General features: G+C 40.2%; 2 protein-coding genes across 5 annotated transcripts; both read right to left on the reverse strand.

Annotated features, from left to right (window-relative positions):
- Window positions 1-9,475: 9,475 nt before the first annotated feature.
- ASPN (asporin) lies at window positions 9,476-36,566 on the reverse strand. 2 transcript variants are annotated; one of them, XM_023187819.2, is made up of 8 exons: window positions 36,354-36,566; window positions 28,773-29,055; window positions 24,808-24,920; window positions 20,411-20,624; window positions 18,970-19,080; window positions 14,200-14,293; window positions 13,033-13,171; window positions 9,481-10,752 (listed from the first exon to the last, which is right to left on the reverse strand). In XM_023187819.2, the coding sequence occupies exons 2-8, from the start codon at window positions 29,026-29,028 to the stop codon at window positions 10,555-10,557; spliced, it is 1,125 nt and encodes a 374-aa protein (XP_023043587.1). In that variant the 5' UTR covers window positions 29,029-29,055; window positions 36,354-36,566; the 3' UTR covers window positions 9,481-10,554. The 2 variants fall into 2 exon arrangements, with proteins under 2 accessions (XP_023043588.1, XP_023043587.1); XM_023187820.2 differs by lacking the exons at window positions 13,033-13,171; window positions 14,200-14,293 and having other exon boundaries at window positions 9,476-10,752.
- Window positions 36,567-47,890: 11,324 nt separating this feature from the next.
- Window positions 47,891-91,392, reverse strand: ECM2 (extracellular matrix protein 2). Of its 3 annotated transcripts, XM_023187812.1 has the most exons (10): window positions 91,237-91,392; window positions 76,728-77,040; window positions 72,242-72,430; window positions 68,855-69,361; window positions 66,256-66,371; window positions 63,774-63,909; window positions 59,414-59,571; window positions 56,084-56,223; window positions 54,309-54,635; window positions 47,891-48,495 (listed from the first exon to the last, which is right to left on the reverse strand). In XM_023187812.1, exons 2-10 carry the CDS (start codon window positions 77,011-77,013, stop codon window positions 48,429-48,431), a joined length of 1,926 nt encoding a protein of 641 aa, XP_023043580.1. In that variant the 5' UTR covers window positions 77,014-77,040; window positions 91,237-91,392; the 3' UTR covers window positions 47,891-48,428. The 3 variants fall into 3 exon arrangements, with proteins under 3 accessions (XP_023043580.1, XP_023043579.1, XP_023043578.1); XM_023187811.1 differs by lacking the exons at window positions 47,891-48,495; window positions 91,237-91,392 and adding an exon at window positions 50,657-50,822 and having other exon boundaries at window positions 76,728-77,013; XM_023187810.1 differs by lacking the exons at window positions 47,891-48,495; window positions 91,237-91,392 and adding an exon at window positions 50,657-50,822 and having other exon boundaries at window positions 68,855-69,427; window positions 76,728-77,013.
- Window positions 91,393-144,179: the final 52,787 nt, after the last annotated feature.

Below are 144,179 nucleotides of genomic sequence, written 5' to 3' on the forward strand. Positions count from 1 at the left end.
CCTGGCCACAGCTTTTCATGAGTTGATGGTCTTAAGTCACCTGTCTCTCTGGAGAATCAGTTTTATAATCTTAAAATGAAGAAGTTTCAATGAGGCTGCTCCACATCTAAACTTGTGTGGCTCCTTTGGCTTTCTATGCCACCTTCTGTTTGTCTTCCTATTTTATGGGATATCGCTTTATATCTAGTCCTCTTTCTCAATCCCATGTTAAAATTCTTGGAATGCCCTTGAGTCTTATTGGTCTGATCCCCTCTATATTTTCTGTAGAATTATGTAATATTGCTACAAGTACCATTTGGGTGAAAGGAACTCTTTGGTCTTCAAAGTATTGAAATGATTGTAAGTATGGATAAGCGTGGTGAATATAGAGAATTTGTTACTTATGTTTATTCAAATTAATAGTTGCAGTGGCCTCCCCTTATCCACAGTTTTGCTTTTCCCCATTTTAGTTACCCATGGTCAACCATGGTCCAAAAATATTAAATAGAAAATTCCAGAAAGAAATAATTTATAAATTTCAAATTGCATGCTCTTTTGAGTAGCCTGATGAAGTCCCGTGTTGTCCAGCTCTGTCTAGCCCAGGACATGAATCATACCTTTGTGCAACATATCCACACAATATACACTCCCTTCCCGTTAGTCACTTAGGGTTGTTAGATCACCTGTCATGGTATCCTAGTGCTTACGTTGTAGTAACCCTTATGTCAAAGAGAATCTATAATAGGGGTGTCCAATCTTTTGGCTTCCCTGGACCACATTGGAAGAATAAGAATTGTCATGGGCCACACATAAAACACACTAACACTAGTGATAGCTGATGAGTTAAAATAAATAAATAAATAAATCCCCAAAAAACTCATCATGTTTTAAGAAAGTTTATGAATTTGTGTTGGGCCACATTCGAAGCCATCCTGGGCTGCAGTGGGCCATGGCTGTGGGTTGGACAAGCTTGATCTATAAAGTGCTTCCCTTAAGTGAAAAGGTAAAGGTTCTCAACTTAATAAGGAAAGAAAAAGAATGTTGTGGTGAGAGTGCTAAGATCTGTAGTAAGACCAAATCTCCTATCTGTAAAATTGTGAAGAAGGAAAAAGAAACTAGTTTATTTTCTTGTTGCACCTCAGACTGAGAAAGTTATGATCACAATTCATGCATAAGTATTTAGTTAAGAGGAAAAAGGCATTAAATCTGTGAGTGGAAGACGTGAACAGAAATGTGTTTTGGTTGACAACAATCAGGTTTTGTACTTGCTGTGGTTTCAGGCATCTACAGGGGATGTCTTGAAACATATCCCCTATGGTAAAACCAAGACTGCTGTTCAGTAAGTCCTCACTTATCATCATCAGTGGGTTCTTTGAAACTGAGACCTTAAGTGAAATGACATATAATGAAACCAATTTTACCATGGGCTAATTGTTACCAAACAGGTGTTAAGTTCCTATGGCATATTTCTGGTTATAAAATCGTCACCGAACTTCCTAATAAAGACACAAAACATATCTAATATTAAACATTGAAATAAATGTGAGCTATGTGTATGTTTAAGAAAAGGTTAATAAAAAACAAGTGCATGAAGTTTCATCTTTTATTAGTCATACTTTTGGATGTTACATGGCATGTAACTACATTGTTAAAATTAAGCTACATATTTATCATCTATGTACTTTTCTATACATATATTAAACGTCAATAGAAAATTTATAAGAAGTCAACAATATGGATTCAATTACTAATTTATAGGAAATGCAGAGGACAGAGGAATATGTTAAAGTACACCACAAGTACGCAATCCGCAAAATCTAGACTGTGGGAAATGCCTGGTGAGGCAAACAACTTGGTTTCTCCATCAGATAAAATGTAAGGAAGAAAAAAAGGGATGAAGGGGAAATGTATAGGTTGAAAAAGACTTAAAGGTATATTGACCAGGTGTGGTTGCTCACACCTATAATCCCCACACTTTGGGAGGCTGAGGCAGGCGGATCACTTGACCCCAGGAGTTCAAGACCAGCCTGAGCAACATATCAAGACTCCACCTCTACAAAAAATAAAAAAATTAGCCTGGCGTGGTAGCGCGTGCCTGTAGTCCCAGCTGCTCAGGAGGCTGAGGCACGAGAATCACTTGAACCGTGGAGGTGGAGGTTGCAGTGAGCCGAGATCGCACCACTGCACTCCAGCCTGGGTGCCAGAGTGAGACTCTTAGGAAACAAAGCAAAACAAAACAAAGACTTAAAACATATATCAACTTATGACATCTGTGTGCACCTTGTTTGGATACTGACTCAAACAGACAGACGAGTTTAAAAATTGTGGAATAGTTGGCAAGTTGAACATTTGCTGAGTTTGATGATATAAGGAAATATTGTCAATTATTTTTTGGTATGGTAATTGTATTGTAGTTAATGTTTTAAAAAGTAGAGGGAGGTATTCTTTCTAAGGCCAAAATAACCCCTACACCAAAATTTGGCAAGAGCATCACAAGAAAATAAAATTGTAGGCCAGTAAACCACAAATAGTAAATAAAACATTATAAGTTAAAATTTATATATATATAAAAATGAGGCCGGGCACAGTGGCTCACACCTATAATCCTAGCACTTTGGGAGGCCAAGGTGGGCAAACCTCTAGAGGTCAGGCGTTCGAGACCAGCCACACCAACATGGAGAAAACCCATCTCTACTAAAAATTTAAAAATTAGCCGAACATGGTGGCACATGCCTGTAATCCCAGCCACTTGGGAGGCTGAGGCAGGAGAATCACTTGAACCTGGGAAGCAGAGGTTGCGGTGAGCCGAGATCGTGCCATTGCACTCCAGTCTGGACAACAAGAATTAAAATCTGTCTCAAAAAAAAAAAAAAAGGAAAAAAAGAGATACTCCATTATGATCAAGTGGGATTTGTACCAGGAACTCCAAATTGGTTTGAAAAAGCCCATTGTGATTCATAATATTAACAGAATAAAAGAAAATTATATGAACATCTTAGTAAATAAAAAACATTTGATATGGCCGGGCACAGTGGCTCACGCCTGTAATCCCAGCACTTTGGGAAGCCAGGGTGGGCAGATCATGAGGTTAGGAGATCAAGACCATCCTGGCTAAAACAGTGAAACCCCATCTCTACTAAAAATACAAAAAACAAAAAAAAGCCAGGCGTGGTGGCGGGTGCCTGTGGTTCCAGCTACTTGGGAGGCTGAGGCAGGAGAATGGCGTGAACCCAGGAGGTGGAGCTTGTGGTGAGCCGAGATTGCGCCACTGCACTCCACCAGCCTGAGTGACAGTGTGAGACTCTGTCTCAAAAAAAAAAAAAAAAATGATACAATTAAATACACCATTATCATTATCATGATGAAAATTTTTAGGAAGTTGACTTAATTTGATAGAGGATATCCACAAAAATACCACTAACATAACATGAGGAAATACTCAACTCTCTTCTCACCAAAAATTGAGAACAAGACAAGAATGTCTACTTTCATCACTCCTATTCAGGTTTATACTGGAGCTCCTAGCAGTGAGATACAGAAAAGAAGAAATAAAAGGTACAAAAGTAGAGAAAAAAGGAATAAAAACTAACTCTAATTACAGTAGACATAATTTTATTTATGAAATCCCAAAAGAATATACAAGCAAATTATTAGAATTAATAAGTGAATTTAGCAAGACTACTGATTATAATTTCAATATAAAAATATCAATTTTAACCATATACTACCAATACATAATTGGAAAATAAAACTTTAAAAGATCATTTATAATAGCATCTCAGCTATCACCAACCTGGGGTAACTCTAAAAAAAATGGTGTAAGACTTATCAGAACACTACAAAAAGAAGACTATAGCAGATAAAAACACATTGTGTTCCTAAGGTGTGAATAAAATTTTTTTCTTTTCCTTCATTAATAAGCATCATTCAGTGATTTCATTCAGAAAAATATATTGAACCAAGGCAGCATGTTAGCCTTGGGGAGGGAGAGAGAAGATGCAAAGTCCTTGCAACCAAGATATCTAAAATCCTCTGGAGAATATGAAAGAACAGACCAAGCTGGGCAACATAGTGGGACTCTGTGTCTTAAAAAAGAAAAAGAAAAAGAAAAACAGAGAGAGAAAGAGGGAGGGAGAGAAAGAAAGAGAAAAAAAGGAATGAAGAGAGGAAGGAAAAAGGGAGGGCTGAAATAGTAGTCAACTATGTATTCATCTCAGCTCAGTAAATCAGCACTTTACATAAGATAAAGTAAACAGAGTAGCTACCTGTGGGGACATCTGGCCTTCTAAATGTTTCAAAACAAAGGAATGAGTTTCTTGCATGACTCAGCTTCGAGCTTAACTTTTCCTCTTTAACATACTGTAGCGGACCCCAAACTTTTTGGCACCAGGGACCAGTTTTGTGGAATACAATTTTTCCACAGATGGGCATGAGGGAAGAGGGAATGGTTTCAGGGTGATTCAGTTGCATTACATTTATTGTGCACTTTGTTTCTATTATTATTACATTGTAATATATAATGAAATAATTATACAGATCACCATAATGTAGAATTAATAGGAACCCTAAGCTTGTTTTCCTGCAACTAGATGGTCCCACCTGGGGGTGATGGGAGACAGTGACAGGTCATCAGACAGTAGATTCTCATAAGGAGTATACAACCTAGATCTCTCACATATGCAGTTCATAATAGGGTTTTCGCTCATATGAGAATCTAATGCCACTGCTGATTTGACAGGAGGTGGAGCTCAGGCAGTAACACAAGCAATGGGAAGTGGCTGTAGATACAGATGAAGCTTCACTCACTTGCCCACTGCTCACCTCCTGCTGTGTATTCCAGCTCGTACCAGTTATGGTCCGTGACCCTAGGGTTGTAGACCCCAGACATAGTGAATTTGGGGTCCGGAGATTTTATTTTCCTTTCACATATTCCAATAAGAATGTGATTGTGATACAGTGACTGAGGATAAAAAGGAAGGAATGGATGCAAGAAGCATGAGAAGGTAGGGCAGGACCTGGCACCTGCTTGTCCGTAGAGATACAGGAAGATTAGAAATCAGCTGAGTAACTCCTAGAAGTTTAGAACCTGCACAGCTAGGAGGAAAAACAGAGTTCATAGGGACCGTAAGAGTTTGAAGGAAATTATTTATGATGTTCATTTTGATTGCATTTTATGCCACCAGATGTTTAAGTTTGCTTCTGAAAATTTGCTACTTGTGAATGAGGTAAGTGTTTGAGATGTGGATTTTGAAGGACCCACCCTAAAGGTAATGATTACAATGGATGAAATTGTTAGGAAATAGAGAGAAGAGACCAAGTGAAGGATATTGGGGAACACTAGCCACTAAAGGACAACCAGAAAAGCATAATGTGTGTTACCAAAGTTGTAATCGCCCAAGGGTTTCTTCCAGCCAGCTGCACAAATGAAGACCACAGCATTGTAGTAAAGAGTTCAGTAGACACAAGGCTGGCCACAGTGCATGGGAGATGGAGTTAGTACGCAAATCATCTTGTGGGTTAGGGGTTTTTTTTTTTTTCTTTCTTTCTTTTTTTCTTTTCTTTTCTTTTTTTTTTTTTTTTTTTGAGACAGAGTCTTGCTCTGTCACCCAGGAGCTGGTGTGTAGTGGCACAATCTCTGCTCACTGCAGCCTCCGCCTCCCAGGTTCAAGCGATTCTCCTGCCTCAGCCTCCCAAGTAGCTGGGATTACAGGTGCCCACCACTATACCCAGCTAATTTTTTGTATTTTTGGTAGAGATGAGGTTTCACCATTTTGGCCAGGCTGGTTTCGAACTCCTGAGGGTTAGGGGTTTTTCAAAGGCAGTTTTGGGGAAGTGGTCAGGGAGGCAAGGCTTGTGGCAGGTTGGTTGGGGCAAATCGTAGGATTTCATCTCTAGTCAGGTGTAAGCTGTTCTCCTGTGGGCTGAATTGCTTCTGGATGGGGCCGCAGGAGTGGGATTGGAAGGTCCAGGTGAAGCCATAGTTGTCAGCCATGCAAAAACACCTGGAAAGGTATCTCAAAAAGCCAGTCCACAATAGTTATATTATTTGCAGGAATGGCTGACAATCTATGTCTACACCTTAGCAGAATCAGTCTCCTCTCTTCCCCAAGTTCATGGCCTTTCATTGGCTTTACAAAAGAAGATGAGTTTTGGGCAAGGTCTGTTATCATTTAAACTATAGCCTAAATGTCTTCCAAAGTTAGCTCAGCCCAATAGCACAGTAATAATTTAAGGAAAGGGAAGATGGAGGCTGGGTTAGCTCAGATCTTTTTTACTGTCATAATTTTCTCATTGATATATTTGCGAAGGCGATTTCAAAGTGAACAGAGATTTTCAAGAAAAATAGTGTGTCATCATAGTTAAAAGCATGGAACTAGACTGCTGTATTCAAATCCCAGATTTGCCACAAGTGATTTAATTTCCTTAGCTCCTACACCTAAAAAAACAGATATAAGTAAAAGTACCTCATAGGGTTATTGTAAGGATTAAAAGTAAGGCATTTGTAAGAATGTCTGAAAATGTTCTTTAAACATCAGTGATATGGTTTGGATCTGTCCCCACCCAAATCTCATGTCAAATTTTAATCTCCAATGTTGGAGGTGGGGCCTGGTGGGAGGTGATTGGATCATCGGGGCGGATTTTCCCCTTGGAGCAGTTCTGATGATAGTGAGTGAGTTCTCATGAGATGTGGTCGTTTGAAAGTGTGTGGCACCTCCCCTTTCTCCAGCCATGTGTAATGCTGCTCCCCCTTCTCCTTCCACCATCATTGGAAGCTTCCTGAGGCCTCCCCAGAAGCAGACTCCACCATGCTTCCTATTCAGCCTGCAGAACCATGAGCTAGTTAAACATTGTTTCTTTATAAATTACCCAGTGTCCGGTATTTCTTTATAGCAGTTCGAGAATGGACTAATAAAATCAGCTATTGTTGTTTAATGTTATTTGTTTAAGATAATTTTGGTAAAATAGATTCAGGAGAATTGTTAGGTCAGCTGCAACAGATTAAGGTTCATGTGAGTAGAAAGGTAATACTGAGGTAAGGCAATTCTTTCAAAAAGTAATGGAATTGTGAATGAAAGAGAAATAGTATGGCAGCTTAAGGGAGAACAAAATTGAAATTTTTTAAAAAAAGCTTTTGGAATGCTGGGTGTGGTGGCTCATGCCTGTAATCCCACCCACTCTGGAGTCTGAGGCAGGAAGGTCACTTCAGCCCAAGAGTTTGAGACCAGCCTGGACAATTTGTGGAGAGACTTCAGCTCAGAAAAAAAAAAAAAAAGTTTTTGTCTTAGTGAGTTCTAAATACCTCATGATAAAGAAAATCACTTCAGTAATTTAGTCCGTCATAAACCCAGTAAATAGTAAGTCCCTTGTTTTCAGTCTTTAATGGATTTTTCCAGTGGGTAATATTTTGTATTCACCATAAAATGTGTTTGTGGCAGTAAATGTTAATGCAATTTTGGTTGTTTATGATTTTTATTAGTGATTTGTTTTTTGCAAACTTAAAACCAAAAATGGCTAACAGCTGTAAGATGGAAAATACAAACATAAACCTCAGTAAATTAATTGCAGGGATTTCAAGAATCATTTCCAGTATTTTAAAATTTTGGTTTTGTCGTTTCTTTTTATAAAAAGATTGACTTAGCTACTTTAAGCTGCACTATTCAGATCATACATAAATCTGTTTTTTATTCTAACCTTAGTATTTACTTTATGATTTTAATGATTAATTTCAAGATGTTGGGTTTTTTCAATGTCAATAAACATTTTTTACTTTTACATATGTTCTTATAAGTGCCATGATATCACAATTTTTTGTTACATTGTAGAAAAGTTTATTTCGTTTATAAACAATTGAAACTTGAGAATATTTTAATTTTTGTGTGATTATTATAGTATTGTTTTCTTTTGTCTTTAAGGACTTCATGATCTTTTATTTTTCTTTGTAAATGTTTATGATTTACAAAGCATTGCATATATATTTTTATCATTTATTCTTCATAGCACCCTTATTCAGTGTTGTCACCCCTACCCTTTATAGGTGAGGAAGCAGGCTCAAAGAGGTGGTGACTTGCCCAAGACTATAAATGGAACTGGATTTCCAAGTCAAAGTTCTGCAACCCTGGGCACTACTGGTTGTGGCACTACTGGTGGTTAACCTTTATTATTAAAATCATACTGTCACCATCCCTCTACTCATACCATGATCTTCCCCCGTTTTTTGCTTAAAAAAGTAGCAGTTTTGTTCTAGGTTTCCAGATATGTCATTTTAGAAGTTGACTAACTTTCCTGTAAAGCTGTTGTTTGCAACCTGCTGAGATTTTGCCCTACCTTCCACCACTCCCCTCAGTGACATTTGTCAATATCTGGAGAAATTGATTGTCAAAACTGTAGAGGAGAGGTAGGGGGTGGATGGGCGCAGTGGCTCACGCCTGTAATCCTAATACTTTAGGAGGCTAAGGCTTGGAGGATTACTTGAAGCCAGGAGTTCAACATCAGCCTGGGCAACAAAGTGAGACCCTGTCTCCACAAAAACTTAGCTGAGCACAGTGGTATACACTTGTAGTCCCAGCTATTTGGAAGCCTGAAGCAGGAGGATTGCTTAAGCCTAGGAGTTTGTGGCTACAGTAAGCTGTGATCACACTGCTGCACTGTAGCCTGGGCAACAGAGCAAGACTCTGTCTCTTAACGAAATAAAAAACAAAAACCTGTGGGGGCCAGGGGATGCAGGTGTTACTGCCATCTAGTGTGTAGAGACCAAGGTGCTACTAAAAGATGTACAGGGCAGCCCCTGCCACAAAGAATGACCAAAATGAATGACCACAAAATGAATGACCACAAAGCATGACCAAAATGTCAAGGGAGCCAAAATTGAGTAACTCCACTCAAGAGTATATTTACCCATTCTTAATCTCGAAATCCAAACTCTCCATCTCTTGTGTATCTGTAATGTTATTCTTTCCCCCTCGCCCCCAAATTATTTAAAATCTTGTTTTTGAGGTAGTTTAATATAAAGGTGATTATCTTTCATAGCATGGGAATTACACGGTGTATTTTGGTATTGTTATTAAGAATTTACATTAGGCCAGGCTCAGTGGCTCACGCCTGTAATCCCAGCACTTTGGGAGGCAGAGGCAGGCAGATCACGAGGTCAGGAATTCGAGACTAGCCTGGCCAGCGTGCTGAAACCCCGTCTCTGCTAAAGATACAAAAAATTAGCTGGGCATGGTGGCACGTGCCTGTAATCCCAGCTACTTGGGAGGCTGGGGCAGGAGAATCACTTGAACCTGGGAGGCGGAGGTTGCAGTGAGCCGAGATCAGGCCACTGCACTCCATCCAGCCTGGGCTACATACAGGGCGAGATTCCATCTCAAAACAAAACAAAAAATAATAATAATTTATATTAATACTGCTCTAAAAATGTTATATATAGATTAGAGTTTTCTGAAGAATAGTTTATGTTGCTGGGTGAGTGAAGAAAAATAAGATCAAAGCACAAATATTTTATTTCAAACCAATATTTTTAATGAAAATTTCCCTGTTTTCTGATTTTACTTCTGTTGAATGCCAATAAGAAATACATAAAGAACTCTGGGCATTTATATAGAGCTTTCAGTTTCTGTCTGTTTAATTTGATGTTCTGCTTATTCTATTATACTATATGTGTTTCTCAGAGTTATCCAGTCCATACGTATTTGAAGAGACAATTTGGTGTAGAATTGTTAGTGTCCAGGCTCTTCCAAGCAAGATCTTCCAAAGGGATATCTCAAAAATATTCCTTAGAGTTGAAGTGGCAATGTTATATAGCCTAACAATTTTCATACTATTACAAGCTTATAACAGCTGATCATTAAAATGCAGGTTACAGATTTTATATAAACACTACACATTTTTACAGAGATTTTTAAATCAGGTTATAATAATTAAAAAAAAGCATTTGCTATAGCCCCAAACCAGCTCTTATGAGTAGCATCTATCAAGTTGGTAATGAACATTTACTGAAGGCTTTATTTTAAGAAATTAGTTTTAAACATAAAGACGGACGCTAAGATATGATAAGGTATTTTCAATAAGATTATATCAAATCATACTTCAAGATGATTAAAAATATTACAGTACTACCCAAGTTATTAAAGAATAAGAATAGTATAATGTACTCTTCACATTACTGTCTTTGTTAATTGTTTTTCTAACAGCAAATGAAAGAGCTCAAATTTTGCTAAGTCAAGCATTCCATTTACAGTACAGTTCTTTTTAAAATATGCTTGATAACAAAGTGTTAAATACTGAATGTCTTACTTTTTTGTTATGAAGAAAGGAATGGTCAAGCATGAGATTTATGTTAGATCATTTGTACACAAAAAGAAACTGCAGTAGATGCTTGTCTCTCTTAACCCTTATGTATCAATAGTTTGGCAAAATTCTGTTGAAATTTCTTGTCATAAAATGTCAGTGGACTTACCACTTGAGAATAGATATTTGCTTGTATATATAATACCACCATTATTAATAGAGTTCAAGTATTCCAAATGTAAGGATTTTTGAATCTTATATTAAATGGACATTACCAATTACTAATTATTACATTCCAAAGTTCCCAAGCTGAACACTCATTCTGCTCAAAACACAACGAAATGTTGCAGGTTGCATTTCCCAGTATTTCACCGGGTTGTTGAATAAACTTATTGCACTGTATAAAGATTTCTTCATCTTTGGCACTGTTGGACAGAAGTCATTTACTCCCACTCTTGCAATTGAATTAGAATGAAGGAAGATTATCTGTTGTAGTAGGAAAAAAGAAAGGATTAAAAATACCCAGTAAATGTAAACAGAAGATACTCTGTAGTCACCATTTGTTTGTGGGTTTATTCCTCTGTTTGTTTTACATCGGCTTGAATGTATTTCCAGGTAAAGTAGATGTACTCACTTATGCATGTTAAATACCTAAAATAACAACTCAAACTCATGTGTTGTACACAAAAGTGTTGGGGAAGGACTCCTGCCAAGGCCCAGAGCATGCCCAGCTAATTTTTGCATTTTTAGTAGAGATGGGGTTTCATCATGTTGGCCAGACTGGTCTTGAACTTCTGACCTCAAGTGATCCGCCTGCCTTGGCCTCCCAAAACGCTGGGATTACAAGCATGATCCACTGTGCCTGGCTCTGCCTGGTCACATGGGTCACTGTCTCTGTCTCTCTCCGGATAGATCGATAGATAGATAGATACATACATACATGCATGCATGCATACATACATATTTACATATATATATAATACATATATTTTTTTAAATATATGTATTTATGTGTGTATATATATGGTTACTTCAGTGCCATATTTACAATAATGAATTTAAAACATTAGAAATGATCAGAAGAATGAAATTTAATGCTGCAAGAATTAGGCTCACAATATGATAGTGAAGAATTATTAGCTGGCATTTTCTGTGACCAAAGGAGAATTTTTGTAAGTTGTTTTGTAGAAAGATCTATCAACATCTTAAATGCATAACTGTAATATAGCATCAGTAGTTGAAATCAATCTTATGTACACCAGTGGACAAGTCACAATTTTATAGGCCGTGTACATGTCTTTTCAAGTTAAATTCTTACTCAAAAAGTATGGTAAATAGAGGAACATTCCTTCATTCCCTTTAACAGCCCTTCTAATTCCTTCTTTGGCCTTTTTTGGTAACAGTAAGATTTCTGGGAAATAAAAGCAATCTACTTCACTGACAGCGTTTTGGTATACTGAAGAGCAGAAGCCTTTTGCTGGCCAAAGTGGTATATCTTCCCTGGCTGTTGTTACCTCTAGATTCTGCCTTTATGTCTTAGTAAGACTGATATGAGCCCAATCTTGAAAATTCTAGGCATTGCTAAAACATTTAAGTTTGGTGTTCAGTCCTCCAGCTGCTCAATATCAGTGCAAGGTATAGTTTACCATAGTATTGATCTCACAGGGAATGAAAACCTGCTGGACATCAGTGTGTTTACTTTGTGGGCATTCACTGAAGTGTATGCTTATGACTTGTGTTCTTCTGTTTGTGTTATAATTCTATTCATTTAATTAATGCTAGCAAGAGTATAGGTGGATTTAAGAGAGACCAGAAGCTGGAAGCAGAGTTGTGGCGCAAATTAAGCAGAAATGACATCAGGGATGGGGCAGCTTGAGAGAGGACAGACTCAAGTTGTAGTCACTGGCTAAACAGACATCCAAATGCAGCATTTGGAAAAGTCAAAGCAAAAGTTGTCACCTTGAGGTTAGCACCTGCCTATATTACATTCATTTTGATGGTTTGTATCTCAAAGGAGTACAGTGAACGAAACTCGTTTAAAGATGCATTGGAAAGAAAGAGAGAAGAGGCAAAGTGGCTTGATGCCCAGGTTTGTTCTCAAGCTTCTTTGAAGATGAAAACTTTCGTTCTTGGGAAGATTTAAATCTTTATTAGATTCTCCAAGAAATCTGTGACCCCTCCCAGCCAGTTAAGAGTTGTCAAATTGGAAGGAGAGATTTCTAATAATGAATAACAACAAACGACAAAATGGGAACTCATGATGCTCCAGATGGTGACATTAAATTGGTTATATACTGTATTCTGGTTGGAATGTTTTAAAAAAACATATACATGTCTATCCTGGCACCACACTGAAAGCGAAAATACCGGGAGCCTAATCCTCTTGCTGTGCCTTGAGAAATGTTTCCAGATCAAAAGGACATGTGACCGTGCTCCATGTCCTCCTGACTAGTCCTGCCTCTGCAGAGCCACCCCTGCCCTAAAATCTGAAATTAACTGTGCCAGCGGCTTTGCCACAATGTCCTCAGCAGTTTCAACAGGAGAAACCAAAAGATGGAAATGGATCCTGAGCTTTCTTGCGACACCGATGTAGAAACCATTCTCCTAAAGCTCTCCTACTTCTTAAAACACCTCATGCAACCTGGAGCGTTATTATGTTTGCATCACCCTTGCTGCTTACTTGGTCTTTGCTTGAGGTATGCTAAAGGGTGTTATAAAAACTAAAGGAAATACTGATACCTACTGAACACAAGTAGAATGTTTTACCTGGAGGTATTTCAACTCTGGTAATCCTGAAGGGATTTTTTTTAGTTTATTGTTTTCCAAATGTATTTCTCTCACGCGTGGTATGTTAGCAAGACTCCCATTTTCGATATCTGTGATTTTGTTGTTTCCTAGGCCCAGCCTAAAAATGACATAAAATGCATCAAGTCTTACACAGATAGTTAGGTGTGATAGAGTTAGCTGAAAACACCACAAACTAGTTAGAATATAAGCCTGTCCTATTTATATATATGTTCAGACAAAGATATTTCACGACTTTATTTAATAAACTATTTTCATTTTTTTTTTTTTTTGAGACGAAGTCTTGCTCTGTTGCCCAGGCTGGAGTGCAGTGGCGTGATCTCGGCTCACTACAAGCTCTGCCTCCAGGTTCACGCCATTCTCCTGCCTCAGCCTCCCGAGTAGCTGGGACTACAGGCGCCCGTCACCGTGCCCGGCTGATTTTTTGTATTTTTATAGAGACGGGGTTTCACCGCGTTAGCCAGGATGGTCTCGATCTCCTGACCTTGTGATCCGCCCATCTCGGCCTCCCAGAGTGCTGGGATTACAGGCGTGAGCCACCGCGCCCGGCCTAATAACCTATTTTCAGTATGTAACAACCATCTCCCAGTTTTGTCAGGAAATTCTTTAACCTAAATTTAACAAAAGGGAAATTTGAAAAGTCATTTTCTTCTTTTCACTTGATTTGCCCCTATCAGCAGAGGTGGTAATAATGTTGGTTCTTCTTTTTGTTTTTGAGATGGAGTCTCGCTCTGTTGCCCGGGCTGGAGTGCAGTGGCACGATCTCGGCTCACTGCCAGCTCTACCTCCTGGGTTGCCTCCTGGGTTCAAATGATTCTCCTGCCTCAGACTCCCGAGTAGCTGGGATTACAGGCACCCTCCACCATGCCTGACTAATTTTTGTTTCACCATGTTGGCCAGGCTGGTCTCGAACTCCTGACCTTGTGATCCACCCGCCTCGGCCTCCTAAAGTGCTGAGATTACAGGCGTGAGCCACCGCACCCAGCCAGTGGTGGTTCTTTCCAGTTTTCCCTTCACACTCTCCAGTTCCCAGCAGCAGCTGGCTAAACAGACAGTGATCTCTACCAGGGTCCCTGTGCACATTCTCCAGGAGGTATCGTTCTAAGTTAAAATTTTGGGAATTTTTACCTTTGTAGTTCTTTGTATCGTTTAAAATCTTCAAGTTCCACTGTTGAAATTTTATTGTAATCTAAATGAAGCTCCAATAAAGTTGGTGGTAAGCCTAATAAGAAGAGAAAGATGTATGTTAAGTCAAGTATAACCAAGCCTCATTGACTATTTGTTTACTTTTCAAGTTTCAGATTATGGATTTAGGCAACTTTTTAGGCACTTGCTCTTTTTTTTTTTTTTTTTTTTTTTTTTTGAGACCGAGTTTCACTCTTGTTGCCCAGGATGGAGTGCAGTGCTGCGATATCGGCTTACTGCAACCTCCATCTCCCGGGTTCAAACAGTTCTTCTGCCTCAGCCTCCTGAGTAGCTGGGATTATAGGTAGGCACCACCATAACTGGCTAATTGTTTGTATTTTTTAGTAGAGATGGGGTTTCACCATGTTGGCCAGGCTGGTTTCGAACCCCTGACCTCAGGTGATCCACCCGCCTCGGCCTCCCAAAGTGCTGGGATTATAGGCTTGAGCCACCGCGCCCGGCCTATTAACTTCTTACTATGGTAAAGTTGTAACCATTCATAAAAATAGAAACTAGTATTATGAACCACCATGCTCAGCTTCAACAGTTATCTCCATTTTTCGTATCTTGTTTCATCTCCTCTATTAATTATTTATTGACTTCTTTATCTGCTTTTATTTTGCCACATTTCTTTTGCTGGAGTATTTAAAGTCAAATCTTATACATAATGTCATTTCATCTATAAATTCTTCAACTGGATGTCTGTAACTGATAAGGTCATCTTGTTTTTTTTTTTTTTTCTTTAACATAACCACCCTGTTAATATCACATGTAACAAAATTAATAAATTCTTTACTGTCATCTAATATAGTAAAGTTTCCCCAGTTGTTTCAAATATGTCATTTTATAGTTGATTTGTTCAAGTTAGGATTAAATGAAGTTTACAGAATACATTTGTTTCTTATCGCTCTTGAAATGTCTCTTAATGTACAACATACTCCCTCCTTTTTTCTCCCTCTTCTGTTGATTTATTTCTATATTATTAATTTGTTTGAGACACTCCTTTTGTGGATTTGGCTGACAGCTTCCATGTAATATCATTTATCAGAATCCTTTAACTTCTTCCTGTGCCCTGGTAGTCAGATCCAGAGATGCATTCAGATAGAAGTAAATCAGCTTTCCACCTGAAGGTCTTAGCATTCATGCACGATTGTTGCCTAGATCCGTTCTCTCATTAGGAATTGGAAAATGGTGACTTCCTGATATCATTCTTTTTTTTTTTTTTTTTGAGACAGAGTCTCACCCTGTGGCCCAGGCTGGAGTGCAGTGGCCGGATCTCAGCTCACTGCAAGCTCCGCCTCCCAGGTTTACGCCATTCTCCTGCCTCAGCCTCCGGAGTAGCTGGGACTACAGGCGCCCGCCACCTCGCCCGGCTAGTTTTTTGTATTTTTAGTAGAGACGGAGTTTCACCGTGTTAGCCAGGATGGTCTCGATCTCCTGACCTCGTGATCCGCCCGTCTCGGCCTCCCAAAGTGCTGGGATTACAGGCTTGAGCCACTGCGCCCAGCCATTCTTTATGGATTTATTAGTTGGAACTCTTCTCTAAAGAATTTTCTTTCATTAATTATTTGGTTACTTTGTAAGATTATTTTTATAGAAAAGGCAGCAAAACTTGATTGTTTCAAGTAATGAATTCATGCAATGCCCGGAGGTGACCAGTTAAGGTTTTTTATATGTTTTTTTTTAAACACGATTATAAACATGGATTTTTACTCTATTTGATATGTTCAGGTCATTGCAGTATTTATTCTTCCTTTTCTTTTCTTTTTTCTTTTTCTTCTTTTTCTTTTTTTCTTTTTTCTTTTTTTTTTTTTGTGGCAGGGTCTCACTCCATCACCCAGGCTGGAGTGTAGTAGCACAGTCTTGGCTCACTGCAGCCTCCGCCTCCCAGGTTCAACTGATTCTCTTGCCTCAGCCTCCCAAGTAGCTGGGACTACAGGCGTGCACCACCATACCCAGCTAATTTTTGCATTTTCAGCAGAGATGGGGTTTCATCATGTTGGCCAGACTGGTCTTGAACTCCTGATCTCAAGTGATCCGCCTGCCTTAGCCTCCCAAAATGCTGGGAATACAGGCATGAACCACTGTGCCTGGCTTTGTTCTTTCAGTTAGCAGTAGTTTTGTGTAAATTAGGTGTATCTGTAGTACCCCCGCACATGGCAGGTGCCCAGTGAATAATTATTCCTTCTCTTCTCACAGGGGCATATCCTGACCCCCACTCTCCCCAGATGAACTGAAGCTGCAGTAAAAGGGACTGACCAGAAGATTCCATCAAACCTCATTTTGTTAGCCCTATATACAAAGTATTATTTGTTAACCCAAGTATCTGGTTAGCTAGCTGGAAAATGCTTTCCTTGTTTCAACTCTTGATGAAATATTTCCTTTCTATATTAGCAATAAAGACTGATGAAGATAATTGAAACATCCTTATGAATAGCAACAATAGTCTTCATGACTGAGTTTATTTTGATTACAGAATCTACTTTGAATTTTAAAATAAATAAATTAGGGAGCAGAAAAATAATTCTTCTAAACTGAGAAGGTTCTAATTTCTTGAATTGTGATTAATTGAGCTTAATTGTATTTATGGAATGATTATATGGACCCTCCAGTATGTAAATAAAGGTTCTGTCCTCAAAGACATTATATTCTAATTGAGCAGATCCATCATACATACAAAAATCACTGGAAAAATAGCTGATGCAATGTGCCAGCCTATTCTAGAATAGGTTGTACAAAGTCAGAAGGGAGAAATCTCTGGGAGAGGACTTGTAGAAGTTGAGGGAACTGTTGTGTCCCTTAGGAAATGAGAAAGGTGGGTAACCAGAGAGAAGAGTGAAGTGTAGCCTCTGGGGTAAACGAGCAGAGGTGTGAATTTGGCAGAAGCTCAGTAACTGCTGACAAATGTTAGCACACTTTTGTACCGGAATTTCTATTCCCACCCTGTCTTCAAACAGGTCTCCCTTCTCCCCCACACAGTATCATTATGCAGTAGAACTTCCTGAATGAATAGGAAAGAAGACATTTTCTTCCTGTCTACATGATAACTTCTTGGGTCTGGTGAGAACCCTCAGAATATCTACATCCTTTCATCTTGCCACAGAGGGTAATATTGACTGGATTATGCCACGCAGGCAGTCAGCTTTCACAGGTTGGTGAATTCTGAATGTCAAAGGGATTTGAAGGAATAGTTATTTAAGTTGAGAGATTTGATTCCAATTTAAATTTCTAAAGATTCCTTTTGGCTTTTAAAGAATCTTGAAAACTTCATGAGAAGTTAAACCTTTACTTTTAAGATAAACTTTGAAATATAAAGAGAATTTTGCAGTGTAGGAAAGTCTTCTGGTGTGAACATAAAGAATGGCCATGCCAGGAGATGCGGCCTGGAACAGCATCTCCCTCCTCCAGCCCTGTAGGCTGCCCTCCTCACGTCCCTCTACCTTCTTCTTTTCCTTGTCTTCACTCTCCTTTACTGGATGTCAGCTTCCAGCGTATGAAAGGGATTTTATATGTTTAACTTATTGGATAGCATTTGCATTTTTTGTTGTTTTTCTAAAATGGGAAGGTAAATGTAACATTTTTGGTTTCTTGTAGAAAAACATCCACCTCCTTTAAAGCTAGACTAAGATGGTTTTTTGGATTTGTATAGTTCTGAATTAAACTGTTGTGTTCCTGGATAGAAAAATTATCTTTCCTCTTTTACTTTAGATGATCTTTAGGTGACCTAAGTAAAAGGTCACCTCTTGATTAATAATAACAGCTTTACTATGTCTTTATTAAATTATCTGTGTATGTTGTTTTATTGATCTTCTGGGTCAGCTGAGTAGATTAGAGGGGGTCGTGATGAAGTTGCTGCTTTAACTCATGGATACTGAAAGACAGACTTGTTGGAAAGTAAAAATATGTTGTTAATCATAGGGGTTATTTTTGACCCAGTTAGTCATCAAGCAAAGAGAGCATGTGCCCTTGTTGGGAATAAGGAAAGCAAGACTTTGAGCAAGAGTTCCAAGAAAGGCAATCCTATGCAGCTAATCATCAGACAGGGAGCTTGGAAGTAATGGGTTAGAACACTGGTCATCTGGCAGACTTAAGGAGCATTCTACTTGAGGTGCTAGCCTTGGGTCACACAAAGCCATGATAAAAAGCACAGTGCTCATCTTGGTAATGATTATGTCACAGGTGGTCACTTCCTATCTGCTAGATGGTGTCCCCAAACCTTTCTGTGTATTGGTCCATTAATCTTCACGGTATACCTGGGAAGAAGCTGGATGCCATTCCTGCCAGAGCTAGGGGCTGCCCAGTCTGGCCTCATAGGCTCCACCTCAAACTGCGGCTAAATGCCTGGGGACAGGGTCTCTTGCCCCATCTATCTTTCTCTGCTTTCTTCCGTATAGAATTCCCACCTCTAACAGGTACTTCACAGAATGGCAGGTATAAATGAGTAAATGTCAGGAAAGAGAAGGAAAATTAAAAGTTCATTGCTTCTTAGTGTTTATTCTTAGTGGAGTAAAAAAAAATTATGGCTTAATTCTGTCAGGAAAAAAAAAGCACTGCATATGGCATTTTATGTGTGTGTAGACTACATTGACCAGATTTACTGGTGCGAGGATTTCTAGTTATAGTGTATACTGCACAGTTTCCAATATTAGATTTAATCGTTACTGAAAGGTGACAACTTTAAAATAGCGTATCTTAGATAAAGTAAATACAAACCTTTAGGAACTGAGGTCAGTTTTGCTTCTGCAATTCTGATATGGAACACCGTCACCCCTTCAAATGCCCCTGGCTCTATCCCATTATTATCAAGAGGGTTTGCACTCATTTCTGTCGGAGGAGAATGACATGACTTAGCACACATAGGTTGTATATAAAGGAAACTCACAGTGCAGAGAGACACATGCCAAGAATGAATATCCCAAGAAGCGTGACCTTCGTCCTTTAGGCTCATTCTCACTCAGTATATCTGCTTCTGTCTATCTACTGTCCTTTCTGTCAGCAACAGAAAAATACTGCTTTGTATTATGTAAACTGGAATATGTGAGAAGTTCACTATTATTCACTTTGAATTACCAAATCAGTGACATTTTCACTGTCCTCCAACCATGAGCACAATTAAGGTTTTGTTATTATAATAGTGCATCAAAAAAGATCATCCTTCATATAATCCAAAATGCTTATATTTTTCTGTGTACATTTTTGTGTCTTAAACTTTTTAAAATTGTAAGTCAATTATAAATTATTGTTTTGTTAGCAGAAATATAACTTTGAAAAAATGCCAGTAAGTGAGGCCAGGCACTTGGTTGAATTAAATGAATAAATGAATTAGTATTATTGGTTATGAATTTTGAATGGATATTATAGGGAGATGGCATGGTTATATGATGGGTGTTAGAAATAAAATCAGGTAGAGTTTTAAATATAAGACAAAAAATTCCTCACATCGATAATCTTAAAGCAGATAACCAAATGTTAGGTGCACATTCTAAATAATATCCGAACTAATTTTGTATATTATATTTGAGTAGCTTATGCAATACATTAAAAATACTACCTTTAAATTAAATAAGAATACTTTATATTTTATTAATTAGGGTCTGGTCAGAAACAGAAACCACGCAAAGTCTTTCAAAGGAGGTTTTTTTTTTTGAGATGGAGTTTCGCTCTGTCACCCAGGCTGGAGTGCAGTGGCACAATCTCGGCTCACTGCAACCTCCGCCTCCTGGGTTCAAGCAATTCTCCTGCCTCAGCCTCCCGAGTAGCTGAGATTACAGGCGCACATCATCATGCCTGGCTAATTTGTGTATTTTTAGTAGAGACGGGGTTTTACCATGTTGGCCACGCTAGTCTCAAACTCCTGACCTCAGGTGATCCGCCCGCCTTGGCCTCCCAAAGTGCTGGGATTACAGGCATGAGCCACCAAGCCTGGCCTCAAAGGAGGTTCTTGAGGGAAAGAGAGACAGTATTACAAAGGTCATATTTTCTTTAAGTGCTAAAAATTTTGTTGGACATTTTAACTGATTTATAAATGGCTTATCTAGGCAAAGATTATTATATTCAAAAATTAATTTTGGAAATTATTCTTAATAGTGGCAATAAAGTGTTCTACATCTGTTTGTTATAATTTCAAGATGTCCCATTCATTTGAAAAACTTACCTAAAACATGTAAAGCATTCATTCCTTTGAATGTGTCCTTTTGTATTTTCTTAACTTTATTTTCATGAATTCTGAGTTCTGCTAATGATTTGGGAAGATTAAGTGGTATTTCACTTAGTTGATTGTGGGACAAATATAGCCTTCGCAACTTCTTTGTGGTTAGAAAGGCTTTTGGGTGAATCTTTGTTAGCTTGTTGTTGTTCAGGATCAGACCCTTGATCAAGCATAGAAAGTTACACAATATTAGGAAATGGATTTGATTTACCAGTATTCTACAGTGATTAGCCAATCATGAAAATCAGTATAATTTATATCATTGATGTACTAGATCACCCATGTAAAAAATTTCCCAGCCCAATCTAAGCTTTAAAAAAATTTTTACTAATGAGTTAGAAAAGTGCAGAGCTATACTAATTAATGTTGTGCCATTGGTTTAGATAGAAGTGCATCTTTTAAATATTTGAATAGATAATACATTCATATGGTTAAGGCTTCAGCCTCTACTCAGCCTCCTATTTCCCTTCAGGGAAGTGACCAACAATACTATCTTTATCTTATCTTAAAATCTATTTACTCTACAAAACTATGTTTAGTGCACACCAAATATACTTTGGCATGATTTTGTCTACTTTGGAAACCTCACTTCCTGCATATTTACTAATGTTTACCATTTCTCCCAGAACAGAGACCTGAAAGGAAAAAACTCCTACAAAGTACTCTTGGCATTCTGGCATATTTTACATATTGGGGAGATAGTAATGGATCCTGAGAAATGACTCAATCTTTTATCAGTTTTCTGGATATTTCTCAGGGCAATAAGACAGCATCCTCCAGAGGGGGTCTAGTAACTCCAGAGAGTAAAAAGAGCTCGTACCAATGTGAGTGTGCTCTCTGCTACCAAGTCCTTTGCAACATGTCCAAGGGTGCGTGGCTGCTTGGGTGACCAGCCACCTCAGTCTGCCCAGATCATGACATTATGGGATGTGGGGATTTCAGAACCAAAACTGGGAATGTCCTAGGCAAACTGGGACATGTTGGTAACACTGATAACGATTTGCGTTGCAAAATGAACATAGCTCAGTTCTTTACTCATTGCCAGATTATTCAGAGAGAATTTTCTGTGTTTACCAAGAATGATGACAGGTCACTGAGCGTCTTCAGGACCTTTCTGTCCCTCTTTACCAATCCAGGTCATCTGATTTTCTCAAGGAGCAGCTCTAGATTCATTCATTTTATGATTTTGTTCTCAAATTCATTTCACAAAAATCTCCGTTTGTTTCCGGACTGGTTTAATATGCCTCACTGGTATTACTCACATTGTTGTTGTTTTTCCATGGCAGAAATACACATTTTGGTTGCTCAGTAAACTCCTTTTATCTGCACGTTTCCTCATCTCACTCTTGGCCCTTTGTGCTTTCCTTTTCTCACCCTCCGGAAATTCCAGATAGATCACTATTGCTAAAAGTTTCACCAAGAAAGGGTAAGCCTAGGAGAAGAGGTGAAACTACATTTTGTTACCAACTGGTAAAATATCCTCGTTTCGGAGTGTGTGATGCCAACTAAGAGTATCTTCTCTTTTCCTTTGGTTACACTGAAAAATGAGGCGAGGGGAATTTAACAACTTGGTGGATCATCAAGATGGTTTGAGAATCCTCTCTTGACTCCATGAGGTAAATTTAGCTGGAATTATTACTCTCCTTTTAGTGAAGAGGAAATGCATAAAGTGAAGAAAGGTGACTTGCCTATGCCACCCAACAAGTGAGGGTTAGAGAGACCCCACCACAAAGTGAACCTGTGCGTCAATGAGATCCAAGTCTAGTGCATTGGGCTTTTGTTAGTTTGTTTTTCCTGATTAAAACATGCAGTTGTTGGAACTGTGTAAAAGGAAGGAAAAGTAATACAAAACTGTGTAAGAGGTTTTGCGCAGGACTAGTAAGAGCCACGCCACACGGTGGGCTGCCCTGCATGGTGAGCTGACTAAGTGATCCAGTTAAACTGCACTCTCAGTGCCGACTTGGTGATCACAGAGCCTCCAATTCATCATTAACAAACAGTGTAAGGACAGAAGATGAGAAGAGCCTAGCCATTCAGTAGTAGGACAGTGATTCATGCCACATGTGTCTGATAATGGCTGGAAGTGAGCTGGGAGGGCTGTGTGTGTGTTCAGTGATTTTGCTCTGACTGTATCATCCTTTGTGTAAGAACCTGAGTGCCAAATAAGCAGCTAAAACATAACACAGAGAATTTGTAGAATGTCTAAAATATAGTTTGAGTCTCTTAAAAGACACATATAAGGTGATATTATAATTATATAAAAGTTTTGTAATTATATGGTATACCCACAATTCAAGTATAAAGCATTTTATTCTTCTTTTATACTTTTATATATATATTTTTAAAGTACTTTAAAAAGTGATTTACATTAGTACACCCGGTCAGTCGGGTCAGTCTGCTAATAGTAGCTTGGCAGTAATACTACTTAACAGCTGGGGGCTTCCCCACCATTGCTCTATACCTGACGTGCATTTCTCAAAGAAAATCAAGTAGGTCTAAGAAAGATCCTGATACCCTTTAGTTTCTCATTTCCTGGTGAATAACAAGAATACATATGGGCTAAGTCCCTGGAATGCTCCTAAAATGTAATAAAATAATGATAAGACAGATTTAAAACTTTCATATCCCCAGTATTAAATATGCCATTAGTTATTATTCTTGTGGTTATCTAAGCTGAAAAGGGGTTGAAGAAGTGGTAAACACATCAACAGGCTGTATTTCCAACTTCTGATGGTAGAATAATGGCCTTGCCATTCTCCCAAAGATTGTGTGGCCTGAAGTTAGTGAGTGGACTGGGTGAATCCTCAGTGGAATCCGTTGTGTCATTTCTGATTGTCTTAGTGTTTTAGTGAGACCTAACTTATAAATATACACTCTTCTAGTTGCTCTTTTATATTGATATGGAGCCTTATCAGATCTGAGCTGCCTGCACACTTTGAAAGTGAAAAGAGCAGACAAGGTGTTGGCTACCTGACAGTGCAGTGTGAGAACTGCATTTTGCAGGGAGGCTTGATGCGAGGATTGAGCATCCCTCAGTCTGCCTTAAGTATGATCAGCATACATGCCTCGATCCCAGGGTGACATGGAGGAAGGGATGGGCCAGAGGGTCCACTGCACTGACCCAGGGTGACAGGGAGGCTTGGTGACCCCTCATCTCTCAGCCACAGGAACAGAGCCAGGCCTGCATGGTAGCAAAGGGCTAGTATGGTTATGGTATTTTCTACCCTGTTCTCTTAGTTTTAGCTTACCTAGAGATGACAGACTTTAAATTTGCTTTCTCCAGCATAGCCTGAGAGTGTGGGGAAATGGCCTGGAATAGCCAGGCCTGGCTTACCACCTCAGATGATACAGAACCAGAGCTCTTCCTCTTAACACCACGCCGGAGTCAGCGAGGCAGGAGCTGTGCTGAGGGGAGGTGGTAATACTTCCACAGCTGTGGCAGGGGGAAATGAGGCGCTCCTCCAAACCCAATTTCAGGCTAAGTCAGAAATTTTACTTGCTAAAATCTAGAAACTTCAAAATGGTTTTTTGGTTTATTTTTGTTTTCGAGACAGGGTCTTACGGTGTCACCCAGGCTGGATGGAGTGCAGTGGCATAGTCACAGCTCACTGCAACCTCTACCTCCCAGTTAAGACTACATGCACCACCACCATGCCAACTAATTTTATATTTTTTAAAGAGGTGGAGTCTTGTTATGTTACCCAGGCTGATCGAACTCTTGGGCTCAAGTGATCCACCCGCCTCAGCCTCCCAAAGTGCTGGGATTATAGGCATGAGCCATGACACCCAGCCCAAAATGTTAAACGTGGAAGTAGTAATCTTTTAAATCCTAGAATATTAAAATGATACTAATATAGTAAAGAAAAAATTCTTTTCCTCTTTAAAGATCCAATAAAGAAGCCATACGTGTATATATTAATCAATCAGATATATTCTGTGTGCTGCTGTTAGAGATTTGTGGTGTCTTCACACGTTTGGGTAGAGACTTCTTACACTGTTTGCTAATGATTGCTGTAAGTAATTGTTTTCTTGTTCATTTTAATGTATAGTGACCGTTACTACCTGAATAGATTGTAAGCTTATTTGAGGACCATTAAGCTCAGCCCACTGCCTTTTACATGGCTATTATTTAATTAGCATCCATTGAATTAGACTATTAATTGAATGAAATCTGTAAGTTTCCTGTTGAATGCAGGGATTTTTGTCATTCTTTACATACAGAAAAATAATACTTGTTTATGCTAACATAGTATAATTAATCATTATAGCAAAGATGATATAATTAATCATTATAGCAAAGAGTTTTCACTTAAATCTTTGAAAGTATGAGGATATATTCTTACATAAAGCGAAGTGAGTCCTTTAAAATCATTTTCTTTGATTTCCTTAATTTTATTGTTTTGAAGATCAACCATTCGAGTATCAAATGGAATGTTGGCTGGGACTGAGGTCAAACCTTAGAAAGAAACAAACATATTATATAGTAGAGAATCATGCTGAAGATGAGATTACTAATATGGTAGAAACACATTTTTTTAAACCCATGATTATCATCAAGTTACATATAACTTAACAGTCATAACAGATGACAAAAAAAAACATTGTTTTGGGGGAAGACCTCAGGACCTTTTTGAGTAACTTACTAATTTTTACAAGGTGTCTAGATTGGTATAGCTGTCACCACTCACCCCTTCTAAGGTGGAATAAAAGGAGATAAATTGGAGCTGCCCTGGTGGCTGTGAGAAGGTGATCAAGCACTGAGGTGCATCTTCTGTTGATGTACCTTTGGCTGAGGAATATTAGCTTTCTTTGCAAATTTTCAGGCTGTTACAGTGCTAAATTGGAGCATATGGGTCTTGATAATTTTTCCTTCTTTCTTTCTTTTTTTTTTTTTTTTTTTTTGAGATGAAGTCTCACTCTGTTGCCCAGGTTGGAGTGCAGTGATGTGATCTCGGCTCACTGCAACCTCCATCTCCCGGGTTTGAGCAGTTCTCCTGCCTCAGCCTCCTGAGTAGCTGGGATTACAGGCGTGTGCTACCACCACAAAAATACAAATTTTTGTATTTTTAGTAGAGACAGGGTTTCACTATGTTGGTCAGGCTGGTCTCAGACTCCTGACCTCACAATCCGCCCGACTGGGCCTCCCAAAGTGCTGGGATTACAGTTGTGAGCCCCTGCACCCGGCCAGGTCTTGATCATTTTAAGAAGCCTTAGAAAGTTGTGTTTAGAAAATAGAAAAATTAGATTTTTTTCATGTATATTACCAAAAACTTTGCCACCCATTTCCTTTAATTAATTCCTCTAATTAGTTGTAAATTCTTTGATTTCTACATGCTGATTCATACATAATTCTTTTTTTTTTTCCTTGGGACAGTCTTGCTCTGTCGCCCTGGCTGGAGTGCAGTGGCACCATCTCAACTCACTGCAACCTCCGCCTCCTGGATTCTAGTAATTCTCCTGTCTTAGCCTCCCGAGTAGCTAGGATGTGTCCCACCATGCCTGGCTAATTGTTGTATTTTTAGTAGATACAGCGTTTTGTCACGTTGGCCAGGCTAGTCTGGAACTCCTGGACTCAAGTTATCCTCCTGCCTTGGCCTGGATGTCAGTACACTTTTGATAGAACCGTCCTTACTCCTGAAGTATAGTCATTTAATAGCCAAAAATTGAAGAATTGAAAATCTAGTATTTGAATATCAACATTCTATCCTACAGCTCTGTGTTCTTTTCCTTTCCATACTTTAAAATTGGCCAGGCGTGGTGGCTTACGCCTGTAATCCCAGCACTTTGGGAGGCCAAGGTGGGTGGATCACTTGAGGTCAGGAGTTGTAAGACCAGCCTGACCAACATGGTGAAACCGCGTCTCTACTAAAAATACAAAAATTAGCTGGGCCTTGTTACACATGCCTGTAGTCCCAGCTACTCGGGAGGCTGAGGCAGGAGAATTGCTTAAACCCAGGAGGCAGAGGTTGCAGCGAGCCAAGATAGTGCCACTGCACTCCAACCTGGGTGACAGAGGGAGACTCTGTCTCAAAAAAAATAATAATAATAAAACAGGCCGGGCGCCGTGGCTCACGCCTGTAATCCCAGCACTTTCAGAGGCCGAGGCAGGCAAATCACCAGGTCAGGAGATCAAGACCATCATGGCTAACACGGTGAAACCCCATCTCTACTAAAAAATACAAAAAAATTAGCCGGGCGTGGTGGCAGGCATCTATAGTCCCAGCTACTCGGGAGGCTGAGGCAGGAGAATGGCGTGAACCTGGGAGGCGGAGCTTGCAGTGAGCTGAGATCGCGCCACTACACTCCAGCCTGGGCGACAGCAAGACTCTGTCTCAAAAAACAAAAATAATAATAATAATAATAATAAATCAAACTGACACTCAAGAAATTTAACTCTATATGGGAAGAAGAAGGGGAGTTAACTTGATGAATTAGCAAGGTAGAGGGGCAGTTCTGTTTGTTAGAATAGATTAATTTTGCCATTTTTATGAACACAGGAAATTATTTTGGTTTTAGAAAATGAAGTGGAAGTCTTATAGGAAACTGGAGGTTCTGCAGAAGGGATCCTCCTGGTAACACAGATTTTGACAAACCTACTCCTGCCCTGCCCCTGATGAAACTGAAGTTCTGAAAAGTTTCATCTCCTGAGGGAGGAAGAGTGATAAGGGCCCAGACCCTCTTTATGGTCATGTTTTGGGGGAGGTAGGGTGGTTGTGGCAGCATGCTGATGGCATGTCTGACCGTCACAGATATCCTCAGGTAGATTTTGTTTACTAGAGTTTTTTCAAAGCTAAATGTTCGGAAAACTGTGTGATGGGAACACCAGATTCCTGCCATGAGGTAGGTTGGGCTTCTCAGGTCTTTGGTGACAAGTGTGTACTGGAGCAGTTTTATGCATTGTCTCATCCAGGGTCTAAATGTTGGAAGCATATGACTGCTCTGCCGTGGCACATATGGAGGCTAGCACGTGGGGGTGGTCTGCACTAAAGATAAACGTGTCCTTATTCGCCATCTTACCCAGAACCAACCCAGTTTACATCTAGTGGAGTCATAGCAGATACACATATTTTTATCTGGAATTTTGACTTACAAAGTGCTTTAACATGCATCCACTCTGCAGACCCATAGTAGATAATGTTGTTCCTTGTCTGAGATGCAGTTTAGTACAATAGTACGTTCTCATATTCCCTAACTAACCTCTTCTCGCACCCACCATCTGTCTCAGCTTCTGCATTTCTTGTTCCTGCTGCTCTTTCCACAGTCATTCTGCATGAACAAGTTTTCTCAAACAGTACTTGCATCTTAATCTCTTTCTCATGAGAATTCCATAGGTAAAGCGTAAGACCCATTTCTTTCCTAGCCTATTTCATTAGACTTTACTAGTAAGTCTAGCTCATATTAGTCTCCCCTTTTTCTGAATGCTTTTTGTTTGCCTCTCATTTTGTCATATAATGACAAACTTCATTAAGTTTGTCATTAAGTAGATTATTATAAGCTTTAACTCTTGCCATGAATGCTATGGCAGTAGGAAGCAAGTCTAATGCTTTTCAAGACGTCTGCTCATACAGACTCATGAAGTGACCCTGATGGGCCATCAGCCCCTGAGTGGGAGTTATGTGCCAGACCTTGGCCTCCACAGTGGGGTCAGTCTCAGCTGTCCCCTCTTGGAAATAACTGAGGGCAACAACTCTTGATATACATTGCCATCATGTCCCCTCCTTGAACACGGCATGGGTGTGCTCTTGAGTGCTCCTTCATTAGAAGTATTAAAGAAAATACTCAGCAAAGAATTATAAATTTTAAAAAGACTTTATCCACTTTTTTCTTAGGCAGTTTTAAACCCAAATTGTTAAAAAGCAAATAAAGCATTATCTTTAAAAGGTCTAGATTAGAGATTTCACAAGCTTTTGTAACTCGTTTCATTGTTCTAGACACGCAGCTTATTTTGTTATCATGGGGTTTTACTCAAAAGTACAGTCTCAACCTGCTAACACCCTGAGATAGAGCTGCATGTGATGTCCATTCTCTCTGAAGGGAATTAAAATTAAATGCTTTGATTTAACTGGGGAAGAGAAGGAAATGTTCTATGTACAACATTCTCTTAGTTTTCCTCTGATTTTCTTAATTTTAAAAATAAGTTTGGATGTACTTTGGGGTTTGCTGTACTTTCCACCTGAAAACTTAAATGAAAAAAATCTTGTACAATCAGTGAGATTATTTTTGAAATTTCCGTGAAGACTTTTTCCGTCCTTCATATTGTCAGAATAGCATTATTATTCTTCAAAATAAAATTGGCTTATATTCTTACCTAAATCTGAGCAATGTACAACTCGTGAATAGCACTGACATCCAAATGGACACATTGGAAACAGATCAAATGGGAAAAAAGGGATTCTTGGCTCTCTTGTTGGAAAAAGAGAGTTGTCCTCCTCCTCCTCATCATCATCATTATCTGTGTCTTCCATATCCTTCAGCATCATATTCTTCAGTGCCACGTGTGAAGGGCTAAAGAAGGGTTTGGCAGAGCACAAACCCAGGAATAATAGGAGCACATACTCCTTCATGGTGTCTTAGTGTAGATCGGTCTAGGACTAAACAGAAATTGGATATTAAGTTTAAATTGATATAATTCCTGCATATATACATTACTCAGTTCCGGCAAGAGTGCAATGAAATGAAATTTTAACCATTGCTTAGCTAATGTGAGAGTAAATTTATAAAGATTTTTGGAAGACAGTTCAGCAATGTGCATTGGGAACTCTAAAAATATCTCTGTTTTTCAGATAGTAATTTTACTTTTTGGAATGTAGTCTCAGGAAACATTTCTAAACTGCACAAAGATGTTCATCACAGAAGTATAATAGCAGAAATATTTGAGACAATTACAATGGTTAAAGGGGAATAGTAAAATAAAAGAGTATATTTATTCCATGAAATATTTTGGAACCCACAAAATGCTTGCAAAGACATTTTAAAATATGGGATATTATCTTTTGTGAAATAAAAAAAAGCAAACATAAAAAATCCATAAACTGTATACTTACAAACACTCAGAAACAAACAAAAACAAACCTGGCAGGAATATGCCTGATTGATGATCAACTCTGGTTACTAGAACCATAGATGACTTGTGTTTTCCTTTTTCCTTTAACTTTCATAACGAGCAATGAGTATTACCTTTATAATGAAAAAGCTAATAAACATTTTAAAAACAGAAACAGATTATCTTACCTAACTCCGTATTCCCAAAATCTTTCTATTGCCTTAATGTGTTCAGTGTCCTTGAAGGAGGAGTGTCTTCACTGTCTCCTTAGGCAACATCTGGAATTTTTCCTTAACTGATTTCTCTCCACCTTTCCCAACCTCACTCTCATAGTTGGTCACTTTTTCCACAATTGGTATATTTTTCCTTCTAATCTGTTCCATTGTCTAGTATTTGATCCAAACTGTCTGATGTCCAGACTGTTCTTTGTTACTCAAATTCCCACTGAGTTCTGTTTGTTTGTTTTGTTTTGGGGGGGCCAGGTTGTTTTCAGCTGCATTTTTAAAATGCAAACGAAACAGAACGATACAAACGAGAACCTTCAGAGCATAGATTTATTGCCATATTTACATGTCATAATTTTTAAATTGTCATCTGTGAAATGTGTATATTCTTCAAAAATTTCAAAAATTAAAAACATGAAATTATTCAAAATAGATGCATCCTAGAGATGCTCGCTGGTGAAACTGAGTCCTAGCAAGAGGGCATCCACTCACCACCACAGCAGAGGGCTCCGCAGACCTTAACAGTCCACCAGGCTACAGTCACCTAAATAGTCCACCAGGCCTGCCATTGCCCGCCATTGCCCAAGTGCCAGAGAGCAGCTGAGCTCCAAAAGACTTACATAATCAGCTGGGATTGGCCCAGCCTCGGGAAGACCTACCCCTCCAAATCCCAACTGGTTACAATTTCCCAGAACCAAAAAATCAGCTTCAACATCTCTCCACAGGCCTGCTTTTTCCTGGATTTAAAAATCAAGAATGAATTCATTAACTTAATTAATATATTCATTTATGTGTGGTATGTCTTTTTAAATCACCAGACAAGGGCTAGAATGTCCTACTGTCATTAGTTATTAACCTGATGATTATTTAATTCCTCATATGCTCCAAAAATCTAAGTGGTGGCATGAACATTTGCCCGCTGGGTAGCTGGATGGCACTGGTCAGGTATGTGTGATATTCCTGTGATAATCCACACTAATGCTAGGAAAGAGATTACAGGACAGATCTGGGAATGGCAAGAGTTTTTTATATTTTAATAATCCTATTCTGATTCCCATTTCAAAGCTAGCCCTAGCCTCCCATCTGTACACTACTTTGTGGAGGTGTCAATTCAGATGTTATTCTAGACTCATCCCTCATAGGAAATGAGGTGTAAAGAGCTTAAGTGACTTGCCCAAAGTCACCTACCAAATATAAATGGAGCCAGAGCTAGGGCTCATGTGTCCCAACTCCCTGTTCTGTGCTGCCTTCTGCTCCAGCTCATGTGGGGGGACTCAGTTGTTTTATCCAGAAATCTCGTGGCTTCATGAGCATACTCTGTCATTTCTTGTTATTTAACCAGTATACAAATTCCTGTCCTGTATACATCTGTACATAAAGAAGCACCTGTGTAGCTTGGACTGGAAGGTAGAGAATAAAATGATTGTGAGGTCAGATTTGTGCAGTACAGGGTGAGAGATTGTGCCAGCAACACAGGGTCCAGTGGCTTCTGTTGGAGAGCCCCAGGTGGAAATCACCAACTGTGGCTGACCGCTGTTCTGTAGCAGGAGTGGGGTGTCCCTGCTGGCAGGCAGGTTGATGTTTCGTATTCCAGTCATCCTGGGAATGCTGTATGGGGTCCTGGTAAAGGTTACTGGGGGCTTCCTTTTCAATATCACTTTGTCCCTGGCACATTGTCTCTGTGCCTTGGCTGGCTGTCTAACTTAGACTCATTATGTGTTTTGACTTAGGGCTGTTGTGTGGCTCCTGACTCCTTAAGGTTTAGTGCCCAGCTTTGCCTCAACCTTCAAAATACTCATTCCCTAGAAAAGTCAGCTCTTGGTCCTTAGCTAAATCAAAGTTGGCCCCTGATTCCAGTTTATTCTGTAACATTCTTGCATTACAGCTCTATCTTCTAGATGCACAGCTGCCCTTGACCTTGTCTGATCTTGGCAACAAGAAGCTATAGAATTATAATGTCATTTGAGGTCCTGTTTCTGGCTTTCTTTGAGGTTGCTGGAGTTATTCAGTGGGCATTTACCAAGCACCCGCTGTACCCCAGGCAGTGTCACTTATCAGAATTCTGAATCTCTTAAAGTAGAGCACACCTTCCTCCCCATCCTCTTCTCTCCCTCACTTCCCTACTCAAAAATAAAAAACCCACAACTCCTCATCAACTACTGTCAGGTAAATATGAGATCGTAAAGTTAACACTTGAACGTCAGGTGCATTAATAGAAAAACTAAAAAATAAAATGCCTAGATTAGTAAATAGACAATGTAAACCTTATATACTGTGACTTATGGGGTAGGAATAGGGGTGTGGGGCTTTAACATTAGATGTGTGGTACCCAGAGCTTTGAAAGTAAAATTCTTCACCATGTCTGTGTACGCATAACCCTCAGTTTACTGTTTGAGACCAATAGAACTAAAGACATTTATAAAAACATATATTCACATGAAAAAAAGATTGAAATAGAATATACAAACCTGGCAAGAGGGATAATGGGATTACAAGCAAAGCATTTTTTTCTTCCCATGCATAGTTTTTTAATTATGTTGCTTTTAAAATATTTTAAATGTCAGTCCGCCAACAGAATTTTCTTTGCTTTATTTCTACATATACTGCTGTGTTTTCCTACCACTTTTGGTAGGAGTTGGTGTAATCAAAGGTTTCCCATACACACTATTCTCACCTATCTCCAGCCAAAAGTCAAACAATAGCACCTACTTGGGAAATTGTTTTGGGGTTCACAATTTCTTGAGGCTTAATCATATTTGTTCTGGTCAATAGGAAATGAAGATTTTGATAAGGTTATTTTTTAAGTTGATTGATTGTTCTGTTTTGTTTGTTTTTTGGGTTTTTTGTTTTTTTGTTTGAGATGGAGTCACTCTGTCACCCAGGCTGGAGTACAGTTGCACCATCTTGGCTCACTGCAACCTCCACATCCCAGATTCAAGTGATCCTCCCACCTCAACCTTCCAAGTAGCTGGGATAACAGGCATGTGCCGTCATGCCTGGCTAATTTTTTGTATTTTTGTAGAGACGGCGTTTCATCATGTTGGCCAGGCAGGTCTTGAACTCCTGACCTTAAGTGATCCACCCGTCTTGGCCTCCCAAAGTGTGCCACTGTGTGAGCCACTGCACCCAGCCTCATTGTTTTAGTTTAAGTGTTTTCCCATAGAATCTTTGAACTATATGGACTTTATGTTGCCAGTCTGGACCGGAAAAACCTGTTTAGCAGATAATATATCCAAAATGCAGAAACCAAAAACTATGGAACTTAAAAAAAAAAAAAAATGTAAAACACCAGGAATGTGTTAGAGATCCAAAATGGGGTGCCAAGAACACATCGTGGTGTTCCTTGTGGCCTGGCAGTGGGAGCAAGGACTGGCCTCGGCTCCTTTGCACACCACATAATGGTTTCCCAGATGCCTTGTGCCACCGTCAAAAGAGGCTTCCACAGTACTGAGTTGAGGTTCGGGATGAGGAACGGGATCACGTGTGAGGAGCAGAACTGACAGTTGAGAGGAGTAGGAGAAGGTACACAGGGCAGGGAAGGCAGGGAGTGGAACAGTAGTGGGCCTGCTTTTTTCCATATCCCTGCCTCAGGGCTGCTGATCAGCCCCCAGTGGCATCAGGAGAAGCATTGTCTCTCCTCTTTTCTTAGACTGATAAGTTACTGCCTTTAATCAAAACTGAGGTAAAATGAAAATATGAAATGGAGACTTCTGCCTACAAGTGTTAGGCAGTAGCATTATCTGTAGTTGTTGGGAAGCATTCCAGTTGCTGAGCAGTGGAGGCAGCCACTTTTATATAGCAGTTGGGCCCTTCCCTGGAGAGTAAGAGATGGAGAACTTTGAAACAGGAGTTCTTCCTGGTGGTGAAGGTTCCAGAACATTCTGGAACAGGGAGCATATCCACGCTGCTTGAATAACTCCAGGGAGAGGATACTGCCTCAAGGCAGCATCTTCCACAGTTGCCCATCCATAGCTGTTAGGAAAGATTTCATATGGAAACTCAAAAATGCCTTCTGGAAAAGTCATTTCTCTTTGCTAATTCTGTCTTCTGTTAGCCTTATACAATTAATCTAATCTTTTGCATTCTTGTATCCTGGTTGCTTGCAAGGAAAAAAAGCCAACCTTGATTCCATGAGGAATTTGTTATTTACACTCTTTACCTGAGTCTCTTGCTGGGTCTCTTCCACTACTTTGTTAATAAGTACAAGTTAAGCATAGGTCCCCCCCAGTTCAGTGTGCAACTGTTTACCAATAGGAAAATAATGGAATGTCTAGGAGGGAAACCTAGATAGCAGTATTTTTTCTTATTATTCAGAAAGAATGTAGAGAATATTATATGTCATTTAAAACGATAGGACTTTTGCTTGTTTTGAGTTTATGAATGAGGTATAACCTCTGTTTTATTAGTTTTGGCAGTATTGAGATTATTCTATTTTTAAAACCTTTAAAAATATTAAATCTTCTTCTCAGGAATACTCAATATTTCCCTGATTTAGACCAGTTTTGCCAGTGTTTTCCACTCATGGAAAGCTTTGGATTTTGGTTTCAAGTCTCTCTTAATCAGAATACTATTTGGAGTATTCTTCCAGTGCTACCGCTGTTACTAATAAATCATAGCAGCCTGGAGCTAAGAGAGGCCTTTGAGACCTTCCCCCCACGGCCGTCTTTTACTGAGAAAAAGCTGAGGCAGTGAGTGTCCAGAACTGGCTGGAGATGGTGGAGCTGAGGGCTGGCCTTCTCACTGCTTGTTGGGTTGTGCTTTCCACTAGACTGCATGTCCTTCTAAATGGATTTTAATCTCATAGTTACTTCCAGACAGTAAACAGACTTACCTCTGGAAAAGCCTAGTTAAGGAGGTTTGGCCAAGGTCTTAAAAGAGTTCATAACATATGGACTGGAAATGTAGCTTAAGAAACACATATGCTTTCTTTTTTCCATTTAACTGGTCTACAAACTTAGAATGGAAAGTTTGTCTAAGTGAAATGGTATTTCCTCTCAGACACTATTATTAGGTAAAAAGTCACTGTGCTTTTAAATCCCATGTTTAAAGGCCCGCTTGGCAACTTTTCCCTTGGTTTCAACATGCCTATCAGTTCACAGGTGCCAGTAGCAGATTTCAGTATGTAAATGTGATGTCACATACTCCATCTATTTCACAGAAGGAATCCAAACCAAATTCACATATAATCAAGGCACAGCCTTGTAAGCTAACAAATGAGTTAGAAGTCCAAGCATGCATTTGGAAACTTATTCACAGTACCATTTGTTCATGGATACTGATAAAGGTAGCACTTTCCTTAAAAAGTAGTTAATTTTACCTTAGAAGTATAACTAGCATTCTGACGAAGCATTCTGGCTGTTTTTCCTTTTATATTAATTTTTCCCTTCACTAAGTTTTCCATATGTCTAGCAACCAAGCTACTGTCTTAAAAAACAAAATCTCCCCCCTCTCCATTTGTATGATGTTTCCCACAGTGCTTCAAGACTTGTACTTGTAAAGTTAATCGTTTTTGTCTCAAACCTCAGATCACTTATCAGAATATTTGTTTTTAATTGAGTAGTTGTAACAGAAGACTATATATCCTCTGTTCTTTCCACTACTACACTATACTTCTTAATGCCAAAAAACAAACTAAAAACATCAGGATCCTTTTATGTGTGTGGGCTTGTGCTTGATTTTTCTTTCTATTTCTTTCTTTTAACAACTTGATTCTTGGATTTAAACAACTTTATTTTTAGGGAACTATAACCCCCTCAGGTTCTTTATGACTCAGTCCCTACACCATGTGGCCACTGTTTCTTGGGTGCCACACCTCTGAATAGATTAACATGAAAGAATGCTGTGCACTATTTAGGTTACTAGGGAGTAGAATATTGGATACATTGCTTAGATTTTTTAATCTAAAATTTAATCAGAAATTTACTTTGAGAGTGGACAAAGGAAATCTTTGAAAGTGTTAAATTCTGACTGTATACATGCTGTGAAAATTTCCTAATCTTTCATATTGAATATAGTGCTAGCTAAACTATTGCTAATAAGTATTCTTTCTTGGAATTGTATAGATTTCCATTTAAACTTTTCAGTGCCATTTCATTATAATAAGGAAGACATTTATCAAGGAAAAATATGAATATTCAAATGTATAAGTAAAAATGACATTTCAGTAATTCACACATTTTAAATACACATTAGAAAATATTTTAAATATTGAAAAATGTATTTACTGTTTCATTTAATAGAGCTGTGATATCCCCAAACTTCATGACCATTATTGTAGCAAGGTTATTTTCCTAGATAAACACACAAGATGTTTATTTAAATGACTTTTAAAATCAATCATGTTAACATTTATGATAAAGCATAATGACAGGTTTTCACCTAGCTGGAAAAAAAAAGTCACATAATTATATTTAAAATAAATTCTTTATAGATAAGACATAAAACTAGAATAATTTTAGGTACAAATTTAGGTTTGTATTTAAATGCTGATTTTTAAGAAATTATAGAGATAAGCTTTGGACTTTATCATATGATTTATAAGCATTTATTAATAACATTAATGTCTCCTTAGTACTGACTATAAAGTATACATTGGTACATGTAAGATAGACATGAAACATACCTGTCAGAAGAGAGTAGTCCTCCTAAAAGTAGAAGTTATCCACCATGTACTACTTATCTATAATGTAAATGTTCTCAGACACTGTGTAAGAAGAAAAGATGAGGAGGTATTACATTTAAAAGCAAAAAACACCCTTCAACACAGTCCTGGTGTGGCTGCACCCTGGGTGATACTGGAATAAACTGCTCCCACAGATTAGTCCATGTTAGTACTGAGGAGCAAGATTAAAACTTGTTACTGCTCATGTGTTTTCCATCACTGTTTGTATCGTAGCCAAGACTTCTAGCTAAACTCTAGACGTCTACTGGAAGATTCTGAAGAAAAAAAAAAGAAAGTTTAATAATGCATGGCAACTGGCCATTGAAAGTGCAGTCAGAGTCATTCAAGAAATACCTAGTTTTAAAAATATAAGATTCTTAAGTGAATGACTATTTGTAAATTACAATTTCAAAACTTACTCAACCTGTATAGACTAATAAAATATTTATCAATCTGAATAAAGGATACCAATATTACTGAAGTATATACGCAAACTTCAGATGTACCTGAGAAAGAACCATGCCTTTTTTTTTCTTCTAATGACTGTAGCTATTGCATTATGCGTACTTCTCCAGACTTTTTTTAAGCTTTTGGCACTGCTATAGGCATGTCAGGGAAACTGTGTACGAGGCTTCATGAACTGCTCCCTGGACTCAACATATGTGATATAACACAGCCACACATGCATGTCCAAGTAACACCCTCTTAGGATGCATACAACTTTCCCTTTTCAAGAGAATATTAGCTGTGGCCTCACTGACATTTAGGGAGACTTAGAGCAGGGAAGATGCTATTCCCTGAAAAAAAAATCATTATTTGTACTCCTTTTTCCACTCATCCCCAAGAGACTGCCCAATTCTATATCAACTAAGACCTTCAAGAGACGACAGTTTTCTTTTTTTTTTTTTTTTTTTTGAGATGGAGTCTCGCTCTGTTGCCCAGGCTGGAGTGCAGTGGCACAATCTTGGCTCACTGCAAGCTCTGCCTCCCGGGTTCATGCCATTCTCCTGCCTCAGCCTCCTGAGTAGCTGGGACTGCAGGCGCCTGCCACCACACCCGGCTAATTTTTTGTTTTTTAAGTAGAGACGGTGTTTCATCGTGTTAGCTAGGATGGTCTCGATCTTCTGACCTCGTGATCTGCCCACCTCGGCCTTCCAAAGTGCTGGGATTACAGGCTTGAGCCACCACGGTCGGACTGAGAGGGCAGTTTTCTAACCTTAGTGGCAAGGACTCGCTGTTGTAAGTGACCCTGATGGATCTTCCCAACTGTTGTAAAGATTTGGAGGCCAGTGAAAAGCTTTTCCAGTGGGTTAGAACACTTGTTGTCTCCTGTCATCAAGAATCTGACCGTTGTTTGTTCCCTTTCTCCAGAGAAATGGCACACATTGTGTTAAGCAAGGCAGCTACAGTCCTAAAGAATACATTTGCCTCAGATGTGCACAGCAGCTAGCTATGTGTTCATCCTCCCCTCACTTAAATAAAGTACTCCTCCTCGGACCTCTAAGCTGACAGTTCCAGGCAGCTCGCTAGTCCCATTAGTGGACCTCAGTGTAGCTCAGGCCCCATCCTAGCCCTGCAGCACCTTAGGGAATGCCACCCTCCTGTTTGGTTTAGAGTGCTCATATTCTCATTTATTCAAGTGTATTTTAGTTAAAGATGTATCTGTTAACTGGATGAATTGGGAACATCATGAAAATATGAACTGGATTTTTAAAATCTTTGTATCCAGAGCATCTAGTGTTTGCCTAAATTCCTTCAGAACACAGTCATAAACAGGAAGCCCTTGGGTCAAATTCAGTTTGTCCTGCACAGTGTTTTGTTTTTGAACTGTTTATTGAAGTGTATGTTACAAAAAAAAAAAAACCATAATGGTACAACTCAATTAATTTTTACAACATGACCCCAATCAAGAAATCCCAGCCTCATACTCCATTCTCATACATCCGGAATCCCTTCTCATACTCCTCAAGTCACAGCCTGAGTTCAGCACCATAGGTTATTTCTTAAACTTTATATAAATGGAATCATACTGTGCATTCTCTTTTTGCATCTGGCTTTTTTTATTCAGTGACATGCTTTTGAGATCCATTCACGTCATTGTGATACACGGTAGTTCATTCTCATCACTGTGTAGTATTCTCATATATGAGTAAGCCACAAGTTGTTTATATATTCAACTAGATTAATTACCTTTTGGAGAGCTACTATGAACGTTCCTCAGTCTGTCATTTGGGGGTCATATGCATATGTATTTTTGTTAGGTGAAATTGCTGTATTTAAAAATAAGATTTCGGCCGGGCGCGGTGGCTCAAGCCTGTAATCCCAGCACTTTGGGAGGCCAAGACGGGCAGATTATAAGGTCAGGAGATCGAGACCATCCTGGCTAATACGGTGAAACCCCGTCTCTACTAAAAAAAAATACAAAAAACTAGCCAGGCGACGTGGTGGGCGCCTGTAGTCCCAGCTACTCGGGAGGCTGAGGCAGGAGAATGGCGTAAACTCAGGAGGCAGAGCTTGCAGTGAGCTGAGATCTGGCCACTGCACTCCAGCCTGGGCGGCAGAGCCAGACTCCATCTCAAAAAATAAAATAAAATAAAATAAAAACAAAAATAAAAATAAAAATAAGATTTCAACTTCTCTTTAAAAATTAGGCTTTGCCAGTCCGTGATTTCTGGTTTTGCATGGCAACTGTTGTCTCTGGGACATGTGTTTTTCACTTCTATACTCACAGGATGTCCACGTCACCCACCCAAGCCACTCCTCAGTCGAGTTGCCTGCGTGGCCTTTCTGGGTGCAGTTTTGCCACCCATATCTAGAGAGATAGGAGGCAGTTCCTGTAAGGTTGTGTTTCTAAAGATATGTTACAGCTACTTTTCCTTGATATTTTGCTTCGATCTTTGGGCAGAGGGCCTAGGGAAAGAAATAGGCCCTGGAATAAGATGCTGGGTTTAGGGTAGTACATTCAGCTTATTCACTCTGTTCTGCAGATAATGTAGAAGTGCAGGCCTCAGGCACAACCCTCCACCATCTTGGGGCTGTGGCATGGAAAGCTTTGCCCCACACTTGCCAGAGATGGTGCAGCAGGCACGAGCATGCCCGAGTCTATCCCCACCCTTTTCCAGGTTAGCATTCCAAACGCAGCAGTGTACCTCTTCTTCCCTCAAGTACTGTGAGGAGAAAAACCTTCCATTTTTGTTTCCTAAAGGGGTCCTATGGAGGGGACCTAGTTCTTTTCTCCATGTTTGTTTGTTGTTGTTTTTATTGTTTTATTTTTGCCTCATTGAGCCTTGGTCTAAATAATGAAGAACTAGTTGCATTATAACAGCATATTTAGGAATCACAAGTAATCCACATTATGTTGCAAACACAAAGATCAGTTACAAAACTGAAAAAGTAATATTCTCAATACTGACAGTTGATGAATAAAAATATTGATTGCCATAAAAGAAACTTTAATGCAAATTTATTTTCCTTTGGTCTTATATATGCTAACCATTGTGAAAATAAAAATAAATTGCCTAATCTAAGCTGTCATATGATTTCTCACACCCTTTCCAGAACTTCTTCTAGTCTAGACATGGACAGCAGTGGTCAAAGTCCAAACACAAATAAGAACAGGGGAGGACCTTGAAACTGTCTCATGCAAATAAAAGACTGATTGATTGACAGAGTCTCACTCTGTCACCCAGGCTGGAGTGCAGTGGTACAATCATAGCTCAAACTCCTGGGCCCAAGAAGTTGTCCCACCTCAGCCTCCCAAAGTGCTGAGATTCCAGGTGGCAACCACCTGCACACAGCCCAAATGAAAAGGATTGATAGGCAAGGCAGGAGCTGTAGGAGCAGCATGTGTCAGGAGTATATTGTGGGGCATACACACACCTGCCAAAAAGTAGGCAGTTTGAATTTTCTGATGTTCTTTTGCCAGTCTCTGGTGTCCTTCACGTTCTAAATGAATTGGAATAGATTGTACAATGTTCTCTTATAGTAGTAGCTACAAGAAAGGCCATCCACCCATCCATTCATTCAACAAATAGTGCAAGTGCTATGGAGAGAAGCAAGATGGGGGTGGGAGTGTCAGGGGTACCCTCCCTGTCAGGTGTCAGTCACAAGACCTGAGGGCTGTGAGGGAGTTAGTCATGCCATACAAACACCCACTTTAAGAATGTTCTAGGCCACTGAATCCTAGGATGTAAATATGCATAACATAGGGATTTTTGTATAGTAGGTGCTTAAAAAAGCTTCTGTGAAGGGATAAATGATTAAGATTTCATGGGTTTTGATGTTCAAGTGTCCCTCATGGTAGACTAGGCACTTTGGTTTCTAATGAATTTACTTTGTACTGTAGGTTGTGACCCAGGGGCAGTATTCAGCCTGCAGATTGTTTGGAGTGTATAGTATTTTTAAAAACCAGGAAATTTGATGTCAAAGTCCAAGTTTACAATGTATTTTGAAAGATATGAGCTGGAAACATTGACCCTGACGTCCTGTGTAGCAGCAATTTGCTGAGCACGTAGGCCCTTCATGGTTCTCTGCTGCCCTGACCTCCTCTTACCCTCTCCTCACAGCTCTTCTGTTGCAGGGACTGGCTTTTGCTGTGTCATGTGGCTGAGCTCACTCTGTTGTCCTACTTGAAGTTTCTAGTTCTGAAAAATGAATTATAATAAATTGTCACTGAATGTTCATTCAGTTGAGTTTATGAAAAGTGAAGGACTTATATAATTCTGTTTGTTATATTTTGCATGTATCAATTTTTTTTTTTTTTTTTTTTTTTGACACCGAGTCTCATTCTGTCACCCAGGCTGGAGTGCAGTGGCACAATCTCAGCTCACTGCAACCTCTGCCTCCTGAGTTTAAGCAATTCTCCTGCCTCAGCCTCCTGAGTAACTGGGATTACAGGTGCAGCCGACCACGCCTGGCTAATTTTTGTATTTTTAGTAGAGACGGGGTTTTGCCATGTTGGCCAGGCTGGTCTCAAGCTCCTGACCTCAGGTGATCTGCCCGCCGCGGCCTCCCAAAGTGCTGGGATTACAGGCGTGAGCCACCGCACTCAGCTGTGTCAAATATTTTTAACGAATGTCTGAAGTCAGTTTGCTTTGAGGAATCTGTACAAGTAATGGTTTTGTTTTAAATAAATTTTCTTACCTCTTTCCAGTGAGCAGACCTGAGAGCAGTGAGCACATCTGGTTTCCAGATCTGTGTTTCTAAATACTGTTTCCCACTAAGGGAACCAGGACTCCTTGGAAAAATGGCCCATAAAAGGTCTGGACCAGAGAAATAAAGGTGTCTGAAAAAGTTTCTTGTACCAAGAAGTATGAAAGTTTGCAGAGTTTACCAAGGAATCCGAAAAGGAACATAGAAGCCACCATGAAGGGGCAGTTTGAGCATCTCAAAAAAAAAAAAAAAAACAGTGGATTATAACACATAAGATACTAAATCCGTTTTATAATAACAGAGAAAAGAGGGTTAAAAGGATCAGAGTTTTTCCTTATGGAAGAATGTCAACTAATGAATGCAGAAGGAATAACAGAAAATCACCACAGTGAAACCTCCAATATAATAATTGATTTAAGGAAAGATAATCAAGGGAAGCTAAAACAATTAAGTCAGCCTCGGCAACACAGTGAGATCCTGTCTCTACAAAAAATAAAATAGACCAGACATGGTGGCACACACCTGTAGTCCCAGCTACTGGGAAGGCTGAGGTGGGCGAATCACTTGAGACTGGGAGGTCGAGGCTTCAGTGATCACACCACTGCACTCCAGCCTGGGTGACAAAGCCAGACCCTGTCTCAAAAAATAAGTGAATATATAAAACCATTAGGTCAGAGTTTGCTCGATAGCAAGAAACTGTACTTTGAGTACCCATACAACCATTGTATTTTTCACTTTCGGTACAGAGTTCAGTAAATTACTTGAGCTAGTCAGCGCTTTATTATAAAATCAGCTTCACGTTAGATGATTTTGCCAACTGAAGAATAATATGGTATTCTGAGCCCATGTACATAGCTTAGGCTGAGCTATGACATTAGATGAAGGTGAGGTGTATTAAATACATTTTGACCTATGATGTTTTCAACTTATGGTGGGTTTATCGTGATGTAACCTATCATAAGTCAGAGAGCATTTGTATTATTCACTAGTGAATATAGGTGAAGGATATGTAGATGCTCATTGTGAACTTAAACTTTTCTGTGTCCTTGAAAATATTACCAAATAAAGGGGGAATAAATGCTAAATAATTGGAGCAGATAAGGCAGCTTGCCTTAAATTAACTTTAACTCTTTGATTTATCCTTCACTCTAGTGAAATATTTACCACCAAATTTATTTTAAGTTAATTAAGATGTTACCCTAGACAGGAATTCTTAACTTGGATATATGAATACCTAGAGAATTTGTGGAAAGACTTTATGAGTCTTTTGATACATGCCAAGTGTTTTTATATATGTATTTTTCTGCATAGAGGATCCATGATAGCTTTCACCATGTTTTCAAAGGGGTCCATCCTTCAAATAGTTAAGAACTGCTGCCCTAGAATAGATTTACAGTTTATAATGTATTTTTTATTCTGAGTGTCACAATACTAGTTAAATTCACTTTCCAAATGATTCACATATAAATTTGGTATTTGTGAATGTAATTCCCAATTTAGGCAAAACAAATGAACCTTCAGCAGATTCCAACTTATGAAAAGATTTGCTTATATCAGTTGATAGTTTAATGTAAGTTTATTTGACCACAGAGATTCTGTTACTTAGAAACACACCAGGACATTTTAATAACATGATGTATTCCTTTTCTTTTCCAAACTAATACGTATTTAGTGTAATCACATGTTATTTTTAATACAGTTCTGCTTTCCCTTGCGTGGATTCACATTCTTCACATTTTATACAAAGGAAAAAATATGCTAGACTAAGTTTTAATTTTATCCACTTTCATATAGAAAAGGGAACATAACTTCACAGAAGAAATGGTCATGCCTTTATGATTTAGTTGTATCACCACTAAAGTTTACTTACTGAGTTTAGAACATTTATTCCTTTACAAATAACAGTATGTGACAGACTGAATGTAAGCAGGGCTTACATTCTCAAATGCTCCTGTTCACCTTGTAATAAAAGACATGTCATAAGCTGAAGCCTTAAGACATGTAGATTCAAACATGGACTAATTCAGGATTACACAGTTTACAGGAGATTTTCCTCTTAAAACCTTTTACAAATGCCTTTGATTCTGTTGGACTAGTTTCAATTGAGCTGATGGTCTTAGGGCCAGAAATGAATACGAAAGGAACAAACTTGCTAGGGAAGCCTCTGCCCAAAGTTTGCTATGTGGGCTACAGATGGAAAGGCCTGGGTTTGCCAGTGCAGACTGTCTTGCTATACCATTGGAGACTCATTCAGGGGTTATTTCTAAGGGAAGAATTCATTTATAGGACAGGCTCATTGATCAGATACTTCTCTAGCTCGGCTGACTGTTTTATATACAATTTTCCCCTTTTTTAGGTGTTATAAGTAATCACAGTGAATCACACAGATCAAACTTAATTTTCTTTCCTATGGTCAGGATTTTTTTTTTTTTAATCTTATGATGAGATGTCATTTACACTCTCTTGAGTTCCAGTTTCCTCACCCTCTTGGCCCCCTCAGCCTGGAGATCCTGCTCAGATGTTCATGTATACCATGGTTCACTCTGTTCCGTGCCCTGGATGTGATCATACAGTATCATAGTAGAAAGGCAGTCAAACTCAGGTTTTGCTGTTAATTTCCTACCTACTCCTCAGGAGAGCCATGCTGTTACCAAGGCTGCAGGGTCCCCGCTGGACCCCCACTGGCCCACAGAGTCCAAGGGGTTTACTTCTGACCCTCTACAGAGCATGTGTGCAGAGCCCTGTCTTAGTATACTAGACCTTTTTCCACTGTATTTCTACCGATCTAAGAAATCAGTTATTTTAAATAATTAATATTCACCATACTCAGAGGCCTGGAAGCCTTGAGCAAGTTAAGTAACTTCCTGCTCACCACTTTCCTGTAGTCTATCCCTGGAAACATTGACACTCACCTTTTTCATGTCTGCCCTATGCCCAGCACCTCCACAGGATATCGACTTGTTTAGTCTTCCCATCAGCCCCGGGAGGCAGATGTTGTTTCCTGATTTTGTGCACGAAGAAACTAGAACTCTTAAGTAACTTGGCCAGGTCCGTGGCTAGTACTGATTCTAGTTCAGAGCCAAGATACTCATTATTGTTTTTTTAACTACAAGAGAGGAATCTCCATGTTTCACAGACTTTGGGGTCTTAAGGCTCGTAATGGCCATTTGGTGTTAAGTTAGAGCTGGGCAGAAACTTCTTTTCATGGGTACTTTTAATATTTTTGAATTTTAAGTCTATCAAGGATCTGAATTTACATTCAAACATGGATAGATAAATAGTCATCTGTCAGTCTGTAAATGTTTCTACCATGAGGACATTTTCTATCCTTTTTCTAAAGAAGGGAAAGAGGTGGAATCAATATCATAAAGGGTTTTACTCCACCCTTTGAAGTTTGACTTCAACAGCAGAATTTGAGTATTCCATTCTTTTAAGTCAGCATCTTAGGAACATAGTAATTTATGGTATGTTTAAATGATGGCTTTGGAAGGCATAGTCAGTGTTGCTATTATGCAGAGCAATCATTGATTACTAAGTATTACCAGTTGTCAAAGCATAACTTAATTGTTTAAAAAATATACTTAGCTTTCTGAGGTCCTTGTCAGAAATATTAATAACATAAATGATTCCCTTTTAATTTTGTGACCCTGTATAAATCTTTTTCTGCTCAGTTTCTAAGTTTTTCTGTGAAAATCCTTAGATTTTGCAGGTTCCTTTCTTTTTTATTTAGGAGTAATGTCAACTTTGGATAATATCAACTCTTTGGGTAATATGACTCGTAAGCCGAGCCAGTTTTGACTGGGAGATGAAGGAGATGGAACTCTTTATTCAAGAGCCATTTTAGCACCTACTTTGCACAAAATTCAGGGGTTTAAGAAATGAGTTATCTCTGTTCTGTTAAGTTTTACAGTCTTTTTGGAGAAACAAGCTATATCCCTCAACCCAGCTAACACCCACATACACAGAGAAGTAATCAATACCTAACTAATAATTCCAGATAATCATTATGTAGGATGTAACTAGTAACACTAAAGAGGTAATCACTGCAGACCTACCTAATAATACCAGGTCTGTCCTGGGCAGCAGCACAGGCGCTGAATGGCGGGGGTTTTGTGGGGCTAGGGGTCCTGAGGAACTAGGCTTTTAGGTAGGTGCAGCTCATCCTGTGCTTGGAAGCTGGCTCTGAAAGGTGAAAGGCTGAAGTCAGATGGAGACTGCAGTGAACTTGGCTTCTGTGTCCCTTCCTTGAAGCTGAGGGTCGGCACCCATCAGAGATTGGCTCAACTGCCCTTCTTTTGTCAGACCCCTTCAGGTGTACGTCCTTGCCTGTGCATTCAGTTTTGACCCCATACCTTCCCGTCTTTCCTGTCCTCTCCTTGTCTTGCCTGACCCCCATGGTGACACCCCAGGTTCAGCATTCTCTCACAGATGGCCCCTTTCTCTCAACTTCTCAGCAGCATTATGAGAATCAGAGCAGTTTCTTCTTTGGTCCCTTCTTTTCTGTCTGTCCCTTATCTGGCAAGATAACTATTCACTGAATTCCTTTTGGTGTCTCTCATATCTGTGCTGTGAAGGCCGTCACTCTCTTTCTAGATTTTTGCAGGGGGTAGTTCTTTTTCCTTTCTTAACTTATTTCTTTCATGGAACACTTCATGCTTCAGCATTTTTCAGTGGTATGCTGCATTTCTCATCGCCTTGAATCTGGTCTAATTTCTGACCTGAGGAGCCCCCGTCTTGCCTCTCCTTTCCTGCCATAATGGGGCTAGACTCCTGACCAGTGAGCCCAGACGTGAGCCCCTCCATCTCCTTGCCTCACTGATTCACATTCCTGTTTCAAGGTCCTTTGATCTTTCTCCCCTGAACCACGTGTATGTGTTGTATGGTTTAGTGTTAATGATATCCTGTATTATATCACAGTCATCTTTTGTCACTCCCCACCTAAATTAGTCAAATTAGAGAAAGCATTTTTGCCTAAAGCACTATGCTTAACACACATATGCTACCAAAAATTTGGGGTTTTATCCTTTAACTATATACCTGTAATTTGTGGCTTAAATTTTCATATACTTATGCCGAGTCTAAAATAGTCTTAAAACAAACATTGTCATAATTTGTTAACACTTCCAAGTCAGTTTAAAGATTTATAATATGTATTATTAACCATTACTGGAATAATTATGTGTGAATGGGAATAATCGTCTTGATGACTCCTGGAGGTGCCCATGACAACTAGAGGACACCGTGCATATTTCAACTGTACAACATTGTAGATAGTTTTTTTCTGTTTTAATGAAAGCAGTCATCTTAAGGAGTAATTAACTTTGACTTAATGAGAATGGCTTCTAAGGAGATGTACGTGGAGCCATTTGATGATGCCATTTGAAGGAGAGGTGGTTTTGAGTATCTTCCTCCCCTCGTTAGCAACACCTGCCATACCACATGCCCTGTACCCTCCGGTTGAGCATCAGCCACTCAGGTTCGGACCTGTTATTAGGCAGCCTGCCACTCTTGGGTGCCCTAGACTTTCCATCCAAACTCTAAGGGAGAGACAGCTTGGTTGAGCAGGAGGAACACCAGCCTCAGAGTCAGAAGATGCAGGGGAAGTCCAGACTTAGCCACATATTCCCTGTTGTTCTCATGTGCCACCTGCCCTCGCTGAGCCCCAGTGTCATCACCTGACCTGCAAGGAGGTTGGTGAGCTTGCAGCACGGTGCTCGTTCCTACAGAAGCTTGTCGACTAGCCAGTTAAGGTGGCCCAGCAGTCTGCTCAGGGCTGATGTCACCCCACTGCACTGGTGCTGAGAAGGAAAAACAGGCAGCCTCTTCCTAAGGCCAAGCGTCTTCAGCCTGGATGCTCTGGGAATGTAGGTGGAGCTGGAGAAAGGGAAGAGAAGGCTGCATGTTCTTCACGGATTTTAAAACCTAGTGTGTCATTTAGATAGTACCTAGTTTGTTGATTGTAAGAAGAAAAGGGGGATGGGAGTCAACACTTTCTGATGAGAGCAAAGCTGCTTTGTTTGAAGAAAGAGGTCTGTTCACTTCCTTATCAGTGACATGAAACTCCAATGAACCTTGTCTGAAAACTACTGATCGGTTCCAAACATGTTATTTTATAATTGAATCAAATGAACCCCAAACAAGTAAAATGACTGCATAATTATTGGAGGACAAGATGGGCTCCCAAGTCTCTTGGTTCCTGGTGTAGTTATTTCCTTATACCAGGTTCTGTATGTTTTTCACTAAATCATTTCTTTAGTGCTGCTTATAATATTTTTATTGATAATAAGCCAAATCTCAAAGTTATACTGTTCCTTGTATATATACACAAAGACAAGACACACCATTAATATTTTTAGATCATGGCTAGACCAGGACTTCTTTAGTGTATATGTGTGTTAGTAATTATAGTGTAATTTTTGAAGCCAAACAGAACATCTGTTTTTTAGTACATTATATTGTGAAGAGTGTTTGCTATAAGGACATTTATCACTTTTTTATGGAATTAAAACTTCCCATGCAGAACATCATGAAATTTCAGGGCTGAACAAGTTCCATGCTAGCCATATTTTAAAAATTATAAAATCAGTTGAAATAAGTACAACTTCCATGTAAGAAAAAAAGCTTCAGTCGGTCATTCTGATTTTCATTTTTCTTTGGGATTCTGCTGCCAGAGCAGAGTTGAGAAGAGACATGCACAGCAAGCCCACATTGTGCCTGCTGGGTCTGGCTTGGGTCTGGATCTGCTGTTACTCCAGGCCATTGAGGGTGGCCTGTAGTCTCCTGGCAGCCCTCAGGCCCCAGTGTGCTCATTGCATTGTCACCCATTTTTCTGACTGCACAGCACTTGCCTGCTTACTTGTCTGCTTGATTTCCTGCTTATTGCCTCTACCAGAGAGGAAAGGCCCCATCTGCTCTGTTTGTCACTGTCTCTAGAACAGCATCTGAAACACAACTGAATAAAGTCAGACTAAGAAATGAATGAATGAGTGGTTCAGAATCTGTGTCTGTGTCATCCCAGGATGCTAGTTCTGCTGACTCACCTTATTCAGTTTGAGCCCCCTTTAATACTAATTTTGTTTACAGCTTAGATTGCCTTAAACCATTTATGTCAATGCGTTTATATTCATACATCAAGAAGTATTGCGCAAGGGTTCTTGTTAAATGGATGTGTAACCTTATCTTCTTGTTTTTACCTGTCTCTTAAATTCAACTTGGCCAATTTAAAATTAGTAATGCTCCTTCATTCCTAAACTGATTACAAAGCTCAACTTTTGTTCCATAAAATTCTATTTTTCTTCCTAACAACCTGCTAAGTCTTTGACCCTTCAGTCTCACAGTTATCTTCATATTATTATTGTTGTTCATGTTATAATCTCTGAATCCTGCCTATTAAGAAAGGGCTTAGAAAGTAGGCTTAGAAGTAACATTATGGAATAAGTCTGGCCGGGTGCAGTGACTCACGCCTGTAATCCCAGCACTTTGGGAGGCCAAGGTGGGCTTATCACAAGGTCAAGAGATCGAGACCATCCTGGCCAACATGGTAAAACCTGTCTCTACTAAAAATACAAAAATTAGCTGGACGTGGTGGCACACGCCTGTAGTCCCAGCTACTCGGGAGGCTGAAGCAGGAGAATCGCTTGAACACAGGAGGCAGAGGTTGCAGTAAGCCAAGATTGCACCACTGCACTCCAGCCTGGTGACAGAGCGAGACTCCATCTAAAAAAAAAAAAAGAAAAAGAAGTAACATTATGGAATAAGTCAAACTTTTCACACTCATGAAATTGAAAGTCACCCATGAAATTGTCAATTGTGGTTGGCTATGCTGGTTCCTTTCAGTTTTATATGAGATAATAACTGCATTCATACTTTCCAAAATGCTTTACATTCTTTTCTGGTTCTTATAATAGCTTTGTGAAGTGGGGATGGAAGGTTCCTAGAGTGGTGAAAGAGCTATTAAATGATTAAATAACTAAAGCTTAAAAAATTAGAGAAACCTATATAATGAGGCCAACACTGGCACTTAAGTTCCTAGCCAAGACATAAAACCGAGAGTAACAAAAGAAGTCAACATAGTTTCTATATGTGTCTTATAAATTACTTTAGCAATACAAAGATAAAAGATCATTATGTTAAAAAATTTTAATATATGGTTTTGGTAGGGCCAATACATAGTAAAGACATAGCTTTATGTTCAATTGAACGGAATAAAATGATATATTTCAGTAAATTAAGGCAAAGGAGATAGATGCTATGACCAGTGGTGCAAAAATTTATACATTAGATTTACCTTTACAAGGTTATAGTCAAGAATAGTTAACTTGTATTTTAAGCAAACTCTACTGCTTTTCAAAAAATATTTTAATCTTGAGTAAAGAATGGTGAAGGTAATCTTAATATACTGTTTAACTTTAAAAAATAATTTTAGAATTATAGAAAAGTTTCAAAAATGTATAGAATTCATGCACACCCTTCTGCCAGCTTTCCTTAATGTTAACAATGTACATAACCATAATACGATTTTCAAAACCGGAAATTAACATTACAGTAGTGTTTTCATTTTACACATGTAATTGATGAAAGAAATGAAAGCTACCCCAATACTTAGTTATATTTATACCAGTAATTATAGCCCAGGGCCTTACAAGAAATTAACAAATTGTTGTTTTAACAGAATAATAAACAACACTTATTCATAAATTCTGCCTGCTTTTTTTCTTGTCATTATGCTTCTTAATCTTGAACCAAAAGATACATAATTTTTAAAGGGACTTACAGAGTTCTCAGCTAACACCAGTACTCAAGTTGATTATAAAGGCTGTGTTTATTTTGTTCCAGACTCTTCTGGTCTAGCTCAGTACGCATAATATCCAATTCTAGTGAGATGGCCTCTTTCTAAAGGTGGGAAACTGAGAGATTTTACCTTATAAAACTCCTAGAGACTATGCCTTTTAGGTATATTTTGGTTGTTCATCTGTGTATTAGTGAATCAGATAGACTAGCATATAATGATACTGAGAATAACAGGAGGATTATGTCTCTCTTGTTAATGACAAATGCAGCTACTACAAATACATGAGTAAAGTTTATAAACAGTAAAGGAAAACTTGGAATTACTAGATATTTTGTGGTTTAAGAACAATACTTGAATATGATCTTATGCATGAAAATGTGTAAGATGGTATTTCTCTAATTTTAATGTAATTGTTTTCAAGATGAAGATGTTCCAGATTTGAGTCATCATCCTCTTCAGCATTGCAAATTTCTTCTGGAAGAATGTTCCTAAGGAAAAATAGACATGCAAGTCACACATGGTCCAAGTAATAATCTGCCTTCATTTAGGAGTTAATTTAACATTTGTTAAAAAACTTATTTTGTTCTTAAAATAAAGTTGGATCCTTATATTATAGACCAGAATAAATTCCAACTACGTCAAAGATCCAAATGTGAAAGATGAAGCCATAAAAGCACTCGAACAGACCGTGGTCACACCCTCTGACTTGGGAAATTCTTCCTATATGTGATTTGAAAACCAGAAGCACTGAATGAAATGATTTAAAATTTACTGCAGGTTTTAAAAAGAAAGTACAAAGTTAAACAACATGACAAAGGAGAGAGTAACTTATATCACAGATACAAAGGCTTCCTAAGAATCTAGGAGGAAAATGGAAAATGCTCAATTTCATTCATAAGAAAAATGTAAATTGAAACTTTACTGGCATACCACTTTTCATTTATGAGGTTTGCAAAAAAAAAAAAAAAATCCAAAAGCTCATTAACATATTCTAATAGGGAGCCTGGACCGATCAAATACCACTGAAGGGAATGCAAAATGGTGCACCCCTTCTGGAGAGGAATTTGGCAGTATCTAGCAAAATTACATATGCACTTTATCCTTTGCACTCTGCATTCCCACTGCTAGGATTTTATCCCAAAGTTAAACTGGAAAAAAACAAAATGACATTTATACAAACTTATCTTTTGTGGCATTATTTTTAGCAGTAAGAGTGGAAACAAATGTCTATCAATAACGAACTGATTGAATAAAATACAGTATATCTGCATAATATTCAGTTGTAAAAAGGAATGAAGAAATTCTCTACATACTGATGTGGAGTGATATACTGATACTTTTAAAAAGCAAAGGGTAGGCTGGGCGTGGTGGCTCACACCTGTCATCCCAGCACTTTGGGAGGCCGAGGCGGGTGGATCACTTGAGGTCAGGAGTTCAAGACCAGCCAGACTAACATGGAGAAACCCTGTCTCTACTGAAAATACAAAATTAGCCGGGCATCGTGGCGTATGCCTATAATCCCAGCTACTTGGGAGGCTGAGGCAAGAGAATCACTTGAACCCGGGAGGTGGAGGTTGCGGTGAGCCAAGATCACGCCATTGCACTCCAGCCTGGGCAACAAGAGCGAAACTCTGTCTCAAAAAAAAAAAAGAAAAGAAAGAAAAAAAGCAAATGGTAGAAAAAATACACATACCCAATAAGGTTTTTTTTTTTAATGTCATTTTCTTATATATTTCTTTTTTTATATGTACTTTAAGTTCTAGACCCTCCAAATCTCATGTTGAAATGTGATCCCCAGTTTTGGAGGTGGTGCTTAATGGAAGGTGTTTGGGTCATGGGGCAGATCACTCATAAACAGATAAATATCCTCTCTAGGATCAGGGGAGTGAGTGAGTTCTTGTTCTATTAATTCCCATAAGCGCCTAGCACCTCCCCATTCTTTTTTGCCTCCTCTCTTGCCATGTAATCTCTACACACTCCATCTCCCCTCCCACCATGAGTGGAAGCAGCCTGAAGGCCCTCACCAGATGCAGATGCCAGTGCCGTGCTGCTTGCACCGCCTGAAGAACCATGAGCGAAATAAACCTTTCCTCTTTATAAATTACCCAGCCTTGGGCATTACTTTATAGCATCAGAACTGGACTAAGACATATATAGAGAGAAAACTGCCCTTTTGTGTAATAATTTGTATAATAATTATGGATGGGGATGGGGAAATATGTATATGTAGGCTTATGTTTGCAAAAATAAACACTGGAAGGATAAACTAGAAATTTAAAAATTTAAACTATGGGAAGGATCATACAGTGTACGACAGACAATCACAGAAGTAAGACTTCTCTTAATTCAACTTCTTACACAGTTTTGACTTTGGAATTATAAATATTTAACATAGTCAAAAGTAATATTCAAAAAGAAAAAAGCAATTTCTAAAAACTAAAAACTAAATAACATGTCTGAATATTAAGTTGTTGACATATCACAGAGGAAACCACTGTATTTCAGCTGTACATGTTTAGTGGAACTTATTCTAAAGACAAATAGAGCTACCGAAAAATAATAAACTTAAAGCTTTTGTTATTAGCAGTAATAATGATATCATTTTGAAACAATTGTTTACGTATTGTAAGATCATCCAAGTTAATATTGTTGGGAACCTAGATTTTCAGTGTAAGAGAAACAAGTTTTAATAAAAGGAATTAATATTCAATGACGTTAAATTTGATTTGGGAATGCCAATCTGAACTTATTTTCTTTTCAAAACACGGAATTTCCTGACAGTCCACTGAAAGGCCTCCATACAATAGCAATACAATTGAAAGGGCCACGGCTGGTTCCTGCTTGGGGCTTCTCAATACTATTCCCCAAAGAAAGGGGCCAGGCTCTTTGGAGGAAGGTCTGTAGTAGGGAATGCAGAAAGTAAGCCTGAGGCCCACGTGTGCCCAAAAGCAAGTGAGCAGACACAAGAGCCAGTTTGAATAGTGACCATTGTCCAGATACAGGACGGTTTAAGAATAATGACTGCAACTGATTGAAGCATAACTGCTTACATGAAAGCATAAGTGTATATTGATTCACCGGAAAAAGAACCCTAAAACAAAATAAAGCAAAAACATTTAGGCTCCAACTTCTTACTCCCACTTGTGGCTTAAAGGAAAGAACTAAGCTTTTTTCTTGCCTTTCAGAGTGACAAAGCAGCCCTAGTTGATGAGCCAAAAATTTTTTACAGCGGAATTCCAGCTAATAAGCGTGAGAAGCATGGCAAAAATAGAAATTCATCATTTTGTTACCCCTAATGAAGTAAGAATCAGACAACATTCATCTATGAGTGAAACCATTGGTCCAGTGATGGAAGAGTAAGTTTGTCATAGGAGATACCAGGCTGTGACCACCTCAACCCACTGATCAATTTCAGAATCGCAAAAAGTGGGACAAACACTAAACGCCTTCTGATGCAATGCAGTATGAGGCATATGGCACAACCTGTGAAGTATTTTTGCAAAAAAATTTTGAAACTGAATTTTACAAAGCCTTCCCAAGCCCCATCTCTTCTTCCGGTACCTTTAAAAACTCGACCTTTTCTGTGTTGTTGTTTTGTTTTCTTTTTGTAGGCATTTAGTTTATTTGGACTTTTAGAGAAGGGCTGGCCTGGAACTCTTGACCTCAGGTGACCCACCCACTTTGGCCTCCCAAAGTGCTGGAATTATAGGCGTGAGCCACTGCATCTGGCCAAAAGATGTTTTAACTATGGAAATTTATAAACATGTGCAAAAGTAGGAAAAACCTCTAATGAATCCTCACATACCTGTCATCCACCTTCAGTAATTACTAACATTTGCCTATCTTGTTTAATCCAACCCCTTAGCACCATTTTTTTTTTCCTAACATAAATCCCAGAGTTCATGTCATGGTTGTTTTATCATATATTTTGCCAACCAAAATGTAAACAGATACTTGGAAAAGCCAAAATTTACCGTATCTTGTTATTGTTCAGCCTCAGAAAATGTAGTGCTTTCATTTCTTGTATCCCAGGTGGTATAGATTTTAAGTCATTGTGATCCAGAAATAATTCTCTCAGGGAATGATATGCCCCATAGAAGGAGACACGGTCCATGCCATCATCAGCAAGTTTGTTAAATGACAGGTACAAGTATTCCAGGCCTGGTTCCATATGACCAAACACATAGCCAGGGATCCGTTCAATCTGGTTCCCAAGGAGCACGAGGTGCAGCAAGGACTTGGGTAGATAGGAGGGGACATGATAGAGCTTGTTGTACGAGAGATCAATGGATTCTAGATTTCTGCAACAAAGAAAAAAGTAAACAGGGTAGGGACATCAGGATGGTGATCATCAGCTCTAAATTTTGATAAGGCCCGTCTTGATGCTGGTCCATTTTCCTATAAGCACCCAGTTTGTAGTGAAGATTCCAGATAGGAACTTTTCCAGGTATAGCCAGCCCTAGTCCCTTGCACCAAGGTGCATGTCCTTACCAGTGTGCCATACTGCCTCCCAGCTATGCGAATCCATGCGAGGGGAGCATCAAAGACTAGGAGGGAAAAACTCATATCCCTGGAGGCAATACTGAGGCCCACAGACTAAAATATCTGTAAGGTTGATGTGTTGAATCCAAAATGAAATCCCATGAATCCCAGCATACATCGAAATGCCTATCTGTAAAGTTGTCTCTGGTTCCAGCAGGGAAGTTCGGTTTGTTTGGCTTGTTTTGGTTCCCCTTCCCCTATGTTTTCATTCCACATTTGATTTGATGACCTGGCACACCTGGGACTTGAGGCGATCCTGAGGGATCTAGAAAATGCTGTTAATCATCTAGAAGATCTGGGAAACGTGGTGAACTCACTGGCTTGTTTCAGGAACCCCACCTGAGTCTCCTAAGGCTTCTGCCCCACACCCTCTTTTCACCTGATGAAGACTCCTCTGCCCATAGTGGACTCAGTGCCACATGCTGCTGAGCCCAGTTGGCCTCTCCATCCTGTTTCTGAATGACACACGTCCCCGGCTGTGTTACTTAGGCACATAGTTCCAGGACACGCAATCCCGGATCCCAGTTGTCTGCTGGATTTGCTGCAGGGCTTGCTTCTGACTCCCTCCCCCTTCACTGAGAGCTACAGCCAGAGGCTGCTGATTCTTGTCCAGGAAGATGGAGTCTACTTTTGGCCTCCACTGTTAGGCCAAGCATTCTTCAGTCTATTTTGTAAGAGTTGAAGTGAAGAAATAGTTTGGAGAAAAGAAGGCTGTGTAGTGTAGGAGAACAGGCCTGGGCTCTGGAGCCTGGTGCTTCCACCTAATGATGATGAGGAGGAGTATGGCAGATTTCTTTCTCACTGTGTGCAGGCAATTATCTCATTCAAACCTGCTGACAACCTGTGAGGTAGACAGAGCTAGAGTGGCATTTGACCACTAGTGGGCAGACCTCAAAGTCAGACAGCTGGGGTTCAGTTTTTGCTAGCTCAGCACTTGGCATATGATAGGGTGTCCAGTAGGCAGTATGGTGACAACAGCAGTAGTAACTGTAATAATCCTAACACCAGTCATGCAATGCACAGGTTGGAAACTGCATGAAGGAGCCCACTTTGGGGATAGGGTAAGGGTTCACTAAGAAACGATTCTGTCTCCAAGCCCTTCAGTATCGTCACCTCCCTCACTTATCCTATTCCCAGTTTTCCTATTCTGTTTAATAATGAGAGGAAGAAATAGTTCAGTAAAATTTAAATTGTAGGATGTACTTACTCTTGATTTATCCAGGCTAGAGGAGCAATCCTATTTTCTTCAATTTTGTTATAACGTAGTACAATGACATTGATCTTTCTGGTATGATTGAAACAAATTTCAGTTATTTCTTCAATTTGGTTATTTTCTAGGTGTAATTCCTATAATTAAGAGAAAAGACTGTTATTTTTCTTTTGTGTTAGTTGATATGTTCAGTTTCATGAAGACTAAAATAGTAACATAGACTATTGTCATTAGTATTATCTAGAGTCCTTCACTGCTCTTTCAAGTAAGCTCGTGTTTTTGTCTTTTTTTTTTTTTTTTTTTTTTTTGAGACAGGGTCTCACTTTGTCACACAGGATGGAGTGCAGGGGCACAAATACGGCTCACTGCAGCCTTGACCTCCCAGGCTCAAGTGACCCTACCACTTCAGTCCCACAAGTGACTGAGACTACAGGTATGCGCCACCAAGCCTGGCCAATTTTTGTGTTTTTTGTAGAGACAGGATCTCACCATGTTGTTCAAGCTGGTCTCGAACTCCTAAGCTCAAGTAATCTACCCGCCTTGGCCTCCCAAAGTGCTGGATTTATAGGAAAGTTGTCAAATTTTATAACTAATTAGTGAAATAAAACACACTGTCATGGTTATGGAATCAAATGAATTTTATTTAAAATGTATTAGCCATAATATGTTGCAAGAAATGGCATACCATAATAATTATACAAGACTCACTACTTTATAATACTTATTCACATAAATTATCTCATTTGGGCTTTAAAAACTGAAAAGTAGACAAAAATTATTGTCTCTACTTACCAGTGGAGTTAAGTTGGGCCTGGAGAGACAGGGAGGCTCACCCGCGGTTACATGACTAATACTGAGAGGGGCTTGTCCTAGCCGAGTCTCCAGTCCCAGACTGCCTGTTTCCTACTATTTCATGTGGTCTATAATATTTTAGCCTTATGTTTTTAGATTTGCTTTTGTTATAATTAATTTAAAGTTAATTAAGGGCCTTAATTTACAACCAAGGAGAAGTTTGCTAGAATTATTAGTAAGTTTTTAATAGCTAGCTGCCTTCAAGTTTAGTTTAGTTGGCATTAGAGGGAGTTTTTCACTAAAGGATCTGCATTATAAAAATTCTCTTTGGGCCGGGCGCGGTGGCTCAAGCCTGTAATCCCAGCACTTTGGGAGGCCGAGACGGGCGGATCACAAGGTCAGGAGATTGAGACCATCCTGGCTAACACGGTGAAACCCCGTCTCTACTAAAATACAAAAAATTAGCCGGGCGTGTTGGCGGGCGCCTGTAGTCCCAGCTACTCGGGAGGCTGAGGCAGGAGAATGGCGTGAACCCAGGAGGCGGAGCTTGCAGTGAACTGAGATCCGGCCACTGCACTCCAGCCTGGGCCAAAAAGGGAGACCCCCGCCTAAAAAAAAAAAAAAAAAAAAAAAAAAAATTCTCTTTGTTCTCTTGTTAGAATTCAGAGGTAGAACTGGCTTATATCTTTAGTGTCACCTTCTATTCCACCTGTGAGAATTTCCCTCTTTGTTAATTTTGGCATTTGTTAGAAATTAGTAAAGCAGTTTTCAACTTTTTGCTTTTACCTGCATATGTATTTAGGAGGTGAGCTAGATCAGTCAGAGACTAGTTAAATAAATCCTGGCACACCTGTCCATATGTTGAAAAGTCTGCAGCTGTAGGAAAGAATGACATGAGGCAGCCTTGAGGCTGCATGGTTAAGTGAGGCAGGTGTACAGCAGCGTCTTTAGAAGGATTTATAGTATGTGCCATGCATTTGTGCACTTGTATGCCCAGTGCTTTGCAGACTGGTAGGAATGGATCCCTTTGGAGAGAGAGAAGCCAGTATGGGAAGCTCAGGCTCAGAGTGGGGCACATTGCTCTTTTGTATTATCCTTATTGTGTATGTATGTGTTTTAACATGTGTATGCATTGTCTATTTAAATTTTAATCTTTTAATTATTAATTTCTGGCCCTGCCCCACAAGGAATCTGACTTAGCATGTCTGGGATAGGTCCAAGAGTCTGTATTTCTTAAGAACCCAGGAAATTCTGATGGAAAGCCAGGTACTGATAAATGTCAGTGTTATATAATTCTGTCACTTAATCTGGAAATAGGAAGAAGAAGAAGGGTGATAGCCATGACAGCCACATAAGATCACCATAGATGATCCTCTTTTCTGGCTTGTTGGGGCTGAAGCCGGGGGATGCTGCATCCTGACTTCTGGCTGGATGATCATGTGGTATAGGAGGAACGGAGCTTATAAGGAAACCTGTGTTCCCACAGGGTTTGCCAGTATGTATAGACTCTCTGGACCTCAGTGTTCTTTTTGGCGGGCGGGGTGGGGTGTGGTTTGTAGAGATAGAGTCTCTCTGTGTTGCCCAGGCTGGAGTGCAGTGGTACGATCCTAGCTTACTGCAGCCTCAAACTCCTGGGCTCAAGTGATCCTCCACCTCAGCCTCCTGAGCAGCTACGACTACAGGTGTGCACCACCATGCGTGGCTAGTTTTTTTAAAAATATATATTTTTAGAGACAGGGCCTCAGTATGTTGCCCAGGCTACTCTCAAACTCCTGGCCTCAAGCCATCTTCCTGCCTCAGACTCCCAGAGTGCTGGTATTACTGGTGTGAGCCACTGCACGGTCCACCTCAGTGTTTTTAATGCAAGAAATGAGGGGTGTTGACATTCATCAGCCAAAGACCCTCTGGAGCACATCCTGCAGCAAGGAGACCACACATCTGGGGACTTGTGGGGCATCTCTAGAGGATAATAAAGCAAGGCTGGAGTTTGGGGCCTGGAGTTAGTCACAGGACAGTTTTGGTAGGAATTGGGTCAAAACTTGTAAGCTACAGAGTTGCTGGAACAGTCAGAGGCTTCTTTATACAACACTTGTATCCATGCAAGTTACTGTTAGGTCAGAGTGTCTGCGATTTTGCCTGGAATTTGTCAGTGGACACTCTATTATGGTTAATACCTGTTTGAGCTTCTGTGATAAGCATCACATTTCTGAATTGGGACAGTATACACTGTCTTGAGAATCAGAGTACCTCATAGAAGTTGTGGTTCATTTAAATTTTCAATTCCTTTCTCCCATTTCCCCGAAGAGCTGTCAGAAGTACCATTTTTCACTTTATCAGGTGTCTCTACTAGTAATTATAATTTCGATTCAGAATTTTGTATTGCTTGAAGAAAAACAATGCTTAAATTATAGGAAATTCTGCATACAGCATGAAACTAGAGTTTAATTTACATCACAATAGTCTTAAAATATATTTTGTTGTATACCATATTTAAAATATAATACATTTAAAACATTAAAAGAAATATATTGTTACCTCAATAGAAGCAGGAAGACCCTGCGGTATAATTCTAAATTTATTTTTTCCCAGACGCAAGTAGGCTAGGCTCTTCAAAGGTTTGAAAGCTAAAGGATTGACATTGACTTCACTGAGATTATTTCCTTCCAGTTCTAAGGTGACCAGTTGATATAAGTCTATAAAAAATAAAAGTATTAGAATATTAGGATACTTGAAAAACCATGCAGATTTTTGTAGGCTTTTGAAATGTCATGTGAAATGGCCAGTTTATTTGCAGGGCAAATACAGTTTTTTTAAAACCTTTGTATCCTCCTGTAAAGTCTTTTCTTAAGTACTTTGTACATCCCAGATGCTCAATTCAACCAGGACTAAATGCATGGTCCAGTAGTGAGGCAGACCCTAAAAAAATCATTGAAATGCTCGGTGCTAACAATATGTGTAAGGAACAGAAGCAAGAGAGATGAGAGAGAAGGAGATAGGAAAGAGAGGCAGAGGAGTTTCCATAGAAATTGTGGTGACTGAACAGGGATTTGGAATTCAGATAGGAAAGGAATAGAAAGTTGTGGACAGTCACTGGAAACATTGCAAAGACATAGATGTATGAAATGGCAGCATCATAGGCAATGGGGTGGGTGGAAGTTTAATGCAATGAGTGATTTTTTTTTCCAGGATACAGAAAAGAACACTTTCCCTGGCTCACCCTCAGTCTCTGAACAAGGGAGTCAGAAGTAAACCAGAGCAGTGAATTCCCATCATAGTTACTCACTTGTTGGCACACAGTGCAGCCAAATGGAAGCTTTGAAAGAATGATGATCAAAAATTCTCCACGCATTCAGATTGAACTAGCAAGAAAGGCCTTTATACAAACAAGTTTTTTTCCTACTTTGTTTCTACTAGTCTCAGGAGTGGTATGATCCAGGTCAAATGGAAGCTCCATGCTGCAAAATGGACAGCTCAGCAATGACCATACCCAGAGGCATCTGAATCAGAGGTTCAGGGTGTGGCCAAAATTCCCAGATTAGGGGATGTTTTTTATTCAACCCCCTTCATGGGCATTGCACCGAATGCCATGTGGGACTCAGTTCTGTTCTTGGGCAACAGCAAAGACAGTTGCATCAAGAATAGAAATAATAAATGCTGGAAGATTATAAGAAGAAAAAACAGTGTAGATGTGAGTGGTATGAAAGTGCCAGTCTCCTACAGACAGAAAGATTTAGATAGAAGCAGGAGGAACTTCCAGGCTGAAATAGCCAGCTGAGCACATGTAGGTGAAAGACCATGTGGGTTTGTTCAGGGGGAGAGGAGACTAGCCCTGGAGTGGCTGTGCACAGTGGGGTAAAGGTTGGTGCTCAGAGAGAAGTATACTGGGAGGGCCTTTTTTTACTTTATTTTAATTTATTTAGAGACAGAGTGTCGCTCTGTCGCCCAAGCTGGAGTACAATAGCATGGTCTTGGCTCACTGCAACCTCCGCCTCCCTGCAACCTCCGCCTCCCAGGTTCAAGCGATTCTTCTGCCTCAGTCTCCCGAGTAGCTTATTGCAGGCACCCACCACCACACCCAGCTAATTCTGGGAGGGCCTTTGCACCCTGGACAACAACGTCTGGCTCTCATTCTCAAGGCAGCAAGATGGGGACGGCAGGACAAGGGCCACATTTTACAAAGGTTAAGCTGGTGGTGGTGCTTAGGATTAATGGAAGTGCTGAGCAACAGGAAGTAGCCAGGCCAGCCAGTAAATTGTGATAAGTGGTTGTATTTCCTCATATTCGCTTTCATTTCCAAAACTAAAGGTACTGAGAATCTGACATCTTTCTCTAGTAAATAGGTGAAGTTTTGAAATGCAGTGGAAGTTTTTCTTTGAAAAATAGATAACAGAAATGAACTAATGGCCATTACATGACTGAGAGAAAAAGAGAGAAACAGTACAAATTCAGGACACTGTGTTTTCGTTTGCAGTTATTCTCTGGTATATATGGGAAATAGGAGGTAACAGGAAATAGGATGGTGCTAGAGAGTGTTTCTTGTAGGTGAGACTTGAGGTAGATGTTGAAAGGATTCCTGGACAGGAAACAGGAAGTCTTCCATGGTGGGTGGCACCATGACAGGTTGTGGACATGGCAGGTGCCTTGATGTTCCTGGCAGGCAGCATCACATGGTCATCCACTGGAGCAACCTCCAGGGCTCCTACTTTGGTTGTTTCAGTCATTAGTGACAACAAAAATGCTTTTAAAGCATGCCTGGTTTTCCTCTGCTGTCCCTCCCTCCACCTTTCACACTTCTCTCTCAATTTTAAGTCCTTTCCTTTCTCCATAACACATGTGCACATCTCAGGTGGACTCTGCTCCTCCTGCAGGTAAATTCCCTGCCTTCCAGCAAGGTGTGTGCAGCCCCTAGTGTTGCTCATTGCCTGCCCTTCACCTTCACTGTGCCTGCTTGCAGGTCCCACAGGATCCCAAATTGTCTCATTTATTTGCACCATTGTGCTGTTTTCTCTCCCTGGCGTGCTCCCCGTCTCTGGAGCTATAATCTGAAAGGTCATGAGTGAGGAGCCGCCCCAAGAGAGATGACAGGAGAGCAGTGGGCCACCTGCTTCCACACAGAAGCAGGGTGGCCTCATAGCATTCCTGGCAGCCAGCCTGACCATCCACAGCATCAGGACTCCCAGCCAGGGGGAGCCCAGCACCCGAGGGAGCGGCACAGCAGTAGCTCTTAGAACTCAGCCCACCCAGGGAGTGCAGCAGGGGTATCTGGGCTGGAGGACAGAAAGCACTGCCGGCATGGGGCCGAGGCTCCTCGGTGCTCAGACTGTGGAGAAAGGCAGGCTAAGAAAGGCAAGCAGACAGCCCGCTCACCCTGGCTTCCTGTCAACACTCTGGGAATCTAGAAGCATTTGTGAGTGAGGGAGAAGAGTACCCTTTAAGGCAGTTCCAGGGGTGTGTGAAAGCACCTTCACAATCAGGAGTGCATGTTTTATAACACTTCATTGTGATAACCCAACTAGAAATGTGACTGACTTGTAGTTCATATACAGCCTGTTAGTACAGTTGTTCTAGATTGCTGACACCCTTTGGTCCTCAGCAGTTAGAAATTGAATTTTCTAATGTCTTTCCCATTTGGCAATCTCCATCGAAATTTGTGTTTATTAATGTTTTTCTGCGTGTCCTGAAATCCATCTGGAAATTGAGTATTTCCATAACTAATCCTCAGATTTGGAAATTCTCATTATTATTGTTCTTTTCTCAATACCAGAAGTGTTTTGTTCCTGTGAAGTTTTTTGGGAGCTACAGGAAACAATTGGATTGTTTCATTCCTTTAAAGGCTTTGTTTAATAAATAACATAATGAATAAAAACATAATATGTTTCAAAGCAAGTAAGCAGACAGTGTTGAGCACTGACCTCAAGAGCTATGCTAGACTATTAGGAAGATAAAAAGAAAAGGTAGGCAGTCCTTGTCTCAAAAAAGTACACAATATAATCAAAGGCATTAACTAGAATTCATGAAAAGTAAAATGTGATAAAACCTCTTTTATACAGAGTCACATATGATATCTTCAGCTATCTAGTACAGTCCAGAAACAAGCAGAAGAGGAGCCAGTGCCAGCAATGTCAAGTGCACAGAATGTAGGGCACCCTCGCTAAAGGCTGTCAGAAAGCTAGGCCACAGTGGGAGCCGTGCATCCACATGCCGTGGGGTGTGGAGTTAGCAGGACTTCAGTGACATATGAGTACAAAGTTCCAGCCCAAGCCCTCTCAGGCACAAAATTGCCAAAGCCAAAGTTAATACCATGAAGAGCATGTGCTTTCTTTGTAGGACAGCATCTCAGCCTCATATGCAGTGCCCGTTTATTCATATTTCATGCATAATTCCCATGTGCTTAGTTTTGTCTTTAGGTTCCAACCCATGATAAATGAAAATAGCAAGTTGTATGGAGGCAGCAAGAGTTGTGGGTGGGGTGTATTGACCATCAGAGTGATAAAGGAGATCCAATCAACAAGCCACGGCACTGGTTAGTCACTTCGAAGAACCGACAAAATTGTCGATCCAGAACGCAAAACGCATGGCGTTGTGGGGAATATGTAGTATAATTCTTCAGATATTTTGGATTTGTAGTAAATTTATTGTCTTGTGAATAATAAGAACCTGGAATCATTGAGAAACAATGTTATTCATGGGTAAGGTACAAAGATAACAGGTAGTTTAAAATTCATTTTACGTTTTGCCAGTTAATAGTTAAAAGAAGTTTTATCAACTCAAATGGTTAAGTGACCTAAAAATATTTACTATTTATTCATTTGGCGATACTGCAAATAAAATTTCTACACCACTATATAAGAAAGATTATAAGGAAGCATATTATTGAAAAACAAATATTAAATACCTGATAAACTTTCTTTATCAATAGCCTGAAGATTGTTCTCATTGATTTTAAGTTCTTCTAATGTAGATGGCAATTCTGAAGGAATCTGTATCAAATTATTTCCATCCATATTCAAACGCGTTAACTTCTTCAGAAGCTTAAAAAGCAAATCTCAAAGTTACTTTTTTATCTAGTCACAGCTGTGCAGTCACATTTCACATAAGGGTCATTTTGAAGCACTTACCGAAAGTCTCACAAGCTATCCTTCCTTAGGCTTAGACAGTAATATCCAGGCCACACAGCAGACAAACCCCATATTCCCCCTGCTAGGTTGATATTGATCCTGGTAATAGCATTGATTCTCAGGGATTTTCAACAGACTACATTTGATTATTTTGTAGCTTACTCACCATGTTTATATTGCAGCTTTTTAGAAAGTGAGAGAAAGCTCCCATAACTACTGGATTGGTCATTCTTGCTAGATCTTAGATTTCCACCTTATCAGTAATACACAGAAATTTCATGAAATCATGCAGGAATCTGAGCTGTCATGGATGCTAACAGTTAAGATAGCAATCAATCCTTTTAACATACTTGTACACCTCAGTTTTTTATCTACTCCAGAAAGGTCATAAAATGACACTAATTACTGTGGAAATTTTTCAAAACTAAGGACTACAGATATTACAAGCTATTCCTATATGGCATCCAGTTGACTGTCTGGAAAAGTATCTTTTCACATTTGTAGTTGTGTGTTCATTGGTCAAACCTAGCCTCTACCACCAAAAGTGGGGAACTGTGGTTGGGTACGTTTTAGTAAAGTCCCATGGAATGATTCATCTCTCCAATGATCATATTCAAATTTCAACAGTTTTGGAATGGGACAGAGAATTCCAAAGCAAGAAAAGGAGGTAATCTCCTACAATGTTTTTCTCTTGGTCAAATACAGGAAAAGGACCCCCTAATGCTAGCCATTTTCTAGGAGAAGGATGGATAGCATGAAGTAGATCTAGGATGTGAATGTGGAACCCTCTTATCTGCCAGCCTAGACTCCAGATAAGAAACAGGAACTGAGAAGGCCAGGTGCAGTGGCTCACGCTTATAATCCCAGCACTCTGGGAGGCCGAGGTGGGCGGATCACGAGGTCAGAAGATCGAGACCACCTTGGCTAACACGGTGAAACCCCGTCTCTACTAAAAATACAAAAAATTAGCCGGGCGTGGTGGCGGGCGCCTGTAGTCCCAGCTACTCGGGAGGCTGAGGCAGGAGAATGGCGTGAACCCAGGAGGCGGAGCTTGCAGTGAGCCGAGATTGTGCCACTGCACTCCAGTCTGGGTGACAGAGCGAGACTCCGTCCCCCCCCCCCAAAAAAAACAAACAAAAGAAACAGGAACTGAGAATATAAGAGGCCAGTGATTTGTCTGAAGAGTGGGTGGAAGACCCAGAAGACTGTCCAAGGAAGTAACAGTTTCACCTAGTGGAATATAATGTGCTTTATTTATGGCTTTTCAAACACACACATTTATGAGTTTTTTTGTTTTTGTTTTTGTTTAACAAACATAAACCGCTTCTCTCTTAACTCTTAAATTCCTTGAAATCTGTCTTCTTTCCTCCTTTTTGTTTTTTGAGACAGGGTCTGACTCTGTCGCCCAGGCTGGAGTGCAATGGCACGATCTTGGCTCACTGCAACCTCTGCCTCTCGAATTCAAGCGAATAATTCTCCTGCCTCAGACTCCCGAGTAGCTGGGACTACAGGCGCATGCCACCACATTCGGCTAAATTTTGTATTTTTAGTAGAGACGGGGTTTCACCATGTTGGCCAGGCTGGTCTCAAACTCCTGACCTCGTGATCCACCCATCTCAGCCTCCCAAAGTGCTGAGATTACAGGTATGAGCCACTGCGCCCGGCCCGTTTTATATATATATATAGATAAAATTAGTTCAATCTGTATCTTTCAAAGGTTTATTCTATGCTGTTTCCTGTTCTCTCTCTCTCCCTCTTCTTTTCCAAGCTATCCCTAATTTTTATCTCAGCCTATCTGTTTTTCCAGAACCCCCTTCTGCCAAAGTATCCTCCATCAGGTTTTGTTCATTGCGCAAAACAAAACAAAAAAAGGAAGCTGTGTCTTGCTGGCCTGAAAAATGTTAATAGAGTTTCCAGATAGGCTCAATTTATTTCCAGAAAATACTTCATATGCTAAGAGACCAGATTTTAGCATGTTTTCAGTTACTTGGGGAGAGAAACTACTCCATAAATTAAAATCATTAGTTTTGTCACTGATGCTATTGTTGGTGCCCTTATGGCAAAGCTAAAAGTATATAAAATAATAAACTATATTCAAGAGAAAACTTGAATGCAGTTTAGGAACATCAGAGAGGAAACTTTCTTAGAAGAAAACTACCAATTAGAAGCATCTTCCTTTTCCTCCCTTCCCCGTCTCCAACCAATGCAAGTCATAGTGAAGCCATCCGTCCAAATAGACAAATCAGAGCATGTATTTACCTTGAATGCTTTTGGACCTATGCCTGAAGAAGTGATATTATTTTTGCTCAGATCAAGCCTTTCCAAATTGGGTAATCCATTAAATGCTTCATCTGGGATGGAGGCGATGGAATTGCCTAGGACATACAGCGGTTATGTTTTAGGCATGTGTGCGTATACATACATGTACACACATGTATGGGCGTGTGTGCATAGATATCAAGAGAGAGCTTTGTCTGGAGGAGAAAGCAATATTCAGAACAAGGACAGAATATATATTATATAACCAAAGTATGTTCAGAAAAGTAACAGGCTGGAAACAGATGGTTTAACATCGTTGACGTTTTCTCTCTAACGATTCATCAGGCTGTAAGTATATCATGGTTTAGATGAAGGTGCTTAACACAGCCAGAATGTGGTCTGCTGGAGAGTACTGGTAACATTGTACATTTACAACAAAGGTGTGGAAGGTTATACAGAAACCGATTTTTATTCTTCATATTCTCCCATAGCCATTTTCTTGGACTAGAAGCATGCCTCTGTTTTTGTCCATGAATGCTCATGCAAATCACTCACCTCCTCTGAGCCTGTCTCCATCTCTGCATACGAAGCTGTTGGAGATCATCTCCAAGACTCTCTCAGATCTAATTTTATGCCTCTACGGCTTCAATCTGCAAAGGTTCCTATATGCCCTAATTTTATGGGTTTTTGTTTTAACATTTAGTTAAGTTCAGTAGTCGATTTTTAAACCCAGAAAGTGAGCTTACCAATAGTACATACCATAAAAGTCACGTGGTGACCTTCTTATAAAACTATAACAGTGTAGCTCAGTGTGGGTCATTTATCTTTTCCAAGACTTCAGACTTTCACAGATTGGGTTTTCTTAGGGCAGAGCATACCTGGGGCACAGGCCACAGGAGGAAGGGGCTTTGCTGAGCATGAGAGGAATTCCTTAGGTGATCATATAAAAGTAGGATGAAATCCTTTGTCAGAAAGGCCACGGAAGCTTCTATTATGTTTGACACTGGCAGTGTGCTGTCACAAATGGCCACCCCTGCACAAATGTGTTGACCTTTTCAGCTCCCCTCACCCCAGCATCTCCAGAGCCACCCCTGCCATAGGGGTCTCATTACCCAGACGAAGGCTCCTGCTGCTCCCAGCACCCAAAGTGTCCCCACCAGCCAGCCTCTCACACCTGGTCCTGCTATTCTTCTACTCAGAGCCCTCCCTGGTGGTCCGATGGAAACATGGGCAAAAGGTCTAGATGACCACATTCCCACTAGAATGTCAAAAACGAGGGGAAAAAGCAACTGACAGTACCAAGTGCTGGCAGGCTGCAGAGAGGCAGGAGCTCCGCAGCATGCAGGTGGGAAAGGAATAGCCACCTTAGAGAACTGTCGGGCAGTTTCTTATGAACGTAAATATGTATTTACCGTATCAGCAGTCCCACTCCTGGGCATTGCCCTAGAGAAATGAAGACTTAAGTCCACACAAACATTTGTACGTGGATGTTTATAGCAACATTATATATAATCACCCCAAACTGGAAACAACTCAGATGACGTATACCTGGTAGGAAACCATGGCCCATCCAATGATGGAACACTACTTGGCAGAAGAGAGGAATGAACTACTGATACATAAAACAAAATGCGTGGCTCTCAAAAACATTAGAAACCAGACTGAAAGGGCTATGTATTGTATGATTCCATTTATGTGACACTCTGGAAAAGGCAAAACTGTAGAGACAGAAAACAGATCAGTGTTCTTTGGTGGCCAGTGACTGGTGGAGGGGGAAACAAGGAATTTTGGGGAGTGATAGAACGTCCTATATCTTACTTTTGGTGGTGGTTACATGACTATGTGCATTTGTCGAAACTCAGAACTTATGTACTAAAAATAAGTTTTACTACATATAAACTATACCTCATTAAAGCTGATTTTTAAGAAACATCAGTAGGAAATCATCATTGGATTTGGAGGAGTTTGCTTTATACCTGACTGCTATTCTGCAGTAAATAGCTATCTCTTCTGCAAAGTTTATTTATTTGAAGATTATGAAATTAGTCTATTCAGGATCAATTTTTAGGATGAAATTAAAATATAATCTTCATAGAGCAATGAGAACCTTTTTTTTTTTTTTTTTTTTTTTTTTTTTTTTTTTTAAAGAGACAGGGTCTCACTCTGTTGCCTAGACTGGTCTCAAACTACTGTGCTGAAGCCATTCCCCCACCTCAACCTCCTGAGTAGCTGGGACTACAGGTGTATATAACTGCACATGCGTAAGAATCATTTACTTTTTTTTTTTTTGAGATGGAGTCTCGCTCAGTTGCCCAGGCTAGAGTACAGTGGCTTAATCTCAGCTCACTGCAGCCTCCACCTCCTGGATTCAAATGATTCTCCTGCCTCAGCCTTCTGAGGAGCTGGGATTACATGCATGCCCTACCACACCCGGCTAATTTTTGTATTTTTGTAGAGATGGGGTTTCACCATATTGTCCAGGCTGGTCTCGAACCTTTGACCTCAGGTGATCTGGCCACCTCAGCCTCTCAAAGTGCTGAGATTACAGGCTGCATTTAATTTTAAAGCACAAAATAAAGCAGAAGTCAACATCTCTTACCAGTGAGCTCCAGACTTGTAATCTGTGGTGCTGTTAATGGTGGTATCTGGGTGAGCCTGGCGCTGATGCAGCTGATGGTCCTATAGGACAGAGAGCACCCACTTGGCAGGCGCAGTGTGCCTCTGGGAGGAGCAGGAAGTGGGGATCGAGAGGGCATTCGGAACGTATCTCCTCTTACCCGGTCCTCCTCGTCTTCCTCATCCTCCTCACCCTCCTCCTCCTCCTCCTCCTCCTCCTCCTCCTCCTCCTCCCTTCCTTGGCGTTGCTGCTGGTGTGCCAGCCTCCTCTCCTCTCCAGGCCGCTGCTTTCCGTCTCCTCCTCTGCTGTCCCCCTCACTGTAAAGCTGCCTCTGATTTCTAGATTCAGGGGTCTCTCTCTTTTGCTCTGTATCTTCTTTCATTGCTTCATCCTCCTCAGATTGAAGTGCTTCTTTTCTTACTATTTGGTCCATTCCCACCTGAGGAGGTGGCAGTTGCTTATGAAGTAAATTGGTAGGTTCTCTTTGTTCTGAAGAATCACCAGAGAATTCATTTCTATCATTTAATGCTATACCACTGAGTAGAGAATAGGAGACTAATGACCACGCAAGGATGAGGTAGCAGAGATAAGTTGATGATATTAATAAAAGAAAAAATCATAACAAAAATAAGATTAGTAAATATTATTCCCTCCAAGTATTTGAGTGCAATTTAAAGATGAAATGCACCTTGAAATTTTTGCTTAAAAAGTTTTAATAGTCACTTTATTTCTATTTTGTAAGATCTCTTACATTTTTTTCACCTGTGGGCCTTACTACTAATTTTTATATTAAATAACTTAATGCTTATTTTTGCTAACATATCATGCTACCTCATGACTAAGGAGGGAATAATATTGCCACATGAGGCAAAATGGTAAGCAATCCTGTTGTGAGATTGTGTTATAATCAGATGTGATACCTTTATAATAGATACTGTTCTGTTCACTAGGGCTATTGCTAATGTGAGAATTTGTAGACTGTTTACCAGACATTAAAAAAGTGAAACGTATATATTTTACTTGCTTATAGCAGTGAAACCAACTTTTGTTACAGATTTGTCATTATTTTTGTCCCTGGCATCCTAGCATCATCCTCTGAAATTCAGAATTATAGAGAGAAAGTTTTCCTCCTCCTGTCTCCCAGATTCTATACTTAAATCATCTTTACTACCTGAGACTTACAAATGACATTCTGGACTTAAGTGATGTTGCTTTATTTTTTTTTTTTTTTTTTTGAGACGGAGTCTCGCTCTGTCTCCCGGGCTGGAGTGTGCAGTGGCCAGATCTCAGCTCACTGCAAGCTCCGCCTCCCGGGTTTACGCCATTCTCCTGCCTCAGCCTCCCGAGTAGCTGGGACTACAGGTGCCCGCCACCTCGCCCGGCTAGTTTTTTGTATTTTTTAGTAGAGACGGGGTTTCACCATGTTAGCCAGGATGGTCTCGATCTCCTGACCTCGTGATCCGCCCGTCTCGGCCTCCCAAAGTGCTGGGATTACAGGCTTGAGCCACCGCGCCCGGCCTTGAGCCACCGCGCCCGGCCTTAGTGATGTTGCTTTAACTTAGACATATGCACAGGAGTGCTGTTTATCCTTCCATGATGGTGGGAGTAGAATAAATGATAGTAGACAGTGAATCTACATTTATATTCAGCTGTTAAATCTTTGGCAGAAAGTGGGGAAGACAAGACAAAGACTAGATTAAAATTCACTCTCTGAGTAAACAGTTCTAGGAAGAACTGATTTCACAGTGCATAATTTTTTTTTTTTTTCCCCCTGAGACAGAGTCTTGCTCTGTCGCCCAGGCTGGAATGCAGTGGCATGATCACGGCTCACTTCACCCTCTGCCTCCCGGGTTCAAGCGATTCTCCTGCCTCAACCTCCCAAGTAGCTGGGATTGCACCCCGCCACTATGCCAGGCTAATTTTTGTATTTTTAGTAGAGATGGGGTTTCACCGTGTTGACTAGGCTGGTCTCGAACACCTGACCCATCGTGATCCTCCCGCCTCAACCTCCCCAAGTGCTGGGATTACAGGTGTGAACTACTGTACCCAGCCAGAGTGCATACATTTTCTTTCATCAAGATTTATAAATTTACTTTAATCATCTGCCTACTCTTATTTAATACTATATATAAACTACTCCCGAAAAGAACTCAGGATATATAATTATTTGGAGAAATTACTTGAGATATCAATTCAGTATGTATTATAAAGTCTGTGAGTTTTTTCACATCTCTAGCAAAACATGCAGAAGGAGAATAGGAAAAAGTTAGTAAAAGGAAACTAAAGCTATCATATTGAAACATTTAAAATCCTTCCTGTATATCCAAGTTTATTTTTCCAAAATAACTACATTTCAAGAATACTCCAAGTCTTTTGAAAAAATGTCTGAGAATTTGTGACTCTTACTTTGTAAACCTTGTATTTATTTCACTCCAAGGAATCCATTTCATTGAACACTTTTTTCCTAACTCTTTTTAAACGTTAGTGAAATATTTGGTAGTGTAAAGCAAAACACAATTTCTAAATAGTCAAAAGTTTTTCCTGGCAGGAGACTTTTGTAGACACCTACCCTGTGATCATCTGTGCGCATGGGAGCAATCTACCACGGTTATAGACAAGATGTCCCTATCCCTTCCCAGCCAAGTATTTAACAAGTATTTATTTGCTTATTTTCATAAGGTGTTGGTTAGGCTTTTCTCAGAGGAGACTGGGCCTCCCGGGAAGGGTCCTTCATTCAGTCAGGTATGAGCCTCATTGGAAAAGGGGTCCATGAGCAGCCAACAAAACCCGTGCTGTGATCTCCTGCACACAGAACGGCCACATGAGAAAATCATGCTTCAGGCTACACTTCTGCATTTTCCTGGGATTATCCAAGCAGTGATGTGGGTTCCTGTGCTGCCTTTGAATGGCTGGGTATAGCCAGAGGGTTGGGGCTTTATTCTCTTTAGATGCAAATCAGTCTTCCTTTGTTTACCCTGGCTTCAAGGTGATAAAGCCGTGTTGGGTTGGATTAAGTGGGATAATGCACACATAGACCAAAGCAGAGCCCTTAACTCAGTAAGAATTCAGGATCTGTTAGTTGTAGAAATTCTGTTACTGTATCTCTAAAGCTGAGAGTCAAATGTGGAATGTAATCTCATCCAAGTTTACTGAATCTGATAGAGCTAGAACTATAAAGCCACAGTCTATTATTTATATCCCCTACCATGCATTTTCCCAGATATTTTCTATGTTAAGCAACATTCTGCCAATAGTTTAAGTACTCAGATGACTAATGTATCATAATTTTAATCTAAAATTAGTAACAAAAACAAATGGAAGTTAAAGATCAATCACACACTGATATTTTGCTTAGCTAAATCTCTATACCAGTAGCAGAGCAGACAGGGCAGCATTCCCCTTCAGGTATAACTGTGTGGGGGCACCTCTGGGGATGGCACATGGTTTCATCACAAAGCACTCTTCCATCTGAGCAGAGGCAGGTAGTGCAGGGCTCGGGGGACCACACAGCTTTGTTGTACATGGTTATGCCCTTTACCAAACAGTGTCCTTTCTTTCCTAGAAGAAAACAAAAGCATAAATTTAAATTTCTTATGTGGTTACCAGCAACTGTGAATGGAAGTAAACACAATGTGAAGTCAGACTGCTCTAACCACACAAGAGTAGAATTCTACGTGCATTCATGTGTAGGGTAAAAATGTCATACAGACAAGAAATGTTGAAATGCTTTTCACAGGCTCTCCTCTCAGCCCCTTCACTTAGGCTCTAAGAGTGAACTCCTTATGGTAACTTGGGGCTGAACTGCGCTTCCATTTTGTATCCATCAGGATAGATTAAATTATACAACAGCAACAAACAATCCCCAAATCTCAGTTATTTTTCATTTATACTTTGTATCTAATGTGGGGACACAGGGGCTCAGCTCATCATATTCACTCAGGATTCATCTATAAGTAGGCTGTCCTGATCACTGTGATAGTGGGAATGTGAGGTTACAAATCACACTTGAACTCTTAAAGTGTCTAATTATACTGACCAATGCAAATTGTATGGCCACACCAAACTTCCCAAGCCGCCAGCCAATCCAATTCCATCATGTGACCAGAGAGCTGAGCTAGCACTAATGACAAGCTCACAGCCCACCCTTGATATGCACATGGGAATAGGTGAAACCAGACGGCATGCTTCTATGGTGCTTCTCAGTGAGACACTGAGCTATCTCTTTTATGGTTTATTACGCTATTGAAATATGATTCACATACTCTAATATTCACCCTTTTAAAGTGTATAATACTGTCTGGGCGCGGTGGCTCACGCCTGTAACCCCAGCACTTTGGGAGGCTGAGGTGGGTGGATCACTTGAGACCAAGAGTTTGAGACCAGCCTGGGCAACATGGTGAAACCCCATCTCCTCTAAAAATACAAAAATTAGCCGAGTGTGGTGCCACATACCTGAAGTTCCAGCTACTCCGAAAGCTGAGGCATGAGAATCACTTGAACCCAGGAGGTGAAGGTTGCAGTGAGCCAAGATCATTCCACTGCACTCCAGCCTGGGCAACAGAGCAAGACTCTGTCTCTAAATAAATAAATAAACAAAGTGCATGATGCAGTGCATATATTCATTTTCCTACATACCAGATTGCAGATATGTGGATAAGTGTATCAGCTAAGCAGATCATTAGAAAGCTGAAGAGAATATTAGGGGGGATGTTTTTCTTCCAACCCAGGTGTCATTCCAGATAACTTTCCTCCATCTGAGCCACTGTCCCCAAGTTCCACCCCCAAATGAGCCTCTCACATTAGTCCCCTTCTTTCCCCGACCACAAACTCAGCCCAATTCAGGCCCTACCCATCTCTCATTTGGGTACTTGCAATAGGCTAATCCCACCTACCCAGTTCCTCCTCTGAACAAAAATACACATACGAGTTTCTTCCGGGTTATCAAAAGCACTACACCCTATCAAAATGTCCATGGCCATTTTTTTGCAGAAATGGAAAAGTTGATCCTTAAATTCATATGGAACTATAGGGGATCCCAAATAACCAAAGCAATCTTGAGAAAAAAGAACAAAGTTGGAGATCTCACCCTTCCAGATTTCAAAAAGCTCACTATAAAGACATGATAATCAGCTTTTGTCAGTATGATACTAGTATAAGGGTAGACATATAGGCCAGTGGAACATTGAAAATCGGACATACATCTATGAACAACTGATCTTCAAGAAAGGTGTCAAGACCATTCAGTGAAAGAAAGAACAATCTTCAACAACTGGTGCTGGGACAACACCAGCAAAAGAATGAAGCTGAATCCCTGCCTTTCACCAAATACAAACATTAGCTCAACATGGATCAAAGACCTAATATATCTTATATTTAGACCTTTGCTCTAAATGTAAGAGGTAAGACTACAACACTCTTAGAAAAATCCATAGGGGTAAATCTTTATAACCTCATATTTGCCAGTGGATTCTTAGATATGACACCTAAAGAAAAAGATAAATTAGACTTTATCAAAATTAAAAATTTGGTGCATCAAAGGACATTGTTAAGAAAGTGAAAGGACAGTGTACACAATGGGAGAAAATATGTGAAATCATACATCTGATAAGGTCCTGATATCCAGAATATTCATAAAGAACTCTTATAACTGAATTACAGAAAGGCAATGCAATTAAAAAATGGGCAAAACTTGCCCAATACAGTGGCTCTGGCCTGTAATTCCAGCACTTTGGGAGGCCAAGGAGGGAAGATTTCTTGAGGCCAGGAATTTGACACCAGCCTGGTGTCATACCATTCCATTGCTGGTGGATATATAACAGTGTAGCCACTTTGGAAAACATTTGGCAGTTCATCAATAAATTAAATATAGAATTACCAAATGGCCCAACAGTTCCCCTCCTAAGTATATACCCAAAAGAACTGAAAATAGGTGTTGAAATAAAACTTACATTAATGCTCATAGCTGTGCTATTCATGATAGCCAAAAGGTGGAAACAGCCCAGATGTTCATCAACTGATAAGCAATATGGATAAACAAATATGGTATAGCCATACAATGGAATATTATTCAGCCATAAAAAGGAATGAAGTTCTGATACAGGCTAATTATAGATGAACTTTAAAAACATTATACTAAGTAAAGAAGTTAGATACACAAGGCCACATATTATGTGATTCCATTTACATGAAATTTCCAGAATAGGCAAATTCATAGACACAGAATAGATTAGTGGTTGCCAAGGGCTGGGAGTGGGGAGAAATGAGGAGTTTAGGTACAGAGTTTCCTTTTGGTGGGATGAAAATGTTCAGAAACAAGATAGTAGTGATGGTTGCACAATATTGTGACTGTACTAAATGCTATTGAATTGTATACTTAAAAATGGATGAAATGGTATATTTTGTGTTATTGGTGGTGATACAATCAAAAAGTACTGTAAAATCACTGGAAGATTTTTTTGGACAATTTGAAAATGCTTAGTATATATCTTCTGTACTTTTATGCATATATGCTTACATATAAAAACATGTTTTTACACAAGTTTGAAATCACATTATGAATACTTCTTTTTCGGCCTTTTTGTTTTCCGTTATTATAGCTTAGCTATCTTTCCACTTAACTAAAAATATTGACCTCATTATTCGTTAACAGTTATGAGTACATTATTATTACATATTTTTTTAAGTTGATTTCTTCCTTTCTTTTCCCAATCATGTTGTAAGTGTGGCTTAAATTGCCTCTTTTCAGGATAATTGTATATTATTTCTGTTAAATTCATGGAAATAACTAATGAAGAAGCATTTAGCTGTATTGAGACACTATATGAAATACTGGCCACAGAACATCATATGGTGATATTTTCTGTTATTCTTTTGAAAGTTTTATTTAATGGTAACATAGCTATAACACTTTTTTCTTCCAAATTTGGAAAAATGTAAACCATTTAATACTAGTTTTTAAAAATGCCTAATTGAAATCTTTAGCAGAATTTTTAGTCGCTTAACTCCTTAAAAAGTCAGTGGTTTCACCTATATAAAATGAATTCAGTGGCTTTAATTCTATTTGTGGTTGAAAATTTTTGGTTGAAAATATGTAATAGCCATATGTTCACAGAATCATCTGAATAATTTATTCCTGTATTCTAGATGACCTGTTGTTATAAATGGAAAGGCAGTTTATAAATGTTTATGTATGTTATCTATGTTAGGATTACAACTATTTAAAATATATGCATAGTAAACATACTGGAAAGAAATAAACCAAAATGATAACTGTGATTTTGTAAATATAGTGGTAGGATAAGTAACTTTTGTCTAATAATTTTGCATTATAAATATGTTCCTTAAGTTGCTTTTGGTTTTGGGGGGGGATTTTGTTTTGTGTTGTTTTGTTTTTAATCTCGAGACCGAGTCTTGCTCTGTCGCCCAGGCTGGAGTGCAGTGGCATTATCTCTGCTCATTGCAACCCCGCCTCCCAGGTTCAAGCGATTCTCCTGCCTCAGCCTCCCAAGTAGCTGGGATTACAGGCACCTGCCACCACACCCAGCTCATTTTTTGTATTTTTAGTAGAGACGGGGTTTCACCATGTTGGCCAGGCTGGTCTCAAACTCCTGACCTCGTGATCTGCCCACCTCAGCCTCCCAAAGTGCTGGGATTACAGGTGTGAGCCACCGCACCCGGCCCCATTTTTTAAAATTATTTTAAAATGTATGTTTGTAGATTAAACCAAAAAGTAATATAATAACCTGGATTTTTCTTGAGAAGATTATCTTCATGGAGATGTTCTCCCTCTCTCCTCTTTCCCCATCCCATCTCTCGCCCTCCTCCCTCCTTCTGTCTCTCTCATATTGTCTCTCACCTGGTAACACATCATAACTTGATTCTACTCCAGGAAAACTTGAAAAGGATTCAAACTTTTCCTCCATGCCGTAATCAAAGTTAACCACAGGAAATCTTGCTACTGGTGTAAAAATTGTTGGAATTCCAAGCTGTCTGTTTGATCTGTGCTTGTGTGAGGTTGAACTTTTCCTCAGCCTTCTGTGATAGATCTTCCTCCTTTGCTTCCTAGGAATTTCTTCATTTTGTCCAAAGTCAGTTTGAAAAATGAGAAGCAGAAAAAAACAAAACAAAACTGCAATCTTCATGTTTGATTTTTTTTCACCAGCCAATTTCTAGAATGAAACAATTTTTCAAAATTAGTGGTGACTAAATTTTTACCTCTAAAAATTGGCTTATATATTTGCTTGTATGCCTCAGTAGGCAAGTCTTTGAGAAATTACACTTATGATATATGGGCTATATGCTATAGTATTATTGCCAAATCATAATTTGGAATTCTTCTATCAGAATCAAAAAACTTTTTTTTTTTTCATAGAGACGGGATTTTGCTCCATCGCCCAGGCTGGAGTGCAGTGGTCCAGTCATGACTCACTGCAGCCTTGAACTCCTGGGCTCAAGCAGTCTTCCTGCAATGGCCTCCCAAAGTGCTGGGATTACAGCATGAGTCACCATGCCTGGCCAGAACTTTTTTGTATCTTACCTTTATCTTTAGACCAGGAATTAGAAAACTTTTTCTATAAAGGGCCGGATAGTAAATATTTGAGGTATCATAGGCTACACCTTCTCTGTCATAACTATTCAGCTCTGTCATTGTAGCATGAAAGCAGCCATAGACATATGTTGGGGACCAGCCTCAACACCACCCATAGGGTACCCAAAGCCCAGTGGCGACAGAGGAAGAGAAGAGACAGGTTAAGAGTTCATAAAGGTGGGAGCCAGGAGGCCAGTTGCAAAATGGGCGCTACAAAGGGCCCAGAGTTCTGATCTCCACATTATTTGTTGAGTACAGTCACTTAGATCTAAGAAGCAGATGTTTAGGGCGAAACAGTGAAAGGGAGGCAGTGTGTCATAGGCGTAATCTGTAGCCATAGCAGTTTAAATGAATCTCCTTTGTGCTTCAACAGCATATCTTTAACTTGTTGGGGAGTAGCTAATGGGAGCGGGCTTAACTAGGAGCCTGTATGTCTGTCCACATTTCAGTGTTTCAAAGGAGTGTCTTTCTCCTTTAGCACAGTGTTTATAGATAAAAGAGCAGGTTGCGCTCAGAGCATGAGGACATAATGGCGATAAGAAGGCTTTCCTCCTCAGAGGCCTCTTGCGGCTTTCCACAGCTTATTGTCCCATATTTTTATGGCCCGTTTATGCAGGCACCCCATAAGCCTTTTTTGCAACAACAATATGTAAACAAATGAGCGCGGATGTGTTCCAGGGAAACTCTCGTTACCGGTAAAGGTGGTGGATCAGACATGGCCCCTCTCTGGGCCCTGCTGTTCTGCCGGTTTTCAAAGATTACTTGGGAGATTTCTCTCCGGCTGTTTGCTAAGACGTTCTATGACTGATGTAATCCACAACCCATTTTCCCAGCCGTTCTGTTTTGTGCTTTTATTCTCTAGCTTTAGAATTGTCTGGGGGGAAGGGCATGATGATACCATATAAAAATAACAGTCAGCAGCATCAGTTGTAAGGAGGTAAGAGTCAGGAAGAGTAACTCTTTAATTAGCTGGTCTCAGGGTTAGTACAAGGCCTTGCACATGGTAAAGCTGAAAAACATTTAAGAAGAATATTTAGGCACTCTTGGTACAGTAGTAGCATTATGGTCAGACAGACTGGCACAATTCCTGTGAAGTCTGGTGGCCAGGGACAAGAGAAACCTTCGCCAAGGTGTTGCAGCAGCTGTCATCAAAGGATTCACTCAGCCAATCTCTCTTGGCCTAATGTTAGTCCTACAAAGGAAGGTTGGCAGTTTTGACGACCTCTCAGAATTCTACAGCTAAGAAGCACACACATACACACACACACACACACACCTACACCCCTTGCAGCTTTCCTCCTGCTCTCTCCTCAGGTCCACTCACTGTCAGTGTTCCCCAAGATGAAGAGCCTTCTTTACACAGCCCAGTATGGAGGAGAAACTAAAACCCCAGGTATCATAAGAACCCAGATCAAGCCGGGCGTGGTGGCTCAAGCCTGTAATCCCAGCACTTTGGGAGGCCGAAATGGGCAGATCATGAGGTCAGGAGATCGAGACCATCCTGGCTAACACGTTGAAACCCCGTCTCTACTAAAAAAAATACAAAAAACTAGCCGGGCGACGTGGCGGGCACCTGTAGTCCCAGCTACTCAGGAGGCTGAGGCAAGAGAATGGCGTAAGCCCGGGAGGCGGAGCTTGCAGTGAGCTGAGATCCGGCCACTGCACTCCAGCCTGGGCGACAGAGCCAGACTCCATCTCAAAAAAAAAAAAAAAAAAAAAAGAACCCAGATCACAACAGATTTGCCGCTCTTATCTTTTTAATGGGAATTTAAAGTATTTGGTGATTCTAGAAGGTTAAAGTAACTAACTTGCTCAGTGATGAAATTTATTTCAATTCTCACAGGCATGCCTTGGTCTCCTTCACCAACCAGAACACAAACAAAACTGATGGGAAGGAATGGTAAAACATTCAAGGTGATGTTACATACAGCGATCAATACCCTAAACTGCAAAGGAGAGGCGCTGAAAGATTAAGGAGTAAGAAGTGGCCATAGACTGCTAACCCAGTCGTCTTGTTGGAACCGTAGAAAATACCTGAGAGGCCAGGCGCGGTGGCTCACGCCTGTAATCCCAGCACTTTGGGAGGCCCGGGTGGGCGGATCACAAGGTCAGGAGATCGAGACCACGGTGAAACCCCGTCTCTACTAAAAATACAAAAAATTAGCCAGGTGTGGTGGCGGGCACCTGTAGTACCAGCTACTCAAGAGGCTGAGGCAGGAGAATGGCGTAAACCCGGGAGGCAGAGCTTGCAGTGAGCCAAGATCGCACCACTGCACTCCAGCCTGGGCCACAGAGCGAGACTCTGTCTCAAAAAGAAAAAAAAAAAAAAAAGAAAATACCTGAGAGGCCAGGCACTGTGGCTTCTGCCTGTAATCCCAGCCCTATAGGAGGCCGAAACCAAGGTGGGAGGATTGCTTGAGGCCAGGAGTTTAAGACCAGAGTAAGGAACGTAGCAAGACCTTGTCTCAACTAAAATATAAAAAATTAGCTGGGCATGGTGGTGCATGCCTATAGTCCTAGCTACTCAGGAGGCTGAGGCAGGAGGCTCACTTGAGCCCAGAAGTTCAAGGTTGCAGTGAGCAGCGATTATAGCACTTTACTCCAGCCTGGGTAACAGAGCAGAGACAGACTCTGTCTCAAAAAAAGAAAAAAAAAAAAAAACCTGAGAGACCCTACAAGCATTTGATTCAATCTTTCTGTCTGACCACTTGACCAAAGAAAGTACAGTCATATACCACATAATGACTTTTTTGTCAGTGACAGATTGCGTATACCATGATGGTCCCAAAAGATTATAATGGAGCTGAAAAAAATTCTTATTGCTAGAGATGTCACAGCATCATAACATAACACATTACTCATGTGTTTGTGGTGATGCTGGTATAAACAAACCTACTGCACTGCCAGTCAAATAAAAATACAGCACAGGCTGGGCACGGTGGCTCAAGCCTGTAATCCCAGCACTTTGGGAGGCCAAGGTGGGTGGATCACTTGAGGTCAGGAGTTCGAGACCAGCCCAGCCAGCATGGTGAAACCCTGTCTCTACTAAAAATACAAAATTGACTGGGTGTGGTGGTGCACGCCTGTAATCCCAGCAACTGGGGAGGCTGAGACAGGAGAATCACTTAAACCCAGGAGGCTGAGGTTGCACTGAGTAGCTAGGACTACAGGCATGCACCACCACGCCCGGAGTGCAGAGAGACTCTGTCTCAAAAAAAAAAAAAAGAAAAAAGTACAGCACATACAATTATGCACAGTACATAATACTTTAATATATGACTATATTACTAGTTTACGTATTTACTATACTATTTATCAGTTTTAGAGTACACTCCTTCTACCTATTAAAAAAAAAAATGTTAACTGTGCAACAGCCTGAGGTGGTTCCTTCAAGAGGTATTTCAGAAGAAGGCATTATCATGAGTGTTGTTACTCATGAAGACCTGCCAGTGGGACAAGATGTGGAGGTGGAAGACAGTGATATTGATGATCCAGAGCCGATGCAGGCCTGCAGGCCTAGGCTAATGCATGTTTGTCTGTTTTTAACAAAAATGTTTGAAAAGTTAAAAAATAAAAATAGAAAAAAAGCTTATAGAATTATGCTACAAAGAAAATATTTTTGTACAACTGTACAATGTATTTGTGTTTTAAGCCAAGTGTTATTAAGAAGGAATTTTTTTAAATTCTTGAAACAAATTAAGATGAAAACAGCACACCAAAACCTAGGGAATACAGCAAAAGCAATACTAAGAGGGAAGTTTCAGCAATAAACACCTACATCAACAAGTAGAAAAACTTTATATAAACAACCTAATAATGCATCTTAAAGAACTAGAAAAGCAAGAGAAAACCAAACCCGAAATTAGTTGCAAAAAAGAAATATTAAAGATCAGAACAGAAACCAAAAAAACTATAGAAAAGATGAATGAAATGAAAAGTTTTCTGAAATGATTTAAAAAATCAAGAAGCCTTTAGACAAAGAAAAAAGAGAGAAGAATGCTATTACAAAAGAGTTTTTTTTAAAATAAAAAGTATATGAAGTTAAATTACAACAAGCTAAGGCTAATTTATTGAAGAAATAAAACTTTTTTATAAATTTAGTAGAGTCTTAGTGTACAGTGTTTATAAAATCTACAGTAGTGTATAGTAATGTCCTAGGCCTTCACACTCACTCACTGACTCACCGGAGTGACCTCCAGTCCTCCAAGCTCCATTCATGGTAAGTAGTCTATATAGTGTACCTTTTTAAAATTCTTTTAGACCATATTCTAACCATACCTTTCCTATATTTAGATATGTTTATTTTTTATTTATTTATTTAGAGACAGGGTCTGGCTCTGCCACCCAGGCTGGAGTGCAGTGAGGCCATCTCAGCTCACTACAACCTCCGCTTCCTGGGCTCAAGCCAGTCTCACACCTCAGCCTCCCAAGTAGCTGGGACTGCAGGCACATGCTACCATGCCCAGCTGATTTTTATATGTTTTTTTGTAGAGACAGGATTTCACTATGTTGCCCAGGTAGGTCTCAAACTCCTGAGCTCAAGTGATTCACCCACCTCAACCTCACAAAGTGCTAGGATTACAGGCATGAGCCCCCACACCTGGCTTTAGATATGTTTAGATGCACAAATACCATTCTGTTCCAGTTGCCTACAGTTTTCAGTACAGTCACGGCTGCACAGGTTGGTAGCCTAGGAGCAATAGGCTCTACCATATAGCCTAGGTGTATAGTAGGTTGTCCCATCTAGGTTCGTGTACGTACACTTTATGATGTACAACAACAAAATCATCTAACATCACATTTCTCAGAATGCATCCCTGTCGCGAAGTGACATATGACTGTAATTTGTTGATATGCAGATTCTTAGAAGTCTGCTTCACAACCTAAGACAAGCTGTGGAAATTCCAAGGGTGTCTAAATTGAAAACCATGAGCATGAGCTCAGGGTAATGCATGCCTTCCTCAAGCCACAGTGTCTACCACCCAAATGTTTAGGAAATGCAGGGTCATCAGTGCTAAGTCTTGGCAAATATTGTGATTGTTCCTTAGTAGAAACCTATAATGGTATTAGCAAACATATGGCTGCCATCCTGGGTCCTTGGCCTAGGTACAAATGTCACTAACTGACCTATTTTTGACATTCTGCACACAGTATATCACCTGAAGGCCAAGAAAATGAGCATGGTTTTGTGGAGCTCACCTTCCCTGTATTGCCATAACAACATTCCTACTAGTTTGACAACTAGTAACCAGAGTGGCTCCATGAAGTAGAATGATACTCTAGGAAGTGACCATGATGTAATTTCACAGACTTTTGGAGAGTCTGTGAAGCTACATCATGATCACTTCCTAGAGAATCATTCAGCCATTACACCAGTATTATGACAAAACTTATCAAATCTGACTCCCAGTCAACATGGAGTAATAGGGACTACGTATACCTTCCCACCTGAAACAACTTAAAAGTAGAACAATATATGTGAAGCATTTTCCAAATATTAAACAAAGAGCAGTCTAGGTCAGTGATTCCCTGAGAGGGGATGCAAATCAAATGCCCGGAGAGACCTGTGACTGACCTACTTACTCCCTCAAGGGAGTTGCAGGGAGGGGAACACAGGCAGAGTCCAGCAGTCTCCCTGAGTTGAAAAGATAGAGTTGGAAATCTGAGGACACCAAAGAGACTAGTGTTCCTAGGGCAGAGTACAGAGAGGTGAGAGCTAACCCAGAGAAACCCTTCTAGAGATGTGAAGTCTTCCACTGAGTACTGGATAGCACATGTATGTAAGTAAAGTATTAATACTTGAGACTGGGAAAAGAACCTAAAGGACAAAGTGGGGGGTTGGGGGGGGGTAAAAAAAAAAAGTCTCTGGAGCTTAAAAAGACCAGGAAGAGTTTGTGTTCCACCAGTCAGAGTGGAAAACCTTACATCTGGTAGACTACTCAGAAGAGCATTAGCTCAGTAGAGGAAAATAATTAGCCCTAGGCTAAAGGCTGCTGTAATCTCATTTAATAAAGCTTAAAAGCAAGCCTTTCTGAAAGAATTAAACTGTGTACAGTAACTTGACAGTGTCTCAGAGAACCCAACAAATGTTTTAGGATCCAATGTAAATTTACCAGGTACATCAAGAATCAGGGAAAGTTGACCCATAATGGGAAAAATCAGTTTATTGAAACCAATTCAGAAATGACAGTGCTGATATACTAATTAGGTCTTTAAAAATCACTATACCTATATTCTATATGTTCAAGAAGGTAGAGGAAAGATTAACTATGTAATGTAGAAACATAGAAGATATTTTTTAAAAACCCAAATCAAACTTTTAAAGATGAAAACTACAATGTGAGAGAGAAAAAATATATGACAAGGGATGAATAGCAGATTAGACATTACCAAAAATAATTGGTGAACTTGTTTTCAAAAACTGCAAAAAGAAATAGACAAATCCACAATTATCATCCAAAATTTCAACACTTTTATCCCAAATATTAGTTTCCAAAATAGTAGACAGATTACAAATTAAAATGAGATGCCTCTACATATCTATTAAATGTCTAAAACCCAAAACACTGGCAACACCCAGTGCTGGTGCGTGTGTGGAGCAACTGTAAGTCTCATTCAGTGCTGGTGGGAATGCAAAATGCTACAGCCACTTTGGAAGACACTTCGGCAGTTTCTTATAAAACTAAACACTCTTGCCATATAACCCAGCAATCGTGCCCCTTGGTATTTACCCAAATAAGATGAAAAGCTATGTCCACACAAAAACCTGCACACAGATATGTATAGCAGCTTTTTTCATAATTGCCAAAACTTAGAAACAAGCAACATGTTCTTCAATAGGTGACTGGATAAACAAACTATGGTATATTCAGACAATGGAACATTATTCAGCACCAAAAAGAAATGAGCCATGAAGCCATGAAAAAACATGGAGGAACCTTAAATGCATATAATATATAACTAAATGAAATAAGCCAACCTGAGATGGCATATGTATGATTTCAACTCTATGACACTCTAGAAAGGGCAAAACTATGCAAACTATAAAAGAATAGTGGATTTGGGGTGGGGAGGGATGAATAGGTGGAACACAGAGGATTCTTAGGGCAGTGAAACTCTTCTAATACAGTATAGTCAGCCCTTTATATCACAGGTTTTGCATCTGTGGATTCAACCAACCATGAGTGAAAAATGTAGTTTGGCCTATGTAGCATTTGTGCTGAACATATGCAGACTTTTTTTTTCTTGTCATTGTCCCCTAAATGATACAGCGGAACAACTACTTACATAGCCTTTACAGTGTATTAGGTGTAAGTAATCTAGAGATTATTTAAAGTATACAGGAGGATATGTGTGTATTATATGCAAATACTATACCATTTTACTTAAGGAACTTGAGCAGCCTCAGATTTTGGCATCCTTGAGGGATCCTGGAACCAGTCCCCCAAGGATACCAAGGGACAACAGTACTATAAAGGTGGGTACGTGTCATTAAGTCAAAACCCAAGAATACAGAGTAACAAGAGTGAACCCTAACGTAAACTATGGACCTGTGGGTGATAATGATATGTCAGCATAGATTTATCCATGGTGTGAGATTTCGATAGTGGGGGTAAAGCACATATGAGAACTCTGTACTTTCCACTCACTTTGCTCTGAATCTAAAAAGGCTCTGAAAAACATCTGTTAAAAAAAATTAGTAGTCATTTTATGCCAAGAAAAAGTAATTAATATTTTTTAATTAGTAGATAGAATATCAATCAGGATTTTAAAGACTTTAATACTATCAACCTATTTGTCCAAATTGTCCTAATAATTTGCCTTGTTTGTCCTAATGATTGTAGGTATGTACAAATTTAGAGTCATTATATCTTTCTGGTGCATTTGTCTGTAGGTAGATACTTTCAGTGTCTCTGGGAGTGCTTTTGCTGTAAGATCTACTTTGTCTAATATTAATGTAGTTGCATTTTTTTTCTTTTTTGACTTTTTAGATTCAGGAGGGTTGTATGCAGGTTTGTTACCTGAGTATGTTATGTGATCCTGAAGTTTGAGATATGAATGATCCCATCACTCAGGCACTGAGCATAGCACCCAACAGTTTTTCAATCCTTGTTCCTCTCCCTGCCTTCCTCCCGTGTCTGTTGTTGCCATCTTTATGTCCATGAGTGCCCAGTGTTTAGTTCCTAGTTACAAGGGCGAACATGTGGTCTTTGGTTTTCTGCTCCTGCATGTAGTTGCTTTCTTTTGGTTAATGTCTGCAAAATGTATGTTTTGCTTTCAGCCTTTCTATGTTTTTGTATTTTCAGTATACTTCCTATTAGTGGCATTTTAATTCAGTTTAACAATTTTTGTCTTGAATTGGAACATTTAGTCTGTTTATATTTAATGTAAAATTTAATATGTTTGAGTTGAAATATACTTTATATTTGCTTTTTATTTGTCCTACATATTCTATGTTCCTTTTCCTGTTTTCTTTCTTTTTAATTGGTTGCTTGGTTTTTATGATTTCATTAGTAATTATACACTTTTTTTTTTTTTTTTTTTTTGAGACGGAGTCTCACTTTTTCGCCCAGGCCAGACTGCAGTGGCACTATCTCGGCTCACTGCAAGCTCTGCCTCCCGAGTTCATGCCGTTCTCCTGCCTCAGCCTCCCGAGTAGCTGGGACTACAGGCGCCTGCTGCCATGCCTGGCTAATTTTTTGTATTTTTAGTAGAGATGGGATTTCACCGTGTTAGCCAGGATGGTCTCGATCTCCTGACCTCGTGATCCGCCTGCCTCAGCCTCCTGAAGTGCTGGGATTACAGGCGTGAGCCACCGCGCCCGGCCAGTGTATACACTTTTTATCATTCTCTTCTTTGTAAAGATTACCACATACATCCTTGACTTATCAAAGTCCTAATATAAATTAGTACCTTTACCTCTTCCTGGACAATACAAGAACCAGGATGAACTTCAACTCCATTTGTGCCATCCCAGTATATATTCTATTTCAGTTCTGTGTTTTAATTATGTATGTATTTTTAAACACTCAAAATATTATTATTATTTTGTCAAAGTTCATTTAGATAAGATTTTTCATCCTCATCACTATTAACATTTTGCGCCAGAGGCCGGGCACGGTGGCTCACTCCTGTAATCCCAGCACTTTGGGAGGCCGAGGCGGGCAGATCACAAGAGATCGAGACCATCCTGGCTAACACGTGAAACCCTGTCTCTACTAAAAATACAAAAAATTAGCTGGATGTGGTGGCGGGTGCCTGTAGTCCCAGCTACTCAGGTGGCTGAGGTAGGAGAATTGCTTGAACCCAAGAGGCGGAGGTTGCAGCTAGCTGAGATCGCGCCACTGCACTCCAGCCTGGGTGACAGAGCGAGACTCAGTCTCAAAAAAAAAGAAAAAGAAAAAATTTTGCGCCAGATAATTCTTTTTTTGTGGGGAGCTGCCCTGTATATTATAGGCTATTTATCAGCAATCCGTGGCCTCTACCCACTAGTTGCCATTAGTACCTTCCTCCTAGTTGTGACAACCAAAAATATTTCCAGGCATTACCAAATGTAACCTGCGCTTCAGGTAAGAATCACTTGTTTAGATTTACCTAAACTTTTATCATTTTATTTTCCTTCGTTCCTTCCTAATCTCCATTCTTCTATTAGGATTATTTTCTTATTGACTGAAGAACACCTTCTAGTAATTCCTTTTGTGCACATGTGTTGATCAGTTCTTTTTGTTTACCTGAAAGGATGTATTTGTTAGATATACATTCTGGGTTGACAAGTGTTTTCTTTCAGCATTTTGAAGATACAGTTGATTTTTACCCCCTACACTTTCATTTGCTTCCTAGCTTCCAGTATTTTATTGTTGCCTTCTTCCCACCTACTTTTCTTTTTCTTTTTTTATTTAATTTAGTTTTTATTTTTTTATTTTTATTTTTTTTTTTTGAGATGAGGTCTCACTAAACAGGCTGACTTTGAACTCCTTAGGCTAAAGCGATCCACCTGGCTCAATCTTTCGAGTGGCTGGGACTACAGGCGTGAATTACCACACCCGGCTCGAAGATGCAATTTCTATGTCTTCTTTTTTCCATTCTTTTGAGAAATCATCTCTCCATCTAATTTTTTCACCTTTAAAAGTATTTTTTTTTTTTTTTACTCTCGCTGTTTTTAAGATATTCTCATTGTCTTTTTCAGCTGTTTCACTCTGTGTACAAAGATAGAATTTTCTTGTTTTTAGCCTCTTTGGCACTTCTTGAATTTGTGGCCTGATGTTGTTCATCACATTTGGAAACTTCTCAGCCCTTAACTATAAATAGTACGTTCTCTTTTCCCTTTTTGCATTCTTTCTATAACTACAGGTACTTCGTTATTAGCTTTCTCATTGTCTTTAATGTCACTTCCCCCCATTTGTATTTTTTGTTCTTCTATCACTTGAACGATTCATCCTGGTTATTCTCTGAACTGATCTTCCAGTTCATTGATATTCTCATACATGATACTCTTCATGTGTGATTTATCTGCTATTAAACCTATCCATTGACTTCCTTGTTCTTTTATTGTATTTTCTAGTTTTCAAGTTTTCAGTATGTTCTTTTTATTTCCAATTCTTTGTTAAAAATTTTAATCTCATATTTTATTTTTTTAAACATATTAAAAATATTTGTTTTAAAGTCTGTGTCTGAAGACTAGGTTTTCTGGATCCTCTGTGTGTCTATTTCGGTTATCTCTTATTTCTTTAGGTTTTTAGCCATGTTTTATCTCTTCATATACCTGATGACCTTTGATGGAGTGCCGGATATTGTATATGAAAATACTTGAGGATTTGCATCTGTTTCAGGCGTAAGGTTAAGTACATTATGAATCGAATATTGAGTGATTTGAAGCTGGGCTTCACCATATCCAATTAATAATTATGCTTTGGGCTGGGTGCAGTGGCTCATGCCTGTAATCCCAGCACTTTGGGAGGCCAAGGCGGGCAGATCACAAGGTCAGGAGTTCGAGACCAGCCTAGCCAATATGGTGAAACCCCATCTCTATTAAAAATACAAAAAAAATTAGCTGGGCATAGTGGCACGTGCCTGTAGTCCCAGATACTCAGGAGGCTGAGGCAGGAGAATCACTTGAACCTGGGAGGTAGAGGTTGCAGTGAGCCGAGATCACACCACTGCACTCCAGCCTGGGTGATACAGCGAGACTCCGTCTCAAAAAAAAATATGTATATATATATGCTTTGGGTCCACTTCACTTTTCCTACCATCCCCCACTGCTTGTTTGCCTCCATTTTGTTTGTTTGTTTGTTTCTCTCTGTCCTCCTGAGGCTATTTTAAAGCTCTGCTAATCTTCTCAACCACCTCTTCTGGAATCCAGATGCTTCTAGAAGAAAAACTGTTCTAAACCTCTCTGGGTTTCAGTCCTATCCCAAATATTGACCCTGTTGTTTTTCTCACCCTTTCTGGTTATTCTCAGCAGGTCTAATGATCTGACTTGCCTTGTCTGCCATTATCAGAAGGAGAAGCTCCCTCAGATTCCTTTTATTTCTTGCAGAAATATATCCTCTTTTTCTCAGAGAATGTTGTAAGTTGTAAAATTTTGTGCTCTTATTAAAGATCTGAAAATGTTTAATTGGAAACAGAATTATGGTTTCAAAATCATTCTAATCATTTTTCTTTAATACCTTATAGATATTTGTCCATGATTTTCTTATATTTAGTGTTGCTGATGAGAAATTTGACTTGAATCTGATTGTCATCCCTTTGTAAGAAATTTTTTTTTCTTTCTATAGAAATTTTTTTCAAATTTTCAACATATCTTTGATATTTGGAAGTTTTACCTTGGTAAAAGAATGGAAGGTACCTTGGTATAGGTTGTTATTGTTGTTTAATGTATCCTTCTTGTGATCTTTTAAACCAAAAACTTCTTTCTTTCCTATACAAGCTGTCTTCAACTCTGTTTTCTCCCATGACTGTTCAAGGGTACATTTTTCCTCTTTAAATTCATTACCATCTTCTCTTTGTCTGTGAAGGACTCCTCAGAGTGTCTGTCCCACCAGGGGCTCCCCATTTTACTTCCTAGTGTAGCTGTATGTTCGTGTATTTATTTGTTTGTAATATATCTTGTGTTATTTCAAGGGATTTGGTGAGAGGGGAAGAGGGCACAAGGTCAGCTCAGTCTCCCCTCTTGAATCTCAGTAGTTCTTTTTATAACTTCATCTGCCAGAATCATCTTCCTCTAGTCACGTTTCACTTAGTTCATAGTCTGACTTTTGCCACATCACCTTTGTTCAACAAATGGCAGTCTCTAAAGTATCTTCATGCCAGCATATAACCTTTCTTCAGTATATATATACATTAATTGCTGCAGTCATTTGAAAACTATTACTATAGGTCATTGAAATGACCTGTATTTCATAGGTCATTTGAACAACTTTTTGCAATCTACTTTAGTTTTAGAAAAACTAACGTGCAGCATGTAAAGAAGGACCAAATCCTTTAGCTGATTGGCACCTGAAATCATTAAAGTCAATTCAGAGAGCAAAGTAGTATGTTGGAAGGAATAACAACAACAGCAGGGGAAAGCAGAATGAAAACCTGAACTGAGAGACAAAGTGAAACTAGAATTTGCTGAGTGGCTGGGCATGTGGGCTCCGATGGATATCATAAGTGCTCTGCAATGCATGAAATGTATACATTTAAATTTTCTTGCTTTAACAATCATATGTGCAGACCCTCCATCCTGTTGTGAGGAGTCAGGGCCTAGACCTCAGGGCTCTAGAGTTAAATTCTCATGAGGGTCTCAGGCATCGTGTTGTCCTGAAGCCTCCTGAAAGCACTCACTTATGGGGCATTGCCTGATTGAGTGCTTAGGAGTGAATGTGCCAGCTGCAGCCAGACTGCGCACACCCCTCTCTCCCAGTATCCTCATTCTGGAAACTACCTCTCTTTCTTTTTCCCCCCCAAATTGACTCACTTTTACTTACCCAGAAATCTAAGTGGATACGTACAGAAATAAATTCACAGAGCTATTTTAATTTTGACAAAATCAGTATCTAAACAGTCTCACTACAGTGTTTAAATACATTTTAGGAAATGGTCTCTCAATACTAATTTTACTATTAATGGTTAGGCCTTCGTTATTTTCATTGATATGATATACAGAATTTTGCTTTGCACTTAATATTTGCTTTCATAAACAACTTCGTAATTGAGTGTATGCCTCCTAGAGGTAAATTTTCTGGGATTTCAATCATAGTATCATTTTTATCAAGTAATTTTTTTCCTTCTAGCACTTACTGTGTTTATCCCAACATTAAATATTATTTATAAACCTCGATTAACTTATTTTTCTTCATGTAAAATTTTTCACCAATTGTCTTAAGTAAACTTTAAAAATATTAATTTAGAATTTTAAAATTCTACATGAAGTCATGAGATGTCTGTTATCTCTTTTCACTTCAACAGGTTTAAAATGAAAAATATTTTGAATTATTTATGTTCTTTAAGGACTTAAAAATTAATAATAATATTTTCAAACCAATTTATACTTCTATTGAACACAGAATTCCACCTAAACATATAAAAATAATGTAATACTAAGTCTACAAGGTCTGAAATACTTGGGAAGTACATCGTGAAAAAAACAAACAATAATGCATACTTTGAACTTTAAAAATCTATTAGTAACGAGCTCATTTACTCAAGAGTTTAAACATATTTGCGAAATAAAATACCCAAATATTAAAACCATTCCACATGCTAAGTAGAAACTTAAAATTTAAAACTTTTTTACCTGGAAATCTAAACTAAGTAGGCTTTGCTTGGTGTCATTTAAGTCTCCAGCTGAAAATGAAACAAAATCAGAGCTTTCTTTAAAAACAAAGAACAGAAGGGAATGTTGAAAAGTATTTGCTGAACTTCTTAGTAAAATCTAAAATAACTGCCTCCCTTGGGGATAAATGCCTTTCAGTTTTTGTGCAGAAAATCAGCCAAGAAAGTAACCAGGGAAAATGGTTACCAAGGGAAATATTTTTTTTAATCATAAGAAAAGTAGAAAACAGCAGTGGGTGTGGGGAAAGAGCATTTTGTTTGTAGGCTGAAAAGGCAGAGTTGGAAGCATAAAAATGAGCTTGATTAAGAAATCTGTGGTTTTCATAGACTATTTGCATTAAAAATTTTAAGGCTTATACTAGCCAGCATGATGTCACTTGAGCTTTATCAGATTATAGGGATGATATTCTCGTCAGCTAAAGGCTGTATATATCTGGAATCTGTTTTAATGTGGATTAATAATATTTAACTCATCTGCCCGCCCACCTTGATCTCACCCACAATATTAACAAAACAACAACATGGTTACGTGTTAATGTCAGTGGAAATTATGTAACTTCTAACCATTAAATAATAGAAAGAAAATGTGAAAGGGAGCTGTGTGGCTCCTAATTACCTGTTACTCTGGCAAATTAGTTGTGTACTTTGGCCTCAGTTTCTTTATCTGCAAATGAGAAGTTAGAGACAGATCAGGATTCCAAGTGCAACCCTACTGTTTATGAGGGACCTTGAGTAAGTTACTTAATGTTTCTGACCAAAGTTTACTCTTCTGTAAAACTAGGGTGATACCTTTCAAATTTTTCTGAAAATAAAAGGAATAACATATATGAAGTTCCTAACTCAGTGCCTGTCCTACACTAGGTAATTTTGGAACTATTTTTTAAATTCTTTTTTTTTTTTTTTTTGAGACAGAGTTTTTGCTCTATTGCCCAGGCTGGAGTGCAATAGTGCGGTCTCGGCTCACTGCAACCTCTGCCTCCCAGATTCAAGGGATTCTCCTGCCTCAGCCTCCCGAGTAGCTGGGATTAAAGGCACCCGCCACCATTCCAGATTAATTTTTGGTTTTTTTTTTTAGTAGAGATAGAGTTTTACCATGTTGGCCAGGCTGGTCTCGAACTCTTGACCTCATGTGATCTACCCACCTCAACCTCCCAAAGTGCTGGGATTATAGGCATGAGCCACCGCACCCAGCCTTAAATTCTTATATCCTTATTTCAGGGGTCTAAATCATTTGGCAAAGAGGAGCTAAATATTTGTTTAAATGACGTGGTTAGACCGAATCAGGATTTTGTAAAATGACCTAGATAGACTGAATCAGGATAAAGGATTAAATACATAAGCCACTCAACTTCCTAAAAATAAGGAAAATGATACTTATTTTTAAAAATGTAAAACTGACTGAGCGTGGTGGCTTACACCTGTAATCCCAGAACTTTGGGAGGCTGAGGCATGTGGCTCACCTGAGGTTAGGAGTTTGAGACCAGCCTGGCCAACATGTGAAACCTGGTCTCTACTAACAGTACAAAAATTAGCCAAGCATGGTGGCACACACCTGTAGTCCCAGCTACTCAGGAGGCTGAGGTAGGAGCATCACTTGAACCTAGGAGGCAGAGGTTGCAGTGAGCCAAGATTGCGCCATTGCACTCCAGCCTGTGTGACAGAGCGAGACTACATCTCAAAAAAAAGAAAAGAAAAAGAATAAGTACACAAATGAGCAAATACCATTAAACAGGCAGTTCATAGAAGAGGAAATGTCAGTGGTCAATAAAACAGAAGAAGAAAATTTCTCAACCTCAGTAACAGTCAAGAAAAGTAAATTAAAGCAGGAAGGTTATTTTTTCACTATCATAGTTTGATGTTGCTGACAAAACTTTGGGGGTAGAAAAATTACCCAAATAATGTCAATACTCAATCAACCTTGAAGACCACTGCTAATCAAAACTCATGGCCTGATTTGAAATACATACATTGTTTTTTGGGGGGAAAAAAAGGTGATGATATGATGTGTTGGCCACTGTGTGGGGAAAACAGAAACTCTCCTCTTCCTTGAGGACAACTGAACAGTAGCTATACTGTCTGTCCTAGCATTTCACCTCCAGGAACCCATTGTGGAAATACCTCTTTCTGTACAAAAGTGTGCCTTCAAGGAAGTACTCTGAAGTACTGTAAGCATGGCTTAAAAAACAAAGTTAACCCAGTTGTGTATTGCTAGAGAACAATGTGGGCTTACCATAAAGCTATTTGGAGAAACAGAAGTAACTCCATTAATCCCACCATGCATAGTTGTCCACGCTATACCAGGAATAAAGAGATTTTCAAAACTGTACATGTATTATGATCTTACCTTCTTTTGAGGTATGTAATTTAGCATTTTACTAGAGAACAAATTGGAAGGAATAAACAACAAAATATTAACAGTAATTATAGGGAGACTTTTACTATGTACTTCTATATTTGTGTCCTGTTTTGAGCTTTGTATAATCAGATCAGAAAAGAATAACTTTTAAAAAGAACACAATCAAAAAAAGAAGTAACTCTTAAAGTAACAGCACTGAGGAATACCAGTAATTACCATGATGAGATTGACAAAGTTGCAGAAAACCAAATTTTATAATTTCTGAGGTTCCTGCTCTAAAATTTTGTGGTTTAATGGACTGTTACATGAGTCCTTTTGCAGAAACTATTTTAACCACACTAGTGCATGGAAAATGCTGGTATTATGGTTTCTCCTACCCCCTTTATTATTACAGACATGATTATGTCCCAAAACTTGGTTCTGACAACACTCTGCAGGAATGTGGTGTTGGTCACCAAACAACATGAGCAGAGTGAGCGTTACCCGTGCCACAGGGCCATCTGCCTATGAAGATTTAGACTCTAGGACATTTATTTCAGGTGATATTTGTTTTAAGTAAAGTCACCTTTTCAGTGTTTTCCCTGATGGTCTAGAAGGATGCAACTGTCTACCATATGACAACTTTGTAGATATTAATACCCAAATAAAGGTAACTTCTGGAAATTTTAAGTAGAGCCATACTCAGAAATTAGTTTTACCTTGTTGAGCCCGAATAAGGAGGCTTAAAGCTGTGCCTACAACCCCTGCCCATGCACCGAATAATAGGTACAATGTTCTGGTGTCTTTATGGTTAGTTGAGAATAGTCAATGGTTGGCGAACATAAGTGGAGTAGGGGGAGGTAAAATGGCTGAGTAAAGCATTAGACTGTAAATCTAAGGACAGAGGCTAAACCTCTTTTTACCAGCCCTGAGGTGACTTTCATGTTGAATTGCAAATTCAAAGAAGCAGCTTAAATCCTGCCAGGCTTCTCCGGCGATCATGCAGTATTTGCCTTTCTGTGCCTGGCTTATTTCACTTAGCATAATGTCTTCCAGGTTCATCCATGTTGTCACAAATAACAGAATTTGCTGCCTTTCATATATACATTTTCTTTATTCATTCGCTGATGGACACTTAGGTTGATTCCATATCCCGGCTCTGGTGAATAATGCTGCCGTGAACATGGCAGTTCAGTTGTCTCTTCAGCATACTGATTTTATTTCCTTTTTTTTTTTTTTTTTGAGACGGTCATCCAGGTTAGAGTACAGTGGCACAAACTTGGTTCACTGCAACCTCCACCTCCCTGGTTCAGGTGATTCTCCTGCCTCAGCCTCATGAGTAGCTGGGATTACAAGCTTCTGCCACCGCACCCAGCTAATTTTTGTATTTTTAGTAGAGATGGGGTTTCACCAAAATTTTAATCTGCGTTCAATAGAAGTATAAATTGGTTTGAAAATATTATTCTTAATTTTTAAGTCCTAAAAGAACATAACTAATTCAAAATATTTTTCATTTTAAACCTGTTGAATGACGTGAAAAGAGATAATAGACATCTCATGACTCCTGACCTCGTGATCCACACACCTCAGCCTGCCAAAGTGCTGGGATTACAGGCATGAGCCACTGCACCCAGCCTGTGATTTTACTTGCTTTGAGATTAGTGGGATTGTTAGATTATCTGGTAGTTCTACTTTTTAAATTTTTGAGGAACCTCCATATGGTTTTATATAATGGCTCCTTTCTTAAAGGGAGATGTATTCTCAAGTCCTTTGCCTATTTTTTTGATTGGGTTATTTGTTTTCTTGCTGTTGAGTTCCTTATATATTTTGGATATTATCTCCTTATCAGATAAATAGTTTGCAAATATTTTCTCCCATTTTGTAGGTTTTCCCTTAACTCTGTTGATTATTTCCTTTGCTGTGTAGATATTTCTTAATTTGATATAATCCCATATGTCTATTTTTGCTTTTGTTGCCTGTGCTTTTGGGATTATGTTTAAAAAATCATTGCCCACACCAATACCATAAAGCATTTCCCCTGTGTTTTCTTTTCTTTTTTTTTTTTTTTTTTTTGAGATGGAGTCCTGCTCTGTCGCCAGGCTATAGTGCAGTGGCTTGATCTTGGCTCACTGCAGTCTCTGCCTCCCGGGTTCAAGTAATTCCCCTGCCTCAGCCTCCCAAGTAGCTGGGACTACAGGCATGCACCACCTCACCCAGCTAATTTTATGTATTTTAGTAGAGACAGGGTTTCACCATGTTGGCCAGGATGGTCTCGATCTCCTGACCTCGTGATCCACCTGCCTCGGCCTCCCAAAGTGCTGGGATTACAGGCGTGAGCCACCGTGCCTGGCTCCCTGTTTTCTTCTAGTAGTTTTATCATTTATAGATCTTACATTTAATTCATTAATCTATTTTGAGTTGATTTTTGTTTATGGTGTGAGATAAGGATCTAATAACTTCATTCTTTTACATGTAGATATCCAGTTTTCTCAGCACCATTTATTGAAGAAACTTCTTTCACCATTGTGTCTCTTGGCACTTTTTTTTTTTCTTTTTTTTTTTTTTTTTTTTTTTTTTGAGACGGAGTCTCGCTCTGTCGCCCAGGCTGGAGTGCAGTGGCCGGATCTCAGCTCACTGCAAGCTCCGCCTCCCGGGTTTACGCCATTCTCCTGCCTCAGCCTCCCGAGTAGCTGGGACTACAGGCGCCCGCCACCTCACCCGGCTAGTTTTTTGTATTTTTTAGTAGAGACGGGGTTTCACCGTGTTAGCCAGGATGGTCTCGATCTCCTGACCTCGTGATCCGCCCGTCTCGGCCTCCCAAAGTGCTGGGATTACAGGCTTGAGCCACCGCGCCCGGCCGTGTCTCTTGGCACTTTTGTCAAAAACCAATTCACTGTAAATGCATGGATTTATTTCTTGGCTCTTATTCTGTTCCATTGGTCTCTGTCGGTTTTTATGCCAGTACTATGCTGTTTGGACTACTATAGCTTTATAGTATATTTTGATGTCAGGTGGTATAATGCCTCCAACTTTGTTTTCTTTGATCAAGATGGCATTGGTGCCAGCATGTTGGCTCACACCTGTAATCCAAGCACTTTGGGAGGCCAAGGCAGGTGGATCACTTAAGGTCAGGAGTTCAAGAACAGCCTGGCCAACATGGTGAAATCGCATCTCTATCAAAAAATACAAAAATTAGCTGGGCATGGTGGTACACACCTGTAGTCTCAGCTACTCAGGAGGCTGAGGCAGAAAAATCACTTGCACCTGGGAGGTGGAGGCTGTAGTGAGCTGCGATCTCACCACTGCACTTCAACCTGGGTGACAGAGTGAAACCCTGTCTCAAAAAAAAAAAAAAAAGGATTGCATTGGCTACTCAGGGTCTTTTGTGATTCCTTTTGAGTTTTATGATCGTTTTTCTGTTTCTGTTAAGAATGACATTGAAAAAAATGTTGAAATTTCGATAGGAATTACATACAATCTGTAGAACACTTTGGGTAGTATAGTCATTCTAACAATATTAACGCTTCTAATCCATGAACAAGAGGTATCTTTTCATTTACTTATGTCTTAAGTTTCTTTCATCAGCGATTTATAGGTTTCAGTATGGAGATCTTTCTCCTTGGTTATGTTTATTCTTAAGTATTTTGCTATTATGTAACTATTGTAAATTTTCTTGATTTCTTTTTCAGGTAGTTTAGTTAGTGTATAGAAAAGCCACTGATTTTTGTATGTTGATTTTGTATCTTGCAAACTTTATTGAATTCGTTTATCAGTTCTAACAGTTTTTTGGTGGAGTCTTTAGAATTTTCTCTATATAAGATGTCATCTGCAAACAGAGAAAATGCAACTTTATCCTTTCCATTTTGGATATTTTTTATTTCTTTCTCTTATTTAATTGCTGTGGCGAGGACTTCTAGTTTTATGTTGAATAGAAGTTGTGTGAGTCAGCACCATTGTTTCATTCCTGATCTTAGAGGAAAAGCTTTGAGCTTTTCATTGTTAAGTATGACATTTACTGTGCACTTGTCATAAATGACCTGTATTGGGCTTGGCATGGTGGCTCATGCATATAATCCCAGCACTTTGGGAGGCTGAGTCAGGTGCATCACTTGAGGTCAAGAGTTCAAGGCCAGCCTGGCTAACTTGACAAAACCCCGTCTCTACTAAAAATACAAAAATTAGCCAGGCGTGCAGGCACATGCCTGTAAACCCAGCTGTTTGAGAGGTTGAGGCACAAGAATCGCTTAAACCTTGGAGGCAGAGGTTGCAGTGAGCCATAGTTGCACCACTGCACTCCAGCCTGGGTGACAGAGCAAGACTCTTATCTCAAAAAAATAAATAAATGGCCTTTATTTATGTTGAGGTACGTTCTTTATATAGCTAATTTGTTGAGGGTTTTTTTTTTATATATCATGAAAGGGTGTTGAATTTTGTCAAATATTCTGCATTCCAAAGTTGTTTTTTAAAAAGCAAAACTAATAAAAGCTGTAGCAAGACTGATGTATGAAAAAAAGGGAGAAAGTGTGGTTCACCAATGTGAGGACTAGAGAAATTGCTATCACCACAATTTTTTTTTTTTTTTTTTTTTTTTGAGATAGAATTTCACCGTTGTTGCCCAGGCTGGAGTGCAGTGGCGCAATCTCGGCTCACTGCAACCTCCGCCTCCTGGGTTCAAGCAATTCTCCTGCCTCAGCCTCCAGAGTAGCTGGGAGTACAGGCGCATGCCACCACGCCCAGCTAATTTTTTTTTTGTATTTTTAGTAGAGATGTGGTTTCACCATGTTGGTCAGGCTAGTCTCAAACTCCTGACCTCAGGTGATCCACTCGCCTCAGCCTCCCAGAGTGCTGGGATTACCGGCGTGAGCCACCATGTCCTGCTTACAAATTCTTAAAGCATTTAAAGGAAAGTAAGAACATATTATGAACAATTTTATGCCAGTACATTGATATATTTAGATTACATGAATAATTTCCTGAAAAAACACAACTTAACAAAATTATCATAAGAATCAGAAAATCCAAATTGTCTATAACTATTGAGGACATTGAGTCCATAATTGCAAACCTTCCCACAAGAAATAATACCACAGGTCTCTATATTCTTCAGGAAAGAATTCTACCAGTTTTTTAAGACCAGCATAACTATATTACAAACTGACAGGGACATTACAAGAAAGGAAAATTTCACAGGTCAGTCTCACTAATGAATAGAGATTTTAAAATATGTATAAGCAGACCAAATCCAACAATATATAAGTAATATATTATGACTATACTGAGTTTATTCAAGAACTAGCGGCTTAATTTAAGTGTAAAAGTCCCAACACTTTGTGATCATCTTAACAGATGCCAAAAAAAAAAAAGTTTGATGAAATTCAACAGCCATTCGTGTTTTAAAAAGAATAAAGAAAGCAAATGTTTACCATACTAGGAATATAAGGAACATCTTTAGTCTGACAGATTATCTACAAAAAACAACATACTTCAACTACTAGCTATGTCCCCGAGAGAAGTGAAAACATACATAAGTCCACGTGAAAACTTGAGCATAATTGTTCATAGCTACACTATTCACAACAGCTAAAATTTAGAAACAACCTAATGTTTATCAACTGATGAATGAATGCACAAAATGCTGCATATCCATACAAGGGAATATTATTTGGTAATAAAAAGGAATGTCATACTGACACATGCTGAATGTGTCACCACGTGGATAAACCTCAAAAACATTACATGAAGTAAAAGAAGCCAGTCACAAAAGACCACATATTGAATGATTTCATTTGTATGAAATGTCCAAAATAGACAAATCCATTGAGAAAGTACGTTAGTGGTTGCCTGAAATGAAGGGGGTAAGAAGATAGGGAATGACTGTTAATGGGTACAGGGTTTCTTTATGGAGTGACTAAAATGTTCTAAAAATAGTGGTGATGGCCCTAACTAGGAATATACTAAAAACCACAGAATTGTATATTTTAAAGTATGCATTTTACGATGTGTAAATTATATCTCGAGAAAGCTGTTTTTTTTTTAAATGGTGAAATATTGACAGTTTTCCCTTTCTGAGAACAAAACAGTGATGCCCACTGAAGGCCCTGGCCAGTGTGGTAAAGCAAGAAAAAGAAGAGAAACAGTTTTTCCTTCATTTTCTTATGGGAAAAGAGAAGTAAAGGAAGAAAAAAACGGTTACTATTCCCAGATTATGTGGATGTGTATGTAAAAATTCAGATTAATTACTAAAATTATCTTTAGAGTTTTCCAGACACACAATTAATATATAAAAATAAATAGTGTTTATTTTTAAATAACACTTAAATAATCTTAGCTACTCGGGAGGCTAAGGCAGGAGTCACTTGAACCTGGAGGTGGAGGTTGCAGTGAGCTGAGATTGCACCACTGCACTCCAGCCTGGGTGACAGAGCGAGACTCTGTCTCAAAAAAAAAGTGTCATTGGAGGATACTGGGTGCTGAAGTCTTGGTAAGAGGGAATAATCTAATGAAATCGTTCAGTAAAAATAAACAGCATCCCAGAGGTCCAGAGTGCTGCTGCATGTGTGTCACTAGGAAGGTTCATGGTCCTCTCTGGCTCCTGTATAATCCACTATGCTGATGGTTCTGCTTTGTGGGGTCTTTCACTGCTTTGGCATCGTGAAAGCTCTCTTGCTGGTACTTTCTCTGCTCGATGGAGCTCTACTTCAAAGAAGATTAGACGGTAAATTAATGTGAAAATTGATGCCTGTCAAATTCATTAGGATTAAGACAAAATCATCATTTCAGCTCAGCAAAGGGAAGAGAAGGATACCGGAAATGTGAGAGTCCCAATTAGGGGCCTGTCCACCCCATACTTGCCAGGATATTAAACATTTTATTACTGCATGTGATCACTGATGTTGGGCAAAACAACACAAATGTAGTACATCAACTATCAGATTGGAAATATATTTTAATAAAAACAAGTTATACTGACTAGAAATTTAAAAATAATTGTGTCTTTATACAGTGAGATAATGAAGTTAAGGAAAAGATGTGTAAATATCAAGTATATTTAAAGTATATCAAGTAGTTAAGAATAAAAGTAGCAAAAAATAAGCAAGATATCCTCAGAGAAAATTACAAAATTTTGAGAGAAATTAAAGTTTAAATATGGGAATTGGGAGATACCATACTCAGTGAGTGGAACATTCAGTGTTGCAGAGATAACATTTGTCCTTACACTGATCTTAGAGTTGATGAAATTCAAATCAAAATCCTAGCAATTCACGTGTGTGTGTGTGTGTGTGTGTGTGTGTGTGTGAGCTAGAACTTGACAAATTCTAAACTCTATAGGGAAATGTAAAGGCCAAAGAAAAGCCAAGACATTCCTGAAGAAGAACAAGGTTATAAGACTTTCTATCCCAAATATCAACACTGAATATAAACAAGCTACGGTAATTAAGACAATTTGGTAGTGATGGAAGGATAAACAACAGACAGTGGCACAGAAAGACAGCAAAATACTCATTCACATGTAGCTACTCGATTTTCTCACGTGAATGGTTTCAAGGAACTGCGGAGGGAGACAGAGAAGAGACCAAACAGACCACTCATAGGAAAATGGGCTATGGACTTGTTCTGTTGTGCTCCAGAGACCAGAACTAGTATCAATGGACAGAAACTACAAGCAGGCTGATTTGGGCTTAATTAGAAAAAGAACAAACTTTATCATAACCAAATCTGTCCAGCTGAGCTACTTAGTAAGGTGCCAGGGCCACAGGACAAGAATGAGTTGAGTAAAAACTAGATGAAGCCGACCCAGTGGCTCATGCCTGTAATTCCAGCACTTTGCGAGGCTGAGGCGGGTGGCTCACTTGAGGTTAGGAGTTCGAGACCAGCCTGGCCAACATGGTGAAACCCCGACTCTACTAAAAATACAAAAAGTAGCTGGGCATTGTGGCGCATGCCTGTAGTCCCAGCCACTCAGGAGGTTGAGGCAGGAGAATCACTTCAACCCAGGAGGCGGAGGTTACAGTGAACCAAGATCGCGCCACTGCACTCTGACCTGAGCGAGAGAGCATGACTCCATCTCAAAAAAAAAAAAAAAAACTAGATTACATTCTATTGAGAATTTTGCCGAAGGAATTTCCCAGACACTGGGCTAGATATCATTTTATCAATAGGGTCTGTGCTGCTTTGATTCTGCCTCCCTAAGATAGTGTTCTTAGGCAGTGGAGAACGTAGATGTACGTTCTGTCTCTGGGCACTTCTCTTACTCCCTGAGCAAAGGTTGTTCAGGAGCCAGGCTTAGTAATAATGGCCAATGTGGACAAAGTACAGTACAGTTAGAGGCTGGATTCTGGGTCTGGTTCTTCCATCCATAGTTCTTCCAAGCCACTAGTGTCTGGAGCCTTTCCTTGAAGTCGCAGGTGACTAAAACAGACACTGAATCTCTGTACTCAGCATGATATTAGAGACAGGACACATGATGGATTCCCCTGCATTCAGTCTAGAAGTGGAAACGAACTCATTTGAACAAATGGTGTCATTGGGCCGGGCGCGGTGGCTCACGCCTGTAATCCCAGCACTTTGGAAGGCTGAGGCGGGCGGATCACGAGGTCAGGAGATTGAGACCATCCTGGCTAAGATGATGAAACCCCGTCTGTACTAAAAATACAAAAAATGAGCCAGGCATGGTGGCATGCACCTGTAGTCCCAGCTACTCGGGAGGCTGAGGCAAGAGAGTCACTTGAACCCAGGAGGCAGAGCTTGTAGTGAGCCAAGATCGCGCCACTGCACTCCAGCCTGGGTGACAGAGCGAGACTCTGTCTCAAAAAATAAAATAAAATAAAATAAAAAGTGGTGTCATTGGAGGATGGTGGGTGCTGAAGTCTTGGTAGGAGGGTGTAATCTAATGAAATCGTTCAATTTCTTTTGTTTTTGAGAATTAAAATAAACTGTAAGATACGACATTTGATATAACAAGTTTTCTTGAGACCTGTTATTTTTTTGTTTAGACTTTGTTTGATTTCCTGTCCTGCTGCAGTAATACTCAGTCCGAGAGGCTGGAAGTATTTCTAGATAGTTGTGCATGTGAAGGGATGTAGGGGTTGAGGCAAGAGTACAAATGAAGGTTCATATATGATATTCCAAATGTGTAAAAGTTATACCTTAAGCCAACAAGCAGTTAAATAAATTATGTTTTATTCTCTTATCTTGAAAAGTATCCTTCATAACAACCTGGAAAGCCAGGTTCCAATTTAGAATCCTGAACTCCTCAGGATTCACTTACACCAAAACATGGTGGCTCAGGAAGGAGCCACTACACAGCCCACCACACTTTTCTACCCTATGTCATGACATGCTTGTGCCTCCAGGCCCTTCCCCCAGCTCTATATGAGCAGCTACCCTCTGGCCCTGGGGTTGCTTGCACATGCAGTGTTGTCTGTCTTCAGGGTGATCAGGGTGATAGAGCCAGGGAAGAGGAATGCATCAGCCCTGGAAACAAAGTTATTTGGGCAGAGAATTCCAGGCTACCAGATACTCAGAGCATTTCCTGGGGAGGTGACTGTGGCACATAGACATCTTGCTTAGTGGCCAAGCGGAGCCCATGTCACAAACCCCTCTTGTCCAGGTTTAAGTGTGACGCTGGGATTGGAAGCCAGGAATTATCACGAGCGGAAGCCATAGTTTTAGGCAAGAAAATTTGGGTGAGAAATATATAGTACTGTTATATAGTAAGGTGTTAGGTATAGAGGTCTTATTGTGATATAGCATACTTCCCCAAAATGATGTCCTATGCTTTTTGTTTTGTTTTTTGAGACAGGGTCTTGCTCTGTCACCCAAGCTGGACTGTAGTGGCACAACCACGGCTTACTGTAGCCTCAACCTCTCAGGCTGAAACAATCCTCACACCTTAGCCTGCCAAATATCTGGGACTATGGGCACATACCACCACACCTGGCTTATTTTATTTTATTTTATTTTATTGTTTTATTTTTCCATAAGTTATTGGGGTACAGATGGTATTTGGTTACATGAGTAAGTTCTTTAGTGGTGATTTGTGAGATTTTGGTGTACCATCACCCGAGCAGTATTCACTGCACCCTATTTGTAGTCTTTTATTCCTCACCCCCTCCCACTCTTCCCCCCAACTCTCCAAAGCCTATTGTATCATTCTTATGCCCTTTCATCCTCATAGTTTAGCTCCCACATATCAGTAAGAACATACAATGTTTGGTTTTCCATTCCTGAGTAACTCACTTAGAATAATAGTCTCCAGTCTCATCCAGGTCACTGCAAATGCTGTTAATTCATTCCTTTTTATGGCTCCATAGTATTATATCATATATATACGGAATATATATATTTGATATGGTGTATATATATATGATATGGTATACACACACACACCACAGTTTCTTTATCCACTCGTTGATTGATGGGCATTTGGGTTGGTTCCATGATTTTGCAATTGTGAATTGTGCTGCTATAAACATGCATGTCTAAGTATCTTTTTTGAAATAGTGACTTCCTTTCCTCTAGGTAGATACCCAGTAGTGGGACTGCTGGATCAAATGGTGGTTCTACTTTTAGTTCTTTAAGGAATCTCCACACTGTTTTCATAGTGGCTGTACTAGTTGCCACTCCCACCAGCACTCTTCACCACATCCATGCCAACATCAACTGTTTTTTGATTTTTTGATTGTGGCCATTATTGTAGGAGTAAGGTGGTATCACATTGTGGTTTTGATTTACATTTCTCTGATTATTAGTGATGTTGAGCGTTTTTTCATATGTTTACTGACCATTTGTATATCTTCTTTTGAGAATTGTCTATTCATGTCCTTGGCCCACTTTTGAATAGGATTGTTTGTTTTTTTCTTACTGATTTGTTTGAGTTCGTTGTAGATTCTGGATATTAGTGCTTTGTCAGATGTATAGATTGTGAGGATTTTCTCGCAGTCTGTAGGTTGTCTGTTTACTCTGTTGAGTGTTCCTTTTGCCATGCAAAAGCTCTTTAGTTTAATTAGGTCCCAGCTATTTATCTTTGTTTTTATTGCATTTCCTTTTGGGTTCTTGGTCATGAAATCCTTGCCTAGGCCAATGTCTACTTATTTATTTTATTTTTTTCTTCTTTTTTTTCTTTTTCTTTTTATTATTTTTTCTTTTTTTTAAGCCAATGTCTACAAGGGTTTTTCCAGTGTTATCTTCTAGAATTTTTATAGTTTCAGGTCTTAGGTTTAAGTCTTTAATCCATCTTGAGTTGATTTTTGTATAAGATGAGAGACAAGGATCCAGTTCTATTCTCCTGCATGTGGCTCGCCAATTATCTCAGCACCATTTGTTGAAAAAGGTGTCCCTTCCCCGCTTTATGTCTTTGTTTGCTTTGTTGAAGATCAGTTGGCTGTAAGTATTTGGGTTTATTTCTGGGTTGTCTGTTCTGTTCCATTGGTCTATATGCCTATTTTTATACCAGTACTATGTTGTTTTGGTGACTGTGGCCTTATAGTTTGAAATTAGGTAGTGTGATGCCTCCAGATTTGTTCTTTTTGCTTAGTCTTACTTTGGCTATGTGGGCTCTTTTTTGGTTCCATATGAATTTTAGAATTGTTTTTTCTAATTCTGTGAAGAAGGATGGTGGTATTTTGATGGGAATTGCATTGAATTTATAGATTGCTTTTGGCAGTATGGTCATTTTCACAATATTGATTCTACCATCCATGAGCATGGGATGTGTTCCCATTTGTTTGTGTCATCTGTGATTTCTTTCAGCAGCGTTTTGTAGTTTTCCTTGTAGGGGTCTTTTGACTCCTTGGTTGGGTATATTCCTAAATATTTTATTTTATTTTTTGCAGTTATTGTAAAAGGGGTTGAATTCTTGATTTGATTCTCCACCTGGTCCCTGTTAGTGTATAGAAGAGCTACTGATTTGTATACATTAATCTTGTATCTGGAAACTTTACTGAATTCTTTGATCAGTTCTAGGAGCTTTCTGGAGGAGTCCTTAGGGTTTTCAAGGTAAATGATCATATCATCAGCAGACAGTGACAGTTTGACTTCCTCTTTACCAATTTGGACGCCCTTTATTTCTTTCTCTTGTCTGATTGTTCTGGCTAGGACTTCCAGTACTATGTTGAAGAGGAGTGGTGAGAGTGGGCATCCTTGTCTCGTTCCAGTTCTCAGAGAGAGTGCTTTCAACTTTTCCCCATTCAGTATTATGTTGGCTGTGGGTTTGTCATATGGCTTTTATTACATTAAGGTATGTCCCTTGTATGCCGATTTTGCTGAGAGTTTTAATCATAAAGGGATGCTGAATTTTGTCGAATGTTTTTTCTGCATCTGTTGAGATTATGTGATTTTTGTTTTTAATTCTTTCTTTCTCTTTCCTTCTTTCCTTCCTTCTTTCCTTCTTTTCTTTCTTTCTTTCTTTCTTTCCTTCCTTCCTTCCTTTCTCTTTTCTTTCTCTTTTCATCTCTTCTCTTCTCTTTTCTTTTCTCTTTCTTGTCTTGAGACGGAGCTTCGCTCTTGTTGCCCAGGCTGGAGTGCAGTGGCGCAATCTTGGCTCACTGCAACCTCTGCCTCCCAGGTTCAAGTGATTCTCCTGCCTCAGCTTCCCAAGTGGCTGGGATTACAGGCATGTGCCACCATTCCCAGCTAATTTTTTGTATTTAGTGGAGATGGGTTTCAGCATTTTGATCAGTCTGGTCTTGAATTTCTGACCTCAGGTGATCCACCTGCCTCACCCTCCCAAACTGCTGGGACTACAGGCGTTAGCCACTGCGCCCTGCTGTTGTTTTTAATTCTGCTTATGTGGTGTATTACGTTTACTGACTTGCATATGTTAAACCATCCCTGCATCCCTGGTATGAAACCTACTTGATCATGGTGGATTATCTTTTTGATATATTGTGGGATTCTATTAGCTAGTATTTTGTGCTTTTTTGTTTTGTTTTGTTTTTTCCAAGATGGAGTCTTGATCTGTCACCCAGGCCGGAGGGCAGTGGCGCGATCTTGGCTTACTGCAATCTCCGCCTCCTGGCTTCAAGTAGTTCTCCTGCCTCAGCCTCCCAAACAGCTGAGATTACAGGCGCCCGCCACTGCACCCGGCTAATTTTTGGTTTTTTTAGTAGATATGGGGTTTCACCATGTTGGCCAGACTGGTCTCTAACTCCTGACCTCGTGATACACCCGCCTCGGCCTCCCAAAGTACTGAGATTACAGACATGAGCCACTGCGCCCAGCCTTCAGTTACCTAGTATTTTGTTATGGATTTTAGTATCTATGTCCATCAAGGATATTGTTCTGTATTGTTTGTTGTTGTTGTTGGTGGTGGTGTTGTGTCCTTTCCTAGTTTTAATATGAAGGTGATGCTGGCTTCATAGAATGAGTTAGGGAGGGTTCCTTCTTTCTCTATCTTTTGGTATAGTGTGAAAAGGATTGGTACCAATTTTTCTTTGAATGTCTGGTAGAATTCTGCTGTGAATCCATCTGGTTTTGGACTTTTTTTGGTTGGTAATTTTTTTTTTTTTTTTTTTGGAAATGGAGTTTCACTCTTGTTGCCCAGGCTGGAGTACAATGGTGCAATCTCGGCTCACTGCAACCTCCGCCTCCCAGGTGCAAGCAATTCTCCCACCTCAGCCTCCCAAGTAGCTGGGATTACAGATGCGTACCACCACGCCTGGCTATTTTTAGTAGAAACAGAATTTCACCATGTTAGCTAGGCTGGTCTTGAACTCCTGACCTCAGGTAATCTACTCATCTCAGCCTCCCAAAGTGCTGGGATTACAGGCATGAACCATTGTGCCTGGCCAGTAATTTTTTAATTACCATTTCAGTCTTGCTGCTTGTTACTGGTCTGTTCGGGTTATCTAATTCTTCCTGATTTTAGCTAGGAAGATTGTATTTTTCCAGGAACTTATTCATCTCTTCAAGGTTTTCTATTTTATGTGTGTATAGGTATTCATAGTAGCCTTGAATGATCTTTTGTATTTGAGTGGAGTCAGTTGTAATATCTCCTGTTATGTTTCTTAGTGAAGTTATTTGGATTTTCTCTCTTCTTTTCTTGGTTAATCTTGCTAATGGTCTATCAATTTTATTTATCTTTTCAAAGAACTAGCTTTTAGTTTCATTTATCATTTGTATTTTTTGTTGTTGTTGCTTATGTTTCAATTTCATTTAATTCTGCTCTGATCTTGGTTATCTCCTTTCTTCTGCCGGGTTTGTGTTTGGTTTATTCTTATTTCTCTAGTTCCTTGAGTTGTGACCTTAGATTGTCTGTGCTCTTTCAGACTTTTTGATGTAGGTGTTTAGGGCTGTGAACTTTCCTCTTAGCACGACCTTTGCTATATCCCAGAGGTTTTGATAGGTTGTGTCATTATTGTCATTCAGTTAGAAGAATTTTTTAATTTCTATCTTGATTTCATTTTTGACCCAGTGCTCATTCAGGAGCAGGTTGATTTCCATGTATTTACATGGTTTTGAAGTTTCCTTTTGGAATTGATTTCCAGTTTTATTCCACTGTGGTCTAAGAGACTATTGGATGTAATTTCAATTTTTTAAAATTTATTGAGGCTCATTTTATGGCCTATCATAGGGTCTATCTTGGAGAAAGTTCCATGTGCTCTTGAATAGAATGTGTGTTCTGCAGTTGTTGGATGAAATGTTCTGTATGTATATATCTGTTAATCCATTTGTTCTAAGGTATTAGAACAGCCGGGCGCGGTGGCTCACGCCTGTAATCCCAGCACTTTGGGAGGCCAAGATGGGCGGATCACGAGGTCAGGAGATCGAGACCATCCTGGCTAACACAGTGAAACCCTGGTCTCTACTAAAAATACAAAAAACTAGCCGGGCAAGGTGGCGGGCGCCTATAGTCCCAGCTACTTGGGAGGCTGAGGCAGGAGAATGGCGGGAACCCGGGAGGCGGAGCTTGCAGTGAGCCGAGATCGTGCCACTGCACTCCAGCCTGGGTGACAGAGCGAGACTCCATCTCAAAAAAAAAAAAACAAAAACAAAAAAAACAAGGTATTAGAACAAGTACTGAAATTCCCCACTATTATTGTGTTGCTGTCTATCTCATTTCTTAGGTCTATTAGTAATTGTTTTATAAATTTGGGAGCGCCAGTGTTAGGTGCATATATATTTAGAATTACGATATTTTCCTATTGAACAAGGCCTTTTACCATTATATAATGTCCCTCCTTGTCTCTTTTAACCGCTGTTGCTTTAAAGTTTGTTTTGTCTGATATAAGAATAGCTACCCCTGCTCACTTCTGGTGTCTGTTTGCATGAAATGCCTTTTTCTGCCCCTTTACTTTAAGTGTATATGACTCCTTATGTGTTAAGTGAGTCTCCTGAAGGCAACAGATAGTTGGTTAGTGAGTTCTTATCTACTCTGCTGTTCTGTATCTTTTAAGTGGAGCACTTAGTCCATTTACCATTGCATCCATCCTGCTCTTTGTGGCCTGTGTACTTTGTGGGTTTTTTGTTTTTTGCTTTTTAGCTTGTATTTTTGTTTTGTAGGTCCTGTGTGATTTTTGCTTTAAAGAGGTTCCATTGTCATGTATTTCCAGGACTTTGTTTCAAGATTTAGAGTTCCTTTTAGCAGTTCTTGTAGTGGTGGCTTAGTAATGGCAAATTCTCTCAGCATTTGTTTGTCTGAAAACAGCTCTATCTTTCCTTCACATGTGATGCTGAGTTTTGCGGAATACAAAATTCTTGGCTGATAATTGTTTTGTTTGAGGAGTAGGGCCCCAATCCCTTCTAGCTTTTAGGGTTTCTGCTGAGAAATCTGCTATTAATGTGATAGGTTTTCCTTTATAGGTTACCTGGTGCTTCTCTCTCACAGCTTTTAAGATTCTTTCCTTCATCTTAACTTTGGATAACCTGATGACAATGTGCCTAGGCAAAGATGTTTTTGCGATGAATTTCCCAGGTTTTCTTTGTGCTTCTTGTATTTGGATATCTGGCCTTCTAGCTTGGCTGGGGAAGCTTTCCTCAGTTATTCCCCCAAATATGTTTTTCAAGCTTTGAGGAACACCAATTATTCTTAGGTTTGGTCATTTAGCATAATCCCAGACTTCTTGGAGGCTTTGTTGTTACTTTCTTATTCTTTTTCCTTTATCTTTGTTGGACTGGGTTTATTCAAAAACCTTGTCTTTGAGCTCTGAATTTCTTTCTTCTACTTCTTCAGTTCTATTGCTGAGACTTTCCAGAGCATTTCGCAATTTTTTTTTTTTTTTTTTTTTTTTTGAGACAGAGTCTTGCTGTGTCGCCAGTCTGGAGTGCAGTGGCGCAATCTCGTCTCACTGCAACCTCTGCCTTCCGGGTTCAAGCGATTCTCCTGCCTCAGCCTCCCAAGTAGCGAGGACTACAGGCATGCACCACCACACCCGACTAATTTTTGTATTTTTTTAGTAGAGATGGGGTTTCAACATGTTGGCCAGGATGGTCTCGATCTCCTGACCTCATGATCCACCCACCTCGGCCTCCCAAAGTGCTGGGATTACAGGTGTGAGCCACCACGCCTGGCCTGCATTTCGCATTTCTAAAAGTGTGTCCAAAGTTTCCTAAATTTTGTATTGTTTTTTCTTTAAGCTATCTATTTCATTGAATATTTTTCCCTTCAATTCTTGTATCATTTTTTTGGATTTCCTTGCTTTGGGCTTCGCCGTTCTCTGGTCCCTCCCTGATTAGCTTAATAACTCACCTCCTGAATTCTTTTTCAGGTACATCAGGGATTTCTTCTTGGTTTGGATCCATTGCTGGTGAACTAGTGTCATTTTGGGGGAGGTGCTGAAGAACCTTGTTTTGTCATATTACCAGGGTTGGTTTTCTGGTTCCTTCTCATTTGCGTAGGTTCTATCAGAGGGAAGGTCTAGGGCTGAAGGCTGTTATTCAGATTCTTTTGTCCCACGAGGTGTTCCTTTGATGTAGTACTCTCCTCCTTTTCCTATGGATGTGGCTTCCCGTGAGCCGAACTTCAGTGATTATTGTCTTTCTTCTGGGTCTAGCCACCCAGCGAATATACCCGACTCCGGACTCGTACAGGGGATTGTCTGTACAGAGTCTTGTGATATGAACCGCAGATGGGTCTCTCATTCTGGTAGAAGTGGCAGAGGGTGCAGTGGGCTCCATGAGGATCCTTAGCTTTGGTGGTTTAATGCTCTATTTTTGTGCTGGTTGGCCTCCTGCCAAGAGGTGGTGCTTCCTGGAAAGCATCAGCTGTAGTAGTGTGGAAAGAGACCAGTGTCCTAGAACTCCCAAGATGGTAGGGCCCTTTGTCTTCAGCTACCACGGTGGATAGGAAAGGACCATCAGGTGGCGACAGGGCTAGGTGTGTTTGAGCTCTCCTTGGGTGGGTCTTGCTGCGGCTGCTGTGGGGAATGGGGTGAGACTCCCAGGTCACTGGAGTTGTGTACCTAGGAGGATTATGGCTGCCTCTGCTGAGTCATGGAGGTTGTCAGGGAAGTCGGGGAAAGCCAGCAGTCACAGGCCTCACCCAGTTCCCACGCAAACTGAAGGGCAGTTCCCCCGCCACCCAGCAGCCCCAAGTCTGTTTCCAAGCAGAGGGCAAGAGGGGCTTGAAACCTTGCCTGAGGCTGTCCGCCTCCCAGCTGCTAAAGAAAAGGGCTCTTCCCCTGCCCCTGAAGTCTGCACACCGGATTCACGCCCTCCTCCCCAGTTCTGGCCAGAAGGCTTCTTGCCCGTTCAAATTGTTACAAAGTTCGGCTGGAGAATTCCTTCTCCCTGTGGAGTTTTACCCCCTGTGGAGTTTTACCCCCTGCTCCTCTGGCCACCCTCCCGATGGATCCCTGTGGTGTCAGGCAGGAATGGGCTGCTTGGGGACCCAACGAGCTCCCAGGGCTTTGCTGCTGCTTCCTCTCCCCCTGTATTTCACTCGGCTCTCTAACTTGACTCAGCTCCAAGTAAAGTCGGAAACTTCTCCCACAAACAGACCTTCAGCTTCTCCAGTGGGGTGTGTGTTTAGGAGAGGAGGGTCTCCCTTTCCCACTTCTGCAGTTGGGGCACCCACAGTTAGGTTTCTTACCACAGTTAGGTAGAGTTAGGGTGTCTCCCGAGTCCTGCAGGAGCAGTCCATTTCCCTCAGAGGGTCTGTAGGTCCTCTTGGGATTGCCAGTTTGTTCTTGCAGTCGATCTGGAGCTAAAATTCACAATGCAAGCCTGCGGATGTTGGTCTCTCTGGAGCTGTAATTTAGTCCTGCCTCCTGTCTGCCATGATCCCCTCCATCTCCTACATTTTTTTAAAAATTTTTTTTTCGTAGAGATGGAGTCTCACTATGTTGCCAGGGCTGGTCGTGAACTCCTGGGCTCAAGTGATCCTCCTGCCTTAGCCTCCCAAAGTTTTGGGATTACAGGCATGAGCCACCGTGCCTGCTGTCCTATGTTTTTAAATGTATTTTGCTGATGAAATAAGGGAAGCTCTACCATAAATGTAACATAAGAAAAACAGTCTGGGCCTGGCACAATGGCTTATGCCTGTAATCCCAGCGCTTCGGAAGGCTAAAGCACAAGGATCGCTTGAGCAACAAAGCAAGACCCCATCTCTGCAAAACATTTAGAAATTAGCTGGGCAAGGTGGCACGTATCTATGGTCCCTGCTACTTGGGAGGCTGAAGTGGGAGGATCAGTCACTTGAGCCCAGGAGTTCAAGGCTGCAGTGAGCTATGATTATACCATTGCACTCCAGCCTGAGTGACACAGCAAGACCCTGTCTCTAAAAGAAATGAAACAAAATGCAAGAAAATAGAAAAAAAAATCTGTGATAGTCTAGTTTGGCAGAAACAAAAAACAAACTAGATAAACATGTGAGTGGCCAGTAGGTTCTCATATCATGACTGAAGAAAACATCACCATGAACTTGTCCATTACAACAAAAGATCATATATCAACATTAAAGGATGAGAAACTTAGTCATGAATCCCTTGGTGTTGCATCATGAAGTTTGCCATCTAGTCTTAGGTATGAACCCATAACTACCCAGTTTCCATCCTTTTGGACATGACCCAAAGCTGACTGCAAAGTCTTAATTAGACTAAACTATCTAGCATTACATTAGAGCCCAAGTGTTCAGTGGTAGACAGCGACTGTGTGCAGGTGGGGTCACAGTGGAGCCTGTCTTGAATCAGGAGCATGGTAGTTTGTGTCATCTTAATCTGTTCTTAGCCTACTTAACTATCCATCAGCCAAAAATAATCTTCCTACATCCTGTTTGGCTATCCTCAAACTGCTTTTATTCCTTCATCCCATTCTCTACTCCATTTCTTACAAAGTAATCTACAGGAAATGCCTCCATGTATTCACCTTCCATTTATTCCTTGTTCTACCACAATTCTGCTTCCGCATTTATGGCTCTCAGAAAACTGCAGTCTCAAAAGTCACAGTGGCTCCAAACCTATCTGTGCAGCCTTCCTTTTCCTTGTCTTTTTTTTTTCTTTTTAAGTTGGTTACCCAATTCTTGGAAGTCAATCTGCTCTTCTACTTTTCTGACTTTTTTTCTCAGTACCTCATACTGGTTCCCCTCCACCACGACCTTCGTCCATGTCTTAAATATTGATGCTCCCCAGGTTTCCTCTTGGCCCTCTTCTCTTCCCATTCTTGCTGTCCCCCATGATCTGCTTTATTCATTAAATAAGCATAAATGAGCACCTCCATTAATCACATTGCTTTAATATATGCTAATGAGTTACACACCACTTTTAAGTTCTGAGCTGTTTCCTGAGCTTCATACACAGCTTAAATTGCCAGCTTCCATTTGGTCACCTTGGCTTTGATTTCCAAGCACTACCTCAGCACATCTACAAGAACAAGCCATACTATCATCCCTGTTCCTCCCCCAACCCCTCAAACTTGTTATTCCTTTAATATCCCTTATTGTAGATAATTCATGGGACAGCAGAAATGCAAGATTTACCTAACAATTGGTTTTAGGTCTGGGTTTTAACATTTAGTCTTTTATAAGTTTGGGCTTGGATGGATATAGTGAGTTTATATTATGTCCCTACAGCAGGAAATTGTTTTTGCTTATCTAAACCAACCTGTTTTAACACTTGTAATATTCTGGCAAGAGTTCAGGAAGAGTTTAAATTACAGGAGAAACTTTGTACAAGGAAAACCACATTTGGTATTTATAGTTTAATTGTTTTTCTTAAAAACTACATTAAATCATTTTTTACCATAAAGGTGTGCATTCAAAGCTAAAATTGTTATTTATGTTATTCAGCATTGGAGTAGTTTTGTAGAGTTTCAAAGTAACCTAAGAGTAGACATTTTTGGTGTCTTATTGGCAGAATCAGATTCTTACCTGTTCCTACATACGGTATACCTGACAGATGATAGGGAGAGCCAGATGGGAGAGAAACAAAGAAGTCAGCATGAATGAGCACCTACTGGCTGCCAGATGCCTGGTTCTTTGCTAGGCACTGTACACGTGTAGTCTCAAGAAATTCTTCAACCCAATGATGTGTGCTATTATCACCAGTTTACAGAGGAGGAAAACTGAAGTGTCACAGAAGCTAAATGACTTTTCAGGCTAACTGAAAAGTCACTGGTCAGGGCTTCTTGCCCCCACAACAGACATTGAAAGACACGTATTCAGAAGCCTTTGAGATGGAAACTAGATGGCTTGTGTGCCTGAATTTGGTGACAGATCACTGTGAAAGAGTCAGAACTGGAGCTCAGATCTCAGCTAGGCCACTTGCCTCACAGTGAGTATTGCATAAAGTCACATTTCCCTTCTTCTGGAACTCAGTTTTCTTTCTTTTTTTTTTTTTGAGACGGAGTTTTGCTCTTGTTTCCCAGGCTGGAGTGCAGTGGCGTGATCTCGGCTCACTGCAACCACCACCTCCCAGGTTCAAGCAATTCTCCTGCCTCAGCCTCCTGAGTAGCTGGGATTACAGGCGGCCACCACCACGCCCAGCTAATTTTTTGTATTTTTAGTAGAGACGGGGTTTCACCATGTTGGCCAGGCTGGTCTTGACCTCCTGACCTCAGGTGATCCACTCGCCTCAGCCTCCCAAAGTGCTGGGATTACAGGCATGAGCCACCGTGCCCTGCCCCAGTTTTCTTATCTTTAAAGTGAGACTATTAGAGATGTCATAGGTTATTTCTCTTTCACAGTGTAGGGTGTGGTGTTCTGGGTTTGGGAAGCAGGCAGCCACAGCCATAGCCTCCAGAACTGTTCTTTTCCCTACAATTTTCCTTCTGCAAACCCTGAAACCCATGCTTAGCGTGAGGTTTGTGAGAAAATTACACATATGGTAGTTTTAACATTTGCTGGGAATGGGGATTCTTTTCCACTGATACACTGTCTGAAGGAGATGGCTGTAAACCAGAGTGACCACAATATTTACAAAAGTATTTAATGAAAAAGATGACTTTGGCAACTGATGTAACCCATCATTTATGGGGGGGATAAAGAGAAGTTCACTTGAGGTTTAATAAATCAAAACATAGTGTTTGTCCACAGCCTCATTTTTTCCCCATTACTGGAAGATGATATCATCATTTTCATTTCCATTAGAATCTTTTAGTGTCCAGGAGGATGAAAAATTAATATTAGCTGGTTTTATTGTGCTGTTTTTATTTTTAAAGATAATTTTAGTTTTAATTTTACCAGATATGTGAATGGGGCTTTCAAACTGTACCCGAGGATTCATGGCATTTTTATAAGAATTGTAGTGTGGAAATGACTGACTTTTCTTTTATGTGTACAAGGATTATTCTTTTAAAGCCTCAAGCCTCCAGTTTTTGGTAGCCTGCTCTTTTCCTCAATCCCTGACTTAAATATCAAGCCTTTGAAGAAGCGTTCTCCAGCTTCACGGTGCTCCCATAGCACCCTACTTATGCTGCTATACCAGGACTCATTTCCCTCTGCTTTATGTTATGAATGGCAGTTACCATCTGTTTCCCCCAAACAGTACATAAATTCTTTGAGGACTTACACATATGTGTATCAGTGTATCATTTCTATTGAGTGCATCTTGAGTGTAATAATAAAGCATGGCTCTTACAGTCTATTAGAGTCAGTAGTCTATACGAAGGGATCAAATTACTGTCTCTGTGTAAAACAGTGTGATCATTTCTGTGATTGCAGAAATGTGAAGTTATTTTGGAAATCTACAGGAGAGTACACATCTAGAGTTGTTAAAGAATTAGAAAATGATTTAGCAGCATTCAACAGATGATTTTCCTTCAAGCACTCAAATTATTTTGGTTTTTACCAAAAGAATTGGTGAGAGTGAGAGAAACTCCCACTCTCTTGTGTCTGCCTTCTTTATCTCTTTGGCTGGTTCCTCCTCCTCCCCCCTCTCCACCCCTCATCCTCCTCCTCCTCACAAGTGGGGTGGTGTGAACACAATTGTGAGGCTAGACGGTTGAGTGCAGGAAAGAAGTGGCCAGATCACAACAGGCTTTGGAAATGACAGTAAAGGTTTGGGACCCAAAGGCTACAGGGGAGGAACATAACCAGGTCTGCATGGTGAGGGGGGAATTATTTATTTGTGTATTTATTTATTTAGCCAGTTACATAGCAACAGGTCTGCATTTTGGGAAAATCACTGAGTGTAATGTGGTGTATGAAGTGAATGGAAGGATCAAGTCTAGAGGGCACTATTTAGAGGTTACTGCATTTGCCTGGGCACAGTGGCTCACTCCTGTAATCCCAGCACTTTGGGAGGCCGAGGCGGGGAGATCACTTGAAGCTAGGAGTTGAAGACCAGCCTGGCCAACATGAAGATACCCCATCTCCACTAAAAAGTGCAAAAATTTAGCCAGGTGTGATGGCGCACACCTGTAATCCCAGCTGCTCGGGAGGCTGAGGCACAAGAATCACTTGAGCCTGGGAGGCAGAGGCTGCAGTGAGCCAAGATTATAGCACTGCACTCTATCCTGGGCAACAGAACAAGACTCTGTCTCAAAAAAATAAAATAAAATAAAGGTTACTGCAGAAAGTTATTTCCTTACCAAGGTAGGGGAAATTCAAGATATCATTAGGAGGTAAAATCAACAGGACTTAAGATTTAGTTGGATGTAGGGAAAAGGCAGGAAGAGTAAGCAAATATATGAAGCCCAGGTTTTTGGCATGAGCAAATGCATGGTAGGACAGACAGCTATTTCAAACACAGGTTTATGGAGAAAGATAATATAATCCATTCTGTGGATCAAAAGAGAAACCTGAACTAGAGATTAAGATCTCTCAGAATGTGTGAATGGTACTGAAGCCACAAAACTGAATGAGATCATAGACCGTGATGTATAACCGGGCCATCTGACAAGGTTTACAGAAATTACAGGAACTAAAAGAAGATAATTCTAAAACTCTCCAAAATAAGCACTTTCACACATTGTTGATAGAAATGTGAATTGATAGACTCTTTATGTAGGTCATTTTATCAGCCTTTACTAAATGTTAAGCCATTCTACTTCTAGGAATCTGCCCTACAAAAATGTTTGTACCAATGTACAAAAATCTCTTACTTATTCATTTGTAGTGTATAAAATAGTAAAAAAAAAAAAAAAAAAAAAAAATGACAACCCAAATGATTATCAATAGAAGATTAGTTAAATCCCAATATATTAGAGGATTCTGGGGAGATGGCAGACTAGGAAGCACCAGGAATCTGTCTCCCTACCTCAACAACAATTGCATTGGCAGAATCCATCTGATGTAACTACTTTGGAACTCTAGAGTCTATTCAAGGCTTGCAACTTCTACAGTAGGGGTGTCCAGTGTTTTGGCTTCCCTGGGTCACATTGGAAGAAGAACTATCTTGGGCCACACATAAAATACACTAACACTATGATAGCTGATGAGCTAAAAAAAAAAAAAAAAAAAAAAAAAAAATCTCATCATGTTTTAAGAAAGTTTACAAATTTTGTGTTGGGCCGCATTCAAAGTCATCCTGGACTGCGTGCAGCGCACAGGCCATGGGTTAGACAAACTTGTTCTACCAGAAGACTAGGTCAGTAAATTGTGGTTAATTCTGGTCAATTTCAGTTCTTAGCAAAGTAGTAGCTACCCAGCCCCAGGGCAGGCAGCTGTGCATCGGTTCCTGGAGTAACCTGCAGACAATTTTTTGGGGCCAGCACTATCCTCCAAATATCAGAGATTTGTGCTCTGATTGCTGTTTCTGATCACAAAGATACAGACAAAGAGGTAGGTGACGACTGTTGCAACTTCCAGAGGATTGAAAGGGCTAGCACCCCCTCCCCACTTTCATTTTTTTCTCTTTCCCCTTTTGGAAACCACACATTAAAGACTATGAGGATTCAAAAGCAACTGCATATACAGGGACAATTAAAAAGTGACCACACATGCTCAGGGAAAGGTATTGGGCAGAATACACCAAGAAAACCTTAAGTTTACACCTCAGGCTGCTCCCTGGCACAGAGACAACCTACAGCAATCAGTACAACAAAAATAATAAAAACAGCAAACCATAGGGAAGGAAAAGGGTCTGATTCTTAGTTACCATATTCTTAGATTCAAATGTCCAGTTTTCAACAATAAAATTATAAGACATACAAAGAAACCGTCGGGCATAGTGGCTCATGCCTCTAATCCCAGCACTTTGGGAGTCCGAGGCGGGTAGATCAAAGGTCAGGAGTTTGAGACCATCCTGCTCAACATGGTGAAACCCCGGTCTCTACTAAAAATACAAAAATTAGCCAGGCGTGGTGGCGGGCGCCTGTAATCCCAGATACTCGGGAGGCTGAGGCAGGGAATTTGCTTGAACCCAGGAGTCAGAGGTTGCAGTGAGCCGAGGTGGTGCCACTGCACTCCAGCCTGGGCAACAGAGCGAGATTCCATCTCAAAAAAAAAAAAAAAGACATACAAAGAAACATAAAAGTATAGCCTTTCAAAGGAAAAAAATAAATAAACAGAAACTGTCCATGAAGAAGACTTGATGGCAGACCTACTAAAGACTTATAAAAACTGTCTAAAGATGCTCAAAGAACTAAAGTAAGATCTGGAGAAAGTCAAGAAAATGATGTATGAACAAAATGGAAATAGCAACACAGAGATATTAAGTCTAAAACAAAAAAGAAATTTTGGAGCTGAGAACTACAATAACTGAAATGAAAAATTCACTAAAGGGATTCAAAGGCCAATTTGAGCAGATAGAAGAAATAATCAGCAAAGTTGGAGATAGGGCAATGGAAATTATCAGTTCTTAAGAACAGAAGTAAGAAAGACTGCAGAAGAATGAACAGAGCATAAGAGACTTGTGGTACACCATGAAGAGGATCAACTTATGCATTGTACGAGTCTCAGAAGAAAACAAGAAAGAGAAAGGAACAGAAAGAATATCTGAAGAATTAATGGCTGAAAACTTCCCAGATTTGTTGAACAACATGAATATAAACATCCGAGTTCAACAAACTCCAAGTAAGAAGAATTCAAAGATACACCCGTGCAAAACAGGAACTTGAAAGCAGCACACATAAGACATCCTTAATAAGATTGTCAGTGGATTTCTCAGAAACTTTGGAGGGCAGAAGGCACTGGGCTGACATTTTCAAAGTGCTAAAAGAAAACAAAAGAATACAGTATCCAGCAAAACTCTCTTTCAAAAGTGAGGGAGAAATTAAGACATTCTCAGATGAACAAAAGCTGAAGGGGTTTGTTACCACTACATCTGTCCTGCAAGAAATTTTTTTTTTTTTTTGGAGTCTCGCTCTGTCACCCAGGTTGGAGTACAATGGCGCGATCTCGACTCACTGCAAGCTCTGCCTCCCGGGTTTACGCCATTCTCCTGCCTCAGCCTCCCGAGTAGCTGGGACTACAGGCGCCCACCACCATGCCTGGCTAATTTTTTGTATTTTTAGTAGAGACGGGGTTTCACCATGTTAGCCTGGATGGTCTTGATCTCCTGACGTCGTGATCCGCCCGTCTCGGCCTCCCAAAGTGCTGGGATTACAGGCGTGAGCCACCGCGCCCAGCCTGCAAGAAATATTTAAGGGAGTCCTACAGGGTGAAATGAAAGGACCATAGACAGCAACTCAAAACAACATGAAGAAATAAAGATCTCAGTAAGGCAAATATATGAACAATTATAAAAGCTTTTATTGTTGTAACAACTGTTTGTGATTCCACTTTTCGTTTTCAACATGATTATAAGAGACTAATACTTTTGTATTTTTTAAATTGACAATTGTACATTATTTATGGAGTATGCAGTTATGTGAGATATATGTATAATGGTTAGTAATTAGATTAATTAGCATATCCATCATCTCAAACATTTATCATTTCTTTGTGTTATAACATTCAATATCCTTCTAGCTACTTGAAAATAAATATATTAACTATAATCATCCTACAGTAGTATAGAACACTAGAACTTATTACACTTTAAAAATATTAGTCTAAAAGCTAATATTATTATAATTTTGGTTTGTAACCTCACACACTGCTTTCTACATAATTTAAGAGACTAATGTATTTCAAAGAATTTATAGCTTGTGTTTTGGGACTCACTATGTATAAAGATGTAATTTTGTGACAGAGCTGTTAAAGTAACAGAGTTTAGGTGTGTTATTGAAGTTAAAGTGGTATAAATTCCACTTAGACTGTTACAACTTTGGGATCTTAAATGTAATTTCCAAGGTAACCACAAAGCAAATAACTACAGAACATGTACAAAAGGAAACAAGAAAGGAGCTTAAATACCTCACTAGAAAAAGCCAACCAAACACAAAGGAAAAGGTAATACAGGAAATGGACAAAATAGCTATAAGGAATATATAAAACAAATTGCAAAATGACAAAAACAAATCCTTCCCTTATCAGTAATTTCTTTAAATGTAACTAGATTAAACTCTCCAATAAAAAGACAAGATTCGCAGAATGTACTTTTTAAATGATATAACTAGAGGCTGTCTATAAGAGGAAATAGTTAAATTATGTTTACAGATTATGTGATCTATATGTAAAAAATAAAGGATTCTACCCCAAAAAACCTGTGAAAACAAATAAATTCAGCAAAGTAGCAGAATGCAAAGTGAACACACTAAAATTGGTTAGAAAAACAAAAACAAAAATGGGTTACATTTCTGTACACTAACAGTGAACAATCTGGAAAGGAAATTACAAAAACAATCTATGATATTGTTACAATATCATAAAAAAGAATGAAATACCTAGGAATTAGCCAAAAAGGTGAAAGATTTGTACAATGAAAACTTCAAAACATTGCTGAAAGAAAATAAAGACATAAATCAGTGGAAACACATCCCATATTCATGGATTGGAAGACTCTGTGTTAAGATGTCAGTACTACTCAAAGCGATCTACAGATTCAATGAAATCTCTATCAAAATCCCAGTGATGTTTTTCACAGAAATAGAAAAACTCATTCTAGAATTCACATAGAATCTCAAGGGACCCTGAATAGCCAAAACAATCTTCAAAAAGAACAAAGCTGGAGGACTCACAGTTCTTGATTTCAAAACTTACTACAAAGCTACAATAATCAAAACAATATAGGACTGATATAAAGAGAGACATGGGCTAATGGAATAGAATACAGAGCCCAAAATGAACCCTCCCATACTTAGTCAAATTAATTTTGACTAATGTGCCAAGACCATTCAATGAGGAAATGACATTCATTTAACACATGGTGTCAGGAAATCTGGATATCCACATGCAAAAGTATGAAGTTGGAACCTTACGTAGCACCATATATAAAAATTAACTCAAAATGGATCAAAGACCTACATGTAAAAGTAGAATAGTCTTAGAAAACAGGAAAAGCTTCACTGCATTGGATTTGGCAAGTGATTTCTTAGATATGACAGCAAAGGTATAGTCAACATAAGGAAAAGAGACAAATTGGACTTAGTGAAAATGTAAAAAGTTTTGTGTAATCCCAGCAACTTGGGGTTGCTGAGACAGGAGAATCGCTTGAACCTGGGAGGCGGAGGTTGTAGTGAGCTGAGATCACACCACTGCTCTCCAGCCTGGGTGACAGAGTGAGACTCTGTTTCAAAAAAAAATAAAAGAATGTCTGCTATCCAAAAAACAGAAAATAACAAGCACTGGCAAGAAAGCAGAAAAATTAGAACCCTTGTGCACTGTTACAGTAGGAATATAAAATGTTACAGCTGCTGTAGAAAACAGCAGAGCAGTTCCTAAGAAAATTAAAAATAGAATTACCCTATGATCCAGTGATTTTACTTGAGGTACATACCAGAATAATTAAAGCAAGGTCTTAAGATATTTCTACCCCTGTGTTCACAGCAGCATTATTCACCATAGCTGTAACACTGGAAGCAATCCAAATGTTCAAAGGATGAATAGATAAACAAATGCGGTCTGTCCATATAATGAAATATTATTGAGCTTAAAAAGGAAGGAAATTCTGATATGTGCCACAAAATGGATGAAGTTTGTGGACATTATGCTAAGTGATATAGCCAGTCACAAAAAGACAAATACTGTATGATTTCACTTACGTGAGGTACTTAGAGTAGTCTAAATTGGAGATTTAGGGTGGTTGCTAAAGGCAAAGGGAGGAAGGAATGGGGAGTCAGTGTTTAATAGCTGTCAAGTTTAAATTTTACAAGAGGAAAGGAGTTATGGAAATGGATGGTGGTGATGGTTGCACAACATTATGAATATATTTAATACCACTAAACTGTACACTTAAAAGTGGTTAAGATAAATTTTATGTTATCTGTATTTTACAACAATAATTTTTAAAAATCATAATGCATTGCATGCCTGTTTGTTGATGTGGGATATTTATTATGGGATGTGTATATTTATTGATATCCCATATCAATAAATAGGCATGCAATGCATTAAGATTTATTATTTAAATTAAGATTTAAATAATCTTTAAATTATAGTATATGTATATGTACTATACATAAAATATAGTATATGTAAATTATAAATTATATGTATATGTCTATACATAATGGCTTAAATATGAGGCTGTGTCTCAGCCTCTCCCAAAGTGGGATTATTACAGGCATGAGCCACCATGCCAGGCCAGAATATATCTTGGAAACAGTAAATAAGTGGTAGGTATGGCAGGTAAAGACAGACAACTCAGTAGGAAAATGGGTAAGCAATTTGATCAGACCGTTCACACCAAAAAAACTCACAAAATTCAAATGACGAGTAAACAAATGTGTTAAATCCATTAATAAAAGAAAAGCAATTTTAAATCATTATGATATTCCGTAGCATACCTACCAGAATGGTGGGTATTAAAAAGAACATTTAAAAGACTAACTGCCAATTATTAGGATATGGAGCAATAGATATTCTCATATACTGCTGATGGAACTGTAAACTGACACAAATACTTTGATATTATCTGTAAAATTTGAAGATTCACATATCCCTAGGTATGTGTATATATATATGTATATCCAAAGAAACGTGCACATGTATATCAAGACACATGCACAGGGGCTGGGTGCAGTGGCTCACACCTGTAATCGCAGCACTTTGGGAGGTTGAGACAGGCAGATCACTTGAGGCCAGGAGTTCAAGACCAGCCTGGCCAACATGGCAAAACCCTGTCTCTACTAAAAATACAAAATATTAGCTGGGCATGGTGGCGGGCACCTGTAGTCCTTGCTACTCTGAAGGCTGTGATGTATTCTTATGAAATACCATTTAGGCCGGGCCCGGTGGCTCAAGCCTGTAATCCCAGCACTTTGGGAGGCCGAGACGGGTGGATCACGAGGTCAGGAGATCGAGACCATCCTGGGTAACACGGTGAAACCCCGTCTCTACTAAAAATACAAAAAAACTAGCCGGGCGAGGTGGCGGGCGCCTGTAGTCCCAGCTACTTGGGAGGCTGAGGCAGGAGAATGGTGTAAACCCCGGAGGCGGAGCTTGCAGTGAGCTGAGATCCGGCCACCGCACTCCAGCCCGGGTGACAGAGCAAGACTCCGTCTCAAAAAAAAAAAAAGAAATACCATTTAGAATTGAGAAGAACAACAGCATAGAGCTACATACAACATCATAAATGAACCTCCCAAACAAAATACTGAGCAATACAAGTCAAACAAAATGTATGTTTTATGATTCTACATACATAAAGTTTAGAAATAGGCAAAAAAAATAAACTTTCTTGTTTAGGGTTACACACTTAAGTAGGGAAAAATACCTAAGGGAAAAAAAAAGCAAGGAAGTTATTTGTATAAAAATCAAGATAGCTGGGCATAGTGTTATGCCCCTATAGTCCCAGGTACTCAGAAGCTAAGTAGGAAGATTGAGCCCAGGAGTTCAAGTCTGGCCCAGGCAACATAGCGAGACCCCATCTTTTAAAAATAAATACATAAATAAATATCAAGATACTTACTATTTTAGCAGAAAGTGAGAGGTATATGATGGGGAAAAGGAATGCCAGGGGACTTCCGGGGTGTTGGCAAGATTCTGTTAAGCCATATTACATTTTATGTTTTTTTCTGCATTCTGTAAGACATACATTATATTTTATGTATTATAAAAATCTGTGTCAAGAAACCAAATAAGATCCAAACAAAAAATATAAATTTTAACCATTATGAGATTACAGTTTAATCATTATGAGATTACAGTCACACCTAAGTACAATTTAATGGAACTTCAGTTACCAAAGATGACACGAACATCTTTGAAGCATCCAAAAGGAATGAATTGGCTGTATTGGCAAACTCTGATCCTTCAACAGCAGCAATGGAAACTAGGAAGCAATAGCCTGGTAGCTTCAGTACTCTCACAGAAAATAATAGCATACTTCCTATACCCAACAAATACTCTCTTTCAGAATGAAAGTGAAATAAAGAGAATGTTAGATAAATAGAAACTGAGAGAATTTACCTCAATAGACACACATTTTAGAATGAAAGGATCATCTTCAAGTAGAAGGAAAATGATCCAAGAAGGAAGGTTTGAGATGCAAGAAGGAATAAAAGGCAAAGAATAGGGTAAACATGTCAAACAGTGACTGTATAACATAATCATAATGATGCCATATGAGAGACTTTTTAAGCTAGAATTCAAAAATACACAGTAATACAAGGTTGCTTGAAATGAAAATATCTGAATTATTGTGTTCAGGAGGAGGACTGAGACATGGATTTATTTAGACTTTGATGAGTACAGATGATAAAATGTCTAAGGTAACCACTTAACAAAAATAAGGTATGTGACTTTTCAACTAACATGGGAAAAATACGTGGTGTTTTTTTGTTTTGGAGACAGGATCTCCCTCTGTCACCCAGGCTGGAGTGCAGTGGCATGATCTCAGCTCATTGAAGCCTCAACCTCCTGGGCTCAAGTAATCCTCCCACCTCAGCCTCACAAGTAGCTGGGACTACAGGCACATGCCACCATGCCTGGCTAATTTTTTTTTTTTTTTTTTCTTCAGTTTAAGCAACTTCCAAGACTGGTGGTCAGATTCTCAATGTGAAGTTTCTCCAAGACAGTCTGATTGGGTCATCTTGGGTCATGTGTCCATCCTTGGTCTCATCAATTATTATCTGTGGGGTCAAGGTCAAATTGTATAAGCATGGCTGGGTGGTGGTGATATACACTAGTATAGAGTTAAACATACTCAGCAGAAGAATATTCATGTAGACTACCCTATAAAAAGCCTTTGTAACAAAGAGAAAAGTTAGTGTTTAGTATAACTTTATTCAATCAAGATGCATTTATCTTTACTTCCTGAATAGAACATCCTTTGTATTGTTGGACTGCTTTACGGTGTAACCTAGTGCAAGCTTTGTACCTGTTAATCTGTCAGCATTTATTGGTTTGATTATTTTCTCTTTGTTTCGTTCACTTATAGCATATGGGTAAATGCTTACAGGAATCTTGTAGTTTTTAGCTGTATCTCATAAGTGTCATTCTTAAATTAATATATGAGGTTCAAAGACTATGGGTGCTTCATTCATTCTTAGCATTTTTTTCTAAATATATGCTTAAATTACAGAGAAGTGAGTTTTTTTTTTTTTCCTCTTTTTTTGGAGGGTAGATTAAAACTATCAGTTATACTTAGGCAAAGTCCTCAGTGGATAAGAGTTGTTTCATATTCAAATTTTTCAAGCAGGCTTTAGTGAAGCAAACAATATTTTCACTATGAAATCACCAGCATGCTAGCTGGAAGAGCTGTGCCATCATCTGTTTATGATGGTATGCCATTTGGTATCTATAATTCACAGCAGTAAAGGTAAAATTTAAATGTTTGCATACTGAAAATTGCTTCTTTATGTCTTTGGAGAAGAGTATTAGCAACAGTTGGGTATGTGGCAATAACTAAGCTTTCTATGAGTTGATGGCTCTCCTTTGTTCAGGTTCTTGAACCATTACAAGCCCCATGCAAGCATTATGCTGTCAGATATAACCAAAGGCCAAATGAAAACACCAGGATTAGTTCCACTTCCTCAGAATGTGTCAGGGACCTGGCCACACCTCACCCCAACCATCCCCCAGTCCCAGCCTGGCCCATTTCATGAAGTACCATTCAAATGACTCCCGTCTGCAGCAATACAAATACTTTCCAAACAAGTCCCTGGCGGCAGTGACTCCCAGCATTCGTTGACTTTTTCCATTTACTCTTTGCTTCCCAAAATCAGATGAGGGTCTTGCCTAAGTATGTGTTTCACATAGTGTTGGCACAGATAGGTGTTCGGTGTTTTGTTTATTTTATTGTTTGTTTCTATGTTTGCTTGCTTTTTTTTTTTTTTTTTTTTTTTGAGACAGGATCTTACTCTATCACCCAGGCTAGAGTATAGTGGCACCATCATGGCTCATTGCAGCCTTGACTTCCCAGGCTCAAACAGTCCTCCCACCTTAGCCTTCAGAGTAGCTAGGACTACAGGTATGCGCCACTATGCCTGGCTAATTTTGACATTTTTAAAAGAGACAGGGTCTCTCTATTTTGCCCAGGCAGGTCTCAAACTCCTGGGCTCAAGCCACCCTTCCACCTCAGCCTCCTAAAGTGCTGGGATATGCCTGGCTGTAAGTTCGTTGTAACCAGTTAGTGGTATTGTTCATTCAACAGGCTCTTATGTGTGAGGAGCTGCAGTAGTTGCTTCTGTCTTGGGCCAAGTGTCTTCCCTAAAGCTCTAGAGTCTTTAACTTAAAATATCTATGTAAAATTTTCCCTATTTTTCCTTTCTTGTTTACATTTATTTCTCAATTATTCTTCCATAATTCCCAGTTTCACTAATTTCTTTTAAATTTTCTTTAGCTTTTTCATTTGTAGGTCATGTACGTTCGTACATTGATGAATTCAGCAAATGTTTATCAAGCACCTACTATGTGCCGAGGTATTATGCTAGCAGTAACAAATTGCATGTTATATAGTTGTTTCAGTGCTACAGTATTTGGTTGAAGCAACAAATATATACACCTACCTGTAACCACAAGTGATTGCTATACTCTACAGATTATATGGGGACATAGTAGAGGACGCAGGGAGATTTCCTGAAGAGATGGCATTTGAGTAGAATGACAAGAATGTTTACAGGTGATGCCTGAGGGAAGACTGCTCACTAGGACTGGGCTGTAATATTAGAAGCAAAGGCTAGAAAGTAAGTTTGGAGAAATGTTACGGAGGACCTTGAGTACCACATTTTAGAAATATAGTCTTCATTCTAGGCTCTTAAAAAATCACTTTATATTTTTGAGGGGGGATAATGACATGAAATCACTCATGTTTAAGGAGGATAATTTTGGAGATTTGTAAATGATAGAGAATCAAAAGTCTGGCTCCATTTTTGATAGTTGGCTATCCATTCACCAGTTGATGAGAGTTTGAGTGGTTAGAACGTGTTTGTCTATACCAAATAAAGCTGCTGTGAACGTTCATGTGCAAGTCTTTGTATGGACTTGGTTTCATTTCTCATGGTTAGATTTCTAGGAGTGGAATTACTGGTTATATGGCAAGCTTATGTTTACAGTTTAAGAAACTGCCAAACCAAAGAAAATGGAAGAGTAGGACACTCAAAGAATCAGTATCTCCTCTGAAACCACCATAAACTGCCAAAAATTGACAAAATAAACTTTCGGAACTCTGGAATCTAAAATTGACAGAATAAACTTTCAGAACTTTCAGAACACTTGCAACGACTGGGCAAGTGCTTGGTGAAGAAAAGGCATATGAATTCCAGTGAAAGTATTAATATTATGGTGTTTTCACTGGACTATCATCTATCCTTCCCTAGCACAGCAGGAGTGGCGGTGACGATAGCAGCTCATGTTCTTGGTGTAGCTTGCTTGGTACCAAGGGATGAATATAGACTTTCTTTAAAAACTGTGGTTGTTCATTCTGACCTGTCTGCTGGTTCCTGAAGGGACTGGTGCAGAGGCTGACCTTTGTCCCACCACCCCCCTCATGAGTTGGAGTAGCTTTCTGGGAAGTGGTAGCGTCTGTAGAAAAAAAATTTTTTTTTTTTTTTTTGAGACAGTTTCGCTTTTGTCGCCCAGGCTGGAGTGCAGTGGCGCGATCTCGGCTCACTGCAACCTCCGCCTTCCAGGTTCAGGCAATTCTCCTGCCTCAGCCTCCCAAGTAGCTGGGACTACAGGCATGCACCACCATGCCTGGCTAATTTTGTACTTGTAGTAAAGACAGGGTTTTGCCATGTTGGCCAGGCTGTTCTCAAACTCCTGGCCTAAGGTGATCTGCCGGCCTTGACCTCCCAAAGTGCTGAGATTACAGGCATAAGCCACCACACCCAGGCTGTAGAAAGATTTAAAGTCATGCACTACCCATGCCTGTCTGGGGCAAGGGATGGTGGACAGAGCAAGCAGCAGAAAATCCAAAAACCTTGGAAGGAGGAGGCTGAGGGAAGTTTCTTGGGGGACATGGGCTTGGAAGGACCATGCATATACCAGGGAAAAAAGAGTACAACATACATGCCCAGTATTGGATGCATACTCAGAAAACACCTAAGAGGAGGCTAGCTTTGTGCCTCTGCTGGAGCAAGTAGCGGGTGAGGGCTAAGGCACAGTTGTAAGCAGACTGCCATAGCTTTGAGAGAGTGCCCCTCTCAGAGCCACACTGGAAAGACCGGGAGAATCAAAATTTTTTAAATTTTCTTTTGGTCTCCAGACATCTAAGAAAATCTCCCTCCGGTCACTGGCTTACCAATGAGATTATAACAAAGACTTCACTGACCACACACAAGCAGGAATACAGTCTGTGCAAATGGTTTGGACAAGTTGTTAAGCAGACAACTGCAGCCCTCAGCAATCAACAACAGCAAACCCTGAGGACAGGGCAGAATTTGGTTCCCAGAGTCACTGCACTCTAGTATTCAAAATACCTGGTGTTCAACAACAAGAAAAACACAGGGCATAGAAAGAAACATGAAAGAATGTCCCATTTGGCCAGGGGAAAGAGGAGTGGGGCAGGGGAATGACAGAAATCATCTCTGAGGAAACACAGCATTGGACTTACTAGACAAACAAATATGCTCAGAGAAAAAAAAAAGGAACAGGAAAACAAAGTATGAACAAAATGAGATATAATGAGACAGAAATTATAAAAAGGGGGCCCAGTTGGAGGCGGTGGCTCACGCCTGTAATCCCAGCACTTTGGGAGGCCGAGGCGGGCAAATCACCTGAGATCAGGAGTTCAAGACCAGCCTAACCAACATGGAGAAACCCTGTCTCTACTAAAAATACAAAGTTAGCCAGGCGTTGTGGCGTTTGCCTGTAATCCCAGCTACTCGGGAGGCTGAGACAGGAGAGTCGCTTGAACCTGGGGGTGGAGGTTGTGGTGAGCCGAGATCGTGCCATTGTGCTCCAGCCTGGACAACAAGAGCAAAACTCCGTCTCAAAAAAAAAAAGGTGGGGGGGAGATGGGGGACCAATCAAATTGTAGTATTTGCATACAATGGAATATTATTCAGGCATAAAAAGGAATGAAATACTGATGAACCTTGAAAATTGTATGCTAAATAAGCCAGACACAAAAGGGTCACATATTGTATGATTTATATGAAGTATCCACAATAGATAAATCTATAGAAACAGAGAAATTAGATTGGCAGGTGGTGATTGTTGGGGCCAAGGGAGGCAGGTATTGGGATTAACTGCTTAGTGGGAACCACTTTTATTTTGGAGTGATCAGAATGTTTTGGAAACAGAGGTGGTGGCTGCAGAACACTGAGAATGTAGTAAATGTCACCTAATTGATCACTTTAAAATAGTTACTTTTGAGCCAGGCACGGTGTCTCATGCCTATAATCCCTGCACTTTGGGAGGCCAAGGTGGGCGGATCGCTTGAGGTCAGGAGTTCAAGACCAGACTGGCCAACATGGCGAAACCCGTCTCTACCAAAAATACAAAAATTAGCTGGGCATGTTGGAGCCAGGCATGGTGGTAGGTGCCTGTGATCCCAGCTACTTGGGAGGCTGAGGGAGGAGAATCACTTGAACCCGGGAGGCAGAGGTTGCAGTAAGCCAAGATTGTGCCACTGCACTCCAGCCTGGGTGACAGAGCAAGAAGACTCTTTCTCAAAAAATAAAATAGGCTCGGCATTGTGCCTCACGCCTGTAATCCCAGCACTTTGGGAGGCCAAGGTGGGCGGATCACCTGAGATCGGGAGTTCAAGACCAGCCTGACCAACATGGAGAAACCCTGCCTTTACTAAAAATACAAAATTGGTCAGGTGCGGTGGCTCACACCTGTAATCCCAGCACTTTGGGAGGTCGAGGTGGGCGGATCACGAGATCAGGAGTTTGAGACCAGCCCGGCCAACATATCGAAACCCTGTCTCTACTAAAAGTACAAAAAATCAGCTGGGTGTGGTGGCACATGCCTGTAATCCCAGCTACTAGGGAGACTGAGACAGGAGAATCACTTGAACCTGGGAGGCGGAGGTTGCGGTGAGCCAAGATCGTGCCATTGCACTCCAGCCTGAGCAACAAGAGTGAAACGCCATCTCAAAAAAATAAAATAATAAAATAGTTACTTTTATGTCATGTGAATTTCACCAAAGTATAAAAATAAAAATTTAAAGAGAGAAAGAGCAGCTGTGAGCTTTAAAAGGTTTTTCTCTGTTGTAACGTCTCCCTTCCCATCCCATCACCTAACCCCCAGGATATGGGCTCAGGGGAAAGTGTTTTTGAAGACAGAATAAATCTGTATAATGCTTAGTTGAAATCTTCTGTACACCCGTAAGAGAATCACATCACACCCATTAAAATAGCTGTAATCAACAAAACAGACAATATCAAGTGCAGGTGAGAATGTAAAGAAGGTGGAACCTTGGCCAAGGGCTTTCCTGGAAGAAGCTCCAATATTGGGCCCCAGGGTTAGGGATGTAGGAAGATGAGAGATAAAGGCATTCTCCTTGCAAAAGTTAGTAAATCCCTAGTATGAAACTCCCATGAGAGGTGAATGTATGTGGGGTTATGAATAAATAAAATACCTGCATTACTATGAAATTTAAGGGGACAAATATAGCTCTGCTTCATATGCAAATATATCATTTCAGAATTTATAAAGGACATTAAAAAATTGAAAGGCACCAGGGGCAATGGCCCACACCTTTAATCCCAACACTTTGGGAGGATGAGGTGGGCGGATTACCTGAGCCCAGGAGTTCAAGACAAGCTGGAGCAATATGGTAAAACCCTGTCTCTACCAAAAATACAAAAAAAAAAAAAATTAGCGGGGCGTGGTGGCGCACGCCTGTAGTCCCCGTGCACCACCACTAGGGAAGCTGAGGTGGGAGAATCGCTTGAATCCCGGAGGCGGAGGTTGCAGTGAGCTCAGATTGTGCCACTGCACTCCAGCCTGGGCAACAGCGAGACCCTGTCTCAAAAAAAAAAAAATTGTTTTTAAAGAAAAAAAGGAAACTACCAAATAGTTTTATAAAATGACTGTACCATTTTATAATGCACCAAAAAAATGTGTGTAAGATAAGACCTGCAGGGGGAAAAAAAAATCCAAACCATGCTTATTGGAAGATACACCCTTGTCTGTCCATCGTAACCCAAGAAAAGTCATACTGATGTGTCTGAAATTGGTAGGTTCTTGGTCTCACTGACTTCAAGAATGAAGCCGCGGACGCTTGCGGTGAGTGTTACAGTTCTTAAAGATCGTAGTCCGGAGTTTGTTCCTTCAGATGTTCAGATGTGTCCACAGTTTCTTCCTTCCGGTGGGTTCCTGGTCTCACTGGCTTCAGGAGCGTTAGCAGTGAAGCTGCAGACCCTCACAGTGAGTGTTAGAGCTCATAAGGGCAGCATGGACCCAGCAAGGGAGCAGCAGTAAGATTTATTTTAAAGTACAAAAGAACAAAGGTTCCACACCATGGGAGGAGACCTGAGCGGGTTGCCTGTGAGTGGCTCAAGCAGCCTGCTTTTTTATTCTCTTATCTGGCCCCCCACCCACATCCTGCTGATTGGTCCATTTTACAGCGAGCTGATTGGTCCATTTTACAGCGAGCTGATTGGTGTATTTACAAACCTAGAACTAGACACAGAGTGCTGATTGGTGCATTTACAATCCCTTAGCTAGACATAAAACTTATTCAAGTCCCTACCAGACTGAGGAGCCCAGCTGGCTTCATCTAGTGGATCCTGCACTGGGCTGCTGGTGGAGCTACCTGGCAGTCCCGTGCCATGCACCAGCAGTTCTAAGCCTCTGGGCGGTTGATGAGACTGGGTGCCTGGGAACAGTGGGCGGCGCTCGTCGGGGAGGCTCAGGCCACGCAGGAGCCCACCGCGGGGGAGGCAGGGAGGGGCGTGGTTCGGGCATGGCTGGCTGCAGATCCTGAACCCTGCCCCACAGGGAGGTAGCTGATGCCCCGTGAGAACTTGAGCGCAGTGCCGGCGGGCTGGCACTGCTGGGGCACCTGGTGTACCGTCTGCAGCTGCTGGCCTAGGTGCTAAGCCCCTCACTGCCCTGGGCCGGCGGTGCCGGCTGGCCACTCCGTGTGCCGGGCCCACCAAGCCCGCGCCCGCTGGAAGTCACGCTGGCTCACGAGCTCTGCGCAGTCCCGGTTCCCGCCCGCGCCTCTACCTCCACACCTCCCCGCAAGCACAGGGAGGTGGCTCCGGCCTCAGCCAGCCCAGAGAGGGGCTCCTACAGTGCGGTGGCGGGCTGAAGGGCTCCTCAAACGCCGCCAGAGTAGATGCCGAGGCCTAGGAGGCGCCTAAAGTGAGGGCTGCTAGCACGTTGTCACCTCTCACTGAGTTCTCAGAAGGGCATTCCCACGTTCTTGAAATTACATGGACATTCTCATACATGTTGCCTGTACCAACAGTACGTGAAGTTCCACCTTCTTTACATTTTTATATGCACTCTATATTGTCTGTTTTGTTGACTACAGCTATTTTAATGGTGTGAAGTGATTCTCTTATGCATTTATGGAAGATTTCAACTAAGCATTATACAGACCTGTTTTTTTATTTACAGCTATTTTATTTTGAGCTTTTAATGATAGTTCAAATTGTTGAATGCCTTTTTAACTACTTTATCTTACAAAGTCGTAATTTAAATTGAAGATAATCATATGTTCACATTTCCTGACTCTATCAGTTTTTATTCACCCTTTAATTATGATGTTTCTATTATGTTTAAAATACTGTATTCATCTGAAAAACTCAAACTACACAGTATCATCCCTGCTCCCCCACACCCACCACCCAAAAAGAGGCCTCATTATTTCTTCTCCCCACTTTATAATAACATCATTATCACATTCACATACAAAGGATGTGGAACAGAAAATACCCAAAGAGCTTTGCAAATGCTCCTGGAGGGCACTGGCAGGCACTGGTGGAGCAAGTTCTCTAATGGTGTGTCAGTGGTGAGGCACAGTTCAACAAAGGGCTTTAACAGGCTTTAATTCTATTAACACAACAAATTGTTAACTACTTGTTCTAAGGTTTTTTTCAAACTTTATTTTCTTCTCAATGCATTCTCTTGCTTTACGACACTGCAAAACATATCTGGTTAGCATTCAGCACTTATGACACTTGTAAATAAAGAATCCTCTTTCTGGTCGGGTGCAGCTCACGTCTGTAATCCCAGCACTTTGGGAGGCTGAGGCAGGCGAATCACAAGGTCAGTACTTTGAGACCAGTCTGGCCAACATGGTGAAACCCCGTCTCTACTGAAAATACCAAAAATTAGCTGGGCGTGGTGGCGGGTGGCTGTAATCCCAGCTACTAGGGAGGCTGAGGCAGGAGAATTGCTTGAACCTGGGAGGCAGAGGTTGCAGTGAGCTGAGATTGCACCACTGCACTCTTAGCCCAGGCAACAGTGCAAGACTCCATCTCAAAAAGAGAAGAAAAAAAAAAAAGAAAAGAATCCTCTTTCTGTTACAAATGTGTGAATAAACGCTATGCTTAAAGATATTTGATTTTAAAAACAGTGTAGAATTCGTGTTTGTCTGAGGCCGAAGTATGACTTTTAGGAAATTGGAATCTGTCCTTTGGCTATTTTGTCTTTAAGAACGAAGCTGACAGCTTGACTCTCTTGGCCCACACTCTCTGTTTCCATTTCCTCCTGCGGGCCAGTGCTGCATAATCAAAGTTAGACAGTTGTTATGCAAGCCTCCTGGTCTCGGGGGCCCTTATCCCTGTCCAGCCCTTAAACACGTCTCTCTGTTTCCAAATAAATCCAAGAACTGTACAATCCCTTTCCATGTCTTTGGTCAGCCTTGGCTTCTGGAAATTAGTATGTTTCTTCAACTGTTATTTAAAGTGCAAGTTAGCTGAATTCTTAATAGAAGGAGATTTTGAAAGATAACTAGACAGCTCACAAACATCAAAACAAATGTGTATAACTAATATATGCATGGAACAGAGATTTCTAATCTGCAGCTTTTGGCCCGTTTATTCAAACGTGATGCAACTGATTCTAGTGGAACAAAATCTTGTGGACCATAGTTTCAGGATAGAGAAGTATTAAGCAATTGAAGTTTTGAATAAATGAGCCAAAAGGGAGTCAACATTAAAGTCTTTATACTTTCAGATAAGTTTAAACTTTTCCACTCATTGAAATACCAAGAGAATGAGAATGCACTGAAAACATTATTCAGAGCACACCAAAAAATAATAAAAAAGTGTGCATAAAATAAGACCTGCAGGGGGAAAAAAAAAAATCCAAACCATACTTATAGGAAGATATGCCCTTGTCTGTCAACCCTAACTCAAGAAAAGACATACAGACTTCCCAGAACAGCATTCCAGATACCACAGTATTAACAAAGGCTTGCAGGTTGCCCATCTTAATCCGGGAAAATCACAGGAAATGAAATAGATGATATGTTCTTTGTAACAAATCCTGGAGAATCTTTCCGCAATGTTTCATTTATGGTCACTGTTCTTTAAGATAAGATAAATGTGACAGAGCTAGAAGAGATCCAGAAAGAGGAAGTAAAGTCACCAAGACAGCTACAGAGCTTCCAGATGAGAAAAAGAAAAAGCATTCTGCAAAGTGGAAGGGTAACAGCAGAAGGCATCTTGGCACTCATCACAATTTTTAAATTATAAATTTAGTTTATTTCATTATTTATTATCTGTCTTTTCCACCAAATTTTATGCTTCATGAGGTCAGGAATACTATCTTTTTTTTTTTTTTTGAGACAGAGTCTTGCACTTCCCAGGCTGGAGTGCAGTGGCTCCATCTTGGCTCACTGCAAGCTCCGCCTCCCAGGTTCACGCCATTCTCCTGCCTCAGCCTCCTGAGTAGCTGAGACTACAGGCACCTGCCACTACGCCCGGCTAACTTTTTGTATTTTTAGTAGAGGCAGGGTTTCACTGTGTTAGCCAGGATGGTCTCGATCTGACCTTATGATCTGCCTGCCTCGGCCTCCCAAAGTGCTGGGATTACAGGCATAAGCCACAGTGCCTGGCCTACTGTCTTATTTTTTAACTTCTTTGAAATATAGACATACAGAAAAGGGCATATATAGACACATATACATGTATAAATATATATACACTTACACATTTATCATGGATCTGTTTATCCATGATAAATACACAGTTTGATAGTTTTTCACAGAATGAACTTGTATGACCACCACTCCGATCAGGAAACAGAGCATGAACAGCCCCAGAGCATGAAGCCCCTTCACTCCTTTCCATTCATTCTCCTGCCCAGGGTGAATGAATGGCAGGGCTTCACTCCTGCCCAGTGAAGCCCACTGCTGGCTTCGGACAGCAGAGATCCACTAGCCTGCTCTAGTACCTGATGTGGATGAAATCCGGCCATGCCTAGTGTTCTGTGCTGGCTTTCCTTCGCTCCCTGTTGTTTTTGGTGAGGTATCCACATTGTAATTTTTGATCATTCATCTCATTGCTATATAGTATTCCATTGTGTGGATATACCACAAAGTCTTTATCCATCATACTGTTCCTGGGTATTTCTCAGTTCTGGCACTATGAACAGTAGCCTATGAGCATTGAAAACACATGTGCAGATTTCTCTTGGGTGGAATTACTGAATCATGTCATATACATAAGCTCAGCTTTGGTACCTGTTTCTGAACAGTTTTCCAAAGCGGCTGTAACAGTTCACACTCTCACCAGCAGTGTACGAGGGTTCCATTTGCTCACACCTGTTTGAACACTGGTTAGTCGTTTTTAGCCAGTTGGGTGTGTGTGTCGTGGTATACCATTGTGGTTTTAGTTTGTATTCCTCTGATGATGCACAGTTCTTATTTTGTTCATCAGTATATACCCAGCGTTTAACATCATGTCTGTGCTTTTTATTAAGGCTCTTTCTATACAAGTGAGAGAGGATGGGACAGAAACCCAACTTAAGTTGGCTTAAATGAAAAGGAACGTTAGTGGCTCCTGTAGCTAGTAGAGAGGCTGGAGTAGCTCAGACAATCAGAGCTGCTGACACCAGGGCTGGAGGCTTCTCTCCCACTGTGTGAGCCTCCCAGCAGCCCTGGCATCATCTGCCCCAAGCATCCACCTCTCAATCCCAGGTGGCAGGAGGCCACCAGGGAGCCACACTCTGTGTGTAAGATGCTGAGAGTGCTGTGAAGAGGTGAGCCAGCTCCTGGGCAAAGGTGAGAAGGATTTGTCACCAGAAGAAAGGAGATGAGAAGGCTCACTGGACAAAGAAAAACAGGCTTCTGACAGACCACCATGGTATTACACACAGGAGATACTCCCTAATATCGTTTTGAATGAATGAATGAGTCAGCCCAAGCTTATGTTGCGCAGGCCATCGACAGAGTGAACCAGAAATATTTTTACTGAAATTACTCTAGGAAAGCAAAGCCATTTTAGGACAGCAAAGGATTTGCTTTCCTTCTGCCCTCATTTCCCCTAATTCAAGAGCTATTCTATGTTGAAATATGAATAGCTATAAGATGTTTTGCCAATTCATGGATGATCTGTACAGAAATGAATAAATGAAAGAGTGGTGTTTGCTACTCTCCTGTTATCTGTTTTGAGTTTTAAGTGAAGCCCATAATAAGCTGGTTCCTTCCTCCTGCCTGGGCCAACAATGAAAGCGAACAGTGATTAGAGTTTGGCAGAGCTGGTTTATGTGGTCTGTGGCCAGACTACAAGGCGAGTGTTATTTTGAGACCCAAATAAAAACTATAAATGTTTTTCTTCAAATTCTTTCGGTAAAAAATGGGAGCCACTTATTAAAATAAGCAAGCATAATACTGAAACTGGTAGCAGTAGATAAAGGGAACCCGGGAGAGAAGCCAAGAATATAGGTACACTTTGCTTCCTTTCTTACGAATTTCAAAGGTAATATGATAGATGGGAATCCTGGAACAGAAGGACATTAAGGCAAAACTGAAGAAATCTGAATGAAATTTGGACTTTAGTTATAGTAGTGATGCATCAATCTTGGTTCATTAATTATAACAAACATCCCACACTAATGGAAGATGCTAATAACAAAGGAATAATGGGAAACTGGGTGTGGGATATGTAAGGACTCTGTATTGTCTTTGCAATTTTCCTGTCAATGTAAAACTGTTTTAAAAAGTAGTTTAAGAAAAAACAAGTGAGGGCCTTGGAGGAGCCTGTGCAGGGAGGCTCCTGGAGCTTCAGCTTTATTAGTTTCGGGGTCAGCCCACCTCTGGTCTCCCTCCATTCTAATCAGCGGGATCACAGGGAACCTAAACTTTTCTTGAGAAAGGCACCTTGAACAGGTGACCCCATGGGCAGGTGGCCCGGATGCTGCTTCCACCTCTGGCTCTGGGCCACTGGTACAGCATGGCATGTCTGAGCCTTGTTTTTCTTATTTTAAAAAATGGGCATAATTTTGTATCTCTGCCTCATAAAGGTGTTCTGTGATTCAGTATTTAAAAGATCTTTCCACACTAGAACTACTATGCAAATGGAATAAATTATCATTGTCCTTTGGACTACTTTGCTGAGACTTTTCATCACCCTCAAGTTTTAATCTCTGCCTAGTATTCATTTTATTTTATTTTTCCTTAACCATCAGCTCTTGGTGTAATACAAAATTTCAACTTAAAATTTCATTTGTGGCCAGGCACAGTAGCTAACACCTGTAATCCCAGCACTTTGGAGGCCGGGGTGGAGGGATCATTTGAGGCCAGGAGTTTGAGACCATCCTGGACAACATAGCAAGACCCCATGTCTACAAACATTTTTATAAACTTTTAAAAATTAAAAAAAGTTTTCATTTATGTAAGTTATTTGTGCCCTATTTTTCTATGTCCTGGATGTGAGAGGTTGCTCTTTTTTTTTTTTTTTTTTTTTTTTTTTGAGACGGAGTTTTGCTCTTGTTGCCCAGGCTGGAGTGCAGTGACACGATCTCGGCTCACTGCAACCTCCACCTCTCAGGTTCAAGCGATTCTCCTGCCTCAGCCTCCTGAGTAGCTGGGATTACAGACGCAAGCCACGAAGCCCAGCTAATTTTTTTATTTTTAGTAGAGATGGGGTTTCACTATGTTGGCCTGGCTGGTCTTGAACTCCTGCTCTCAGGCAATCCAACCACCTTGGCCTCCCAAAGCGCTGGGATTACAGGCATGAGCCACCATGCCCAGCCACATTGCTGTTTTTCTAAGGACATGTGTTGACTTCATGGATTGTTTATTGATTTTTTGGAGATAAGGTCTCACTGTGTCATCCAGGCTAGAGTGCACTGGCACAAACATGGCTCACTGCAGCCTCAGCCACCTGGGCTCAACCAGTCCTCCCACCTCAGCCTCCCATGTAGCTGGGACCACAGGCATGCACCACCACACCCAGCTAATTTTTTTATTTTTTATAGAGATAGGGATCTTACTTTGTTGCCCAAGCTGGTCCTGAACTCCTGGCCTCAAGCAGTCCTCCTGCCTCACACTCCCAAGGTGCTGAGATTACAGGCATGAACTCCCAAGTCTGGTCGGTGTGTGTTTGTTTGTTTGTTTTTGATGGAGTCTCACTGTGTCGCCCAGGCTGGAGCGCAGTGGCACCATCTCAGCTCACTGCAACCTCCGTCTCCTGGGTTCAAGCGATTCTCCTGCCTCAGCCTCCCTAGTATCTGGGATGACAGGCACGCACCACCATGCCTGGGTAATTTATTTTTAGTAGAGACAGGGTTTGACCATGTTGGCCAGACTGGTCTCGAACTCCTGACCTCAGGCAGTCTGCCCACCTCGGCCTCCCAAAGTGCTAGGATTACAGGCATGAGCCACCACATCCAGCCCATTTCCTCCCATTTTTAAAAAACTGAAAGCATTTAATGTAAGACTCTGAAGTACAAGTTTGAACATACATCATTGGCTTTATTTATAAAATATAGTGTAAATATTATTTAAACTTTAAATTCTATACCCAAACTGTTCATCAAGTATGAGGGAAAATTAAACACATTGTTAAACATGAAAGTCCTCAAAAAATGGCAGAGTGAAACATACAGCATTTATTAGGCACCCTGCCAAAACCTTTCTAAAATGGCAGTAAAAAGGTGTTCTGTTTGTTTGTTTTGAGACAGAGTCTTGCTCTGTTGCCCAGGCTGGAATGCAGTGGTGTGATCCTGCCTCACTGTAATCCAGAATTCCTGGGTTCAAGTGATCCTCTTGCTTAAGCCTTCCAAGTAGCTAGGGCTACAGGCACACACCACGCCTAATTTTTACAATTTTTTGTAGAAATGGGGTCTCACTATGTCGCCCAGACCGGTTAGTTTTTAAAAGACATAAACGCACAGATAAATAGGTAGGGCCAAGCCAAGCCCTGGAGTTCAAGCCAGCCTAAGCAACATAGTAAGACCCTGTGTCAAAAAAGAAAGAAAGAAAGAAAAAGAAAAGAAAAATAGGTGGGAAGAAGGCAGCAATACAATATTGGAAGCTAGAAAGTGTGGTATTTGATTAAAACGAGAGAAAGCCTTGAGGAAGGCTGATGTGTTTTATAGAATTCCAATTTGCTCAGAAATGGGAGGCATCAAGTACATTGGAAAATAGGGACAGGATGGAGAAGAATTAGTCGGAAGTCCATAGCGGAGGCAGAAAGGCTCTCCTACACCCCAGCTTCCATCCCCGCCATGACAGCAGCCATCTATTAATAAATAAATGATGGTACGAGCCAGAGAAGTTCTGGACTCTGGGCTCCACTGTGGCTTTTTTAAAATAATCTTCCTCTATAATATTTCCTCTAGGTATTTTTAATAAAAAAATTAGGCATAGGAAGTTTCCTTTACTAGATCAGGGCTCTTCAAGGTTGAGACTTGGCTGTATTCATGCCTGGCACTAGAGTGGGAATAAGTGAGCAAACTTTTTAGGGGCAATGATGTTTCCCAGCAAAAATGTTATTTCTGCTACCATCAAAGTTAGTTGCCAGCACTGAATTATGCTGCTACAAATTGATTGTGATAAAACTTGACCTGTATACTACAACTATATTTGAGCTTAGAGATGTTACCTAGTAGAATGTTTATGAGTTCAGGTTTTGGAATCTGTTTCCCTTAGGTTTCAATCAGTTTACTAGCTGTGTAATCTTCCGCAAGTTATCTTAATTATTCTGAGCCTTAGTTTCATTAAAATGAGCATTATACCGAAGATTTCATATGACCACTGTGAGGACTGAATGAGCTAGTGCCAGTCGACTGCACAGGGCCTGCAAGAATGAAGGGCTCCAAACTGGGATGGGGACAGGAGTGGGAGCGACTTGTCTTGTGAAAAAGAACCTAAAGACCTCAAGAATGCCTTCCAATCTCAGAATCGCCCTTATTCCATGAAAAAGTTTAAATGGGATCATAATTTTAAATTACAATTAGTTTCAATGTTTTTAGACAGCATTACTTTGAGATTTATGAAATAACGAGAGTTTAAACCTTAATTATAAAATATTCTGTGTATATCTGGAATATTACTTTCATTATCTGTTATAATTACATATGCATAATTACATAAAGAGAAAATTGTGGAATTATCTCTAAAGAGTTTCTAGCATTTACTGTTATATGTGTGTATATTTAGCTTCTTTATTATCACTTCTGACTATTTGAAAAGAAACCAACTTGGCTCACATTTTTACATTACGGGTCTAGGAGGGAAGTGAATTCCTTTTCAAAGCATAAAATTACTACATGATTAACTTTCACTGATAATCTTAAAAACAGAACTACTGCTAGGACTTATATTCCAATCTGAAGCGTTCTCTGTTTTCTCTAGTAATCTTAATGGGAAGTTGTTTTTTTATGGGTAAATTTGCCTTTAGAGTGATTGCAGGGTGCATGTTTCTAAGGTGTATAAATTACCAACTTGCTTGATTTTCCCCTTTCCATTCTAAAGTGGGAAAGTATAGAAGAATCATATTTGTAACTTTTAGTCATTTTTAGGATTCCCACATCCCTTTGTTCCTTCTTTTAGTTCCATTTTCTAGACAAAGTGTTTATGGCCAAACGTTCACATCGTAATCTCTCCCAGCACCAATTCTGATTTCCCAAAAAGTGCTAAGGTTTGTTTTCAAACTGGTTTGAGGTGGAACTCTTTGGGTGTGTGGGTTTTGTGAGTCACAGGGCTCCTCTCTGTCTGGGCTGGCTAAGGGCAGGGGCCAGCTCTCACCCTCCACAGCCATGGGTCCTTCTGAGGAGTGAAGGAGGGGAGAAGGTGGGCATGCGAGGGCGAGTTGGCCTCATCCCCCCAACCCCAGCTCCTCTGAGCTTTCTATAATCACTCTAGGAAAGGGGCAGTGATTTCCAGTGAGAACACCCTCCACAGAGTGTCCGGAATAGTGGGAATCTAGAGGATGTGTCGGGAGGGAGAAATTACGTGAGAAAATAATTTGTCTGGGTTTTTTGTCGGGGCGTGATGTGACATGACATGGGCAGAGGCAGCACTGGGTCCCACCCTGCACTGTGTGCACAAGGGCCCAGTGGGAACAGGTCAGGAGGCAGCATCCCACTGGCCTGTCCACATGGCCAGCTCGGAACACTGTTTCCTGTCTCCTGAGACAGAAATTGGTATGAGAAGCAAAGATTACAAAGATTACAGATAAATAAAACTTAAATATTCAATTATAAAACAAATAACAAAGTTTTTTTTTTTTTTTTTTGAGGAATTTTTCTAGCTTAACAGAATTAAAATGAACTATGATAAAACACAGCAAAAACTACAAGGAGGCCAGGCACAGTGGCTCACACCTGTAATCCCAGCACTTTGGTAGGCTGAGGCAGGTGGATCACTTGAGCTCAGGAGTTCGAGATCAACTTGGCCAACATAAACCCCATCTCTACTAAAAATTAGCTGGGCATGGTGGTGGGCACCTGTAATCCCAGCTACTAGGGGGGCTGAGGCAGGAGAATCGTTTGAACCCGGGAGGTGGAGGTTGCAGTGAGCAGAGATCGTGCCGCTGCGCTCCAGCCTGGGAGTGGAGTGAATTCCACACCCAGAGCAAGACTCTGTGTCAAAAAAAACACAAGGAAACGGAAATATGGTTGAGAATAAAGGGATTTCTGTTGGAATTTCATCCCTAGAGCTTTGAAAACCATTTTACTCTTCAGAAGCACAGAAATGGCATCCAAACCAGGCCCTGAAAGGAGTCCAGGAAACAAAAAGAGTGAAAAGAAAAAGAAAAAAGTCCATCTTAGGCTTAGGGGCTAAGGTCACACAGGACAGACCTCCCCCTCCAACGCCAGCCCCTGGCTAGACTATCACTGTGCCATACAGGAGGGATTGTGTGGTCAGTGGTTGGTTTTGTTTTATTGTTTTTTGTTTCTGTTTTGAGATGGAGTATCGCTCTGTCACGCAGGCTGGAGTGCAGCAGCGTGATCTCGGCTCACCGCAACCTCTGCCTTCCAGGTTCAAGTGATTCTCCTGCCTCAGCCTCCTGAGTAGCTGGGACTACAGGCTCCTGCCACCACGCCTGGCTAATTTTTGTGTTTTTGGTAGAGATGGGGTTTCACCATGTTGGCCAGGCTGGTCTTGAACTCCTGACCTCAGGGGATCCGCCTGCCTCGGCCTCCCAAAGTGCTGGGATTACAGGTGTGAGCCACTGCGCCCGGCCCAGTGGTTGTTTTTTAATCTCCTTTCCTCGTTTCTCAGGGTCACTTCCCAAGAGAAAGCACTATTAAAAGTCTGGTGTAGCTCCCACTAGATGTTTCTCCATTTACGAGACATGGTCAGATGACTTTCCCCCTAGGCTGTGGCCTCCTCCCACCTCTTTTGGTGTATCTGTGTCTCCTGAACATCCAAACTGCCTGGAGCTCCACGGGCTTCCCTGGGGGACCAGTGGACCCACCTCCCCTGGTCTTTCGGGGTCTGTGTCTTCTGCAAAGGGTTGAGGAGTAAGCTCTGCAGCCACGTAGTCTGCTCTGCAGCCGTGTAGTCTGCTCAGTCACCAAGTTCAGCACAAAAGCAGTCACAGACTGTATATACCTAAGTGAGGGTGGCTGTGTGCCCATCAAACTTTATTACAGACACTGACATTTGAAGTTTGCATTTCATGTAATTGTCACATGTCCTGAAACCTTTGGAGTTCTTCATGTTTAGCTTGAGGTTCCATACAAGAACAGAAGGGCGTGGGATCTGGCTTGTGGCCTGTCCTTTGCTGTCTCCTACCCTGGCTCTCTTCCTTTCCATACAGGCCCATTATTCATGCTTGCATTTGCTTTGTTTATTAAAATTCCCCAGCTCTTCGTTTTAAAAATGTCATTGGGATATATTTCCAACAGAGTGGCTGTCTTTCAACTGCGTTTCCCTGGTTCTTCCCAAGTCTGCACAAACAAGAAAAGTTGGGTGAAGGGAGGATGGGGGCTCCCAGCTTGTCTGTTCTGCAAAGGTCTGGAGATGAGGTAAATGCTCATCTCCATTTACCTCATTTACCCACTGGTGCTGGGGCACATGGAGAATGTTTGGCACAAGCCCTTGCGAGGGTTCTGGGGCATCAGTCACTGCCAGAAAGACAGCACAAGTCATGCCCTGACTGGGCCGGGTGGGCCTCCCTTCTGGTGGGGGTTGTGTTTTTGCTCCTGTGGCAAAGCGCTGCAATGACATTCCAACTCTCCCAGGTTTATGCCCCACCATGGGTTTGGAATAGAGAGGCTTTTCTGGCTGTTTGTTTTACTAAGCAACATTTAGGACACATTTCTTAACTCCCTGTGGACAAGCAATCCTTCTAACAGAGCTCCTCAGCTGTTCCCCGTTGTTTGTGTAGATGGTTTTGTGGACAGT

This window comes from Piliocolobus tephrosceles, chromosome 14, assembly GCF_002776525.5.
Source record: "Piliocolobus tephrosceles isolate RC106 chromosome 14, ASM277652v3, whole genome shotgun sequence".
NCBI classification, from domain to species: domain Eukaryota; kingdom Metazoa; phylum Chordata; class Mammalia; order Primates; family Cercopithecidae; genus Piliocolobus; species Piliocolobus tephrosceles.

Excerpts from the sequence above, each read along its gene's own strand:
- ECM2 (XM_023187810.1), bottom strand. The coding sequence starts at position 77,013 with ATGAAGATTGCAGTTTTGTTTTGTTTTTTTCTGCTTCTCATTTTTCAA. Across the intron at positions 66,372-68,854 it reads TACAAGTCTGGAGCTCACTG|GCAATTCCATCGCCTCCATC; the intron begins GTAAGAGATGTT and ends TGTATGTCCTAG. Across the intron at positions 56,224-59,413 it reads GTCTTCCTGCTTCTATTGAG|GAATTACACCTAGAAAATAA; the intron begins GTAACAATATAT and ends TCTTAATTATAG.
- ASPN (XM_023187819.2), bottom strand. The coding sequence starts at position 29,028 with ATGAAGGAGTATGTGCTCCTATTATTCCTGGGTTTGTGCTCTGCCAAA. Across the intron at positions 14,294-18,969 it reads ACTGACCTCAGTTCCTAAAG|GCTTACCACCAACTTTATTG; the intron begins GTTTGTATTTAC and ends TCTTCTTATTAG. Across the intron at positions 10,753-13,032 it reads CAGAGTTGAAATACCTCCAG|ATAATCTTCCTTCATTCTAA; the intron begins GTAAAACATTCT and ends CTACTACAACAG.